General features: G+C 37.5%; 2 long non-coding RNA genes across 8 annotated transcripts; both read right to left on the bottom strand.

The window, feature by feature from the left end:
• Positions 1-72008: 72008 nt before the first annotated feature.
• LOC110694087 lies at positions 72009-77451 on the bottom strand. Of its 7 annotated transcripts, none has more exons than XR_002505745.1 (3): positions 74551-77451; positions 74267-74372; positions 72009-72395 (listed from the first exon to the last, which is right to left on the bottom strand). It is a non-coding gene; the product is annotated as an uncharacterized LOC110694087 (long non-coding RNA). The 7 variants fall into 7 exon arrangements; XR_002505739.1 differs by having other exon boundaries at positions 74267-75469; positions 76431-77450; XR_002505740.1 differs by having other exon boundaries at positions 74267-75412; positions 76431-77449.
• A 32832-nt stretch (positions 77452-110283) lies between these two features.
• LOC110694104 lies at positions 110284-113939 on the bottom strand. The gene is made up of 2 exons (XR_002505762.1): positions 113617-113939; positions 110284-110868 (listed from the first exon to the last, which is right to left on the bottom strand). It is a non-coding gene; the product is annotated as an uncharacterized LOC110694104 (long non-coding RNA).
• Positions 113940-134869: the final 20930 nt, after the last annotated feature.

The following is a 134869-nucleotide window of genomic DNA, read 5'->3' on the forward strand; positions in this document are numbered from 1 at the left end:
TAATAACCATCGGTTATTTTTATCATTAATAAGGCCAATTTTGCAACTTACGAATGAAAAAAATATATGAGTCGCAAGAACAAATTCATGCTATTATAAAAGTTCAATATTCCATGTATAATTCTAATGCATAATTGATGTTCTAAACACTTCAATTTACATTAAAATTAACAAGTATAGTCTATGTGAACAATAAAGTTGAAGCACAAAGTTAAAAGTAGATAAAAAATATATATATATGGTTGGCATGCTCATACAGGATCAATACTTTACCACTTCATGTTAAATTTGTTGCAATATAATTCTTAAACATGTCACAGCGACAAACAAACAAATTCAGGAAAACAAGTCGAATAAAAAAACCCCTAAATTCAAAAATTTGGGGTTTAACGGTTCGAAAATTGCCCAAATTCAGCCAAGAATGAAAGAATTATGGCAAATATGAATAAGGGACAAGATCTATTTCCTTTAGCTTCGATAAACAAGAAAATCCGAGCTTCCTAGAGAGAGAAAGGGGCGAAAATGGCGAAGGTAGGAGAAAGAAAGAGCAAAATGAAAATCGCACTCAACGATTGCATTTTACTGACATAAATGTCACGTGAAACTGAATCTGTTGCGCGCGACATACCAGCGCAACTCAGAAAGATGCGCGCACCTGGCCAGCGCGACCCTCTGAGTTGCGCGCAAATACTGGTCACTAAAATGACCGGAATCTTGATTTTGATCCGTTTGATCATTTTTCAACGGTTTTTGCTCGTTATTAGACGTAATGGTGCGCAAATTATCAAAATATTTTAAAATTTCTTTGCATATTGTAGTTTTTTTTCTTCTTTGTTAGTTTTTTGCATCATTCTTGCATGCACACCGTGCTTTGTGCCTTCCCCAAGCATACGTTTTGAACGTTTTTCGTACAAGTGCCATAAGACGTTCCGTGGTGGTGCTTTACGTAAAAGCATCCATAGACAGGTTTGTCATTTTACTGTACTGACGTTACAAATGTTCGTGTTTTCTTCTTTTTCACGTCCGAAGCAAAAAGGAAGGCGTTTTCATGCAGCGTAAAAATGCAAATGGAGTATCATACGACGCAAAATTGTAGCTTAAAATTTAACTTAGCCCAAGCTTTGCGAGATCTACCTCTCGGGACTAAAAGGTAGAGAATTACTGTAGGCGTTAGCTCACGAGTCGACAGGCGCGCCGTCCCTATAGGAACAGGCACTTCTGGAATGGGAGCATATACAGTAGTTAGTGCGCTTACTAATTTACCGGACAGTTAGGGTGTCGAATCGATACACTGTATAAAGAAGCGACGAGACGATGTCGCACCTATGTAGTCACATGCCCCCAGTCCTGAGACGTATGTACTCATCTTGTGGACAACACTAATGAGAGAGTTGCTGACTTTCTTCCCTCTCACTAAATTAGGATATATGCCTCCAGTCCTGAGACTTGTATTTCTATCTTGTGGACATCCGACTCGAATACCAGACCCGGCTCGAATACCAGACCATTTCAGCTTGAATACCAAAAACCCCTTTTTAATTTTTTTACTTTGTTAAAGTCAGGCTAAAGTTTTAATGACATATCGAGGGACTTTAGACCAACGATGAAACGATTGAAAGGAAATCATCCCCTTTTATCCGTTTAAAGCCGATCTCTTCTCTGACTTGACATCACCCAAAACACCTTTAATTGTAAAAGTTTTCTAAAATTGCAAAGGATCAAACTATATTATTTCCGCGTTAAGACTAGGAAAAACTTTTTTCTAGCCTTAATAACTACTTGTTTCAAACACTTAGCGAACCAAGGATTGTTTCGACATCCTTAACATTTCTGAAAGATTCTATATTCTTAAGAAACTTCACAGAATGAGTCTCGGATTTATTTCCTTGACTACTTTGATCATCGTCTATTTTAGAATCGATCAAAGTGGGGGTTAACTGTAGACACCTACTTTTGGCTTCTTGTCCCGAAAGGAAGTGCGATGATGTTTATGGAATATTAAAAGAATTATGAAGTAAGTTGAAACCCATATTTGAGACCAATTTATCTTAGAGCCTTTTATTATTACTAATTAGGCCTAAAATGTGTTCATACATGTTTAAACTTGATTAATAACAGACCCAAATGCGTCAAATGCAATGATTGGATCCAATGGAACCTACATTCTTAAAAACCGAGAAAAAAAAAATAAAATAACTATAAAAATCCCATAAAAATCCTATTTAGATGAATAGCCCTTTGAAATATCTTTCCAACGGTATATTATAAGCCTGATTCCGAGCCAAAACGAAGAAGTTATGATCAAAACACTAAACCGGGCCCAAAATCGACACCCTTGCACTCCAACGGCCATAAATTTTGATCCATAACATATTTTAACCTCATTCTAACGGCATTGGTAATTAGACATACGGAGCTTTCCAATTATATTTCAAACTCCTTAATCCAACTTCGCAATCAAAAGTTATGGAAGTTTTAAAAACGTGTTTTCGTACAAGGCTAACCGCAAAGCAGCGCAACTCAATAAGTTACGCGTGCCTTGCGCGCGCGACTTATTGAGATGCGCGCGGCACCTAGCGCAACGCAGAAAGTTGCGCACGCCATCTGATGGCGCGGCTCTAAAATCCTAAACCTAGATCCCTACGCCTATAAATAGGGGTCTTTGTTCAGCATTACGGGGACTAAAAAATCAGAATTAAAAACCCTATTATTCTAAAAACCCTAATTTCTCTACTTCTCTTACTATCATACTACTTTTACCTCTTTATTCTCAACTAATATTCAACCCTAATAAATTCATTGAAGATATTGAAGGTACGTAAAAGAAAGAAAATCCACAAACACATTAAACGGAGATTTAACATAAAAGAAGAACAGTTAGTTTCTTGAGCACTTAGATAAATCACTTTTCCTTTATTGTTTTAATAACTTTAATTGAATAAATAGTGTTGTTTGATCACTTTAAACAAACTTTTAATTAATCTCTTCACATAGTACTCTTTTTGTTAATCAAGACTACAATTTGAATAATTAATTGTTGTTTTATCACTTAAGATAAGGCGAATCTTTTTTATTTATTGTTCTTTCACGAATATTATTAAATAAGAATAACGACCTTTGCAATGTAATTCCTATGTGATTAATGCTTGTAAAAAAAACCAACTAACATAGTTTTAGGTATCACGTTGCATATATTGTTTGGTAATGAAATTGTGAAAAAGGAAGAGCTAGTAGAGGTCGTACTAGGGTTAGAATACCAAATCCTCCCTAAAAGGAACGTTATTTTAGTACCCTTGCTCCCGAACTCATTTCTGGTTTATGTAGACCAATTTGGGCATGAATAAACTTATGATTCGTGCTAATTATTCCATGAACTCCACATGGAAGAAAGACATAAACAAGGTTTATGAGTTTTCCTAAAACTCATTGGCGACTCCTACTTGTTTCTTACAAAAAACGTGATGAGAGTATCATTTCTAATTCAAGGTCTCCCAAACAGTCAGGAATTCAAATCCTACTACACCCTAACAAGTGTAAAGTCCTAGGGTTTTAAGTGGCCATGGGCATTTAAGGAGAGTACCTCTTATGATGGGATCACACTCCTTACACCAACAGGTGTCTGAGTCAGCCTCTACATCGAGTCTCCCAAACATTTTTAAAATTACCTACGTAAGGAATTCTCAATCCTTGCATCAGACCCATACAAGCGGTAATTCCGTCCATGTTGTCTCTTTGATGATTGGGTTAGTCCCGTATGTGCCTCAGATGCCATACATGAAATATGTCCAATCATTCATGCAACCAACCCTCTTTGGAGGGAGGCGGCACATAACGTCCAGCCCTTAGATTGACAGCTCTAACGTCTCAGTGTTGGTGAACAAACATTTGCGTTCACCAGGAAAAAAACTAAGGTGGCATAGTTGGCCAAGGTTAAGAATGTCTTTGTTGGTGCCTATGACCTACACCTACCCTTAGGATCACCTCATGACCTACACCAACCTTATGCAAATGCGAGGGTTGAGTGATGCCATATGGTCCCGATTCTTCCATGCTACCTTTAAGGGCATAGCCCAACATATGTTTGGCAATTCAACTTTCCAGGAGGATGTATTGATAACTTCAACAATCTTTCCTTATTTTTTGCTTCAAATTTCTCGATGAACATCCCTGCCAAGAAAACAAGTCTCGATTTGAGCACCATATGACAGGGAAAGAGAAAGAAGGACTCCGCTCCTATGTTAGGCGGATCAATCAGGTAACAATCTCGATTAAAAGACTGTCTGACGAGGTAGCCTACACAGACTTCTTCAAGGGTCTGAAGGACGGGTGAACCTTTATATTTGACCTTATAAGGAAGAGGGTCTTCACCCTCCAAGAGGCGTTGATGGAGGAGGAGAGCTTAATTCAAGCCACCGACCTCTGCTCATCTAGCAAACAAAAGGAGAGTCGGTCTGCTCAGCCGGCTTAGAAAGATGAAGAGAGAAAAGAAGTTTAAGCGGTTGATGAATCTGATCAGCCGACCAGAAGAAAAAGAAAGAATTTAAATTGTACGTCCCAAGGTACAAATTTAATAAAGACTGCTACTTCATCCTCATGGAGATAAAGGACTGGTTGACCATTGAGAAGACAAATTCAATGAAGAGTTCCGTCCAGTCATGGAACAAAAATAAATATTGCCACTTATTTGAGGAGGTTGGCCATGACATCAACGATTGATATAACCTTAAGAAGATGTTGGACCGTCTGGCTAATAAATGGTGCTAAAATCTTTTATCTCGAAGTCCAAAAGGGCTGTCAAGACGAGTCCAGGACTATGTAACCAAAATTAAGTCTCTTGGTTTCCCAATATGTGCTCATAGATAAGATGGAGATATCCCACGCAGGCGGACGTATAAGTGAGAAGACCAATTCTCAAGAGTTGTAAAAGACATCTAGAGTTGACGTCGAGGATGTCGATATATCAAATCAATTTATTGTATTAACTCTTTTTCTTTCTAGGCAATGTATATAGAACTTAAATTACCTTGGTAATAAATAGCCCTATTTTTAAAATAAAATAAGATGATTTTTGTTTTTTTTTAGTGATAGTCATCTCATTATTCTTGGCAAAAGATGTGGAAAACATCGAATTTAGCTTGATTCGATTTCTTTACTAAATTGTTGTCATCAAGCCAATGGCTATCAAATCATCCAACTCATTTAATTTTTTTATTTTATGATTTTGTAATCAAAACTCAACACTTCATGCATTTTATATATGGGATTGACTACTCAATAGTAGGTCCATATGTGTGAAGGCCTATGGTTGGCCATATTTTAATGAAATGATGATTTTGGTACATGGTTATAGTCTACCTCAAAGAGGGCCTTTCCAAGGTTGTAACGTGGATAGGCTTGGGGTTATGAAGAATGGATAGGCTAAAAAATACTCCCAAAATCCCTTACTTTTGGTGCTTCTTAAATTAAAACCTTTCGGCTTTGTGTGGCAACGTCCTACATTAAGTGCCTTTTCATAGTCCTTACTTTTTTTTTCTTTCTCTCTTTTTTTTCGACAAGTTTTGTTTTGGGTTTAGAACGATTTCTTTCTTTCTTTTGCATTGGATCTTTCCTTTTAGGTTTAGACTAACTTTGTGTCCCTCTCTTATATTTTGTTCCCCTAATTTCCTATTTGTATCTCTTTGCACCATTCCCATCCAAAGGTTCGGATTTATGTAGGTCAAATAACTAAGGCTCAATTAACGAGGCACAAAAGGGCTTCCATAAAGATGGATTTTCTCTAAGGTTAAGAACAAGGGATTATATCTATGGAGTTTCAAGTTGCCTCTTTTCGTTCGATAAATCAAGTAAACCAAAGCTTATCAAGATTCTTAAGCTGTTGAGTATGTATGTCTTTTGATATTGCCTGTTTGTATGTATATATTTTATTTTATTTAAGTCAATAACAATAAAGAGATTGAAAAGAGAACAAGATAGACGTACTTGAAAATATAATTTTTATTAATTAATTAATGAGAGTACTAAATAAGTAGATTCGACAGCATGAATCTCTTAGTTTATCATAAAAAACAAAGGAAATTAATAAAACAAGACCTAGGGTACTACATCTTGAATTTTTGGCAACTTCTTGAGATTGCGTCTTCGAGCTTTGTCCGTTTCTGACGTAGGTGAAATCCTCTCTAAAAATCAAGTCCATCTATATGATTCATGGTTTCATTTATCAAGTCCCTTTCAATTAATGTTCCCACAATATAGAATTTTTGAAATGTGTCAAAACCAAGGTATTGTAAATGACACTTGTATGGTGGAGACATATTGTCTATGAACTTTGGGACAAGTTCATGATCCGGAGGTCTTAGTGGAATAAGAGCAAACTTTGATCGTCACCTGAAAAAGAAGTCAATGAAGCCTTCTTCTTCCCCTTGCTTAACCAATTCAAGATAGCGCAAGGTAGTTGTGATATCAATGTTATCACCATATTGGGTAAAACACGCTTTTACAACGTCACTCCATGTGGAAGTTTGTTTTGCATCGCGGTTATAAAACCATGATCTACCAGTTGGGTCCAATGAAAGAGGAAAAGTACATGCATATAGGCTTGGCTCAACCTCTTTCAATGCCATAATTCCAATAAAGTTCATTAAGTGAGTTCTAGGATTGTGTCTACTCTTTCGGCTCTTGCTTTTTCTTGCAGAGTGTCTTGTTCTTCTTTTTCTGCTTTTATTTTAGCCTTTTCTGCTTTTTTATGAGCCTTCATTTGCACTTCTTCTTATCATAGGGCCTTTAGATTTTGGAGTTCCTCTCTAAGTTTCTCCAATGCTGCTTTGTCACATATGATTGGACTAGTATGCGAATGTGGAAGATGATCTAGTAATGTGTATCACGAGAAATTGATTGCGTTCACTTAAACCTTTTCTGCCAAGCATTCAAACCAAGAACCAAAGTCAAAATGATAGTTTTATTTCTTTTTTTTCATCCTTGTAATACGAATTAACTTTAAGCAAGTTTGTTGATGAAGAATGTCAAAAAATTCACGAGAAATCATTAATGGAATGTCATTATTTGTGTTAACTTCAACAAGGTAATCATCTAAGGATTTTACTTTAAAAGAACTGTTTTCGAAAAAGGTAGTAGAGAAAGATAAGGAAGTTGGATTGAAAACGCTCATCAAATTTTAGGAATATTAATCAACCTTAACATACTCCTTAAAATGTTCAAATGTACTATGGTATTTGTTGATCACTTAGATTGCAATAGAGATCTATATCATTTTTTAATTATGATTCTCCTATTGTTTATCTTTAAAGTATAATATTTTACTATTTGCTTAAAAAGAATGATGGCCTCCGAATGTAAATCCAAAAAATAATTAAATCATTTTCTCGGTTTTATCATTCATTATCTTCTCTCTTTTTGTTTAGAATAATATTTTTTTTGTTTCATTCTCATTTTTTTTTAAAGAACGACATTTCATTTTTTTTCGTTCTATTTCCCCTTTTTTTTTGGAGGCAATCATTCCAAGTAAAGTACTCAGGATTTTTCTTTTTAAACCATAGAAGAGGTAAATAAATTATATTGTCAAATCAAGGTTGACCAATTACAACTAAAAAAAATGATGTATACGAAAACAGGCACGTTTAAGAATACACATACTTATAACGTCCTATTAAGAGATGCGAACTTCTAATGAAGAACCTCATAAGAAATAATGTCATTAGCTCGATTATAAAGTACGTAAACGAATCATAATAAAAAAAATAGTGTCGCGCACAATTTTCCGTCTTGCGCTAAGGTGGAAAGTGCAACGATAAAAGTAAATGTAACTAAGTTAGACAACGTTGTTAGTCAAATAGATATTTTTAGCACCTACTTAACTATTAACCTTGAAGCGGTAATAAAGTTTTCTCCGTATGATATTGCTCGTAACGAGTCAAAGGCAACGTCGAACAGTGGGCGTGTGCATGACACAAAGTTGCGCGGAGGTGCCGTGCGCAACTTCAGAACTTGCACTTAGAGGGCACGCGCAACTTGGACAGTTGTGCGTGCCACCTGGTATGTTCGAATTTTTTTTTTTTTGCGCAAACGCAAAAAGAACGATATTTTTTTTTTGCGAAAACGCAAAAAGAACGATATGTTTTATTTATTTATTTAATTTTTTTTTTTCGAACCATAATTTTTGCGATTTTTTTTTAATATATCTCTAGGTAACAAGTTGGAATTAGTTAGATTAGACACGAAGCACATATTCATGTAGTCACATAAGCACATAAAAGGAACCGTCAAAGCATACAATGCCATTCTAAGGTCAAGGCTTGGGTGTCCAAGGGTACCATATCTTAAGAAACTATGCACAAATCAATCACTCAACGTGTTGACTCATGACATCGCCCTCTCAATATTTTGTTGGCGATATGGGTGGGATGATTGTTTTTGATTTCGGGATAGAAGCCTAGTGTTGGCAACCCCTAGTCAATGAGCCAATCACCAATGGTTAAACTGTGATATGATTATGCATGATGCAATGTTGCTTGTTTGGGTTTTACTTTTGTGGAAAAGGAAGATATTATGCGTTCGAGTCTCGCTCTCTAACTAGAGATTATCCAAGTTAGTTCTCGTTACAATCCATTGGCAACCTATTATTGGAAACCTTGAACCATAACTACGAACTTATCTTGTAACCTCTGAGTCCCCAACGGAGTCGCCACTGTAAGGAGGGTGATCCCATCGTAAAGGGGTCCTTCCTTATATGCCTATGGCCACTTAAAATCTTAGGACTTTACACTTGTTAGAGTATATTAGGATTTGAATTCCTGACTGTTTGGGAGACCTTGAATTAGAAATGATACTCTCATCACGCTTTTTTATAAGAAACAAGTAGGAGTCGCCAATGAGTTTTAGGAAAACTCATAAACCTCGTTCATGCCTTTCTTCCATGTGGAGTTCATAAAATAATTAGCACGAATCATAAGTTTACCCATGCCCATATTGGTCTTCATAAACCAGAAATGAGTTTGGGAGCAAGGGTAATAAATAACGTTCCGTTTAGGGAGGAATCGCTATTCTAGCCCTAGTACAACCTCTACTAGCTCTTCCTTTTTCACAATTTCATTACCAAACAATATATGCAACGTGATACCTAAAGACTAAGGGTTCGTTTGGCATTGATGTAATTTTATGTTTTTTGGTTTTTTGTTCTCTAAAAGTATATGATATGGTCTGTTCAGCTGGCTTAGAAAGATGAAGAGAGAAAAAAGAAAAAAGAAGTTTAAGCGGTTGATGAATCTGATCAGCTAACTAGAAGAAAAAGAAAGAATTTAAACTGTACGTCCCAAGGTACAAGTTTAATAAAGAATGCTACTCAATTCTCATGGAGATAAAGGACTGGCTGACCATTGACAAGACGAATTCAATGAAGAGTTCCGTCTAGTCACGGAACATAAATAAATACTGCCACTTATTTGAGGAGGTTAGCCATGAAACCAACGACGGTTATAGCCTTAAGCAGATGTTGGACTGTTTAGCTAATATGGGGCGCTAAAATCTTATATCTCGAAGTCCAAAGGGACTGTCAAGACGAGTCCAGGACAATCATCCAAGACCGCCCAGCCTACTAGTAGTCCAGACACAAACAAAGAGCCAATCTACACCATAGTAGGCAGATTCGTGAGTGGTGGCCCGACCATATTCGACACCAAGGATCATCTAAAAAAGATGATCCATGCTGTTGATGAGGGGCGAGCATCTGCCAGCAGTACCTTCCCAAACATCCTCATCACTGAGAAGGATCGGGGCAGCGTCCATCAGCCTCATGATGACCCGCTTGTCATTGAATATAAGGTCTCCAACCAACTGGTTGGTCAGATCCTTATAGACATGGGTAGCTCCTCTAATTTCATTAGCTACAATTTCTTAAAGAAACTCAAGTACAAGCCTAGAATTTTGCACCCGGTCACCCATCCCTTAGTTGGATTTAAAGGTGGAGTGGTGTGCCCAGTTGGTATGATTGACTTACCCATCTGGCTGGGAGAGAAAAGGGAAGGACGCCACCTGGTCGTCAAGTTCTGTGTTGTTAAGGAGTTAACTGCCTATAACATCATTTTGGGCCGGCCAACGTTGAACGAAACCAAGGCGTTTATTATCCCGTCCCTCATGCTGATGAAATATGAAAGGGATGGTGGTTCTGTTAGCTCCCTAAGTGGGGATCATAAGACGACTCGATAGTGTTGACTCTATGACTTCAAGCCTACTGTGGTCGTAGCGTGTCAGGGAGAGGATTCAATAGACCTTAGCGATGTTAAGGATCCCAACCCAGCCCCACCAGCAGTCGGGAAGAAACGAAAATCTGATAAGTTGGTGGAGGTGAAGAATGAGAAGAAATAGCAATCACTAACCAGGGAATGTCAGATGAACTCTGTCCCCTGCCATCCAGTAATCACATTGATATTCCTCTAGATGACAACCGTCTAAACAGAACTATTAAGGTAGGGTCTATTGATTTTGAAAAGTTAGGTGCAGACTTGCACCTTTTGCTAAAGAAATTTAAAGACATTTTTGCCTTTGAAGTAAAAGAGATGCCATGTGTTTAGGGTAAAAATACACCCTAATACATGGTACAATCCCATAGTGACACGTGGCTAAATCAAAGGGTGACACGTGTCCCTATAGGAAGGTGTGACATATTCTATTAAACTGAAAAAAGAGTAAAAGGGCTTTCTTGCATCAGGAGGCCCAAATCCTAAGAATGCCGCAAACGGGCGCCCTCATCTAACATGTGTCATTAACTGATTGCGCAACTAATCAGGCCATAGAAATCTTGGTTATCAACCTTAAAGGGCCACAATTTCCCACCCCTATAAATACCCCAATCATTTATGATTGGAGGGGTGGATTGTGACATATCGTTTAATAGAGCACTAAAAAGCTTCAACTTCTCTCTACTTTATCTCTCTAGATTATTCCGTTTTCTAATTAATTACTAGATCGTCGGAGGTGGATCTCCGACAAACTAGAGTTCCATTATTTTGTAAGTGTCCAAGTCTACTTGCCAGTAGAGCGTGACCAGTTTCCCGAGGGATTCCAAAAATACCCCAAAAAATTTGGCGTCGTTTGTGGAGATACTCGTCCGTAATGGCAGTAAATGGTTAGACACCTAATGTCGGCCCTAGGCTTTGTCAGGATGGCCATGTAGAAGACATGTCACAATGATTCATTCTTGTGATCCTTTGACCGACTCATTTTCATGAGGCCGAGAATCCTCAAGTTACTACTGCTTCCCCAAAGGCCGCTCTAAACAAGCTTCGAAAGGAGCTTGAGAGTAAAAGGGCATCTACCTCAAGACAGCCGTTCAAAAGACAGGAAGAAGGCACCCCGAGGAAGAATCAGAGCAAGCAAACTAATGCTATGAATGTTGGGAACACCCCACTCCGACGACAACATGAAATATCTCCCAGGGTACCATGCATGAACCTGTCTAGGCTCCTTGAGAAAACACAATTGGCTGGGGGGCATACCAAACAACCTTAAAGGGAAGAACCTGAGTCGTCTCGGTGCTGGAGAGATGCAAGGGAATATATCTGGCATAAGAAACTGGAGCAGGTTGCCTTATCGGACACATCCTTTACTGCAATAATGCCAGATGAATTCTCTAACCAATCTCTTTCCAAACATACCAGCTCTCCAGGACCAGTAGGAGTGAAGGTGTTTGTACTCCAACTCCTGTTCCAGTTCAACCATTTTAGTATCAAATCCCCTAGAATTTCAAATTAACTTCGATAATCTCTAGTTAGAGAGCGAGACTTGAACGCATAATATCTTCCTTTGTTGCCAACACTAGGCTTCTATCCTGCGTAATCATAGCACACTATAACCCTTAGGGATTGGCTCATTGACTAGGTTTTGCCAACACTAGGCTTCTATCCTGAAGTCAATAACAATCATCCCACCCATATTGCCAACAAAATGTTAGGAGGGCTATGTCATGAGTCAACACTTTGAGTGATTGATTTGTGCATCGTTAACATGTTATGACTCGTGTCATGACCATGTTGCTAGACTATGTGACTAGACTCGAACAAAGACTAAGTTAAGACCTCACGTATATGCATTAAACTGGACTGGCTATTGTATTTTAGTCATAACTTTTGATCTGTAACTCTGATTGGGATGAAACCAATGCCAAATTAAAGATATAACACGGGGCTACAGATCCATAGGGTGTACGACTCGTAGTTCTTCCTAGAACTCTGGCTATGACCAAAACAAGTTGACGCTTGTGCAGTATACGGGAATAAAAATCCGGGTTGACTTAAAGGGACTATGACTCGATTTTAGACATATTTTTTAGCTCAAATTAATTACTTAATTAATTAAGCAAAGTACTTTAGTCATTAATTATTTTTTTAGGACTTATTTACAAACACAAGTCAAACCAAACGGTTAGTTTAGTCACATAATAAGAGATGCACAAGTAGTCAAGTAGTCACAACATGATGCAATGAGTTTGCAACCTAACCATGGCTCTAGTTCTCTAAAGTTCGAAATATGGGTTAGTTAAAGAGGGTTCGTGGTTAATTGTCTGGATGCACCGCGCTTACCTTTTGAAGGGTTGGCGCGAATGGATGGGACACCGCGAGTTAAAAACTCGCTTTCATGGTTTGGTGAATTCAACATTATCGGATGTACCCTTTGTTGCAAAGAGCATTCAATAAGGTAGATGGAGCATGAATTCCCAGAGAGTTATGTCCATATGTAAAACACATATGGGTTTTAAAAAAGTGAGAAAAACTCAATCATGAAGTAGGATCGAGCAAACAAGTAGTCATATAGTCACGATATGATGCAATGAGTTTGCAACCTAACCATGGTTGTAGTTCTCTAAAGTTCAGGATATGGGTTAGTGTAGGGAATATTTCAAGAACTACCCCAAACTTGAACCCTACTGTGATCATACACTTATGTATGGTGGCGTCCAAAGGGAAGGAAGCTAGAGAAAAAAAGTCGCCAATAAGCTTTAGGAACTTGTAAACCGTTCACGAGATGAAGGTTACACCCCTTAACGATCCAAGAGATAGTCAACTCTAATATGTCTGGAACCATGACTGGTAGTTTGGGGATGAATGTACAAATCCAACCTAAAAGGGATTGAACCTGCCCTAATAATAGGACTATACTTTATTATGATTGTATTCATGTGAGCTTTCTGACTAATATGAAATCATTGTATGAGAAGGTGGCGCACGAAACTCATTCAGTTGCGTGACCAACACCACCGCAAGAGCTAGGGATGCGCGCGCCTTCTACGTGCAACCTAGTTACCTGTGCGCGCCTGCTATTACGAGTCCTTTTGATTCTTCAAGAACAATAGACTTGTTTAAACAATATCACTATTAATGAATTGTTTAAAGGCGATTTTATTCATTCGAATGTATCCTGCGTCTTGTCTTTCTTCCTTTCTTCTTCTTTTGTCTCCTAAATAAGCGTATCAATTTACCTATCCTTTCGTACTTCTTTTAGGGCTGGTTTCCAATCTTGGTAACAAAGACTCTCGGGCGAAAGGGTTTGTTCAACATTTACCATCAAACAATTTACCCCTTTTAAACCACCTTCCCTCAACAATAACTTTAGTCCAACAACAATGTCAGCCATAGAGCAACTCCAAGAAGAGATTATTCACTTAAGAGAAGAAAAGGCTCAAGAGGCCGTGGAGAGAAGAATTAATAAACTTGAAAAAGCTGAAAAGAAAAATGTCAAAACTTTGGTTATGCAATTAAAGATGGAGGAACTATCCATCAAAGAAAAGTCATTAGAGAAGCTCGTTCTTTGTTCCACAATGGGAATCAAGTATTTTGACGCAGAGAAGTTTGCTTCTCCTACAGGAATCACTTTACTAGAAAAGATTGTAGCTACGGACTAGCTAATATTCAAGGTGACTAATAATCCAAAAAATCATTTAATGAGTTTTACTGGCACCATGGCTTTAAAGGTAGTTGATCCTAAGCTTTATGCTTTGAATTTCCCTTTGTCTCTAAACCTAGCCGCAAGAGAGTGGTACTATGGGCTAGATGCTAAGTTCAAAACGACATGGGAAGATGTAGTTTCTTCATTATCCAATATGAGAGTAACGTAGAGTTCAAATCAACTTTGCGTGAACTTGAAATGCTGCAAGGCGACGATGAAGGTTTCCATCTTTCTACGGTAGATAGTTAGTAAAGGCGGCCAACCTTATCTAAAGGCCACCTGAAATCGAGTTGGTACAATAGTTCATTTACAATTATCATGAAAATTACAACAAACATCTACGCTACCTTGGTTTAGACACTTTTCAAAAGGTCTATTCTTTGGCTACTAGGATTGAAGATGATCTCGCTAAAGAAAAGGCAAATAAGCCTCATCATTATCGACCGAAGAACAACTACAAAAAGGGGAATGATAACACTTCATCCTCTATTGATGTATTTATGACATCCACGCAATATAATAGCACAAGAAAATATCATAGTAATGACCCTCGAAGATGATGGTCAAGAGAAAAAATATCTACACAATTTATGTTGGAGTTTGGTAAGTCCAACTTACCGCGGAAACAATCTCGACCTAAAGAATAAACATAAAAGGATAAAATCGGAATTTACCTTTGATGCGTGCTTTGCCTGACCAAATGGGTTCTTACTTAAAAACTTAGCCTCGCTAACACGAGAGCCTCCAACGAAAATCCACCCACAAAAACTACTAGCGACTTTTAGGTCCGTTACCTCGAGGTTAGCGAGATCCGACAAAAACCTGAGTATTATTTGACTTTAAGAGTTTTTGCTAATGCAATGCTCTATTGAACTCCTACTCTCAAGAAAAGAATTCTCAAGCCATGCTTTGGCTATTTATAAGGAAGGATAGGTTGTGAATTCCACTAATATTTCAATGTGGGACTTTTTACAAAAAGATCCCACATGGAAAGATTGATGAATTCAATCCTTAGTTAAATAAACCAAAGAACAAGTAACAAGTGTCACATGGTTTGGTGAGGACCACTTTTCCACTTGGTCCCCAACGCATTTCTCATGCAATGTGAACTAACCATGTGTCACCCAACCTTAAGCCCCAAGTTGGGTTCAGTTGGGCCATTTTATTTTGGCCCGTGTCCATGACCCATCGCCCCGGGTCCACGGCCCTTGCCACATGTGTCGCCACAGTGACGCGCTGCCACCATGGCGCGCTACCACATTTCATGCTGCTTACGTGGCACGCTGCCACTAGGTGGCTGCCAATGTGGCGACTGCCAACGTGGTTGCCACGTGTGCTGCCACATGGTGTTTTACCATGTGTGCTGCCACGTGGCACGCTCCTATTGGACGCACTTTCCTAGCCTTTTATGCGGCTAGGATTTTACTTGTTACTTTAAGCATTTTCCCATCTCGCCAAATCCTAAATTTTGGCTCGACATTTGAGATTCTTCGACGCTCGGTTTCGACGCTCCAAGCTCAAATTACCGACGTCTAAATATTTAATACTCGGGCGACGAATTAATTTCTTCCAAATTAATTCGTCGAGTTGTTTCATTTACTGCTAAGGGTGTGACCCGAAGGGTTTAGTCAAGATTAAGCTGTAATATTAATTATGCATTAATATTACTGATCGGAAGCGGCCTCACCTAGGCAGTCCGATCACTTGACCTTACTGAATATATTAGCTTTCTAATAATTCTAAACCCACTAACGGAATAGTACACTTGTTCGAAGGACACCATTCCTTTCAATCTCCCACTTGTCCTTCCGGACAAGTGTGCATTTAGTGTACATCCTTTTTCTTATGTCGCTTAACGTATCTTCATGAACTATAAGGTAAGATTATTTTGTCATCCTTATTATGTCCAGAAGTGTTTCTCAATTCCGAGTCCGACAGTCAATAAACAAAAGATTTCAAAAATCCATCCGAGCACGGCCATGCATTTTCACAGTCTAACTCTACGAGAGGCCTTGTATACAACAAAGACATCTTCCCTATTTTAGTAGGGGGACATTCCCAGTCTTGTAATGTAGCTCCTCTTACTGAGAGGACCTAGCCGCCCGAGTGTTGCCGTTATAATCCCCTATTACGGCAGACGTTTGACAACATCAAAGCGGACTAGTACTCAAATAAGAGAACTCACAATACTCGTGGACGAGGAAATAGGTTCTGATAGCCATAATGAGAAGTATACTTATGACGATTTTTAATCTCTTAAAGTATTCTCATAGGTCGATCTAGTATGGTTCTAAACCAATACCTGTGCAAATGATTTATGACATTCATGTCCGCGTAGCACAAGAAACGGTGCTATAAATCAGACTACACACTAATCTCAATTGGTCAATAATCGTCCATCGTTTTAATGACCTCAATCAGGTATAATTTTCAATTATAATATTCAATGTTCACTTAATAGGTTTTTCCTCACAAAGACTGGTCTTGATACCCTATTTTGAATATTCCAAGAATCGAATGGACTCATTATTTAATTCTAAACCACAATTAAATAGCAAAATGATTTATAAAAATTGCATGAAATTTTAAATTACTCCAAAACCTGAATATTTCATCTTATGATAAATGGTTTTCTGAATGTTTTAAGAGTATCACTCTTTATAAAACATCTATTGAAATCACACCCATATCTAATATGCTTGATTTCTTTCATGAAATTTTGAATGTTGTCATTCACTTACTGCATAGGTTTAGTTATAACTACTTTGCTAATCTTAGCATCTTCATTGATGATCACTTTCGTAATAAGATGATAAAATTTGAGAGTGTCATCGATTATATGTGATTTAGGATTTATTGTCCAAGTGATGGCTCCCACTCATTTTCATGATTGAGACCTTTAATTTGTCAACCTACAATCATTAACGTTCAGCAACGAACTTTCCAAAGAACATCTTCTTTATTATCGCCATTAAGGAAACAATATTCTCAACATATATTTTAGTAGACTTCCTGATGATGCTTTGCTTGGGTTTTATTCCAAACGGCTCACAATGATTTGGGATACCCTAATCACTTGTGATCATGGAAATTTTCTTTAAATTCCTGCGCATTACACAAGGATCCACGTCCATGTTACCATTCTCAAGCAACGACTTATTGTTAGCTCGTGCTTATAAACTGCTTCCTTGTTAAGCATCTAATCCTTGTTAAGGCTTGTGCTTGAACCATCAATTCTCAAATTGTATTTGTTTCCACAAGTCAAGAACTCATCATGTTACTTATCCAAGTACTTTGGATGTTCTTGGCCATAATCTAACGATCTATTACATAGATTCAGGTTGATTGGTACTACATACATACTTCAGATGCTCTAAGCAAGTAAGTCATGCGACGATTCCATATCACAACATACATGATGGATTAAATTGCAGAGTAATTCTCAATCTTATTCCATCAATTTGTCATTTTAGCTCATTAAGTTCCACTGAGTCTTTGCTATTGCTATGTGATATGGTTGAAAGTCTCTATTAGAGTCTTTCATGTTTGACTTAGTATTTTCCTAGCTTATACTAAGTTCAAATATTTACTTAGTTTTATACATATGGGTCGAAAGCCTTTCAAAGTCCTTCATGTTTAATATGGTAAATTCCTTTACACATTTAAACATTTAATTCAGTCTATACCATAAAAATTATTTCCCAATATGTATACTAAGTATCGCTTTCAGCTTGGTCCATTGTCAAAATACTTTCAAATCTAAACATTTAGCATTTGATAGTTGTTTCACAATAGAGTTTGTAAACTTCTCGTTGGACCTTTACTTTTGATCCCACTAAACTTCTTATTCATCAGAATTTATATGTTTCTCCATAAGCCAATCCTCTTATTAACTTTATGAGAAAAGACGTTCCAATTCCTATTTGCAATGCTTCCTTTAATCCCATGATAGATTACTTAAGCTTGCTTTTAAATCTAACATTTATTTAGATTTTCAAAACCCTTTGACTATTCCATAGTCCCTTCAAAAATCCTATTTTAGGAAGGCGGTTTTGGTATCTATTTTGCCATATTTCATATGAGCAATTTTGCTAAAACAATCACGGAAAGACTTTAGCATTCGGATTGGTGAATAGGTTTTTATTAAAATCAACTCCGTGAATTTAATTGTATCCTTTTCATCCAATCTAGCTATGTATGCATATACATTTCCACATTTGTTAGTTTTCTCCTTGAAAACTTATTTGCAATCGATGGGTCTTTCACCCTTTATGCAAATTAATCAAGTTTCAAACATGGGTTCTGTGTCGGATTTTCATGGCCTCTAACCATTATTCAGAATTTGGATTCGTCGTAGCTATCTTACAAGACATTATTTCCTTACTATCTAATAGTAAATACTATGCTTGTAAGTCTTAGGTTTATTTCTAATAACTTAATAGAAAATTTATAGGATTAAACCCAAGCCTTTGGTAAATTCTATACCTATACAGGGTTATTGCATCAAATACTGAATTTCAAAGCGCTTCCAAAGCCCTTTGATATTCTTGATCTTACACCAACTTTTCAAAAGTTTAGTGAGAAATGAATTCTCTTTTTAGGCACTTATAAAGTCCTTTAGGGTATTCTTGATCAAGTATTCTCACAAATCCCTTTTAAGGTCTTCCGAGATTCTCATTTCTAGTTTATTGCTAAGCTTGATGGTCATCGAGTTTATTTTCCTCCCACTTGTCGTTTTGGAAATGTGTTTCTTTCCAGAAAGACACCACTTAGAGAAACAAACACTATGTTCTCAATTAGGTTGTGGAGGTAATGCCCATGGTCTCACTTGAATGCTTACAAAGAGACATGTATATTGTCTTTGGGTAAAAGTTCGTTCTGATGAAACAAACAGTTATCTCCCACTTGAGCTATGTTAGCCTTTAATGAGCCATTAAGCTCCCACTCAACCACCTAGCTCTTGCTAAGCTGGCGAGCTCCCACTGAGTCACTTATCTCCCACTGGTCCAATTCTATCCATAATTGAATATAGCGTCCTTTCTTAGCTTCAACATTTTGTTTAGTGTAATATTAGTCCTTTCGTGCAAATCTTAAGAACTTTATGGGAAGGGATGTGATCCATCATTGTTCGAGTCATTTTTAAATGGCATCGAGGTCTCCGTGAAGACACACTATGTTCTTTGTGGAGTTATTTATGAAAATTTCAATTTCATAACTTTGTGATGGTTACGCTTGGCTCAAGCAAACATCTCTTGATCTAATCTAGACGTTTTGATATCTTGTCAAGTCGATTTTGTACTTCACAGAACTCTTGAACTATTCAAGGTCAAGTTTGTTCAAATTTGATGAATATAGCCGTATTCTTTCAAATTATTTGTGAAAAATTGAAGTAAATGAATCCTCTTTAGCTTTCGGAGTCAATTGTCTATACCAAGAACAACAGCTCTTTACTTTGTCGGTTTCAACAAGTAAGACTTGCTTGTCTTAGAACGATTCCGAATCAATCAACTATCAAGAGCCTATCTAATAGAGTCTTGAGTACGTTCTTGTCGATGTGACATTGCTAAAGATGTTCGGAACGCAAATCATGCCCATGAATTTGAGCTTTTGCTAGTTTATCATGTTAAGATAATGTTTGTTTATAATCAAGCATTCTTGACTCATGGTTTAGACAACCATGCCATTCAAATAAATTTGCAACTATTGCTCTTTGCTTTGAATGTGAGTCTTTCCGTGTGTAAACGGATCAATTGCTGATTATGGAACACAATAACCATTTATTTGTTCCAGCCTTAGCTTAAAGGTCTTTAAACAAAGCATACGACCTTACAACTGATGTAGCACCACTTGCTTCATTCTTAGCTCGTAAGTCGATAACTTAGCTTATCTTCAATAGTGTGAGGTCACTTTCAAAGTGGAACACTCAAGCAGTATCCGATACTTGTGAAGACAACGAATTGCTAAGTTAACAATAATAATATGAACTCATGGGTTGAAATGGAATCTTATTCCTTTTCTTCGTTCCTTGTTTCCTATATTTCTTATCATACTTTACCTCATAATCTTTTAAGAACCATTTCTGTAAGAGTCTTTGACTTTTACACTTTGTTAGGCCTAATTAAAGCATCTAATGCGCCGTAATACAAAGTTCCATCTTTTCCTTTAATTCACGCTTGAATTACTAATCAATGAGTCATACTCATCTATGTATTAAGCGAAAAGATATGTTGGTTGTCAATATTGACAATTTGAGTTTGTAAATCAATACTTCATGTTTTACCAAAATTAGCTACCTAGTATTTTGAATACATGATGTCCAACCGTCCTTTCGGACTTTGTTATAAAAGTCATTTATGAGAATTGTATTTTAAGAAATGCTTTACTTTCGTTTGAGAACCATTCTCAAAGATTTCCTTTACCAATCATGGAAAGCAATATAGTTTGATTTGGTATTCTACAAATATAAGTGCAAAGTATAACCATTTATTAAGTAAATAACATAATAAGTTTGAAAATTAAAAGGTATTCATGCAAATCTTCAATCTTATTAAACGTCTTATCCACGCATTAAAATTGTCCCCGTTTGGCGAGAATAAGTCGATTCCAAGATCTAAAGAAACAAAGAGTGGCTTGTCCTAACACTCAATCTCCTAAGGTAAGCAACGCTTTGCTAATGGCTCCAAGCAACTCATAGTTGAATAAATCGTCGCATCTAATGCTTTCTCAACAATTTATTCACTTTGCCACGACATGTTAGGACTCCATCACTCATATCGTTGAGTAGAACCAAAACAACTTGCATACCCGGTATGCCTTACGCTCCTTGGAGAGGTAGTGATGCCTCGCTTTGGCATAGCCCACCACTACTGATAAAGGAATAATTGCGTCGTCAAACAACTACACCTAAGTCAAATACAATTTATAACACTCGACTCAACCTATTACGATTATAGGGCAGGTAAAGGGGTCGAACCACGGGGAGAAATGCATAAACACCACATTCATTACTTAGAGTCTAAGCTATCTCGGAACAAGAAGTGTGAATAAATAAGAGATCAAACTAAGAACAAAATGGATTAAACTCAATATAACTAAGCACCAAGGGAAATGGGTAGATGTAGATGCCGCTTGATCATGCAATAACAAAGTAGCAAATCAATGGTAAACTAAACATGCATGAATATCGAAGTTAGGCCCAATCTTACCGCCTTTCGGGGTTAATCAGTTTCTCCTTACATAGTCTCTATGTTTCCACACTAGAACCATATATTAGAATGTGCAATCAAAGAACTATCGATAGTAATGAATCTCAACTAAGTCAACTTCCGTTCCTTGTTAGCAAAGATTCACCTTTAATAAACTAACAATGTGCACTTGCAAGAAGATCAAAGAATATCAAGCATGCAAAGACTTTAATCACCATTAACATCACCCCAAGATTATAAGCAATAACAATTAGCAACTACACCATCCCCACACCCTTGGCTAGGTGACTACTCACAAATCATATTGAAGACAATATCAATCATCAAATCAATAAGCATCAACATGATCAATAAGCAAAAAAGGAAAATCAAAACAAATAAGCAAAATAAAAAACAAAGGTAAAGAGAAAGAGTAAGAGATTGCTCATTAATTGAAGATGAAGGTCTACAAAGGAATTAACAAACTCCTTCTTCAAAATCCAAGTTCATCAATAAAGAAACCACACTTTCTCTCTCTACCAATGAAAACTAATAATGTTTCTCTCTCTAGATTAAGCTAAAAGTGCATAAAATTAAAACTAAGTTAATCTAATTACATCAAAACATTCTAAGATAGGACTTATATAGTCCGTACAGAGCCAGCTGAAAAAAGGAGAGGTCCGTCCGAATAATGGGAAGGTTCGGCCGGACTACAAGGTAGGTTCGGCCGAACCATGGGTATGTTTGGTCGAACCTCCCTGATCCTAGTCTGGTCGAACTTCTGTGGTTCGACTACTCCTGCAAAATTGCCAAATTTCATCTTGTCCCTGCCTCGACGTTCGGCCGAACCATTGAGCAGGTTCGGCCACAACCTTGTTTGGCCACACCTTCAAGAGGTTCGGCCGAACCTCTTCTGAATCTTGCTTCCTTCAGCTTCCTTTGAGCTTAGCTTCCTCCTCTTGAAAACCCCGATGGTTCCTACAAAGCATAAGCATGGAAATCACAATAAAAACAAAGCGAAAAGACTAAGAAAAGGGAAGATAAAAGAGAAAAGAAAAGAGGAAGCAAAACTAAGTAAAAATGCTTAGAAAAAGGGCCAAACAAGTGCAAATGAGGGGAGAATCCTTAAAGAAAAAGGATAAAAGAGTGGCATAAATTCCACTCATAAAAATCCCCCACACTTTCCTCTTGCTTGTCCTCAAGCAAGGAAAACTGGAACAAAAAGACAAACACAACAAACATAACATGACAAGGTTTTTAGCAAAACCAATCAAGCCTCAAGGTAATGAAATGCTCAATTTGGACTCATTTGCAAAAAAATGCACCAAAGAATACTTAACTTTCTCAATTCAAAGAGGGAAAACACATTCCTAGATGCTCAAGGTTGAAAAAGACAAACCTAATCTAAGCGTAGAGAACTAATGATTTCATTCTCCGCCCAAGCCCCAACCAAGACGGTCCGCGTTCTCTCCACTAGCTTCAAATCATCCCCTAGCTAGCTCCTCATGGTTCCCCGAGGGAACCGGAAAAAGAAAATTTTATGTGGAATCATAGGGTCATCCCGACATCTCAACTATGCATACTCTCTTCATAGGGTTGAAATCTATCTCCCTCCACCGTTCTTTGACCACGCCCCTCTAGAATCCAAGGGTCTTAAGTAGGGTTGTAATGTCATGGCTAGGGGTTATGGTTGGGGAACAATTTGAAAATTTTGGTGGCAATTCCTAAGTGAAGCGTAAGAGTGGCCATCTCTCAAGAACATCCTAAGAATTGAACCTATTCTGAAACTTACAACCTTTCAAAACAAACCACACCACATTACTTCAATATATATATATTTTTCATTTTTCATTTTATTTTTTTTTATTTTTATTTTTTTTTGCTTGGTTTTCATGAGTTTCAACTTTCTTGCCAAACCTATTTGCGTACTCTTTTCATGAATAAGCTTTCACAACCTTCTTGCTCAATTTAAAAATTATCAAACTCGAACCTCACAAGCCAATGCTTCACTAACTACAAGGGTTGGTAGAACATAGGCCAATAGGTTTGTAATATGGCTAAGTCAAGAAAGGGGAAATATGGCTCAAATTGGTTAGCAAGAGGGTGAATGTAAAAATGAAAACCAAATTCGTAACAAAACACAAAGAAAACAAAGAAAAATAAGAACAAATGCCCTCTTCCTCCTATAGAGTTATATGGTCACGATCTTGGGAGCTAGACGCCAACACAAAGACATGTGTAGTTAAGGATCCTAAGTGCCGCTCACAAGAATGATGAAGGCTAGAACAAATGACGCTCACACGGGATAAGAAATATAGCAAATACTAACCAAGGGAATCCTATCCACCATAGAGAGCAACACCATCTTACCACTTTCCCGTGAACTAGGGGTTCAAACGTCCTCAAAAGTTCTAAACCAGGCTACCTTAGCTTACAATTTGTCTAAGTCAACCCAAAGCATTCTCAAACCGTGCAAACCCTTAACAACTAGGAAGATAAGCATTCAAAGACACATCGAGGCAAACCAATCCAAAAGAGTGAGCAAATTACACATCAAATATCATTTCAAATTGTCATAGTTATGCTTGTAACACAAAAAGGGGAAAGCAAAACAAAAGAAAGAGGAAGAAATAAAAAAGGTTCACATACCAGGCATATAATTCAATTAAATCCCAATCGTCATACAAGTGATCGTTCGATAACAACATCAACGATCCCAGGTTTCATAGAACTAAAAGCAAACATCCTCGAACTATTCAACTTCTTCCTAAGCTAACCTAGACTAAACACTCAAAGAAAGAGCAAATAAAAGAGAGGAAAGGTCTCACCAAATGCCGCTTGAAATTGAAGACAAGATAATTTATACAATCTCATCAAGGGAGCTTGTGTTGCTCCTTAACTTCCTTCGTTTCCGCTTTCAAGCTTCAAGAAAGGTGAGCCAAAACAAAAGAAACTGTGACAAAACAAGAAAAATTAAAAAAAAAATTAAAAAATTAGAAACCAAAGAAAAAGACTAAAGTTATAGATAAAAATAAAAATAAATAAAAAGTAAAGAAAAATAAATAAAAAATTATCTACAAAGTTTGGATTAAGGGAATTTGGATTGTCGATAATTTTGGATTTTTTTCTTGGGAGCATATTCGCCTACACAAAGCTCAAGAATCATCAGAAATCGTCAAAAATCAGCAAAAATCATCATAAAAACATCATCAAAACATCACTATCATCACAATCACATCATTATCATCATCATCGTCACATCATCACATCACCATCACAACATCATCAACATCATCACAACATCATCAACTACAACAAGGCCACAATCCTCAATAGTCATCCTCATGTACAAGCCACTACCCTACCACACTACCCTCCCCTCCTATGTACACTTCAACCAACCCAAAAGGAACATCTTCCCCCACACTAGTCTTTTGCACGTCCCGAGCAAAAGTTAAAAGTTAGAAGTTCTGGAGGGAAGGAAGGGAACCCCCATCATGGGGTCCTGTCTCCTTGCCCTCTAGGTTGAGGGGGGTTCTCAAAATCGAACCCGGGAGTGTCCATAAATGGGTGGAAGGGTTGGTTAAAGTGCTCATAGGGCCACCCCTAGTCACCCCAACCACCATTAAAAGGGTTTAGGGTGGATGTGCGAGCTAGATCATAAGTCGGATCACACCCACCCGGGCGATAAGGATCATAAGGTGCGGTGCCAATGCGTTGAGAAAGGTTGATGGGACCTTCCCAATAGGGGTAGACGTTAGGGGTAGGGTTGTTGGGGTCATAGGGGTCCCAATGTGGAACCGGACCCTCTTGAAGGGGGTGGTAGGGGTAGTTAACATAGGGTCCTTGGATGCTCGCTTGTACAAGGTTATCATAATTCATCCTCCCGTTGAACCCCCATTGTTCAATGGATGCTTGGTTATCCCGACGGATATCCTCGACGGTACTACGGAGGGCATTCATATCAAAAGGAGGAAACGAGGAAGAGGAAGATGCCTCACCTCCCCCGCTAAGGGGGGGAACGGTTTGCTCCTGGTGGTGGACCGGTGGAGAATGAGGAATTGCACCCCGAGATCTTGTTCTTCTTAATTCATCGGGGATGTGCTGCCGGGGGATCTTCCATTGGAGGGGAGAGGAGTGGTCCAGCGTAGTGAGGGATGGGTCCGGGAGGACGCACCATTCAACCTCTTTGTCCACTAAGAGGATGAATTTGCGCTTGCTTGTTGAGTAGTTGATGAAGCGGTTGTGACGAAGAGCACTAGGGGAGAGAGAATAGGGAGGGAACTCGTCAGTGACTTCCTCTCGGGTTTGGTGCACAAAGGGGAGCATTTCTATTTGCTCCTTGTAAGCTCCATCTTTCAAGGAGAGGGCAATGATAGTGATCATGCCCCCCATAAAAATGTCATCACCAAGACGGTTGTCCCTAGTATCCAAAAGCCTTTGGATGAAGGTGGAAGAGCATTGAAACTTGAGGCGCTAAGGGTTGTCGACCAAGAATAGAAAAGCTACCTCATCCTTAACCATTGAGCCGAGGTTTGCTTTGAAGAACACGGCATATTGGAGGAGCCGAGAAAAATATCTCAAGGCTATGTGGATGATGTTGTTGACCTTAGATGTGTTGGTCCGAAAACTATCCCTAGTGGATATGCTCCTCCACCATTCTTGCTTGTTGTAGTGGATGCGATGAGTGGATGTCATTTTGCATGGATGATCTAGCCCGGTCGCATGCCAATGGAAAATCTCGTTTAGATCACTCTTGGTAAGGGAGTGATCCTCATTGAACATGCGAAAATATATCACAAGCTGAGGCTCCTCATCATTAAATTCTGGCTCAATGACTTCCTTGCGGAGAGAGGCAAGGAATTCCAAAGTCACTCGCTCATAGGTGTGAGCGTGAAGATAGATGAAGTCGCCCGATCCAAAATTTTGTGCTAACCGGACTACCTCATCCAAGATACCGAGCTTTTGCAAAGTGGTAGGACAAAAGAACCGTGTTGAACGGATGGGACGCTTGATGAGGGCTTTGTAGACGTCCCAAAAATACTCATTCGGAGCAATTATGCTATGATCATTGATGTCGGGAGGAGGCGGGAAACTAGTTGAAGAAGATTCACCCACTCTCTTCCTCTTTGACTTGCTCTTGCTGAAAATCATGATTCTACAAAATTACCAAGAGCTATTATTAGGAAAATTTGATAAGAGATGTCATAAGAAGCTAGCCACGGTAAAAGTGTATGCGTGAAAGTAGTTGCCTTGAGTTGTGAAATAGATATAAAAGATAACAACAATACAATTCAAGGCATAAATGGACACATTTAAACCAAGGCATGGGCAAGAAATCCTATGACATTCATATAAAAGTCCTAACAAAGTCTAGGTGAATTTTGGCATGATGTCTCCTAATTACGTGATAATCATTCACCAAACCATCAAAATCAAACAAAGACAACAAGAATCATTCTCCAACAACATCCAATTCATGAATTCCTCAATCACCAAATAGTAGCATGAACACCCTAGCATTAAATCAACATTTTTAAGCAAAGACATTGAGATCAAATAAAACAAAGGTATACATGCATAATCATGATAACAACATGTTCTACTATCAATTACCAATCAATTGCAACATGTAAATCCAAAGAACCACAAGAATCAAGCAAGTTATTACTAACAATTTCAAGAATACCACAATTCATATTTAAACATGCAAAACATGGTATAACTATAAGAAATTGAAGAAATGAACTTGCAAAAGTTAAGAAAGTTATACCACAATTGATTGTAAGTAAGTAGAAACCCAAAACACCAAAACACTTAAACCCTAGAAATTGGGGGAAATGAAAAGATGGGGTTTTTGTGAGGAATTTTTGGTAAAGATTGTAGAAATGGAGAAGAGGATTGAAAATAAGTGAGAAAAAGAGAAGATTGGAGTGATTTTGATGGAGGTTTGAGGTTGTAAGAGGGGGCTGCAATGGAGGTTAGAGTGAGAAGGAGGAGAATAGAAAGAGAGGGGGTCGAATGAAATGAAATGGAGAAGAAGAGCAGCCCCTGTTTTTTTTTTTTTTTAAATCGACAAAGGTTCGGCCGAACCATGGGTAAGTTCGGTCGAACTTGCTCAAGGTTCGGTCGAACCTTCTCTCTAACTCGAATTTTACAACAATGGCAGACAGTTTTCAAGTTGTGATTCCAGAGCAGGTGCGACCGAACACAGCTACGTTTGGGCGAACTAAGGTTCGGTCGAACCACTCCAAGGTTCGGTCGAACCTACTCTAGAATCTTAATTTCTGCAGTTTTGGCAGAAAGTTTTCAACTTGAGGTTCCAGAGGAGGTGCGACCGAACTCACTAAGGTTCGGGCAAAACTTGAACCTTCAGGGAGTTCGGTTGAACCACCTGGCTTTTTCATAAAAATGCCCATTTTGCAAAACAATATACACAAACACCCCTCTTTAAAACACACTAATGACCATACCATCATGCTAAGGCAAAGCATACCAAATATTCCAACACAATCAAAATTCAAAAATCCAACAATCCAACAATGTAGATAAGAAAATAACAAAGCATCAAGAAAGGAGGAAAAAGAAAAGGGTTAGAGACTCGGGTTTCCTCCCGGTTACGTCGTTAGCTCGACGTTCCTTGAATCGATCAAGGAGGGTCAAATTGATGATGCATATCAAGAAGAGTCACAGAAATTAGTTCACCACTGGGGAATCCTTCGTAGTAGGGCTTGAGCCGGTGATCGTTCACTTTGAATGGAGTATGCCCGTCTTGGGAAATCTCATAAGCGCCATATGGAAACACCTATGTGATAATGTACGGCCCACTCCACCTTGACCAAAGCTTTCCTGGGAAAAGCTTTAAGCGGGAGTTGAATAGGAGGACTTTTTGGCCTTTGACGAATTCCTTCTTGACAATTTTAGCATCGTGCCAAGCCTTAGTTTGCGCCTTATACATGCTTGCGCTATCGTAGGCATTCATCCTCAACTCCTCTAACCCATGTAGCTCTAGAAGCCTTTGCTCACCCGAACTATGAAGATCGAAGTTGATTTGCTTGATTTCCCAGTGCGTTCAATGCTCCATCTCTACGGGCAAGTGACACTTTTTCCCATAGACAAGCTTGTAGGGAGTGGTCCCTATTGGATTTTTGAAGGCAGTCTTATACGCCCATAGAGAGTCGATGAGTTTAGAAGACCAATCCTTTCTTGTTCTTGCAACCGTCTTCTCCAAGATCGCCTTGATCTCTCTATTGGTGATCTTTGCTTGACCACTCGTTTGAGGGTGGTAAGCAAGCCCCCGCTTATGAGACACTATATTTATCAAGAAGTCGAATGAAGGTGTGGTGCTTGAAATGTGACCCCCCCCATCACTGATTATGGCTCTTGAAACACCAAATCTCGGGAAAATCACTTTCTTGAAAAGATTAACCACTACATTAGAATCATTCGTAGGGGAAGCCACGGCCTCCACCCACTTTGAGACATAGTCAAGGAAACCAAAATATATTTATTCCCATGAGAAGAAATAAAAGGCCCCATGAAATCTATAGCCCACACATCAAAACTTCAAGCTCAAGGATGGGGTTTTGCGGCATTTCGTCCCTCCTAGAAATATTCCCCATCCTCTAACATCTATCACAAGTCTTAAAAAAATCCAAGCATCCTTGAATAGAGAAGGCCAAAAGAGCATAGATTGTAGGACCTTTGAGGCGGTCTTTTGAGCACTCATATGCCCACCACAAGGTGAAAAGTGGCACATATTGAGAACACTTTGAACCTCATCGTTGGGGACGCATCTCCTCAACAAACCATCGACTCCTCTCTTTAATAAAATGGGATCATCCCAAATGTATCTCTTGGCCTCGTGCTTGAGTTTTCGACGTTGTTGTGAAGTGAAATCCGGTGGTACGGCACTACAAGCCAAGTAATTCACAATATCCTCATATCATGGCTCCGATTTCACTTCAAGGACATATAGCACATCATCCCTTAGAGCGTCCTCTATTAGCAAACCATCATCTTCAAACCTTGCACCGCCCAACCTTGAAAGGTGATCCGCCACCACATTCTCGGATCCCTTCTTGTCTCTCATCTCATAATCGAAGTCTTGGAGGACTAAAACCCATCTCAACAACCTTGGTTTAGCATAAATGCATAAATACCGCATTCATTACTTAGAGTCTAAGCTATCTCGGAGCAAGAAGTGTGAATAACTAAGAGATCAAACTAAGAACGAAATGGATTAAAATCAATATAACTAAGCAGCAAGGGAAATGGGCAGATGTAGATGCCGCTTGATCATGCAATAACAAAGTAGCAAATCAATGGTAAACTAAACATGCATGAATATCGAAGTAAGGCCCAATCTAACCGCCTTCTAGGGTTAATCGGTTTCTCCTAACATAGCCTCTATGTTTCCACACTCGAACCATATATTAGAAGGTGCAATCAAAGAACTATCGATAGTAATGAATCTCAACTAAGTCAACTTCCGTTCCTTGTTAGCAAAGATTCACCTTTAATCATTTAACAATGTGCACTTGCAAGAATATCAAGCATGCAAAGACTTTAATCACCATTAACATAACCCCAACATTATAAGCATGAAAAATTGGCAACTACACCATCCCCAAACCGTTGGCTAGGTGACTACTCACAAATCATATTGAAGACAATATCAATCATCAAATCAATAAGCATCAACATGATCAATAAGCAAAGAAGGAAAATCAAAGCAAATAAGCAAAATAAAAAACAAAGGTAAAGAGAAAGGTTAAGAGATTTCTCATTATTTAAAGATGAAGGTCTACAAAGGATTGAACAAACTCCTTCTTCAAAATCCAAATTCATCAATGAAGAAACCACACTTTCTCTCTCTACCAATGAAGACTAATAATGTTTCTCTCTCTAGATTAAGTTAAAAGTACAGAAAATTAAACCTTAGTTAATCTAATTACATTAAAACGTTCTAAGATAGGACTTATATAGTCCGTATAGAGCCAGCTGAAAAAAGGAGAGGTCCCACCGAACAATGGGAAGATTCGGCCGGACTACAGGGAAAATAAAGGAGAAACGAAAAGGGGAAGCAAAACTAAGTAAAAATGCTTAGAAAAATGGCCAAACAAGTGCAAATGAGGGGAGAATCCTTAAAGAAAAAGGATAAAAGAGTGGCATAAATGCCACTCATCAACTACCCACGTTCTGTTGGTAAGTGGTTTTTTGGAATGGCATGTTTTACTCAATATTTAGGGACCTAGGGTTTCTATGTTGGTTGATTTAAGTGAACTTAATTAATCATCACAACATTCAAAATCCTAAACATGCATCTAACATGTAATTCATATATATAAACACACACACACACACACACATATATATATATATATATCGAAAGAAATAAATAGAGGTGCATTTGGCAACTAACATGACCCCTTGAGACCTTAAAATCTTCAAAAGGTCTTCATTTGCAACTTCATGGCTTTGTCTTCCAAGACTTGACCAAAATTAAATGCAATTACTAGTATCTATGATTAGGACTTATCCAAATATTATGGTACAAAAATACTCAATGATACGCAGACCGTATTTAGATTTACAAAAATACTTCACGAAACGCAGTCCGTATTTTCTATCCTAATCGGGCCCCACTAGTTGCCATTTCATAAAACCTGTGAGAGAATATACATTCCATTCATCCATTCACTATTTGTGAATGGCCCATGCATTTTACAACGATAAAAAAGAAACAATGCATAAACACGCGTGAACTATTAACTATTCTAGGTGGTTAATCCAATTAACACTCCTAATCAAAACTAGTCAAAGTTGTTTTAACCGTTTATGTAAATAAGCGCAATTAATATTTGAAGCTCCCACTAAATTCCGCATCCAACTCAATTAATCCAATTAACTAAGCCGGTAAATCAAAAAATTTGTCAAAATAAATTTTGCCAATGCCGCTCAAAACCCGAGGCCTAGCCTCCAAAATATTAATTAAAATAATAAAATAAATTAAAATAAACAAAAAGGAAAAAAAGCAAAGTTAAAACGAGAGAAAAATTGCATCGACTACCCAAGGCTAGCACCCTTGAGCACTCACACGCACACAAGTGCAGAGCGCTTGCCTAGTAGCCTCGGCCTTGCGTGCTGTGATGCTGCTGGGCACTGCTTGGCAGCGCACCTTCAATGCGCGTCTAGCTGCAGCTGCCTAGCACTACTGCTAAGCCTTACATCCAACTCGCACCCTTCTCATGCACCAAGTCAGCACATAGCTCTTCGCACACACCTAGCACCACACGCACCAAGCGCAGCAGCCTCGTCCCTCGGCCGCCACATGCGGGCTGTGCGAGCAGCCCAGCTGGCCGTGGGATGTACATGGCTATTGTGCCTTGGTTTGCGTGCTTGTGTCTTGGGATTAATTCTTGATTTTTTGTGACATCTCTAATAAATTCTAAATTAATTTTAGAATTAATTCATTGAGCAAAATGAAGAATTTTAAACAAGTCTAACTTAAAATAAAATTTTCAAAGTGCATCTAACCAAAATAATTCCCAAGAACCATTCTTTAATTGAATTGGTTTAACTTGGTGCAACAAAAACAAGAGGGAAATTTTTCACTATTAATTTAATTAATTTAAATTAATTTCGAGTTTTTGACAAAATAAGAGGGAGTTGGAAAAATGAACATAAGTTCAATAAAGATACCAACTTTAATACTTGTGAATCCTTGAAAAATTATATCTTCCAATGTGAAGATAAACAATTTTTTATCACGAAGTTTGAAACTTTATGTTTCCAATCAACCAAAAATGATTAAAACAACAAAGTTCAATATAAAATTCATGGAATTTAGTAGCTTTTAAAGTTTCAACCACTTAACATAATTAAAGATTGAATCTTTAGCACTCTAGAAGCCTCAAAAACAAAAATTTCACACTTAATGCAATTAATTTACAATTATGTGAAAAATAAAACCAAGCTTTCAAGCACAAATTACCACCAAGTAATCATGCCTAAAGAGGTTTAAAATTGCATATAAAATATGTATTGAATCAATTACATAACCACCATAAATATGCAATTAATTTTCAAGGTTAGAAAGACTGAAAATTTTTTGTCAAAACAAAAAATCTCTCGAAAAGTACATTTCTGGTCGTTTTTTGGCTTAAAAATCGAGCCCTAAAAGGGCAAAACCATTTCTAGAACGTCTTCTCCACCAAAAATTCACTTTTTTGGGTCGAAATCTGGGTTCGGGGCTGATGATAGCTTTAATACAAGGTTAAAATAAATAAAACGAGCTACTAATCTAATTAGCACTTCAAAACCAGAAAAATATAGCCATAAAACACCTTGAAAAAATATTATGATTTTAAAAATAAACGAGCGAGGCTCCGATACCGCTGTTGGGGTTTGGTAAGTCCAAATTACCGCGGAAACAACCCTGACCCAAAGAACCACTCGCAACTAATAAAACCATAAAGAATAACAAATAAACATAAAAGGATAAAATCGGAATTTACCTTTGAAGCGTGCTTCGCCCGACCAAATGGGCTCTTACTTGAAAGCTTAGTCCCGCTAACACGAGAGCCTCCAACGGAAATCCACCCGAAAAAACTACAAGCGACTTTTAGGTCTGTTACTTCGAGGTTAGCGATGTCCGACCAAAACCCGAGTATTATGTGAGTTTAAGAGTTTTTGCTAATCCAATGCTCTATTGAACTCCTACTCAAGCAAAGAATTCTCAATCCATGCTTTGGCTATTTATAAGGAAGGATAGCATGTGAATTCTACTCATCTTTGAATGTGGGACTTTTCACAAAAAGATCCCACATGAAAAGATTGATGAATTCAATCCTTAGTTAAATAAACCAAGGAACAAGTAACAAGTGTCACATGGTTAGGTGAGGACCACTTTCCCTTTTGGTCCCCAAGGCATTTCTCATGCAATGTTAACTAACCATGTGTCACCCAACCTTGAGCCCCAAGTTGGGTTCGGTTGGGCCATTTTATTTTGGCCCGTGTCCATGACCCATCGCGCTGGGTCCACGGCCCTTTCCACATGTGTCACCACAGTGGTGCGCTGCCATATGGCACGCTGCCTATGTGGCACGCAACCAATGTGGCGGCTGCCAACGTGACTGCCACGTGTGCTACCACATGGCGTTTTACCACGTGTGCTGCCACGTGGCACGCTCCTATTGGGCGTGCTTTCCTAGCCTTTCGCATGGCTAGGATTTTACTTGTAACTTGAAGCATTTTCCCGTTTCGCCAAATCCTAAATTTTGGCTCGACATTTGAGATTCTCCGAGGCTCGGTTTCGACACTCCAAGCTCGAATTACCGACGTCTAAATATTTAATACTCGGGCGACGAATTAATTTCTTCTGAATCAATTCATTGAGTCAGTTCGTTTACTACTAAGGGTGTGACCCGAAGAGTTCAGCCAAGATTAAGCTATAATATTAATTATGCATTAATATTAATGATCGGAAGCGGCCTCCACCTAGGCGTTCCGATCACTTGACCTTGCTGAATAAATTAGCTTTCTAATAATTCTGAACCCACTAACGGAATAGTACACTTGTTTGAAGGACACCATTCCTTTCAATTTCCTGTGTGCTATAAAGTGTCACTAGAATAATTAAATGAAAAGGGTTGCTCGCACCAACAAGGCCAACCCCACCCACTTCTCCAGAAAAAAAAAATCTCAATGGGATGGCAATGCCTATTGTGCTTATCATAGAGGTATTAGGCATGATACTTAACCTTTCTTTGTCCTAAAGCATAAAATTCAAGATCTAGTAGTCAATGGTAGAATTCCCATGCCTAGGGAAGTCTTTAACCACAACACTCATAGGAGAAACTAATGAAGTGTGTGGTTTATGGGACGATGACTTCCAAGAGTTATATGTCTCTAAATATGCCGCTGACGAGGGGAAAGACTAGGTCGTTGACTAATCCTCCCTAAGTCAAACTAAATTTATAAACACTTAACAAACCTAAATACAAGTATAGAGGTAAGTCAAGGGTCGAACCCAAAGGAATGGTAATTTTCAAGCACTCTCAATTATGTGACTAAGTTAGGTCGAAGCCGAAGGTAAAGAGGTAACACTAACAACTAACAAAACAAACAATGAAACAAATAAAACACTAAGAATGACAATCAACAAGTAATCGAGAACATCGCAACAACTTGGGAAGAACGTGCCAATCAATGGTTGCGAAGACTAATAATGATAAGAGCAATCAATTGGAATCAATGATTTATTTCCTAATCGTTAAGCTAGATGTCTCTACAAATAACAAACTAAGAGAATCACAATCCAAACAAATTGATAATTTCAATTCCTTAATCAATTGGTCGTGTCATTAGCAACTACAATGCAATCTAGCATAATTCTTAGCCAAATTAATCACAATCAATCAATCACTTTAATATCAAGAACAATTAACACAATTCCCAAATTAATCACAATTAATCAATCATACAACTTTCACCCAATTCCTAGCCAAACAACTACTTAATAATCATGATCTATTAACAAACAACTAAAGAAATCAAGAATCAACAAAATATCAAGAACAATTACACTAATCAAGAATCAAACATCAAAACCAAACCAAACAAACATGAAAAAAAAGAAAGCAACAAGATGAGATAGGGTGAGAAATGCTTATTCATAATAGAGAAGATCTTCAACACAATTGTCACCCTTGTATCATCAATCTCTCACATCACCATTGAAACTCCTCACTATCTCTCTCTAAAATCTACTCCTCAAACTAACCCTAGATCTAGATAAAGAAGCTCTAACCTAAGCTAAAACTATGATCAAAATTATGTCTAAAACTTCCTTACAAAATTCGGGTAAAGAAAGGTATTTATAGAGGCACGGAAAAGGAATTGAGCAAAGACATAAAGCAGGGGAGGAGCGACCGCGCACAGGCCACGCATGCCCGCTCTTTTCTAGGTTTCCTCCGTCTTCTTGCCACTTCGTGCGTTCGCAATTGGAGCCAACGAGTGAATGCATATGATGATGATCAACACTAAACATGGAAGATTCAAATGATCTCTTTGGTGGGTTCAAACACCACCTTTCATGAGGGCGAGAGCGCAAGAGCTAAAACTTAGAGCGCCCACTTCCTTGCATCTTGAGCTTTCCCAATGCGAAAAGCTTACTCTAAAAGCATCTTCAACCTTAGAAAACCACCTACATCAAGTCTTAAACCGCGTTCAGTACCTACAACTACGAAAAGAGAACAAATAAAAGAGAAAACACAAGAAAAAACATAAAAAAACACAAAATAAGGGAGCAAAAGGAAATAAAGAGAAAACACATAAACCTAAGCATTTATTAAGAAAGAAAGCTATGAAAAGAAGGTACTTCCTCTGTTTTTAAATACTTGCTCCATTTTCGTTTTTCAACCATTTTTAAATACTTGCTCCATTTCCTTTTTTGGAAAGCTTTTACAATATTTAATTCATTTCTCACAATTGGTGGACCCAACATAATACTTTCTCTCCTCCTATTCTTCCACTACTTTTTCTTTTTACAATTTTTTATTTTCTCAACTACCCTACTAACTCCATATTTTATTACTTTCTCCAATTTCTCATAAAACTCTGCGAATGGAGAAATGGAGCAAGTATTTTAAAACGGAGGGAGTAAAAACAACCTAAATACTCATCAAATGAGTGCAATAAATGGCACTCATCAGCCGTCGTCCCACCTCCACCTTGTCTACAAAATGAAATAAGTGGAGCGCTTCATTGGGATCAATTCTTGGGGAAATCACAAGACTTAAAAAATCTTTCTTTGGATGAACAATGGCATCAAGCACAAATCATGGAGCATCTTAAAATGGACGAGCTCAAAGCCTCTAGAAGAAAGTTGGTTCTTGAGTCCTAAAACTAACCCTAACGAGATAGATTATCTAACTCGTTCTGGGCGAGTTTATCAAATACAACCAAATGGATCTTCGATCACTCAAAATCAAGTTCATAATCCAGTACCACCTCCACCTGAGGTGGAAGATCCATTGGTCAAACAACTTTGCCAATATAAGGTGAATGTTAGCATTTAGGAACTCCTGAGTACTTCTAAAGAACATAGGAATTCTCTTATGAATGCTCTAATTACTTTTTTTGTAAGTATGGACACAACTCCATAGGATTTTGTTAGCTTTCTTACTAGTGAGAAGTGCGACAAATCAATCACTTTCACTAGTGATGATTTTCCTTAAAAAGACACTACCCATAACAACGCATTATACTTAACTGTAGGGTGCAAGGGATACAACATCCCTCTTACTTTAGTGAAAAATGGATCTGTCGTAAATGTGTGCCCATTACGAACTGCGAAATACTTAGGCCTTAATCTAGAAAAAGATTTTCAATCAACAACAAAAAGCATTAGGGTCAATGACAATTCAAGGAGATCAATGTGTGGAACTATTAATCTACCAATTACCATAGGCCCAATAAAAAAGATGGTTGAATTTCATGTCATGGAGATTAAACCTACATTTAACCTTCTTCTTGGACGTCCTTGGATACATGAGCTTAGGGCGTTAAAATCCTCGCTCCATATGATTAGGTTGAACTACCAAGGTCTTCATATGATTATACATGCTTCTCCTCTCAAAATAGCTATAAATGATCAATCAATTCTTGAAATAAACCATGATAATGATGAAGAGGACATGTGGGGATTCACCACTTAGGCAATTTGCATACTAGAAACGGAGGAAAGCCTTTAGCAACCATTCAAGCTTGATCCATATTATACTCCAATAGTAAATAACATCTTATTCTAGAGTAGTTACTTTCCTGGGCTGCCTTTGGGAATAGGAATAAAGAAATATCTTTTACTTCATATCCCAACGAAAAACTTCTCTTTTGGATTGGCATATAAACAAACCAAAGAAGAACTTGAGTATCACGATGCTAAGATCAAAGCACGTAGAGACAACAATAAGGAAGGGATAATCACTGTACTCCCATCTTGGAATCAAACCCTTAATGGTCAATTCATCAGGCAGGGGGTGTATTACCCATGCTATGACTTTCCGGAACCAGTAGTTCTAGAAGGTATCAAGAATCCTAGATTCAAAATATTCCACAATTGCTAGTTCTTGAAAGATGATTTTGAAATCTTTTAATCAAAACACCCAACTCCAGGGTGCTATGATAGGCAAGCATTCAACTTGCTATTTGGACTATAGTAAAACCATGTAGCTGCAGTGTATAATCAGATTGCCATCCAAGATGAAGCGTCTGACCCAACCTCGTTGATCACTCCTTTTATTGAAACTTCTGAGCATGGATGGAGGAAGACTTTCAAGTGGGTTAACCATTAAGGTGACAAGCTGGAGATCACCACACGTGAAGGGGAGATGTTTGAAGAATCTGATAATGAGTTTAGTCTAATATTTAAGGTAGCTGAAAGTTTAGGCCTTGTGGCCATTACTGAGTCTTATTTTCTAGTTCTAAGTATGAAGATCCCAAAAAGGATTCTTCTCTTAATGTACTCTCTTTTGATTTTAATAATATGAGCTCTATTTCCGAGTATATACCTTCTCTTGAATCTTTTGAATGCTACAACAATAAATCTAATGAAGATGATAATATTAACAAACTGGTTGAATTAATGAATGAACGAGAACAAAAGAATTTTGTAACTGAAGAAACTGAAACTATTAATATAGGAACTAAAGAAAATAAAAAGGAAGTCAAAATTTGCATAACCTTATATCCGAAAGAGCGATCGATCCTCTTATTGATGCTCAAAGAATTTGAAGACGTGTTCGCTTGGTCATACAATTACATGCCAGGAATAGATAGGGAAATTGCTAAACATACCATTCCCTTAAACCCTACTTCTAAACCATTGAAACAAAAACTTCGACGAATGAAACCTGTTGTCGTTTTGAAAATAAAATAAGTACAAAAGCAATTAGACGCATGCTTCATTCGCGTATGTATTTACCAAAAGGGGTAGCAAACATCGTCCCACTCCCTAAAAAGGATGGACGAGTTTGCATGTATGTCGACTTTAGGGACCTTAACAAGGTTAGCCTTAAAAATGAATTTTCTCTACCTCATATTGACATATTGGTAGATAACACGGGTGAACATGCGATGTTATCCTTAATGGATGGATACGCAGATTACAACCAAATTCTAATGGCAAAAGAAGACAAAGAAAAGACATGCTTTATTACCCCTTGGGGTACATATTTCTACACAGACATGAAATTTGGACTAAAAAAAGAAGGAGCTACATACTAAAGAACGGCTACGACTCTCTTGCATGATATGATGCATAAAGAATTACAAGTGTATGTGGATGATATGATCGTGAAGTCCAAAGATAGAATGGGAAACATAAAATCTTTACGCAAATTCTTCACTCACATAAAAGAATATAAATTTCAATTGAATCCACAAAAATGCGCCTTCGGAGTAACTTATGGCAAGTTACTCGGATACGTAGTAAGCGCATGTGGTATTAAGATCGATCCCTCTGAATTAAAGGAAATCGTTGATATGCCTCCCCCTCAAACAGAAAAAGAAATTAGGGATGCTCCTTGGTAAACTACAGTACATTAGTCGATTTATCAATAAGTTGCGATGACTTGTGAGCCAATATTTAAAAAAGTGAAAATGAGGAAAAACATTAATGGGACAATCAATGCCAAGAGGCCTTTAAGAAAATAAAAAATTATCTTAAAAGTCCACCAGGTTTAGCACCACCAGTACCCAAACTACCTCTTAGGCTATACGTCACAGTTACATATACGGCCACAGGAGCCGTGTTAGCAAAATAGCTAGAAAAAGTCGAGCTTGTAATATATATTATATAAACAAAAAATTCATCCATTACAAAACAAAATATATCACCTTGGAAAAAACAAGTCTAGCATTAGTGTGGGTAACTAAAAAACTATGACATTATAGGCTACCCCACACCACTCATGTGACTTCAAACAAAATCCAAAAAAGTATTTGTTTGAACAACCACTCATACAAGGAAGAATATCCAAGTGGTTGTTAATGTTGGCCGAGTTCGAACTAAATGTATTATTGAAAAATTAATAAAGGGAAAAGTAATATCCAATTTTCTGGCTCAACATCCTATTCTAACAAGTCGTGCAGAAACTACTCATCTTCCGGATGAAGAGATTCTCAAGACACAAGATGACAAGTGGGTAATGTACTTCGATGGTGCATTTAGTCAAAAAGGATGTGGTCTAGGAGTATTACTCATAATTCCAAAGGGAGCACATACTCCAAAATCTGTCAAACTAGACTTTGAGGTTACTAATAATGTCGCAGAATGTAAAGCGTGCATTATTAGACTAGAAGCAGTAGCTAGCATAGGTGTGGAAAAATTAGTGGTATATGGAGATTTCCATTTTGATGAAAAATCATATACTTAAAAAATGGAAAATAAATAACTACACAAATGATATTATACCAAGCACACCTACAACAACTCATCCAACATTTTGATTATATTGACTTAAAAATATCTCCCGAGGGATAAGAATCAATTTGCCGATGCGCTAGCAAAATTAGCCTCAATGATCAACATTCCAGATCACTTAAATATGATGCCATTATGCGTTGATAGAAAAGAAGAACCATCTTATTGCAACACAATAGAGGAAATAAATGACATCAAGGGAGACAATCCTTGGTATGATCATATCCTTCAATACATTACTCATGGCACATATCCTGAAACTAAACATGTCGCAAAGTTTCTCGAACGAAACATATTTTGTAGATATGGAGTTCCACACGAACTAATCAGGGATCACAATTCAAAGAAGAAGTTGAGACCCATTTAGCTCGTTATAAAATACAACATCATCACTCATCTCCTTAGAGACTTCAAATGAACGGAGTTATAGAATTGGCGAATAAAAACATAACAGTCATCATTAAGAAAATGGCAAATAAATTATAAGGACTGGCCGAATAAACTACACTTCATCCTATGGGGTTATTGAACATCCATACGAACATCAATATGAGTAACTCCATACTTCTTAGTTTTCGGAATTAACGCCAGTACCATCCCTACGCATCGTACTCGAAAGTAAGCTAATGGAAGCTAAATCGGTAAGAGCTAGGTATGAAGAGCTTTTATTTCTCGACGAACGACGATCAAAAGCTTTGCATCATGTACAAGTATACCAACGACGCAATGTGCGACACTTTAATAAAAGGCTACAACCCCGAAATATTAAAGAAGGTGATTTTGTATTAAAATAGGTTAGGGGTCCACCAACTGATCCAATAGGGAAATTCAAGTCTAATTGGATAAGACCATACCTTGTAATTGAAATTCTATCAGGAGGAGCTGTTAGATTAATGGATATTTGTGGCGATGAAATCCGCCAATTAATAAACATTGATCAACTTAAAAAATATTGCATATGAAAATCTGGATAAAATCTTTCATTCATTAACAATCATGTCTCTTAGCATTAAAATAAAGATTTTATGTGTTATGCGCTTTACCGAATGTCACGAAAAACTTGAAGGGGGTAATAAAAAATAATAAAAAAAACAAACACATACTGTTCAAAGTGTTCAAATTTTTTCAAACATTACGAAAAACTCTTCACACTTGGGGGGTAATAATATGATTTTTTTAAAAAAAAAATTAAAAACACTCTTAGCACAGGTGTTGTCATACGCAACAAAATAAGTTGCGCGTGCCACCTGATGATGAACTACAAACCCAGAATTTTACGCTTGAATAAAATTTTGATTTTTACTAGTGATAAAATAAGGGCGTTTTTCAAACAATATGTATACTTGAAAAATAATAAAATTAATCTTTAATTTAAGTTATTAAATAAAGTTTAATTAATTTTTCATTTAACTCCTACAAATAGGGTTAAAGAAAAATTACAAAAAAAAAATAATAATAACTATACAACTTTTTGAAAAGAACTACCAATAATAATAACTATACAACTTTTTGAAAAGAACTACTCAAAGATCTGATTTTGTATTACGAAAATGTAGGCAATCTTTATGATTCGGTCATATAAAAAAATGAGCTTATTTTTATTCCAATCAAATTCAAAAGATATTACGAAGTATAGAATAAGATAATAAGTAATAAAAATACATAGTAGTGATTACACTTTATTCAAAATAAAATTATTCTTTGGCTACTAAAGCACTAATATTATGTAACACTCTAAGGTTTTACTATGTCCTCAACCGTCACAGTTAATGGAGGAGTAGTTTTCATCGCAGTACTTTCAACAACCTTAGAGCTTTCCCCTTCGCCCTTCTTCTTGATCAAAAAGTTATTTTTAAGCTTAGGAATTGGGGCCTCTTCAACTCTTTTTCCTTTGTCCTTAGAATTTGTTGGAACCTTTTTAGGGGTGTTCAATGAAGGTTCCTTAATCTTAACGCCTGGTTGCGCGGGTTGTGGAGGAGCCTTCATTTTAGGTTTCCATGAACGAGCCTTGGGTGATGAGGAGAAGTCTAACTTTCTTCTCGCTCCTTTGTTTTTGGCCATTATGAGGTGTAGTAGTGGCTGAATGCGTCGAAGGCTTGGGTGGATTGGAGTCGAGGAGGCTTGATTTTGTGATCGAGCCTCGTTTAACTCTCCTTTGTCTGCTGCATTCATCCAAGATTTATAAAAGAAAGATAGTACAATGCTCGCTGTGGGATTTTGCACTACCCACCTAGGAAGACTTTACCAATATTTCATCCAACGAGGAATTCATTCAGGTTTAAAGATCACATCCTTAGGAGCATAAAAATCTTGTGGGGGAATAACTTGTTTCATCCCATATTGTCTCATCACCCAGCAAGGAAAGATGTAAGTTGTACTAGAAAGGCCTAAAAACCTAATGTAGGGACAATTAAAACTATTCCCAATCATACTACTTATGTTCCACCAACGAATCACGAAGCGTATGTTAGGAATCCCATGATAGAAAAAAGACATCCATTCTCCTTCATTCTTATGTTTGTAAAGAATGCGACGACCAGGTAACGTTCTCACTCCGTTAACCTCAAGATTTTGTGGCTGATCAACAATTTCAAGCGCTCCATGAGCCAAATCTGGAAAAAAAAAAAAAGAAAAAAATTGTGATATTACACTAACAGGTGGCGCGGACATCCCAACTAGTCGCGTACACCACTTACACGCATCTTAGATGATTGCGCTGGTCATACTAGTGCAACTTTATGGGTTGCGCTGACGTACGAAGTAAAAAAAATGTAAGGGAACATCCCGTGAAGTCGTTCTTGTTACGGTCTCCTCTAAGGCGATTCAAGCGAATAACAGTTTCGCCAAAGCTAAGGGAACAGGTGAGTGACACCCCTCTATTTGCTCCACTATGAACACCATGAAATAATCTCCATACTCTTTACCTGTCCTAAGCAAACAGTTGACAACAAGACAAAAACATAAAGCACAGATTTTAAAATGTTGTTTAGTCAAGTTGTCACGAGGGACGATGAATTGTTCAATAAATTGAATTAAATTTACGCCTTCTTCTGTCCCAATAGTGGCCATATCATTGTCATTCAGGCCAAAAAATCTTTAAACACAGGTTTGGAATCTGACAAGTTAGGGGCATATGTCACGGGGAGAGTATTTACAGGGAAACCTAGTAGAGCCTCGAACTCGCCAGGTGATGGTATAAATTCATCCCCTTTAAAGAGGGAAAGATGGTGGTTTGAGTCCCAATGATTAACTGTGCCATGGAGGAAATCAAAGTTTATATTAAGTTGCATATAGCTAAATAGGGGGTCGAGGTGGTATATTTTAAAATCTAATTTGTCCTCGATTGAAAGGGAAGTAACCCATTGTTTCAAACATTTCTCAAATGTTTTTACCATTGTTCAAACCAAAAAAAAAGAAGAGGAACAGGTAGAAAGAGAACAATAACTTTCTTGATAGTACTACTAACGAATGAATATGAGATGATCAAAAGCCTACACGAAACCACGTTTAAATAGAACCAAATAGGACAATTTTCGCCCAAAGGAAAGTTCACTCGCAGGTGGCGCGTGCCTACCGCGCGCAACCTATCCACATGTGCACGTGACGAGGGTTAAATCGGTCGCTACAATCTAACTCTCAATCAAACAATACTTATACGAACACCCTATAACCAAGTACAATGGCAAATAAAGGTTCGGTCCACGAGGAACGAGAGTAATTGCAAATCAATCTTAAACCTAAGCTAGTTCGAAATCAATGGAAAATGGTGTTCTAAAATACTACTAATAAGATGGGATAAACCAGATAAACTAAGACACTAGGGAAGACGGGAATTCACCAAACCATCGGTAACTACGCAACAAGGAATCACAGAGACAAACGAGATATGCAAAGACTATATGTCTGATCAATATCATGAGGTAGGAAGACAACGGGCAATATGAAGCTTTGATTTCTCATGCACTTAACATTACTCGATACATAATCAAACCACATTCAACAATGAAATACTCAATTCACAATCTCTTGTTCAAATCAAGGAAATCATGCAATCAAATTCAAGATTCTAGGTTAGCTACTCCTATTATAATGAATTAACATGCAATCGCATATAATCAATTTAATCACAATCCGTTTATCAAAATCAATCCTCAATTACAAAGGTTACCTAGGCCGGGTTTCATCCCGAAACCCTAGCTAGGAGACTACTCACACATATTCATAATCAAAGCAATAATGAATTCCAAAAGCATAATAAATATAAACATGAATTCTGATTAAGGAATAATAAAGCTTGATTAATAAACAAGAATGAATAATACCAATTGTATTGATGCGAATCAATGGAAAAGTTCAGAACTTTGATATCCGTCGTCAATGAATAATATAAAGAATCTTCGCAAATCTTGCTTCAAATCAATCCAAGAAAACTAAAATCGCTAGAATAATCTCTAAGAAAACTAATGAATCTCTAATACTAAGAACGTTCTCCAATAACTCTCTACAAAAGCTCTCAAAAACTATCTCTAAATCTCTCTAAATCCGTCTCCTCTTAACCCTCACCATAGGGTTATATATATATATATATATATATATATATATATATATATATATATATATATATATATATATATATATATATATATATGTTTTAATTTAGAAAGCAATTGCGCAGGCTGCCCTTCGTAAATCAGCACGGCCGTGCTAGAAGTGGCACGGCCGTGCAAGCATGGCAGTAGCTGATCCGCAATATATTCAATTTTAGCACGGCCGTGCTGAATTTGGCACGGCCGTGCTAATGCCTGGCACGGCCATGCTAATGCCTGGCACGGCCGTGCTGAATCTGGAAAATGGCACGGCCGTGCTGAATTTGGCACGGCCGTGCTAATGCCTGGCACGGCCGTGCAAGCATAGGCAGGAAGGTTGCAGGCACTTTGGTCTTCTTAAAAGAGTCACAACTTCTTATCTAGAGCTTCGTTTGAGGCGTGCAATATATCGTTGGAAAGCTCTTCAAGTCTACTTTCCAATGCAATTGGAATCACTCCATTATCATTTGTATATAGAAAGATATGAGCAATATAGTGAACAGGTGTCATATTTTTGAACTGTTCTGCCTTTCCTGCTACTTAACTTGCCTTTCAAGGCCTTGAGAACCGCAGCAAAGCCTTAGCTTGGTGGACTAGGATCGATAATAGCCTGATTACGAACCAATGGTTCGGGACTCGACATAACTTGGTCAACTATACCTGTTAACACACCAAAAACAGACCGAAACCCATGAAGCACGTAATATGAAGGAAACGAGTGTAACAAGGCAATAAACGACCAAAACGGGCCTAAATACGTCCAAAATCACCCATTTATATGCCTTAAAGCGCGCCCTAATGTGCGCTTGTCAGCACGACAGCCGCACGCAACCAATCCAGTTGCGCGCACCCTGTTCTGTCGCGACATGTTGTTTAGTTTATTTTCATATTTAAGACTACGAAATTGTGGAATATCAACGAAATCTTATGACTAATCCATATGCTTGCCTTTGGTAGTCTAGTTTCCTTTCTTTATTTTCTTTTTATTTTGTTTGTTTCTAAATTCCTTTTTATTTCTTTTATTTTTTTTAATTTTATTCTAATTTGTTTTTCTCCTTTCACCTTTTATCCTTCCCTTTTTTGGGTTTTCTTTTCGTTTCTTCTTTTTCTTTTCTTTTATTTTTTATTTTTTCGAGGAGGGTAAGTTAGGAACCCTTTCCCTCCCTCGGAAAAAATTTTCGATTTAAAATACTTATGAAAATAAAAATAATATATATATATACAAATATGTGTGTCATATGTACAACAGTAAATATATATATATATATATATATATATATATATATATATATATATATATATACAGGTACATTTTTCCATAAGCAAAAAAAATATATGAAATGGAAGTTAGGAAGCTCGGCGACTCCCGGAAGGCTGTTGTACATCCTGCAAAATCCAAAACAAAGATTAATACACAAAACGCGTAATAACTTTGACAAAAAAAGAGGAGAAGCAAACAGACTTACCGCGACCATCCGATGATCACGGCATAACAAAGCCACAAGGGCTCTTCGATAAGCAGCTCAGAAAGCACGCATAGTCCTCACCATGTCGTTTACGATCTCTCGTGGAACCTGTTTCAAAAAAAAATACAAGGATAGTTAACAAACAAATGTATATGACATATAAAAAAAATATACATCTACAAAATAAACATACCGACTCAGTCGTCTCTGGTACAATTGATATGTCCTAATCCACCGACGCTGGAAGAATCTCGCGAATTACTGACCCGAAAGCATCAGTACACGTGATCTACGCCGTGGGAGGCACCCAATCACCTAGCTCAACACGTATTCTAGACCCATTTCGGCAGCATAACAACTACCGAGCTGAAAAAACACAAAAATCGAATGTCATCCACGTTTGGGGGCTACGATACATGTAGTTAAACTCAGAAAATGGGGGCTTTTAACACCCACAAAAGCTATCCTATTCGACTTTCAACAAAAGTATTCTATAGATTATATTTCTAAGTCTCAAAGAGTCAACTACTTTAGACAAATAATCATAACATAAACATAATTATCGTCTACCAAACAATCGTGAGGTTCGAACATGACAAAAACAAGCTAAATGAAAACTTCACACCATTTTTTCGGATTCAAAATTTTCAAAACATGATTCATGAAAGTGATAGTAGTTCTAATACAATAGTTTAATTCATAATCAACAAGTATAACAAAATTAGCAAGCAAAACCATAGATTCGAACTAAAACACGAAGAAAAAAAAAGACAAGAACGTACTTAAACAAAGAAGTGCTCACACAAGGTTCAATACTCAACTATTTTTCATGAAATTTGTTGCAAAACACTCCTTCAACATAGTGTAACAACATGGAACAAAAAATTTCAAGAATTATGGAGCAAAACAAAAACCCCTAAATTTGAATTTTGGGTTTTGCGGTTCACGAATCGCCCAAATTTAGCAAAAAAACGAACAAAAATTAGTAAAAAAATTACATTGGATTTTGGCAAATATGAATAGGGCATGAGATCCACTTACTTTGGCTTCAAAAACAAAAGAAATTTGAGCTTTTTAGAGAGAGAAAGAAGATAAAATGGAGAAGGAATGAGAGAGAGAGAGTGATATGAAAAATTGCGCTCACCGATTTTCTTTTTTCTGATATAAATGTCGCGCGCAACTCAATTAGTTTCGCGTGACAGCCCAGCACAACTCAGAACGATGCGTGCGCCTTGCTAGTGCGACCCACTGAGTTGCGCGTACTGGTCACTTAAAAACCGGCATTGAGATTACGATCCGTTTGATTTATTTTTAACGGTTTTTGCTCGTTGTTAAACCTAATGGCTCATAAATAATCAAAATCGTTTTAATTGCTTTGCATTTTGGTAGTTTATTTTTATCTTTGATAGTTTTTTGCATCATCCTGCATGCACACTGTGCTTTGTGCCTGCCTTAAGCATACGTTTTGGACATTTTTTGTGAGCGTGTCTTTAGACGTTCCGTAATGGTGCTTTACGTAAAAGCTCCCATAGATAGGTTTGTCATTTAACTGTACTGACTTTAGAAATGTCACGTTATTTTCTTCCTTTTTGGGAGTCACAGCAAAAAAGATGACATTATCATACAGCGTAAAATTGTATGGCGTAGGTGTTGCATAAAATTTCACCTCTTCCCAGCAAACTAATCTACCTCTCGTAGCTAAAAGGTAGAACTTTTTAAGGCGTTAGCCATATGAGTCGACTGGCGCGCTGAACCATCAAGGACAAGGCACATTCTCAATTGGAAGAAAATACGGTAGTTAGTGAGCTTACTATATTATCAGATAGTTAGGGTATCCGTCCACCCCCTATATAAAGAGCGACGTGTGATGTCACATCTATTTAGACACGTGCCCACAGTCCTAAGACACGTGTTATCATCTTGTGGACAATATTGCTAAGAGAGTTGCTAATTTTCTTCTCTCTCACTAGATTTGGATATATGCCTCAAGTCCTGAGACATGTATTTCTATCTTGTGGACATCGAATACTGCGTTTTGACAAGCTAGTGTCAAGGACTTTATTCACGTGGTAGGCTACAAATGCTGAAACACCTCCCCTTTTATCATCTTTTTAAACTTGTTAAAATCATGCTAAAGTTTTAATGACGTATCGAGGGACTTATACCAACGATGCTATAATTGAGAGGATATCATCCCCTTTAATCCTTTTTAAACAGATCTTTTCTCATGACTTGACATCACCCAGGACAACCTTTTATTGTAAAAGCTTTCAACATTTGCAAAGGATCTATTTATATTCTTTAGCGTGTTAAGACTAGAAAATGCTTTTTCTAAGCCTTAATAGCTACATGTCTCAAACACTTAGCGAATCAAGGATCATTTCGACATAATTAACATTACTGAAAGAATCAGTGTTTTTTGGGAACTTTGCAGAATGATTCTCGGATATATTTCCTTGGCTACTTTGATCCTCGTCTATTCTAGACTCGATCAAAGTGGGGGCTAACTGTAGACATCTACTTTTGGCCTCCTTTCCCGACAGGAAGTGTTATGACGAAAAAATAAAACCATCGTTGTGTTGGATCAACGTGAAGAATGCATATGGACAACTAATTAATTCACAAGAATGCAAAATGACTAGCCTAACCCAAAACAAAATGAATTAAGGTCAAAAATAACTAAGCTTGATCATAATTAGGCTTAAGCCCGAGGTTAAAACCTAATTATGACATAATTTAAGGCATCTATAGGTTAAAAATCAATGTTGTCGCAAAGAAATCCGTGCGCAACTCAATGAGTCGCGCTGGTCTGGCGCGCGCAACATAATCAGCTGCGAGTGACACCCAGTGAAACTGCTAGTTATGCGCTTGCAAATGATTTAGAATTTCATAAAAATATAAAATCAAATCTTACCATAATATTGCGCTTAAGACGTTCAGTTGTGCTGCCCAAATAGTGCATTTAAATTACTTGCGCTAGGCTACCGTGCGCAACACATTCAGATGCACGCGGCTCCTGCTGCAGCAAAACGTTCAAAACCCTAAACGCGACCATTCCATATAAATAGAGGCTTAATATGAGGCTAAAAAAGACATAAATTAACCTAAAACTCTGGCAAAAACTTTGTGAAAATTGTGTACTATCAAACCCTCTTGTCCTAAACACTCACCCCCTCAATACTTGTTACTGAGGTGGAGGTTCCCGAACCAGAAGGAGTCCATAAGTATTCTAAACGAAGATCTAGCAAGGAGAAGTGGTAAATTCCCGAGCACTTATATAAATCACCTTTATTTTCTTGTTGAAATAACTTTTAATTAATTAATTAGTGTTGTTTAATCACTTTAAAAGAATTTTAATTAATTAATTACACATAGTATCTTGCGTTAAACAAATAAAAGTATTGAATAAATTTATTGTTGATTGATCACTTAAGCCAAGGCGGATCTTCTTTATTTATTGTTCTTTCACGAATATTGATTAAATAAGAATAACGACTTTTGCGATGTAATTCCTACGTGATTAACGCGTGTAAATAAAATCAACTAACTTAGTTTTTAGGTATCACATTGCATATATTGTTTGATGATGAAATTGTGAAAAAGGAAGAGCTAGTAAAGGCCGTACTAAGGCTAGGACAGCGATTCCCCCGTAAAGGGAACGCTATCTTGGTACCCTCACTCTCAAACTCATTTCTGGTTCATGTAGACCAATTTGGGCATGGATAAACTTACAATTTGTGCCAAAAATCCCTTGAACTCTACTTGGGAGAAAGGCATGAATGAGGTTTATGAGTTTTCCTAAAACTCATTGGCGACTCCTATTCGATTCTTACAAAAAAGCGTGATGATAAGATCAATTCTATTTCAAGGATCCCTAAACAGTCAGGAATTCAAATCCTTATACACCCCAACAAGTGTAAAGTCTAAGGCTTTTAAAGGGCAATGGACATTTAAGGAGAAGGATTCCCTACGATGGGCATACCCTCCTTACACCGGCTGCTTTCGTTTCGCTTTTGAAGTAAGAGTCGCCAACTGAAAAATACAAGTAAAAAGTTAATTTGAAATAAAGACGTGAAATAATGAATCATTGTCCATGTAAAATAACAGGAAGAAGTTTCTTCCCAACGTACCAAACCGGACGAAAGGCGTCTAAGTGAAGAAGGGAACGTCCCCTCCCCTCAACATACTTGCAAGGCTTGAAAAAAACAGAAAAGGTTACTTGCTTGAGTTAATCGACCGTACTTCCTTGGTTTCCTCGTACAGACAATGTCTTGTACCGAGCCAAGTCTAGCTCGGACATGTCAGAAAGGAATGGTGTCCTTTAAACAAATGTATTATTCCACTAGGGGGTTCATAATTATTAGAAAGCTTATTATTCAGTGAGGTCAAGTGATCGGAATGCATGGGTAGAGGCCGCTTCCGATCAGTAATATTAATGTATAATAAATATTACAGCTTAAACTTAACTGAACCCTTTGGGTCACACCCAAGAAACTCACGAGCCGACGCGAAAAATTAATGAGTCGCTCGAGTAATTAATACTTAGACGTCGAAATTCGAGCTTGGAGCGTCGGAACCAAATCTCAAATGTCGAGCCAAAATTTGGGATTTGGCGAGATGGGAAAATGCTACAAGTAACAAGTAAAACCCTAGCCACGTTAAAGGCTAGGGAAACGCGCCAAATAGGAGTGTGCCACGTGGCAGCACACATGGCAGCACGCCATGTGGAAGTACACATGGCAGCGCCATGTTGCAGCCACGTTGGTAGCCTCCAAGTGGCAGCAGGCACGTTGGCAGCATGCCACGGGGGCAGTGACATGTGGCAAAGGGGGTCGTGGACCAGGGAGATGGGTCATGGAATAAGGCCAATAGGAAGTGGCCCAACCGAACCCAACTTGGGGTTCAAGGTTGGGTGACACATGGTTAGCTTACAATGCATGTGAGTTGCCTTGGGGACCAAGTGAGAAAGTGGTCCTCACCTAACCATGTGACACTTTTTACTTGTTCCTTGGTTTATGTAACTAAGGGCTGAATTCATCAATCATTCCATGTGGGATCTTTTAGTGAAAAAGTCCCACATTGAAAGATGAGTTGAATTCACAAAGAAGCTTTCCTTATAAATAGCCAAGGCATGGCTTGGGATTGTTCTCTTGAGTAAGAGTTGAAAAAGGGATCACCATTGTGAAAACTTTTGAACTCATTAATTACTCGGGTTTTGGTTGAGCTTTGCTAACTCCAAGACATTAGACCCTTGTCGGTGGTCGTGTTGTGGTTGGACTACCGTTGGAGGTCGTCGTACTTTCGAGACTTTCTTTTGAAGTATGAGCCCCTTGAGGTCGGGCAAAGCACGCGTCAAAGGTATAATTACTATCCTAATCTTGCCATTAAGTTAATTATGCTTTATGGTTTTATTTATTGCGAGTGCGATCTTGTTTTGGTTTGTTTCCGCGGTGAGTCGAACTTACCAAACCCCAACAGCAGTATTAGAGCCTTGCTTGTTTGTTTTTAAAATCATATGTTTTTAAGGTGTTTTTATGGCTTAATTTTTCTGGTTTTAAGTTGCTAATTAGATTAGTAGCTCGGTTTATTAATTTTAATCCCGAATTAGTGCTGACTTCAGCTTTCGAACCTAGATTTTCGCCCAAAAATAGTGAATTTTGGATGGAAAAGGCATTTTAAAAATGGTTTTACCCTTTTTAGACTGTGTTTTTATCCCAAACACGTTCAGAAATGCACTTTTCAAGGGATTTTTGATTTTGACGAAAATTTTTAAGTCTTTCTAACCTTGAAAATTCATTGCATATTTATGGTGGTTATGTAATTGGTTCTATCCTTATTTTATATGCAATTTTAAAACTCATTAGGCATGATTACTTGGTTGTAATTTATGTTTGAAAGTTTAGTTTTATTTTTCACATAATTGCAAACTAATTTAATTAAAGTGTGAAATCTTTGTTTTTGAGGCTTCAAAGTATTAAAGATTCAATCCTTAATTATGTTATGTGATTGAAAATTTGAGTTACTAAATTCCATGAATTTTTTTTGAACTTTGTTGATTTAATCATTTTAAGTTGATTGGAATCATATAGTTTGGAAATTGTGATAAAAATTTGTTTTAAAATCTTCATATTAGAAGATATAAATTTCAGGGATTCACAAGTATTAAAGTTGGAATTTTTATTGACTTGTGTTCATTTTTCAAACTACCTTTATTTTTTCAAAATCTGAAGATTAATTTAAATTAATTAAATTAATAGTGAGTAATTGCCCTTTTGTTTTTTTTTCACCAAGAAAAAACCAATTTTATTAAAGAATGGTTCTTGGAAATTATTTTGGTTAAGTGCACTTGAATGAATTTTATTTAAGTTAGACTTGATATAATTTTCATTTTGCTCATTAAATTAATTCTAAAACCAATTTGGAATTAATTATTTAGTTACGCAAAAACTCGGTTTTAGATCCCGAGAGTATGGCACGCAAACCAAGACAACACCCGACCCCTTGCAGCCCGCCTGTGGCTGCCAAGGTTAGTGCTGCTTGGTGCGCACCACACGTTCATGCGTGGCTGTTGCGCCACAAGGCAGCAGTGCAGCAGCACATTGGCCAAGCAGCAGCGTGCTGCGGCAGCATGGATGTGCACGCCAGCTGCTTGTGCGAGCAGTTTGTGGTGCTGATAGGTGCGGATAGTGTGAGCAATGTGCATGCTTGGTGTTGGAGGAGTGCGTGTGGGTGTGCTACGTGCCAGCTGCCCCAATTTTTTAGGCAATGCTATTTTGTGGATTTTATCGTTTAAATTATTTTAATTATTTTGTTTTATTTAATTAAAATTTGGAGGCTAGGCCTCAGTTTTGAGCGGCATTGGAAAATTTTAATTTTGGCAAACTTTTGGTTTTACCGACTTAATTAATTGGATTAATTAAGTTGGATGCGGAATTTAGTGGGAGTTTCAATTATTATTGCGCTTATTTACATAATCGGTTAAAACGACTTTGATTAGTTTTAATTAGGCGTGTTAATCGGATTAACCACCTAGATTAGTTACTAGTTATTGCGTGTTTATGCATTGTTATTTGATTTATTGTTATAAAATGCAAGGGCCATTCACAAATAGTGAATGGGTGAATGGAATGTTTATTCTCTCACAGGTTTTATAAAATGGCAACTAGTGGGGCCTGATTAGGATAGAAAATACGCACTGCGTTCTGTGATATATTTTTGTAAATTTAGATACGATCTACGTACCATTGAGTATTTTTGTACCTTAATATTTAGATTAGTCCTAATTGTAGATACTACTATTTGCATAATTATGGTCATGTCTTGAAGACGGAGGTTCTTGGAAGACAAAGCCATGAAGTTGCAAAAGTCGTCCCTTGAAGACTTAAAGATTGAAGGGGTCATGCTAGTTGCCAAATGCATCTTTATTTATGTTTTCGATATATATATTTATGATAATTTATATATGAATTATATGTTAGATGCATGTTTAGGATTTCGAATGTTGCGATGATTAATTAAGTTCACTTAAATCAACCAACATAGAAACCCTAGATCCCTAAAATATTGAGTGAAATTGCCATTCCAAAACAACACTTATCAACCTATTGAGAGTAGTGAAGGGCTACGCCAAAGCGAGGCAATACTAATATTCCCTAGGATACGTAAGGTATGTTGATGGGTTTGTCGAAGCAAGACATCACATACAAGTTGGTTTTGGTTGTACTCAACGATATAAGTGATGGAGTCTTAACATGTCGTGGCAAAGTGAATAAATTGTTGAGAGAGCATTAGATGCGACGATTTATTCAACCAAGAGTGGCTTGGAGCTTTTAGGCAAAGCGTTGCTTACCTTATGAGATTGAGTGTTAAGATCAGCCAAAGCATGCTTAACCACTCTTTGTTTCTTTGGATCTTGGAATCGACTTATTCTCGCCAAATGGGGACAAATTTAATGTGTGGATAAGACGTTTAATATGATTGAAAATTTGTATGAACACCTTTTAATTTTCAAACTTATTATGTTACTTACTTGATAAATTGTTATACTTTGCACTCATGTTTATAGAATTCCAAATCAAACTATATTGTTTTACATGATTGGTAAAGGAAATCTTTAAGAATGGTTCTCAAAGAAGGTAAACATTTCTAAAATAAAATTATCATAAATGACTTTTATAACAAAGTCCGAATGGACGGTTCGACATCATGTATTCAAAATACTAAGTAGTTTTGATAAAACATGAAGTATTGAGTTGCGAACTCAAATTGTCAATACTGAAAACCATAAATATCTTTTCGCTTAATACATAGATGAGTAACGGCGCACTAGGTGATTAATTATGCCTAACAAAGTATAAAAGTCAAGGTAATTAAAGAAATGGTTATTAAATTAAGGTTATGAGATATTGTATGATAAAAAATAAAGGAAACGAGGAACAAATAAAAGGATTGAGATTCCATTTTACTAAAAAAATTAATATTATTGTAGTTAACTTAGCAACTCATTATCTTCACAAAGTATAGGATATTGTTTGAGTGTTCCACTTTGAAAGTGACCTCAAACCATTGAAGATAAACAAATTTATCGACTTATAAGCATAGAATGAATCAAGTGGTGCTACATTAGTTGTTAGGTCATATGCTTTATTTAAAGACCTTTTTAGCTAAGGCTGGAACAAATAAATGGTTATTATGTTCCATAATAAGCAAACAATCCGTTTACACACGGAAAGACTCACATTCATGCAATGAGCAATAGTTGCGAAATATATTTTAATGGCATGGTTATCCAAGCCATAAGTCCAGAATGCTTGATTATAAGCAAACGTTTTCTTAACATGATAAACTGGCAAAAGGTAAAAATCATGGGCATGATTTGCGTTCCAAACATCTTTAGAAATGTCACATTTACCAGAACGTATTCAAGGCTATATTAGTTAGGCTCTTGACAGTTGATCAATTCAGAATCGTTCTAAGATAAGAAAGTCTTACTTGTTAAAAATCGACAAAGTAAAGAGCTATTGTTCTTGGTATAGACAATAGACTCTGAAAGCTAAAGAGGATACATTTACTTCAACGTTTCACAAAGAATTTGTAAGAATATGGCTATACTCATCAAATGTGAACATACTTGACCACGGAAGCTCAAGAGTTTAGTGAAGTACATAATCGACTTGGCAGTACATCAAAACGTCTAGATTAGATTAACCGATGTTTGCTTGATCCAAGCGTGACCATCTCAAAGTTATGAAATTGAAATTTTCATAAATAACTCCACAAAGAACATAGTGTGTCTTCATGGAGACCTCGATGCCATTTAAAAATGACTCGAACAATGATGGATCACATCCCTTCCTATAAAGCTCTTAAGATTTGCACAAAGGACTAATGTTACACTAAATAAAATGTCAGAGCTAATAAAGGACACCATATTAAGTTATGGGTATAATTAACTTCTAAATGTCTTTTCAAGTATATGTCAAAACTCTTAGCCACAGTGGGAGTTCACTAGCTCGGTGGGAGCTAAGTGACTCAATGGGAGCTCAACGGCTTAGCAAGAGCTAGGTGGTTTAGTAGGAGCTTAATGGCTCGTTAAAGGCTAAGATAGTTCAAGTAGGAGCTAACTGTTTGTTTCACAATGAACTTTTACCCAAAGCCAATATACATGTCTCTTTCACTACTAAAAAACAGGGAAATAACGACGGACTGCTTTCGACGGACCCATTATTCCGTCGAGAAAAATGAAATTTCCGACAGATTTTTATTCCGTCTGATATTTCCGAAGAATTCAATAATTTTGTCGGAAATCCGTCGGAAATTTCTGACGGAAAATAAATCTGTCGGAATATATGGACTTTTCCGACGAAAAAGTACTATTTTCGACGGACTAAAAATCCGTCGAAACTTTCCGACGGAATTTTCCGTCGGAATCTAATTAAAAAAAAAAAGGAAAAACTTTTTTAAATACCCTAATGCCCTACACCTTTTCCGCCTCCATTTTTCTTTTTCCCCCTTCTCCTTCTCTCTCCTCTTCTCTTTCCTCTATGTTCACTGCCTTCTCCTCTCACCTCTCCTTTTCGTTCTCCCCCCTCTTCTCTCTCCTCTTTGTCTTCTACTTCCCCCTTCTCTCTCCTCTTGTTTCCCCTCTTTACCTCCCACCACCACCGCCAACTTAACCTTCGCCGCTTTACAACCACGAACAACACCAACAACAACACCTAAAATCAACTACAATTTACTCCTTTTTCACCTTTTATCTCTCCTCATGATGAAAACAAAGGTTTACGGGTCAAATTCGACCATGAAAACTCTAGATCTAGAGTTTTCATGGTCGAATTTGGCCTTGTAAACCCAATTTCAAGGTTTTTTGTGGCCGAATTAAGGTATGTGTATTTTTTTTTTTTTTTTTTTGTTGTTGGTGGCTGTTGGAGTTCGAATTTAAGGGGTTGGGTTGGGATTTTTTTTCCTTTAATTTTTGGGTGGTGATGGTGGTTTTTTGGGTTTCGATGGCGGCAGTGGTGGATTTAGGTGGGTGGTAGGGTGGTTGGCTGTGGTTTTTTGGGTTTCGACGGCGGCAGTGGGGGATTTAAGCGGGTGTTAGGGCATTGGGGTGGTAGATCTGTATTTGGGTGGGTTAGGGTTAGGTGGGTAGGGGTTTTGGTGGAGGTTTAATTTGGTGGTTGTATATGGTTGGGTTGGTGGTATGGGGTGGTTGCTGGTGTTGTCCGCGGTTGGGTTGGTTAGGGGGCTCGTGTGGGCTGGTAGTATAGGGTGGTTACGAAAACGGTGGGGGCTGGTGGTTGTTTTGGGTGGTGCGGCTTTTTTTTTGTTTTTTTAAAAGGATTTTCCGACGGAAAATGATTCCGTCGGAAATTTCCGACGGACTTTTCTATACCCAGAAAACCTCTTTCGACGCTAAAATCCGTCGGAATGTCCGTCGGAAAAGTGTTTCCAACGGAAATTCCATCGGAAAAGGTCTATTTTCCTACGAACACTGTTCCGACGACACTTTCCGACGAAAAACAGGGTGTTTCCGACGGAATTTTTCCGTCGTAATTAAGCTGTTTTCTTGTAGTGTTTATAAGCTTTCAAGTGAGACTACGGGCACTACCTCCACAAGCTAATGAGAACATAATGTTTGTTGTTCTAAGTGGTGTCTTTCTGGAAAGTAACACGTTTCCAAAACGACAAGTGGGAGAAAAATGAACTCGATTTCCATCGAGATTAGCAACAAACTAGAACTGAGAATCTCAAAAGACCTTAAAAGGGCTTTGTAAGAATACTTGATCAAGAACACTTAAAAGGTCATTACAAGTGCCTTAAAAGAAATTCATTACTCACAAAACTTTTGAAAAGTTGGAGTAAGATCAAGATACTCAAAGGGCTTTGGAAGCACCTTGAAACTCAGTGTTTGATGCAATAACCCCATGTAGGTATAGAATTCACGAAAGGCTTGTATTGAATCCTTTAAGTTTTCTACTAAGTTAGAAATAAACCTAAGACTTACAACCATACTATTTACTATTAGAAAGTAAGGGAATAATGCCTTGTAAGATAGATACGAAAAATCCAAATTCCAAATAATGGTTAGAGGCCATAAGATCAGAAATAGAATCCATGTTTGAAAATGATGTTTGAAACTTGATTAATTTGAATGAAGGGTGAAAGACCCATAGATTGCAAATAAGTTTTAAGGTGAAAACTATCAAATGTGGAAATGTATATGTATGCATAGCTACATTGGTTGAAAAGGATACAATTAAATTCACGGAGTTGATTTAAATAAAAAACATATTCACCAATTGGAATGCTAAAGTCTTTTCGTGATTATTTTAGCAAAATTGCACATATGAAATATAGCAAAATAGATTCCAAAACCGCCTTCCTAAAATAGGATTTTGGAAGGGACTATAAAATAGTCTAAGGGTTTTGAAAATCTAAGTAATGATAGATTTTGAAGCAAGCTCAAGGAATTCGTCATGGGATTAAAGGAAGCATTGCGTATAAGAATTGGAACGTGTTTTCTCATGAATTTAATAAGAGGATTGGCTTATGGAGAAATATAGAAATTCTTATAAGAAGTTTAGTGGGAGCAAAAGTAAATTATATAAAGGTCTGACGAAAAGTTTACGAACTCTATTGTGAAATAGCTGTCAAATACTAAATGCTTAGATTTGAAGTATTTTCGACAATGGACCAAGCTAAAGGCAATACTTAGTACATATTGGGAATTAAGTTCTATTGTATAGAATTAATAAAATGTTTGAACGTGTAAAGGAATTTACAATGTTATACATGAATTGAAGGACTTTGAAAGACTTTCGACCCGTATGTATAAAACTTAGTAAATGTTTGAACTAAGTATGAGCTAGGCTAAATACTAAGTCAAACAAGAAATACTCTGGTAGAGACTTTTAACTAAATCACATATCAAACAGTTTAGCAAGACTCTGTTAAATTAGATGAGCTAAAATATAACGTAGGTGGAAAAGATTCAGAATAATTCTATAATTAAATCCATCATGTACACTATGATATGTAATCGTCACACGACTTACTTGCTTAGAGCATGTGAAGTATGTATGTAGTACCAATCAACCCGAATCTATGTAATAGATCGTTAGATTATGGCCAAGAACATCCAAAGTACTTAGATAACAGGATGAGTTCTTGACTTGTGGGAACAAATACAACTTGAGAATTGATGTTGCAATCACAAACCTTAACAAGGATTAGATCCTTAACAAGGAAGTCATTTATAAGAACGAGCTAACAATGAGTCGTGGCTTGAGAATGGTAACATGGATGTTTATCCTGTGTAATGTGCGGGAATTTAAAGTAAATTTCCATGATCACAAATAATTAGGGTATCCCAAATCATTGTGAGTCGTTTGGAGTGAAACCCAAGCAAAGCGTCATTAGGAAGTATACTGAAATATATGTTGAGAATATTGTTGCCTTAATGGCGATAATAAAGAAGATGTTCTATGGAAAGTTCGTTGTTGAACGTTAATGATTATAGGTTTTCAAGTTGAACATCTCAATCATGAAAATGAGTGGGAGCCATCACTTGGATAATAAATCCTAAATCACATATAATCCATGGCACTCTCAAATTTATCATCTTATTATGAAACTGATTAGTAATGAAGATGCTATGATTAGAAAAGTAATTATAACTAAACCATTCAAGTTTCATGATTGAGATGTTCAACTTGACAACCTACAATCATTAAGAGTGCCATGGATTATAAGAGTGTTACTCTTAAAACATTCGAAAAAACCATTTATCATAAGATGAACCATTCAAGTTTTGGAGTAGTTTGAATTTGTCATGAAATTTTATCACTCCATTTGCTATTTAATTATGGTTTAGGATTAAATAATGAGTCCACTCAATTATGAGAATATTCAAAATAGGTTATCAAGACGAGATAAGGAAACACCTATTAAGTGAATGTTGAATATTATAATAAAAAAATTATCCTTAATCGAGATCATTTAAATGATGGACGATTAATGACAACTTGAGATTTATGTGTAGTTTGATTTATAGCACCATTTCTTGTGCTACAAGGACATGATCATCATAAATCATTTACACGGGTATTGGTTTAGAAACATACTGGATCGACCTATGAGAATACTTTAAGAGATTAAAAAATCGTCATAAGTATACTTCTCATTACTGCTATCGGAACCTTTTTCCTCGACCATGAGTGTTGTGAGCTTTCTTGTTTGAGTAATAGTCCTCTTTGATGATTGTCAAACGTCTGCCAAAATAGTGGATTATAACAACAACACACGGGCGGCTAGGCCCTCTCATTAAGAGAAGCTACATTACAAAACTGGAAATGTTCCCCTATTAAAAATAGGGAAGATGTCTTTGTTGTTTACAAGGCCTTTCGAAGAGCGAGACTGTAAAATGCATGGCCATGCTTGGATGGATTTTAGAAATCATCTGTTTATTGACAGTTGGACTCGGAATCTAGAAACTCTTCTGTACGTAATAAGGATGACAAATAAATCTTACATTAGCTCATAAAGAGGCATTAAGCGACATAGGAAAAGGGCTATACACTATTAGCTCACTTGTCTAGATGAACAAGTGGGAGATTGAAAAGAATGGTGTCCTTCGAACAAGTGTATTATTCCGATAAGGGGTTTGGAATTACTAGAAAGCTAATTATTTAGTGAGGTCATGTGATTAGAATGCCTGGGTGGAGACCGCTTTCGATCAGTAATATTAATGTATAATTAATATTAGAGCTTAATCTTGACTGAACCCTTCGGGTCACACCCAAGCAACTAACGAGCCGACGCGACGAATTAATGCAGAAGGAAATAATGAGTCGCCCGAGTAATTAATATTTAGACGTCGGAAATTCGAGCTTAGAGCGTCGAAACCGAGAGTCAGAATCAAATATCAAATGTCGAGCCAAAATTTAAGATTTGGCGAGACGGGAAAATGCTTCAAGTAACAAGTAAAACCCTAGCCACGCGAAAGTCTAGGGAAGCGCACCAAATAGGAGCGTGTCATGTGGCAGCGCACATGGCAGCAAGCCAGGTGGTAGTAAACGTTACAGCGCCATGTGGCAGCAACGTTGGCAGTCGCTATGTGGCAGCATGCCACGGTTGCAGCAACATGTGGCAAAGGGGGCCGTGAACCCGGGTGACAGGTCATAGACACGGGCCAAAAGAAAATGGCCCAACCGAACCCAACTTGGGGCTCCAGGTTAGGTGACATATGGTTAGCTCACAATGCATGTGCATTGCCTTGGGGACTAAGTGAGAAAGTGGTCCTCACCTAACTATGTGACACTTGTTACTTGTTCCATGGTTTATTTAACTAAGGGTTGAAATTATCAATCTTTCCATGTGGGATCTTTTTGTAAAAAAGTCCCACATTGAAAGATGAATGGAATTCACAAGGAAGCTTTCCTTATAAATAGCTAAGGCATGGCCTAGGATTGTTCACTTGAGTAAGAGTTGAAAAAGACATCACCATTGTGAAAACCATTGAATTCATTAATTACTCGGGTTTTGGTCGGGCCTTGCTAACTTTAAGGCATTAGACCATTGTCGGAGGTTGGGTTGTGGGTGGACTTCCATTAGAGGTCGTTGTACTTTTGAGACTGTCTTTCGAAGTAAGAGCCCCTTGATGTCGGGCCAAACACGCGCAAAGGTATAATTACTATTCTAATCTTGTCATTAAGTTAATTATGCTTTATATTTTTATTTATTGCGAGTGCGGTCTTGTTTTGGGTTTGTTTCCGCGGTGAGTCAGACTCACCAAACCCCAACAATGTCCACTTCTCCCTTTTGCTCCTTGTCCAGCATCTGCACCAGGAAAGAAGAAAAAGAGTTCGAAAAATTTTCGATAAAAAGCTAGCATACGAACGATGAAAGTTTTAAAGCCACACCTTGGGGAATGTTCTGGTATAGGCCGCATGTTGACATAAATATCGGGTCGCGAAGATAGCCGGCCAAAGGAATCCGGTTCTTTGGCAAAGCCACCATCTTGCCTCCCCATTGTATCTTCTTGACACCAAAGTAGTCAAGTTGGTGCGCCTGGCTAGGGTGGTGTAAGGAGGGTGATCCCATCGTAAGGGGTACTCTCCTTAAATGCCCTTGGCCACTTAAAAGCCTCGGACTTTACACTTGTTAAGGTGTAGTAGGATTTGAATTCCTGACTGTTTGGGGGACCTTGAATTAGAATTGATTCTATAGTCACACTCTTTTATAAGAAACAAGTAGGAGTCTCCAATGAGTTTTAGAAAAAACTCATAGACCTCGTTCATGCCTTTCTTCCATGTGGAGTTCATGAAATAATTAGCACAAAGCATAAGTTTACCCATGACCAAATTGGTCTATAAACCAGAAATGAGTTCGGGAGCGAGGGTACTAAGATAACGTTCCTTTTAAAGGGGAATCGTCATCCTAGCCCTAGTACGGCCTTTACTAGCTCTTTATTCTTCACAATTTCATCACCAAACAATATATACAACGCGATACCTAAAATTATGTTAGTTAATTTTATTTACAAGCATTAATTCACGTAGGAATTACATTGCAAAAGTCGTTATTCTTATTTAATAATATTCGTGAAAGAACAATAAATAAACAAGATTCGCCTTGGCTTAAGTGATCAACCAACAGTTATTTAATTCAATTTTAGTCTTTATTTAACGCAAGATACTATGTGGAATTGATTAATTAATTATTTTAAAAGCGATCAAATAACAGTAATTAATTTATTAAAGTCCTTTTAAACAAGAAAATAGAGGTGATTAAACTAAGTGCTTGGGAATTTACCACTTTTCTTTGCTAGATCTCTGTTTAGAACACTTATGGACACCTTCTTGTTGGGGAAACTCCACCGTAGTAACAAAGTATCTAAAGGGTGAGTGTTTAGGACAAGAGGGCTAGGTTGCACAAGTTCACAAGTTATTTCGCCAGAGTCTTTAGGTTAATTTCTGTCTTTTAAAGCCTCGGTTTAAACTCGTATTTATAGAGAAGGATTAGGTTTAGGGTTTCAAGCAACCTGCCGCAGCAGGTGTCGCGCGCAACAGATGAAGTTGCGTCGGCAACCCAGCGCAAGTTTTAGAGTTGCGCTGCTATGTGCAGCGCAACTATTGTTCTTGCACGCGGCTTTATGGTAAGATTCGATTTTATATTTTCCGTATAATTTCCGAATAATTACAAATCTTCTGCAGCACAACTCTGGAAGTTGCGCTGGGTGTCGTGCGCAACTAAAATAGTTGTGCGCGGCTGCCCAGCGCGACTTTGTGAGATGTGCGCGGTTTTTTCAGCGGCAACACTAAGTTTTAACCTAGGCTCTCTTAAATCCATCATTTTTAGGGTTTAAGCACGGGCTTAAGTCTGATTAAGACCGGGTTTAGTTAATTGGACCTTTATTTTGGCTTTTTCTTTAATTAGGGCTAGTCTTTTGTGTTTTGTGGCTTAACCATTTGTCCATAAGTATTCTTCACTTTGACCCAACACGAATATGGCTTTATTTATCGTCATCGCACTTCCTGTTGGGACAGAAGGCCAAAAGTAGATGTCTACAGTTAGCCCCCACTTTGATCAAGTCTAGAATAGACGATGATCAAATTAGTCAAGGAAATAAATCCGAGACTCATTCTGCAAAGTTCTCTAAGGATAGAGAATCTTTCTGTAATGTTTAAGGATTTCGAAACAATCCTTGGTTCGCTAAGTGTTTAAAACAAGTAGCTATTAAGGCTAGAAAAAGTCCTTCCTAGTCTTAACGCGCTAACAAATCTAGATTGATCCTTTGAAATTGTAGAATACCCTTACAAGTAAAAGTATTCTGGGTGACATCAGGTCATGAGAAGAAATCGGTTTTTAAAGAATAAAAGGGGAGGATTTCCTCTCAATCGTGTCATCATTGGTCTAAAGTCCCTCGATATGTCATTGAAACTTTAGCCTGACTTTAACAAAGTAGAAGATGAAAAAAGAGGGTTTTTGGTATTCGAGCCGAAATGGTCCGGTATTCGAGTCGGACGTCCACAAGATAGAAATAATTGTCTCAGGACTGGAGGCATATATCAAAATTCAGTGAGAGGGAAGAAAGCCAACAACTCTCTCATCAGTTTTGTCCACAGGATGAGTACACGTGTCTCTGGACTGGGGGCACGTGACTACATAGGCGCAACATCGTCTCGTCGCTTCTTTATGCAGGGGGCGGATTCGTCGCCCTAATTGTTCGGTAAGTTAGTAAGCGCACTAACTACCGTATTTGCTCCCATTCAAGAAGTGCCTGTTCCTGAAGGTTCGGCGCGCCTGTCGATTAGTTAAGCTGACGCCTACAGTAATTCTCTACCTATTAGTTCCGAGAGGTAGATCTTGCAAAGCTTTGACTGAGTGAAATTTTACGCATCACCTACGCCGTACAATTTTGCGCCGTACGATACGCCATTTGCATTTTTACGCTGCATGAAAACGCCTTCCTTTTTGCTTCGGACGTGAAAAAATAAGAAAACCTGGTCATTTGTAACATCAGTACAGTAAAATGATAAACTTGTCTATGGGTACTTTTACGTATAGCACCACCACAGAACGTCCTAAGGCACTCTTACGAAAAACGTTCAAAACGTATGCTTGGGGAAGGCACAAAGCACGGTGTGCATGCAAAATGATGCAAAAAACTAACAAAAAAGAAAACAAACTACAATATGCAAAGCAATTAAAAAGATTTTTATGATTTGCGTGCCATTATGTCTAATAAAGAGCAAAAATCGTTCAAAAAATGATCAAACGGAGCCAAATCAAAAATCTGGTCTTTTAGTGACCAATATCCGCGTGCAACTCAGAAGGTCGCGCTGGCCTAGCGCGCGCATCATTCTAAGTTGCGCTGGTATGTCACGTGCAACATCTAAAGCTGCGCGCGACATTTATGTTAGTAAAATGAAAATCACAAGCGCGATTTTTCATTTCACCATTTTTTCCTTCCTTCATCATTTTTTACTCTTTCTTTCTCTAAAAAGCTCGGTTTTTTGCAATTTTTGAAGCTAAAGGAAGCTAATCTCATTCTTAATACATATTTTCCAAAATCCAATGTAAGTTTTTTGCTAAAATTTGCTCTTTTTTTGCTGAATTCGAACGATTTTCGAATCGTTAAACCCCAAATTTTGAATTTGGGGGTTTTCGATTCGGCTTATTTTTCTTGAAATTGTTTGCTCTATGTTGTTACACTAAGTTTAAGGAGTTTTTTGCAACAAATTTCATAAAAATGGTTAAGTATTGAACCTTGTATGAGCATTTCTTGTTTCAAGTTCGTTTTTGCTTCTTTTTTCGAATTTTTGCTTGATTTTCTGTTATTTTATTTGCCCATTTTGATTTTACTTGTTAATTATGCAACAATTGTAGTATTGGAACTATTTTTTGCTTCCATAATTAACATTTTAAAAATTGTGAATCCGAAAGAAAAAATGGCACGAAGTGTATACTTAGCCAATTTTCACCATATTCGAACTCCAAAATTGTTTGGTAGACGATAATCATGTTTGTGTTTCTGTTATTTGTCTAGAATTAGTTGATTCTCTGAGATTTTAGAAGATAATCCCTTGAATGCTTAGTTGAAACTGGTATAGGATGGCTTTTGTGGGTGTTAAAAGCCCCCATTTACTGAGTTTAATTGCAGGTATCGTAGCCCCCAAGTATGGGTGGCATTTGATTTTCGTGTGTTTGCCCTATCGGTAGTCGTTATGCTGCCGAAATGGGTCTAGAACACGTATATTAGTTTAGTTTAGGAAATAAAATAAATTAATTAAAGAGGTTTTATCTATCGTAGCGTGGACTGGCCTCAGTTTGTCGATGCCGAGGAGGTTCTTTATGGTCCGGACGAGGCAGTTCGTCTTCGGAATAGGGTAACCTGTCCTAGAGAGGAGGTTTGAGAACGACGCATCGCAGCTGATCGACGTCGCCAGGAGGAGGTGGTTTGGGAGGCTCTTCCCAACTGGGACCCTAGGGTCCTTAAGTGGGACCCAGACCACCACGTTTCGATCCGAGGGTGGCGCGGCATCGTGAGTTTTCCGCGCCTTCGTCTCTTTTCTTTTCCTTTATTTCAATTCCTTTTTAAACCATAACCGTTTTTTATTTTCAGAGTGAGTCTGGCATGCGTTTGGACGGCTCTGGTGACCTGCGAGCCCGTTTTGAGCGTTTTCCCGAGGTGGAAAAGGAGATTGTAGAACTTTCTAGGATTGACTCCCAACTGGCAGCTCTTCGAGATTTATCGAGCCAGTCTACATCATCAGCTTTCCTCCGTGGATTGCTGGAGTTTTGGTGGGATTCCACCAACACTTTCCACTTTCCATGGGGAGATATGACGATTACCCCTTTCGATTTCTCTATGATTACGGGTTTTCCTTTCGGAGGTGAGCCTATAGTTATAGAGCTCGTAAAGGGGTCAGACGAGAGATTGTGCGACCTTGTGGGGGACCGTCTTGCGTCGGCCCTTCACGTACGCGCAATCTTGTCCGTACTTGATTCTTGCCGACGATTTATTGGTTGATGAGCTTGACTGGCAGTGTACACCTGAGCAGCTGGCTCGAATGTACATTGCCCACGTTCTTTTCGTCACTATCTTGAGTGATCGAGGAGAGTGTTCCACTATTGGGTTACTTATTTGCCTCAGCGATTTGGGGCAAGTAGGTAACCTGAGTTGGGCGGAGGTGTCGTATGCCCATATGCTTACGGCTATGGGCAAGGAGACCCAGGTCATGGATTCCGTAACAGCTACCGAGGTGCCTCGGATCTCGCTTGCATGGCATGGTCGTATCCTTGAGGTACGTATTTTAAGCTTTTCCGGTTATTACTTTCGTTTTTTCCTTTAGGCTTATCTTTTATCGATTTCAGGCTTGGGGATACTCGTACCTGCCTTTCTTAACCCCCAAGGTGCTTAGGGCTACTCATTTCCCTGTCGGCCATCGATTGGTCGAGATTAAGAGGAGACGAGCTACTTCTGTCGGCGACTTTCGCCAGAGGATTCTTTCGGCGACTCGTGCGTCTGTGAGTATTCCAAACTATATGTTTTCTTTTCTTTTTTTCATTTTACTCATTTTCTAACGATTTTCATGTGGTTATGTTTCATAGATCGATCTCCGTCCTTGGAGTTTGATCGTCGCAGTCCCTGAGGATATCCGGTCTGGCATGGTTCGTTGTCATTTTCGGGCCCTCTATACGAGACTCTCGGTGTTCCAGAGGATCGACGCTTGGCTTTCAGGCGAGCATGTTCTCTGGCAGCTTTCAACCAAGGAGCCTTTGGTCCCTGCGGATCCCCCGATCCGGATGCTGCGTCCGAACCTACTATCTACCGAGGATCGAGCTCAGGCGATCCTTGGTTATCCAGCGGAGCAGTTGGTGCTGCCAGATGCTTCTTATCCGGCTTTTATAGGCTGACTACCTTTCCGGCCTTTGTTTCGGTTAGTTTTCTAACTCTCTTTTTTTCCGTGTTTCTATTTATTTTTCGGAATTTTGACCGTTTTATCATTTTTTGTCACATGAATTTTTAGCGGGTCGAGCTAGGTGGTTGGGTGCCTCCTACAGCAGAGATCACGTATACCGATGTTGTCGGATCGGTAATTCGTGAGGCCCTTCCAGCGGCCGAGGATGATGAGGGGATATCGTTCGTACCTGAGACGGTTGAGTCGGTATGCCTATATGTACTTAAATATTTCAATTTTTTTGTTTCATATACATTTGTTTACTAACTGTCCTTGTAATCTTGGAACGGGTTCCGCGAGAGACCGTGAACGGCATGGTGAGGACTTTACGTGCTTTCCGAGCTTCTTATCGTAGAGCCCTCGTGACTTTGTCATGTCATGATCATCTGATGATCGCGGTAAGTTATTATTATTTTTTATTTTTTATTTTTTTTTTGCTTTGCAACGAAGTTATTACATTTCATGTATTAATCTTCATTTTGGATTTTGCAGGATGTGCAGCAACCGTCTAGTAGTCACCGAGCACCTTGATTCCTCTTATACACATTTATATATTTTTTTAGGAAACTTATGTATATTTATAGTTTTTGTATATATGACACATTTGTATATATGTCATTATTATTATTATTATTATTTGTTTCCATGTGTACATTAATGCGAAAAATTTTTGAGGGAGGGAAAGGGTTTTCGACTTACCCCCCTCAAAAAAAACAAACTCCATAGAGAAGGGAAAAAGAAGGAAAAAGAAAAAAAAATAAAAAATAAAAAAGTGGGAAAATAATAGAAAATAAAAAGGAAAAGAAAGTAGGAAAATAATGGAAAAAAGAAAAATAAAAGAAAACAAGAAAATAAGAAAATAATAAAAGAAAATAAAAAGTAGGCAAGAGAAGGGACACAAAGTGTTAGAAGGCAAGCGTATGATTCGTCTTAAGATTTCGTGAAGATTCCGTCATTATATGACCCAAAATACGGAAATTAACCATAATTACATGTTGCGTTAGGGGAGTCGCGTGCAACTTCATGAGTTGCGCTCGGCTGTCACGCGCATGTAATTTTGGTGCGCGCGGGTGTCGCGCGCAACTCAGGTGTTGCACGCGCCACCTGTCAGTGATCATCTCGCATTCATTCGCTTAGTAACATAAGAAATTAAAAAGAACTAATCTCTCTAAAATCTTATTCTCTCTCTCTCTTTTTTTGAACAATGGTGAAGACCTTTGAACAACGTTTGAAGCAATGGGTCACCTGCTTTTCAACTGAGGACAAACTAGCTTTAAAAATTTACCATTTAGACCCTTTGTTGAATTACATGCAACTGTCAACCATTGGGACTCTAACCACCATCTTTTCTTGTTTAGAGGTGATGAAATTGTCCCCCTTCCTGGTGAGTTCGAAGCCTTGCTAGGTTTCCCTACAAACACTCTCCCCGTGACTTATTCGCCTACCTTGTCGGATCCCAAACCTATATTCCAAAGATTTTTTGGTTTGTCCGACAATGATATGACCAACATAGGAACTGAAGAAGGCATGAAATTAATTCAATTTATTAAACACTTCGTCGCCCCTCGTGACAACATGACTAAACAACGCTTTAAAATTCATGCTTTATGTTATTATCTTGTTGTTAATTTTTTACTTAGGACAGGCAAAGAATACAGAGATTATTCAATGGTGTCCATAGTAGAGAAAATAGAGGGATGTCATTCACCCTCTCCTTTGGTTTTGGCAGAAACCGTTCTGTGCTTGAATCGCCTTAGAGGAGATCCTAACAAAAACGATTTCACGGGAAGTCCACTCCTATTACACGTACGTTTTTTTTAGTGTTTAGCAGCGCAAATTAAGAAGTTGCGCTGGCATGACCAGCGCAATCTTCTGAGTTGCATGCGCCACCTTGTCGTGTAATAAATTGCAAAATAAATTTTTTTTTGTCTTTTTCAGATTTGGCTCATGGAGCGTTTGCGAATTGTTGATCAGCCTCAAAACCTTGAGGCTAATGGAGTAAAGACCTTTCCTGGACGTCGAATCCTTTATAAACATAAGAATGAAGAGAAATGGACTTCGTTTTTCTGTCATGGAGTTCCTAACATATGGTTTGTGATTCCTTGGTGGAACACCAAATACTCACAAGAAAAATCCAATAGTCAAAGGGAAAGGAAAATAGGTTGCAAAGGCCCCAATCCAAAAATTGAAAAACAATGTTTGGGTGAAAAAGAAGAGTGTAGGAGAAAGCTCCAAGGTTTCTGAATATGCTGCAATGGAAACTACTCCTCCATCATCTGTGACAATCGAGGACATAGTAAAACCTTAGAGTGTTACAGAATTTTACCATTAGTTTTTTTTTTCAAATAAAGTGTAATCAATACTATGTTTTTTTTTATTACCTAGTTCAATAATGTCTCTCTTTTGAATTTTGAATGAAATAAAATGAGCTTCATATTTTTATATTTTGATATGACCGAATCATAAAGATTTCCTACGTATTCGCTTTGCAAAATCCGATCTTTGCGTAGTTCTAATTTTTTTTTTTAAATTATTATGCATTTTTTATTTTGTTATATTTTTTCTTTAATCTCTTAGATAGAAAATAAATGAAAAAAATTAATCAAACCTTGTTTAAAAGAATTATATCAAAGTTTAATTTTATTTTCCGAGTATATGTTATATTTAAGAAACACCCTCTTTTATCGTAAGTAGAAATCGTAACTTTATTCAAACGCAAAAAAAAAATCGGGTTCGCATTTCGTCATCAGGTGGCGCGCGCAACTTCTGGAGTTGTGCCAGCCTGTCGCGCGCAACAAAATCAGTTGCGCGTGACATCCGCGCGCAACTGTTCCAATTGCGCTCGACACCTGTGCTACAAATGTCTCGAAAAATTTATTTTAAAAATTCGTATTATTACCCCCCCCCCCCCCAAGTGTGAAGATTTTTTTCGTAATGTTCGAAAAAATTTGAACACTTAGAACGGTTTATTATTTCTTAATTACCCCCCCCAAGTGTTATGTATTTTACCGTGTTATTCGGTAAAATGCATAACACTTAGAATCTTTCAATCGAATGATAATTAAAGTTGGTTGTATGAGTGAACGAATTTTATCCGGATTTCATATGTAATATTTCTTAAGGCGATCAATGTTTATTAATTAGCGAATTTCATCTCCTCCAATATCCATTAATCTAACGGCTCCTCCTAATAGGATTTCAATTACGCGTTAGGGACCTATCCAATTAGGTTTGAATTTCCCTCTTGGATCGGTTGGTGGACCCCTAACCTCCTTTAGTACAAAGTCACCTTCTATTATATTTCTAGGCTTTACCCTTTTATTAAAATGACGCGCAATGCGCCTTTGGTAGAATTGTACATGATGCAAAGCTCTTAATCGTCGCTCATCGAGGAATAAAATCTCTTCATACCTTGCTCTTTCCCATTCAGCTTCCGGTAGCTTACTTTCGAGTATGATGCGTAGGGATGGTATTTCCAGTTCGACTGGTTGAACTGCGTCCATTCCGAAAACTAAGGAGTATGGAGTTACCCCTATTGATGTTCGTATAGACGTTATATAACCCCATAATGCGAAGTGTAGTTTATTTGGCCAGTCTTTGTAATTTTTTGCCATTTTCTTAATGATGACTGTTATATTTTTATTTGCCGACTCTACAGCTCCATTCATTTGAGGACTGTATGGGGATGAGTGATGATGTTTTACTTTATAACGAGTTAAGAGGGTCTTGACTTCAGCTTTGAATTGAGATCCCTGATCACTAATTAGTTCATATGAAACTCCATATCTACAAAATATGTTTCGTTCGAGAAACTTTACGAAATGTTTTGAAGTGTTATTCACGTAAGAAGAAGCCTCAATCCTCTTAGTAAAGTAATCAATGGCAACTAATACGTACTCGTTCCCTCCTGATCCTGTTGGAGAGACTTTTCCAATTATGTCAATTCCCCAAGTCGAAAAAGGCCAGGGGAAGTGAGATTGTATAGTTCGGATTGTTGAAGGTGTTGTAAATTAGCGAACATTTGGCACTGTAAACATTTTTTTACATATTATATGCAATCATGTTCCATAGCGGACCAATAGTACCCTTGCCGTAAAATTATTTTTGAAAGCATTTTACCATTCATGTGAGGTCCACAAACACCTTTGTGAGTATTTTCCATAAGGTGTGTGGCTTCCGGTTGGCCTATACATAGTAAGCTTTGACCATTAGGTCCCTTTTTGCATAATTGACCATTTATTAGACCATATTGGGCCGCATGTGTTCGTAAGGCTCGTTAGTCTTTCGATGAAGTATTTTTGGGATATGTGCCATGAGTAATATATTGGAGGATATGATCATACGAAGGATTGTCTCCTTCAATGTCATTTATTTCCTCTATTGAGTTACAATACGCTAATTCTTCTCTTATATCAATGCATAATGGCATCATATTTAAATGATCTAGAATGTTGATCATTGAGGCTAATTTTGCTAGCGCATCGGGAAATTTATTGTCATCCCTTGGGAGATATTTAAAATCAATACGTTCAAAATGCTCGATGAGTTTCTCTAGGTGTGCTTGGTATAATATCATTGTCGAGTTCTTTATTTTCCATTTTTTTAATATATGATTTATAATCAAACTGGAGTCTCCATATACCTCTAATTTTTGCACACCTATGCTAGCTGATGCTTCTAATCCAATAATGCACGCTTCACATTCTGCGGCATTATTAGTAACCTCAAAGTCTATTTTAACAGAGATTGGAGTATGTGCTCCCTCTGGACTTATAAGTAACACTCCTACGCCACAGCCTTTTTTATTGGACGCACCGTCAAAGTACATTACCCATTTGTCATCTTGTGTCATGAGAATTTCTTCATCCGGAAGATGAGTAGTTTCTGCATGACTTGTTTGAATTGGATGTTGTGCCAGGAAGTTGAAAATTACATTTCCTTTCATTGATTTTTCAGGAATATATTTTAACTCAAATTCAGCCAACATCACCAACCACTTAGATATCCTTCCTTGTATGGGTGGTTGTTCAAACAAATACTTTATCGGATTTTGTTGAGAAATCACATGAGTAGTGTGGTAACATATAATGTCGTAACTTTTTGGTTAACCACACTAATGTTAGGCTTGTCTTTTCCAAAGTGCTATATTTTGTTTTGTATTGGATGAATTTTTTGCTTATATAATATATTGCACGTTCGACTTTTTCTACCTCTTGTGCTTATTTGTAACGGACATTTTAACTGCCCGTTACAAATAACGGGTTATTCGTAACGGGCATATAAACCGCCCGTTACAAATAAAATTGAAGACAAATTAAAATAAATAAAAAAGTAGCAGGGGATACCTGCTACCTGGTAATCTGCTATGATGCCAAATCTTTAAAATTATTATTACTTTCCAATAATAATAAATGTAAAATTCAATTAATTATAAATTAAGATACAACTTGCACTAATGTCCAAATTGACTTAACAACTCCTAACATGATTCAAAAGCTACAAAATAATTCCACTAAACATCTTCATTCTTTTTCTCACTAAACCTCCATAATTTCAAAGCTGAACAAGGCAACTTCCTCTTCTTTATTAAATCAGAGCAATCATTTAGTGCATTTTTCAAAGCCTTACAATACAAACTCATAAGAATCCAACTGCTGCATTCTCTCTCTGTTTCTTCGACGAGGTCGAGGCTGCTCTGGAGGTTCAATATCAGTAATGAGTGTTTGAACAATTTCAAAACCATGAGACATTACCTGAAAAGAAAATAGCAATTTTAAGATTCAGAATCTGATTATTCTGATCAAATATATATAGGACTTTTTTTTTTTTGGTAAATAAAGAATTTTATTACCAAAAGTAAAGAGTTACTACCCATAAAAGTAGCAACTACAAGAAATGAAAGTGCAGTACATGCCCTCTGGGCCAAAGAAGCAACAAAACCAAAGCCCGAAGGCAATACAAAGATAACGACTACGGAATCTCTAACTCCCAAAGGGAGAGGAAACCAAAGCTACAACCAAAAATGGGTAAAAAAACCCATACATCCAAAAATAACAAATAAGGTGAGTATAATAAAGCATCAGCTTAGCTTGAAAGCATACACCATCCGCCAGGATAACAACACCACAGTCAGCCTACCAGGACAGAACAACAGCATGCATGTAGTACAAACCAGGATAAAAGATCGCAGCCATAAACCATCATCCAGCAGCACAAACATAAGGAGGCTCAAGCAAGACAGAAAATAAGATGCCAAAACAAAGGTAGATCAACAGCTATCACAATGGAAGAGGGAAAAGAAGGAGTCCTGGGAGAAACAGCAAACAAGGTAGCAATAGGAATACCACCCACCATACAATCTAGGCCATCAACTAGCACCTCATGCTAGAAGACAACACTAAAAATAAGGCCTCAACCTACTACCCACCAAGCAAGCTAGAATAACCAAACTCACCCATAACAACCAACTTCCACCATGCCAAGACAACAACAGATAATACACTACCACCAGCATCACCATAAAAAAAGCAGCTTGATAACAACCCCATAATCAGCCTGCCAGGACAGAACAATAGCATACATGCAGTACAAACCAGAACAAAAGATCGTAGCTATGAGCCATCAGCCAGCAGCACAAACACAAGGAAGCTCAAGAACACATAATAGCATAAGATGCCTGGACAGAGATTGATCACCAACCACCACAACAGAAAAGGCAAAAGAAGGAGCCCAGGCAAAAGCAAGACCCAAGGTAGAAAGAGGGATACCACCTACCATACAATCCAAGCCATCAACTAGCACCTCATGCTAGGAGACAGCACTAAAAACGGGGCCTCATCCCACTACATACCAAGGCAAGCTAGAATGACCAAGACTCACCAAGATAGCCAACCTCCACCAAATAAAACAATAAAAAACACCCTCAACTAGCATCACCATAAAATCAGCTTAGTAATAACCCCATAGTCAGCATGCCAGGACAGAACAAAAGCATACATGCAATACAAACCAGGACAAAGGATCGTAGCCATGAACCATCAGCCAGCATCATACCACAAGGAGGCTCAAGCAAAGCATAAAAGCATAAGATGCCAAGGAAAGGATAGATCAAAAACTACCACAAAAGAAGAGGCATAAAAAGAAGTCCAGATAGAAGCAAGAAACAAGGTAGCAATAGAAAGATCACTCACCATACAACACAAGCCATCAACTAGCACCTCATGCCACCTCATGCCAGGAGACAGCACTAACAAAAACGGGCCTCAACCCACTACACACCAAGCAAGCTACCAAGACCCAGACTTAACCATGACAACCAACCTCCAACAACTATCCACCATCAATAGACATAATCATAAAATGACACCTAAATAACAACCTAGAAACCAGCCTGCTAGGACAGCAACACGGCAAGCATACAATACAAAACAGGACAAAGGATCGCTACCATGAACCATCAACCAACAACACTAATCACTAGGAAGCCTAAGCTGAAAAAGTAATACACTATATCTAGACAATAGATACAACCAAAGAAGCAAATCTCATTTTACACAGATAATAAACAGGAGGAAAATAAAAATATTTAGCCTTCCTTTAACAGTTGAAGAACAACGGGAAATACCTCAACCTCAAACGAATATACAAATCAGGGGAGCTGCCACCAACCCCCTAGCTCAACCTCCAAGTAGAGATCCCGCAAGCAGCAGAGAACCCTCGGAGAAACAAACCTAGAAAACAGAGCAATGCCCCGACAACAAAACACCAATCAGGGGATGAAAGACGATCATCGAACCTACTGACTCGCCAACCACAAAGAAATACACCCCGAAACCACTAAACTAGACCAGTCACCGGCGAAATAGACCAGAAAACAAGAAAACCCAGTCACCGGCGAACCTAACGAACCTGCAAAACAGAGCCACCAACCCAAATCGAACCTCCAAGCAAATTCCCGCAAGCAAGCAAGAAAACCCCCGAACCAAGGGGTTGAAATCAACCGCCGAACCAACTGACTCGCCGACCACTTTGAAACGCACCCCAAACCCACTGAACTAGACCCGTCACCGGCGAAATAAGCCAGAAATCAGCGAACTAGAACAGAACACAGCATCACCTTGAGCAAAAAAAAAAAAAAAAAAAAAAAACCAGAAACCCGAGGGTTTGATTTGAAAATCGAAGCCCAAAAGCCCGGAATCATCCCAGTAGAAGAAAAATCAACACTTTCAGCACAATCTGACTGCTGGGAAATAGCACCGCCCAGTAGTCGATTCAACCAAAGAAGCCGCCGTAACAACGAACTCAGTCCCTTCTTCAATTTTGAGCGAAGAACCCAGAAAATTGAAGAAGGAAACCGATTAGGCCCGCAACACCTTCCAGCAGCCAAATCGCGCAACACACTTACCAGAACAACAAACCCTTCTTCAACCTTGAGCGAAGGTCGAAGAACATATCCGAGTTCCAAATGCCCTTAGGGTTTGTATTTTGACAAATTGAAGAACAAGAAACAAGCTTCCCTATCTAGCTCTTTGAAGAACGAATCTGATCAAGGCAACCACCGGGATCCTTCTTCAAAGGGCTAGAGAGATGCTAGAGTTTCTCTCTCTAGAACAAAACCCTTTTATTATATATATAGGACTTTAGGATTATTTGTGCAGCTATATACATGCCTAAACTTACTTTTTCAAGTCATCAGCAACTGCTTTGGAAATATCACTCTTCTGCTCGACCACATTATCAACATCTAGCCTTGGAATAGTTCCTCTGATCACTATATAATCGATACAGAAAGGCATGCAAAAGCAACAAAGCTAAGAGCATATGTAATCTGTAAAGGTACTTGTTATAATACGAAGTATTTAGGCAGAAATTTTACAAAACAGATATTCACAACAGTCGCAAATTTAATAATTTGGTTAAGTAGTAGCTCAAATTCACAACATCAGCATATTATAATACGAAGTATTTAAGAAGGTACGACAGTAAAGGAAAATTAGAGGGCAAAGTAACAATAAGGAGTATTGAATTGATTACAAGTTTTACACAATCACATGTCTTGGAATATATTTGACATTTTTGACAGTCGCATATCTAGAATGCTTTGGCAATTTAATGATTATCTTAAATTCATTATATAATCTAAAAAGCTCGGAAACAAGAACCTCGACAAACACACTAATATAAACAAAACTGAAGCAATCACAAAATATAAAGATAATCCCTTACTATATCTATCATTCATTCAATTCACATTCATAAATAGAGTCAAACAATTTCGGTTGATATTCCAATTATCACAACCCACACGACTATAAATCTCAAAATCACCGCAAATCTTATACAGAAAATATAACCCACAACCAACCATCAACCCATTTGATAAAAGTTAAGTCTTCATAGAACATACATTTCACCATTTCCAGTAAATCATTGCACACTATTCCACTAATAAAATAATCCTAACTACGACAAGTTTCTTGAATCACTTGTTATATACAAGTAAAATAATCCTAACTACAACAATTAATTCACAACAAACCATTATCAAATTAGTTCGTCAATTTCTCATCATCAAGCTGATTCCTCAATTACCCATTATCAAACTAATTCCTCAATTACCCATCATCAAACTCATTCCTCAATTACCCCCATTACCAAACTTATTCCCCAATCACCCACCAAAAAACTTATACCTCAATTACATACTCAATATCATATCATCTCAATTTCTTCAAACAAAATCCCAACAAAATACAAGAAAAACAATGTAGAAGAGAGTGAAAGAAAACCTGTGCTACATAGTAAGTGATTGATTAACAAGTTGACGAAGCTGAGCCCAATGCCCAGTAATCTTCTTACGAAGCAAATACAGCAGCAAGTTGGCTAATAAAGTAGGAACTTGTGGGTCATACCTTCAAATCATTCACCCCACAACAATCTGGTATCCCTTTCCTCATCATCAATACCAAACCTTCGCATCGCCACAATACCCGGGTTCAATCTCGTACCCAGGTTCCCTCCCCTGCACATTGGTAATTTGAAAGCTCAGAAACACGGATCTATATAATTTCAAGAAATACTAACAATTAATGTTGTCAAAAGTCAATAATTTGCTGCATGTGATAGACAAGGCACAATTTCTATGAAAAAAATTGAATTAAAATAAAAAATCAGATATTTGGTGCCGAAAACATGAAATTGTAAATTTGAGCAAAACAAAAACTAAAAAACATTAAATGACAAAATAACCCACTGTCGCCGTTGCTAGGACCAACCGGCGCGCCCACCCCTACGATTCTCACCACCATTGCCCCTACCATACCTACCAACCACCACTACACAGAAAATCCGCCACACCACAAAAATTTACATAAACAATTATCTCAAAATAAACAAAAAGTAAATACTTGTCTGATCTAAGTAATAACAAAAAATACAAATTAGTTGTAATCAGAAATTTGAATTAAAAACTCAAAGAGAAAAACTAAATTTTTATTTAACCTAAATTAAAATAGAATCTAAAACTGAAAAACCTTAACCAATTGAATGCTAGGACCAACATCTCATGGCTTTGTGGTGGATGCTCGTGGCTCAACGGTGGGCGTAAAAAGCTTAAAAGGTGGATGATTGATGGTTTGGATCTAAAAAGAAAGAGAATAGGAGAGAGAAAATGAAGAGGACAGAGGAAGAAGAGAAATGAGGAGAGAGAGCACGCTTTGAGAAAGAAATGCGGCTGGCCTGGAACAAAATAAGGATTTAAACCCTAGCGCTTATTTAGTTGTAACGGGCTTTGGGCTCTATATTTGCCAGATACAAATATTAACTATTCATAACTGGCATTTATTTGCCCGTTACAGGTATTAACTAATCGTAATGGGCATTTTTCTACCCGTTACAAATGAGTTTATTTCGTAACGGATATATATATTGCCCGTTATAATTACTCTTTTCGTAACGAATTTTATATTGTCCGTTACAAATAGGGTGTTACAAATGACAAATTTTCCACTAGTGCGTTATCCAAGAAGTAGCAATCATGAAATATCTCAAACCCAGGCTTCTTGATTCCTTCCAAAACTAAGGGTTCCGGAAATTCGTAGCATGGGTAATCTTCTCCCTCCCTAATGAATTGTCCATTAAAGGTTCATTGATAGGATGGGAGTAAAGTGATTATCCCTTTCTTATTATTGTCTCTATGTGCTTTGTTTTTGGCATCGTGAGACTCCAACTCTTCTTTGGTTGGTTTATATCCCAATCCACAGGAGAAGCTTTTCTTTGGGATAGGAAGTAAGAGAGATTTCTTCATTCCTATTCCCAAAGGCATCCCAGGAAAGTAACTAATCTTGAGCAAGATGGTGTTTACTATCCGAGTGGAATATAGATTAAGCTTCAATGATTCTTCCAAGTCTCCTTCCATTTCAATTGTGAAGATTGGCTCCACGGCAAATCCCCACATGTCCTCTTCATCATTATCATGGTTTATTTCTAAGAGTGATTGATCATTTATTGCTGTTTTGAGTGGAGAAGCATGTATAGTCATAGGAAGCCCTTGATAGTTCAACCTAATCATTTGATGAAGTGAGGATGGTATTGCACCAATCTCGTGTATCCAAGGACGACCAAGTAAAAGGTTGAATGTAGGTTTATGTCCATAACATGGAATTCAACAATCTTTTGAATTGCGCCTGTGGTAATTGGTAGCTTAACAGTTCCACACACCGATCTTCTCGAACTGTCATAGGCCCTTATGCTTTGTTTTGTTGATTGGAAATCTTTTTCTAGATATAAGCCTAAGTATTTTGCCGTTTGAATGGGCATACGTTTACAGCCGACCCATTGTCTACCAAAGTTAAAGGGATGTTGTATCCCTTTCATTTCATAGTTAAGTATAACGCATTGTTGTGGGTAATGTCCTTTAAAGGCAAATCATCATTAGTGAAAACGATTGACTTGTCGGATTTCTCTCTAGTAAGCAAGCTAACGAGATCTTGAGGGGTTGTGTCCTTACTTACAGACAAAGCCGTTAGAGCGTTCATGAGAGAATTCCTATGTTCTTTATAAGTACTTGTGAGTTCCCAAATGCTAACATTTGCCTTGGATTGGCGAAGTTGTTTGACCTATGGATCTTCCACCTTAAGTGGAGGTGGTATTGTATTTTGTGTTTGACCTTGAGTTTGATTTTGTGTGGTCGAAGATCCATTTGGTGGTGGTGCTTGGTAGACTCGCCCAGAACGAGTTAAACGATCTATCTCATTTGGGTTAGTCACAAGACTCATAAACCAACTTTCTTCTAGAGGCTTTGGATGTGCCTCCATTTCAAGATGCTCCATGAGTTGTGCTTGATGTCATTGTTCATCCAAGGAGAGATTCGATAAGTCTTGCGATTTCCCCGAGAAATGATCCCAATTAAGGGTTCCATTTGTTTCATTTTGCAAACAAGATGGAGGTGGATGGCGGCATACTTAGGGACATATAAGTCTTGAAAGACGTCGTCCCATAGTCCACATACTTCATTAGTTGCCCCTATGATTATTGTGGATAGAGGTTCTCCTGTGGGTGTGATATAGTCCAAAGGATTGAACGCGTCACTTCCCATATGGTCTTCCTCAATGTTAAACACCCCTAAGGGGGATGCATTATTGTTAGGTTTAGGCATGGGAATTCTCCCATCGTCTACTAAATCTTGTATTTTGTGCTTTAAAACATAGCAACGTTCAGTATTGTGTCCAACGCCTCTATGATAAGCACAATAAGCACTAACATTCCATTAAGGAAACCTTTTTTCTGGTAGAGTAGGTGGTGTTGGCCATGTTAGGGCAAGTAAGACTTTTTCATTTAGTTTTTCTAGCAATTCTTTATTGCTTACAGGAAATGTAGTAAATTTTCTCTCTTTTGTCCATCTTTTCCTAGGATCATCATATCGATTGTTATTATAATCCGTGGAAGTCGCAAATACGTCAATAGAGGATGATGCATTATTATTCCCCTTCTTGTAGTTATTCTTAGGTTGATGATGATAATGAGGTTTGTTTGCTTTTTTCTTAGCAAGATCATCTTCAATCCTAGTAGCCACAGAATAGACCTTTTGAAAAGTGTCTAGACCAAGGTAACGTAGATGTTTGTTGTAATTTTCATGACAATTGTCAATGAATTTTTGTATAAACTCGAGTTTAGGAGGCCTTTGGGCAAGTGGACTGCCTTTTCTCGCCATCTACCATAGAAAGCAAGGAAACCTTCATCGTCTCTTTGCTTAAGCATCTCGAGTTCACGTAAAGTTGACTTGAACTCTACGTTACTCTCGTATTGGGTGATGAAAGCCGAAACTACATCTTCCCATGTTGCTTTAAATTTTGGATCTAGCCCATAGTACCACTCTCACGCGGTTGGGTCTAGTGATAAAGGGAAAGTCAAAGCATAAAGCTTAGGATCAACTCCCTTTAGTGCCATAGTTCCAGTAAAACACATTGAGTGATTTTGTGGATTATTGGTCACCTTAAATATTGGCAAGTCCCTAGCTACAAACTTTTGTGGTAAAGCAAGTCATGGGGGTGGAGCAAACTTTTAGGCGTTAAAGTACTTGTTCCCCATTATAGAACGAAGAACTAGCTTCTCTAACGACTTTTCTTTAATGGTTAGTTGCTCCATCTTTTCTTGTAAGGCAAATGCTTCAACTTTTTTCTTTTCAGCATTTTCCATCTTCTTAATTCTTCTCTCCTCGGCCTCTTGAGCCTTTTCCTCTCTCATACCAAGAATCTCTTGTTGAAGTTCTTCGACGGTTGTCATTGTTGTTGGACTAGGATTAGTTGTCGAATGAAAGTGGTTTGAAAGGGGTTGATCTTTGGGTGGTAAACGTAGAATGCGAGTGCCCGGGTTCCTCTTTCCCAAGCTTGAAAACCGGCCTTAAAGGAGTTCGAAATGATAAGTAAATCGATATGTTTGTTTTTTGAAAGGAAAAGAAAGAAAAAAGACGCAAAATATACTCAAACGGATAACATCTCCCTTAACAATTCTTCAATAAAGATATTGTTCGGACAAGTCAATTTGTTTTTGGAGAAATCAAAACTGACTCGTCTAGTGGGCGCGCGCAACAAAATAACTTGCACTGGGAGGGGTCGCGCAACTTCTTCAGTTGCGCGTGCCACCTGCTTGTAGTATATTTATTTTAATTCGAGCATTTTTTTTAATCAATTTTTTTTTATTTGACCCTTTTTTTATGTTATCCTTTGAATATGACGCTAAATCACGAAGAGACAACTTCGTAATTGGGAACCTAGACCAAACTAAAAAAAAAAGACTATCCTAACACGTTGTGCATAGTCACATAATCACATAATCATGTTATAAGTCAAGATTCACGCAATGCCATTCTAAGGTCAAAAAAGGCTTGGGTGTCCAAAGGTACCATACCTTCCGAAACGATGCATAAATCAATCAATCAATGTGTTGACCCATGAAATCGCCCTCCCAACATTTTGTTGGTCATATGGGTGGGATGATTGTTAATTATTTTGGGATAGACGCCTAGTTTTGGCGACCCTAGTCAATGAGCCAATCCCCAATGGTTTAATGTGCTATACTTATGCATGATGCAATGTTGCTTGTTTGGTTTTACTTTTGTGAAAAAGGAAGATATTATGCGTTCAAGTCTCGCTCTCTAACTAGAGATTATCCAAGTTAATTCTCGTTACAACCCATAAGCAACCTAGTGTTGGATACCTTGGACCATAACTACGAATTAATCATGTAACCTCTCCGTCCCCAGCAGAGTCGCCACTGTAAGGAGGGTGATCCCATCGTAAGGGGTACTCTCCTTAAATGCCCTTGGCCACTTAAAAGCCTAGGACTACACTTGTTAAGGTGTAGTAGGATTTGAATTCCTGACTGTTTGGGGGACCTTGAATTAGAATTGGTTATATCGTCACGCTTTTTTATAAGAAACAAGTAGGAGTCGCCAATGACTTTTAGGAAAAACTCATAAACCTCATTCATGCCTTTCTTCCATGTGGAGTTCATGAAATAATTAGCACAAATCATAAGTTTACCTATGCCCAAATTGATCTATAAACCAGAAATGAGTTCGGGAGTGAGGGTACTAAGATAACGTTCCGTTTATAGGGGAATCGTCATCCTAGCCCTATTACGACCTCTACTAGCTCTTCCTTTTTCACAATTTCATCACCAAACAATATATACAACGCGATGCCTAAAACTATGTTAGTTGATTTTATTTACAAGCATTAATTCACGTATGAATTACATTGCAAAAGTCGTTATTCTTATTTAATAATATTCGTGAAAGAACAATAAATAAACATGATTCGCCTTGGCTTAAGTGATCAACAACAATTATTTAATTCAATTCTAGTCTTTATTTAACGCAAGATACTATGTGAAATCGATTAATCAATTATTTTAAAAGTGATCAAACAACACTAATTAATTTATTAAAGTCCTTTTAAACAAGAAAATAAAGGTGATTTAACTAAGTGCTCGGGAATTTACCACTTCTCTTTGTTAGATCTCCATTTAGAACACTTACGGACGCCATCTTGTTGGGGAACCTCCACCGTAGTATCAAAGTATCGAAAGGGTGAGTGTTTAGGACAAAAGGGCTAGGTTGCACAAGTTCTCAAGTTATTTCGCCAGAGTTTTTAGGTTAATTTCTGTCTTTTGAAGCCTTGGTTTAAGCTCGTATTTATAGAGAAGAATTAGGTTTAGGGTTTCGAGCAACCTACCGTAGCAGGTGTCGCGCGCAACAGATGAAGTTGCGCGCGGCAACCCAGTGCAAGTTTTAGAGTTGCGCTGCTATGTGCAGCGCAATTATTGTTCTTGCACGCGGCTTTATGGTAAGATTCGATTTTATATTTTTCATATAATTTTCGAATAATTACAAATCTTCTGTAGCGCAGCTCTGGAAGTTGCGGTGGGTGTCGCGCGCAACTGAAATAGTTGCGTGCGGCTGCCCAGCACGACTTTGTGAGATGCGCGCGATTTTTTCAGCGGCAGCACTAAGTTTTTTACCTAGGCGCTCCTAAATCCATCATTATTAGGGTTTAAGCACCGACTTAAGTCTAATTATGATCGGGTTTAGTTAATTGGTCCTTTTTTTTGGCTTTTTCTTTAATTTGGGCTAGTCCTTTTGTGTTTTGTGTCTTAACTAGTTATCCATAAGTATTGTTCACTTTGATCCAACACGAAGATGGCTTTATTCATCGTCATTGCACTCCTGTCGGGACAGGTGGCCAAAAGTAGATATCTACAGGTAGATAAGTGGTTTTTATAGTTTGTGCTGCCCCCAGCCAAGTTGGATCGGCTTAGCATTAAATTGATTCATCCGCAAGTTAAATTCAATGTCCTTTGTCTTGATGCGCTATAATTAGTTCTTTTAATCTCGCCATTTTAACACGCAGTCCATCACCACAAAAAAATCTTTAGTGGTGCTAAGGATTAACCTGCCGTCCGTATGCTTCTCAAGGCAAGTCGTGGAGTGCATCTCACAAAACCCTGGAAAATCAGGCTTGAAGCCCTTTTGGATGCATGTCACCAAGTAGCCAAAAATATTTAACCAACTGTTTGGCATCAGCTGGAAGAGAGCAATGTTATATTCATTCATGACAATGCAAATGAAGGGATGGAAGGGGAAGCGAACTCCGACATCAAAAGCAGCGCAATAAACGCTGAAGTACATTCGGCACGACCGCTCTTCTTCCCAAGCAGTCACAGAGAGAGAGTGCTTGGGCTCTTTCAGCTTAAAACCCTCTCCCAGTTTAAGGAATTTCCTATACTCCTCCATCCCTGAAAGGAATGGTGTCCTTCGAACAAGTGTATTATTCCGATAGAGGGTTCGGAATTATTAGAAAGCTAATTATTCAGTAAGGTCAAGTGATCGGAATGTCTGGGTGGAGGCCGCTTCCGATCAGTAATATTAATATATAACTAATATTGCAACTTAATCTTGACTGAACCCTTCGGGTCACACCAAAGCAACTAACAAAGCTATGGGAAAAATTAATTCAGAAGGAATTAATGAGTCACCCGAGTAATTAATATTTAGACGTCGGAAATTCGAGCTTGGAGCTTCAAATCCTAGCGTCGAAAGTGATCCGTGCCATTTATGGCACCTTTAGTCTATGTTTTCTTTATATTTCTATGCTCGTTTTTAGTTGTTCATGTCGTTTTTTAGAGAATAATGCTCGATTTGCGTGTTTTTGTGTTAGTTTAGAGAAATGCGTGCTTTTAATGGTTTTCTTATCATTTTATTCATTTCTCAGTTATTTCTCTCGCTTCTCCGTTTCTTTGTCTTGTTTTGTAGGCTTGTTGAGTTCCAGCGGATTTATTAATCAAGGAGGTAGATCAAGTTCATTCAAGGAATTTAACGGAGCCAAGTTAGGGAAGCCAAGCACGTTAGTCAAGCCAATCCAAGAAACAAAGGAAAATGAAGGCTTGTAAATTATCAAAAAAGACCTTTGTGCATTGTTTCAGCCATTTATCAAGTTCTACAAATATGATTGAGGTGATTCAAGTTGGGTTGGAAATTAGACTTGAAGAGCTTTCCAAGGATAGGTCCCACGCCTTCATACGATTCCTAGATTGTGAGTCACAACCTTCTAAAGTTGGCCCTGCAAATCTTCCGCGGGCGCGGGGCTGTCGCAACCTATTTCTGCCCATTTTTGACCAGGAACTTGGAGAGGTCTAGCCGCAGGCACCCCGCGGGCGCGGGTTTCAGGGTTTTACTCGCGATTTCTTTTATTTCCTCCTTTTGTATATATAGTGTACGACCTTCTTTATTCTTCATACATGAAATACTTTAGTTTAGGATAGTTTCTCTCTCCTCTAAGGAGGATTAGCTTAGATTAGGAGTTCCTCTCTCTAGATTAGGAGTAGTTTAAGAGAGAGAAAGTGAGGAATTTCAACGATGATTGAGGGATTGAAGATTCAATGGTGACAATTGTGTTGGAGGTCTTCTTTATTATCAATGAGAATTTCTAAACTCTATCTCATTTAATTGCTTTGTTTAATTTGATGTTTGTTTGGTTTAATTTTGATATTTGATGTTTGATTAGAGTAATTGTTCTTGATATTTTGTTGATTCTTGTTTCCTATAGTTGATAGTTGATTTGATGATGATGTTTCTTGAGTAGTTTACTTGCTAGGGTTTGGGTAGACAGGTGTGATTGATGAATTGAGATTGATTTGGGAATTTGGGTAGTTCTTGTGTTGTGATTAAATTGATTCATAGAGGTTTGCATGTTGCTTAGTTAGTTGGAATAGCTAACCATGATTGCTAGCATTGATTGCATGATTGAATTGATTGACATGACCACTTGATATCGATTTTATCATAATTGGTTGAGTATTTGATTATGTTTCTTCTTATTGTTTAGCACTAGCTATGTTCGAGAATTTGAGGATGATTAGTTGAATGCTCCTAATTGCTACTACTATTTGTCTTTGCATTGCTTGGATGGCTTGATTCCCTAATTAGCTTGATTATCATGAATGCATGTTGATCCCCATTCCCTAGTGCTTTATTTGTTTGGTTCTTTGCTTAGTTAGTTGGTTAGTGTTTACCTTTTACCCTTAGACTTCGACCTAGCTTCGGCACATAATTGAGAGCACTTTAACATAACTGTTCCTAGTGGTTCGACCCTTGACTTACTTCTATACTTGTATTTAGGTCAGTTGAGTGATTATAAATTTGTTTGACTATAGGGAGGATTAGTTAAATGACCTAGTTTTCCTCACGTCAAAATGGCGTCGTTGCCGGGGAACGATGTTTATGTTTGAGTGTTTTTGATTGCTTGAGTCTAGGTCTTTGTGTATATTTTCTTTGATTTGATTTTTGTTTGTTTTGTGAAAAAAATTTGGCATGTCTATCATTTCCTCAATATAGCAATGAGCCTTTTTGTGAATATTTCATTAGACTTGAGGGATTTTTGGACTATAATTATTGTAATAAAGCCCCCAAAATGACTACAAATGTTAGTAATCTTCCGGAGCTTCAGGATTCCAATGTACTGCGTCCAAGATCAGAACGAGCTACCGGACTTTGCCTTTTTTTTTGGGAATTCTGATGGATCGGGGCCGTAGGAAATTCTCCATCCTTTGGGTTATTTGGGAGGCTTGTGAGATTTGTTATTTTGGTTTGAATGAGCAAACTAGGGATGAAGTTGAATGTATGCATAATGGTGAATTTAGAGCATTGTCAATTGATGATGCTTGTGATTTTTATGTTTAGTTTGCTAGGGATGTTTATGACAGGGGTAATCATGAGTCTAATATTGATATGCACTGTTTTGATTCTTCTAATATTAGCATGAATTCCAAAGATTTTTCACATGAGCCCTTAAGTGAACCTAGAACACATGATTTCAACTCTATTTCCCCTCTTGTTCATAATGATGAAGTGCATGCTCAAGTTGATGCTAATGTTGTGTTTCAATATTCTTCATTATTTACCATACCTTTCTGTGATGTGCTTTGTTCCCTTAATGATGAATCTCATATGTTTTATTTTGCCCCCACTCCCCAATGTGATGTATTTGCTCATGATCTTAATGTTGATTCTTCCATTCTTGGTTGTACTTCTTCTTCTTCTCTTATTGAGCCTCAACCTTCTACATCTTTTGAATCTCTTGTTGATATATTTGAGTCTCAAATTAGGTGCATTGAGCTTGATAATGAGCTTGGGCCTAGTAAGGAGATGATTCTTAATTCTATGAGAGGTCAATTAGAGATAATGAAAAAGAATTAGGAGCGTATTGAGGAGGAAAAGAGAAGAGGAGAAGAGTTAGAAAGCCAATTGTCATCCTTGATGCTAGTTTGTGAAAAATCTCAATTTAATAAGTGTGTTGAGGATGATGATGATGATTTTGAGCAACCAAGAGAGTTTGATGATCCTATTGTTGAGCATAGGAGTGAAGGAAAGGGAGTTGAGAGTGATGATGATTATGATGATTTTTTGGATCTAAACTCCCCTTCCTTAGTTGATTGTGACGAGTCTTAAGTGTATGAATGTGACTCTTCTATCCATGAGTGTTTGGACTTGTTTGAGGTTATGTCTAATGTGTTTATTGAGAGTCAAAGGAAAACCCATAGCCTTCTAAGTGAGTTCATTGAGAATGCTTCATGGGAGAGAGATGATTTTGAAACAAATTTACATCCATTCATGCATGGTTTTGAGACTTTGGGCTTTAAGGAAGTTGAGGGAGTTGTTGTCCATGAATGTAGTGGAGGAGATTATGTGGTGCCTCTTGAGAGTTGGATGTTTGAGGGAGATGGTGATCATGAGTGTTCTTCATTTGAGGATTCTATGATTGATTTCCATGCTCTTATTAGTGATTTGAGGTACGGTGGTGAGAAAGAGTTCATTTGTGAGACCATTGCCCCTATTCCCTCCTCTCATGTCCTTTTTTCAAGGAGTTTCAACCATATCCCCTACACTCTTATATCCCTCCCTTCCTTTGTTAATGAGCCTATTGGGGACCCTCTTGTCTATGATGATTTGTTTGTTGCTCATTTGTCCCCGATTGAGAATAAGGGTGATATTGCCACCCAAAAATATTTTGAGGAGAGTTTGCCTTTTTCTTCTTCTTCTTCTTCTTCTTTTTCTTATTTTGTTGAGTTTTCTTTTAATTCTTTTTCCTTCTTTTGGCATCTCTCTCCTCATAGGTGTGCTTTAAGCTTGTTGCATGCCTTATTTTTGTCATGTGCACACTTACTTTCTTATGAAATGTGTAGTAGTGCATTTGATAAGCTCTTGCGTGCGTTGAATGATTATTTTCTAGAGCGGTCAATCTTGGACCTTAAGCAAGCCTTTCTCGGGAAGTAACCCGTGTTTAATTGCTTTCATTTTCTTTTCTTTTTAGAATATATTTTCTCTCATGGAAATTTTTGTGTGCCTTTTGCTAGGTACATGACTTGATATACTTTGGTGCTTCGATTTGGATCAAGAATCAAGGAAGTTTGACTCCTATGTTTGCCAGCATATGAAAGGCAAGGTTCAATTCTTGAGGAAATTAGCTTTGAAAGGTTTAATTGGGTCATTTGCGGATATTTACACCCACCTAATATCCGGTAATATCCTTCCTTGTTGTTTCTCAAGTGGATGAGGACTTGTTTGACATATGTTGGTTTGATTGGATTGATTTCCTTGTTTTCTCTTTCCATGGATTATTTGATTTGTGTTTGAGTGTAATGTCTCATTCAAGATTAGGGGAGGGTTTTCTATCATGTTTGGTGGGAATTTGATTCATATATGCCATGCACATTTGTATATGCATTTCCATGTTCTTTATTTTGAAAAATCCCAAAAAGATTTTTGTTTCTATCAAGGCAAATTGCATTGTGTTTTGTTTTGTTCTTGTTTTGGACATAATACTTTTGGACTTGTATAGTTGAATGCTTTTCTTCTTAAATGGTAACGGTGTGCACGGTTTGAGAGTACGCTTGGTTGATTCTAGGATAAAGCATGCTAAGGTAGTTGGTTAGAACTAGTGGGACCATGAAGCCGGATTCTACTTGTTGGTGGCATGTTGGTAGTTGCTTCCTATAGTCGAATTGACACCAATAGTGAGTTTTTGCTACATCCATGTGACATTCATTATTTTTCAAGCCTTCAACATATATTTGCATGAGCGGCATGGATCCTTGACTATTGCGGACCTAATCTAGTATCTTGCCTTATAATTCTCAAACTAGAGACCGAGCCATCTAGGGAGGACAAAGGCATCTTTTTGGGGTGGTGATTTTTCTTTTCTAGGTTAATTTTCTTTCTTTTTAGTTCATTAGGTTTATATTTGCCTTCTTGCTAAACATTTAAGCCTTTTCCCTTCTTTTCAAGCCACATCTTTAGATCTTAAGCCTTTTATTTCATTTTCGTTTCCATTCTTTGTTTTTGTGAAGGAATGGATTATTATTGTTGGAGTTTGTGGTGGAGGAGTTTGGATATTTGGTTCTCTTGAAAGCAAGTTTATGTTGTGATATTTGTGTGAATAATGGCAAGTTAATAAAGAAAAAAAGCCGTCCAAAGTAAAACAAAAGGCAAGGACAAGACAAATGCAAGATTGAAAAAGTCGTCCTAAGTTAAAGAGGCATGTACAATTGCTTTGAAAGAAATGAAAATAAAAAAGAAGGAAATGTAAATAAGAAAAATCAAAAATATTTTGATGTGATTCTTTTCCCCTTTTCAAGCATTGAGGAAAATGCTTCCTTTAAGCTTGGGGGAGAAGCGTTTACGCTTTTTGTATATATGATTGTGGTTATAACTTTGAATAAGCTTGGGGGTGTTAGTTTGTTTTTGTTTGGTGTTCTTGATTACGGTGTTGAGGATTGATCACCCTTTGCTTCACTAATTAGGAATACCAACAAATTCTAAATTTTAAGCCTACCATCACCCTTTTTTCCCTTACGTTACAACCATTGGGAAAGAACTTTCGACCTAGAGGTTAAGTCATGTACCGAGGGAGGGCATTATGAGTTAAAGTCTAAAGAAAGGGGATGCATTGTCAAGACGTCCAGTAGCCCAAAATTAACTCTTTTTCCGGTTCCTTCATGGAACTTTTAAGATGCACACTAGGGGAAGATATGAGACTAGTGGGGAGAACATGGTAACACCGTTTGGGATGAAAGTGGATTACGAAAACTAGTTCCTATGCTTAGTATATTTATGTTTCAATCAACCTCGGGTATCTTGAAACGTGCACTCCCTTAATTGTTTAGAAAGATTTGCATTCATTTGTGCTCGTACATTTGGAAAAGTCCTTTCATGAACACGTGTTTGTTTTTCTTTTCTTTTGATTTCCTTCTCATGCTTTTCCTTGTTTGTATTATTACAAGAGTTATAGGTTAATCTCTTACGAAACCTTTACGAGAGCATCACTCGTCCTCTAGGGCGATCTAGGGGGTTAAATGGCTTGTCTTTAGTTGCTAAAATTGACCGTGATTCCTACGAAAGTGAGTTAGTGTATATTCCCATCTTCTCCAGTTTTCTTGTTTCTTTCTTTGCTTGAATAATGTCTTCATTTTTCTCTTGGATTGGATTATGTTTTGCTTGAGGACAAGCAAAAGTTATCTTGGGGGAATTTGATCCATGCCATTTATGGCACCTTTAGGCTATGTTTTCTTTATATTTCTATGCTTGTTTTTAGTCGTTTATGTCGTGTTTTTAGAGAATAATTCTTGATTTGCATGTTTTTGTGTTAGTTTAGAGAAATGCATGCTTTTAATGGTTTTCTTATCATTTTATTCATTTCTCGGCTATTTCTCTCGCTTCTCCGTTTCTTTGTCTTGTTTTGTAGGTACGTTGAGTTCCCGCGGATTTAATAATCAATGAGAGAGATCAAGTGCATTCAAGGAATTTAATGGATCCAAGTTAGGGAAGCCAAGCACACAAGTCAAGCCAATCAAAGAAACAAAGGAAAATGAAGGCTTGCAAAGTATCAAAAAAGACCTTTGTGCATTATTTCAGCCATATCTCGAGTTCTACAGATAGGATTGAGGTGATTCAAGTAGGGTTGGAAACTAGACTTGAAGATCTTTCCAATGATAGGTCGCACGCCTTCATACAATTCATAGATTTTAAGTTACAGCCTTCCAAAGGTTTCCCTGCAAATCTGCCGCGGGCTACAGTACCCGCGGGCGCGGGGCTGCCGCAACCTATTTCTGCCCATTTTTGACAAGGAACTTGGAGAAGGCTAGCCATGGGCACTCCTCGGGCGCGGGCCTAGCCCCGCAGGCGCGGCCTATTTCTCTGTGGGAGTGGCTTTTTGGGTTTTACTCGCGATTTCTTTTATTTCCTCCTTTTGTATATATAGTGTACAACATTCTTTATTCTTCATACATGAAATACTTTAGTTTAGGATAGTTTATTTCTCCTCTAAGGAGGATTAGCTTAGATTAGGAGTTCCACTCTCAAGATTAGGAGTAGTTTTAGAGAGAGAAAGTGAGGAATTTCAATGGTGATTGAGGGATTGAAGATTCAATGGTGACAATTGTGTTGGAGATCTTCTTTATTATCAATGAGCATTTCTAAACTCTATCTCATTTTACTGCTTTGTTTAATTTGATGTTTGTTTGGTTTGATTTGTATATGTGATGTTTGATTAGAGTAATTGTTCTTGATATTTTGTTGATTCTTGTTTTCTATAGTTGATAGTTGATTTGATGATGATGTTTCTTGAGTAGTTTACTTGCTAGGGTTTTGGTAGACATGTGTGATTGATGAGTTGAGATTGATTTGGGAATTTGGGTAGTTCTTGTGTTGTGATTAAATTAATTCATAGAGGTTTGCATGTTCCTTAGTTGATTGGAATAGCTAACCATGATTGCTAGCATTGATTGCATGATTGAATTGATTGGCATGACCATTTGATATCGATTTGATCGTAATTGGTTGAGTATTTGATTATGTTTCTTCTTATTGTTTAGCACTAGATAAATCTATGTTAGAGAGTAGTAGGATGATTAGTTGAATGCTCCTAATTGCTCCTACTATTTGTCTTTGCATTGCTTGGATGGCTTGATTCCCTAATTAGCTTGGTTATCATGAATGCATGTTGATCCCCATTCCCTAGTGCTTTATTTGTTTGGTTCTTTGCTTAGTTAGTTGGTTAGTGTTTACCGTTCCTAGTGGGTCGACCCTTGACTTACCTCTATACTTGTATTTAGGTTAGTTGAGTGATTATAAATTTGTTTGACCGTAGGGAGGATTAGTTCAACGACCTAGTTTTCCCCATGTCAGAAAGTCAAGCCAAAATTTAGGAATTGGCGAGACGAGAAAATGCTTGGAGAAACTACATTGGAGATTGATTGAAGATTACATCAGTTATTGGTCACAATCTAAACTTCGCCATACGCCCTCTTGCAACCAGATTATGGAGTAGCAAAATTAAAGGTTGATTGAGGGTTTTATGTAAAGCATGTCATGGAGCAGATTTATTCCACTACAAGTCACAACTTGGATGAAATGCGAATTCGTGGTGCCTATCTCATGTGGGTCATATGGTTGGACAGAACATTAAAGTTTTCCAAGGAAAAACAACCCCCATTACAGTTTTGGTGACTCGGGTTTAGAGGTGGTGTGAGGATAATGAAAAATACAACAAGGCGATCTATGCTTCCCCTGTTGCTGCTCGTCAGACCAGTTTGAAGGTATGGTTAGCTCCCCCTACTGACTGGATTAAATTGAATACTGATGCTTCTCTATCTGAAGAAGGGTGGGTTAGAATTGGGGTTGTAGCTCGTGATTCCTTGGGTAATGTCCAGTTTTCAGCGTGTAGAAGACTGAAAGTGTGGTGGCATCCTGAGATAGCTGAAGCAAAGGCTGTTGTGTGGGCTTTAAATCTGGGAAGACACTTTGGTATTGACAAAGCAATCGTTGAGACGGACTGCCAGCCTACCAGGTAGTCACTAACAGGTTGGTGAAAGGAGCTACTCATTTGACGGATTTGGATGCTGTTCTTTGTGATGTAATGCGCTTGGGTACCGCTTTTGAACGAGTATGTTGGTCTCATGTTTGCAACGAAGGAAATGAAGTGGCTCATAACCTTGCAAGAGTTATTCCTTATGATGTAGAGCAAATTTGGGAGAGTAGAGTTTCATTAGAAGTCTCCCCTTATGTACACATGGATACTCTTATTTTTCATGATTAATCTTTGCTCGCCCTTTCAAAAAAAATATAAGTTGGATTTATATTTGTTATAATAGAAAACTCAATACTATGAGATATTGTACAAATACTATAATATATTGGTATGCAATAAAAAAATTTGGCCTAATTTTGTTGGATATATTTTTTTATACATATATTTTGGTAAAACTAGTATTTTTCAGTGATTTTTTTTTTGGTAAATATATTCTAGATTTTTTATATAGAATATGGAAAAGAAAAAGCGTTCTCTACATTAAACACCAAATATATATATGATATTCAAGTCACAAAAAGGCGTCGCCAATTCTACAAATCTAGACACAAAAAAGCGTCGCTAAAGTTGAGAAAGTGCGCCAACAAATGCAAATTTCGAAGCATCGTATAAAAACTAGGACACAATTAAGTGTCGAGATTTGTGACGGTTTTTGATGTCCCACAATTTTTTCGACTCACTAAAAAGCGTCGAGAAAAAAATTTCGACGCTTTTTAGTGTCGCAAAAAAGCTTTAAAAGCGTCGTTAAAATGCAGATTTTGCAGTAGTGTCTTTTATCTGTCAAACTAACGCTAGTTTGCAGGTATCAACATTACAATAATGATTTAGGATCGCAGATCGTTCTAAATCATTCTCCGTCCCTATCGCTACTTTGACTTTTGTTTTCAAAACATGCGTTTCTCCAAACTCAATCAAAGTGGGGGTTTCTGTAGACACCCGATTGTGTTACCCTAAAAACAAACCCAGTGATGAATGCTTTTCATGTTGCTTTATTATCGAATGAAGTGAAAGTGTGAAAAGTCTTGTGATGTGTTAGTTTTATTAAAAATCTTTCTTTCTGTTTTTGAAAATCTTCTCTATTTATGGAAATAGCCAATCTAATTTAGCTTGGTCCATTATAAGGGTCCATTAATAGTGTAGTTGGGTCAGGCTCGTAAAGAGCTTTCCAATAATATATTAAAAGCCCAATTCCAATAATCTGGTCCAAATACTAAATTTCGTCTGAAATGGTTCTATGGCCCAATGATCTAGTGGAGGGCCCATTAATTATTATTCCTAAAATTATTAGGATTGATTATAGTCTTCTTGAATAGTGTAGAAGGTTATTTTGAATTCTAATAGCATAAGGATGGATAATTATTCTTTTAGAAAAATAATGAATTTGGTTTGAAATAAAACAAGTGTTTTATTATGATTCTGATTTAAGATTAATTAAAACGGAGTTTTTAATTATATTAAGAAGTGGATTCCGTATAAAAGCGCGTTTAATCTTAAACCAGCGCCAAACAACAGAGCCTGTTGACATGCGTGATCCTTGTCGTTTCGCGCTGGGCTCTATCGATTCCGGACTGTTTTTTTATAATAGGGGTCATATTTCCCCGTTTTTTATTCATTTGACAACCATCTAATTCTATTCTCTCTCTCTAAAAGATAGACTTATTCTTCTCCCTCTTTCTAAACCTTCCCCTTTTACAAAATTCCGCATTCACAAGTTCTAGATACACCTAGCCAAGTTTGAAGTTGCCTTCGCCTTTGCCGTGAAAGGTTGATAATTTATGAGGGTTTGGTCCAAAATCTCTATTTTAATTATATAATTAATTGTTTAATTTACTATTTTCCTTAAAGTTACTACCTTATGTATTTTGTTATTAGAAAGAGATAAGAGGCATACAAGTAAGTAATTTAATTACTTTGTTATTCATTTGATATAGAAATCATGCTTTAATGATTTTTATTCCTAGTATCATGTTAGGATGTTTTTATTACTTCTTATTATCATGCTTAGGTTTCTTTCTATATCTTTCTATCATGTTAGTATCATGTTAAGGATAAAGATTTGATCTATAATGTTTAGTAACATTCTAGGATTTGTTATTAATCTTGTAAGTATCATGCCTAGGATCTTATTAATATTATTATGCTTTATTGAGATTATTATGATGATGATTATTATTATGTTGCTTGGTTTATTATTGTTATTGCTTGATCATGCCTTTTATGAATGTTTAAAGGGAATTTCATCTGTAATCACGCTTGATAAGATAATTAATAATCTTGTTTAGGTTAATATCATTATAATTCCAGTGATCGCTAATAATAGATTTGTTTGTGCATTAATATTCAACCAACATAGATTAAACATGTTTAGGATTAATATACTGATTGCATGTTAGTTAGAAAGCCCACATGAATATGAGAAGAATAAAGTAGAGGTCTATTTTTAGGGCAGGTTTAATCTCTTTTAGGTTGGATTTGTACCTTCATTCCCGAATATTCAATCATGGTTCCAGACCACTATGGAGTAAGCGATCTCATGGATCGTGAAGGGGTGTAACCTTCACCCTGTGAACGGTTTACAAGTTCCTAAAACTTGTTGGCGACTCTTTTACTCTAGCTTCCTCCCCTTTAGACGCCACCATACTTAAGTGTATGATCACAATGGGGTTCAAGTGTGGGATGCTTGAAATATTCCATACAGCTACCCATCTGGGGTATTAATGGTCAAGCATGAATATTAACTCCATGAAGATGGTGAAAAGATGTGATAAGTGCTAGAGATTCGCAACTTTGATTCACCATCCGGTCAATAGTATGTCGGCCATAAGCAGCCCACTCCCCTTTGCAAAATGGGACATGGACATCTTGAGGCCATATACTCCAGCGTCCGGCCAAAGGCGGTATGTGCTTGTAGCTGTCGATTACTTCACAAAATGGGTTGAGCCGAGGTCGTCCGAGGGAGTAAGTGGACGGACGTATCAGCCTTTATCAGGAAGAATATTATTACTCATTATGGAGTACCTCAGTCCATGGTATTTGACGTTTGACCTCAGTTTATAACGCGCCAACTCAAGGAATGGCTAAGTGACCAGGCCCTCACTTACTGTTTTGCCTTGATCAACCATCCCTAAGCTAACGGCCAAGTTGAGGCCTATAATAAGCTAATCTCCAATGGCATCAAGCGAAACTTTGAGAAAGCATACTGCCTATGGGTGGATGAGTTGGTTAATGTTTTGTGGTCCATACGTACTACAGTAAAGAGTTCAACTTGAGAAACCCTATTTTTTTAGTCTATGGTGCTGAAGTCGTGCTCCCAGTTGAAATGTATGAGCCCACTCTTTGAGTGATGCTATATGATGAAAATGCCAATTGGGAAGCTATGAAGACCGTCTTGGATTTTCTTCCAAAGGCAAGAGGCAACGCGACACTTAAACATGAGGTTTACCATCTTAGAATGACAAGAGCTTATAATCGCCAAGTGTCTAAGCGGCCGCTAAAGATGGGCGATTTGGTCTTAAGAAAAATGGAATCGGTAGGCTGGGACAATGAGGATGGAAAGTTGACTCCAAACTAGGAAGGACCGTACCAAATTAGAGAAGAAGTCCGAGATGACACTTACCGTCTCGAAGCCTTTGATGGTTGTCCGATCCCTCGCACTTGGAACACGGACAATTTGAAGAAATACTGTGTTTAAGTTTTCTTTTACTTAGCCAAAAGTTGTATATACAGCTAGGTCTCGATGACCGAGCAATGTAATGAAGGTCGTATGGCCCCAACAATGTACAATGTAATTTGACAAATTAATGAAAAAGTCAAGCATTGTTTTCTTTTTTAGTTTGTTTCTATCTTTCGATTATTCAGTAGAAGTGCCGAGTAAAAATAATAATGATGTTTCTTGCAACATAGCAGCTCGGCCTTTAATAGAATGAACAAAAATTCCAAATAAAAGTAAAAACAGGGTTACTTGCAACATAACAGCTCGGCCGCAAAGGGTAAAACCGAGTGGCCATGCAATTGTTTAAGCAAGGGCATCCCAACGTCAAAGAAAGCATTCGACCACAACCAGGATGGACGACAAAGCACAAAGGTAGCCTAAATTTGTATAAGGAATTTATGTCAAAAAAGGGGGCAAGGGAATACCAAGGCGTACTAGCCCAGCCAGAACCTAGAAATTTCCGAGTTAAGATATTACTTGAAATTTCCTGAGCATGTCTGAGCGATAGTTTCAACCGTCGCCTCCTACAAAGCCAGCTAAATGGCCGTATACTTAATGTTTATTTGGCGTTCACCTAGTCCAAGGGCAAGCATGATACATGATTTGATTAACTTGCTAGTATTCATACCCTTCAAGGTATAAAATCTATTAAGATAATCTAACCATTTAGAATTTAGACTAGACGATCGCCGAATAAAGGGGTATACCCCAGTGCTCATACGAAAGCAATAAAAAGCATAACAAAGTGCACAAAGTCGGCTAAGTATGGAAAAAGCATAAAAACAGCTAAGAAGGCAGCAAAATTAAAATAAATTAAAACCTCGCAAAGGCGGAAAAATATCTTACACGACCGCTCAAAACAGGCGGCATTAAAATCAAAATTTTTCAATGATAAGAGAATAAACTAAGTGTTGAAAAAAAAAGAGCTAAAGCTTGGTAGCAGCTGATGGAGGACCTGAGCTCTATTTAGCCAAGTTGTCATCTTTGGCAGGCTCATCAATGGCCGACTTATTCTTATCGGCCACGGCGAGGGTGGACGGGTCCTCAGCCGGCACCTCTTCCCAGTCGGCTCCATTTCCTTCTCTTCCTCACCCTCGTTCGCCTCTTCCTCATCTTCCTCATCTCCCTCAGATTCGGTCGGAGTCGTGAACAGTTCAGGAGAAGGCATTCCCGCCATCTTGGCCTCCTCCTGAAGGCGGACAAAGTTGAGGCGCTTGGTGAAGAGCTCATGGTAATAGGCGGCCTCCCCCTCCTCCACCATTAACTCAAAATCCTAGAAGAAATGGCTCTACAGCCTCTCTTCGGCGTTGTGCTCGATGCGGACGACTTTAGTGGGGCTTGGCGGCCGAGGTACCTTCCGCTGTTCGATTATGTCTGAAATAGACTTCTTCAAAGATTCCACCTCGACCCTGAGAATGTTCGCCTCTTCGAGAGCCACTTAAAGGTTTCGCTGGGCTAGGGTTAGGTCTCCTTTTAGATTTTTGGAGGCTTCGAAACCTCCTTCCATTGTTGGGCAGTCAGAATCGCCACGTCCCTTTTTTGCTAAAAGGTTTCCCTCGCTAAGGTCTGTTTTTTAAAGGCCTTGCCTAGCTTCACGAGATCTTCAGTTTGTCGCGCTGCCTTGTCGGACAGCGCGGTGATCTGGGTTTCTAAATGAACCTTCTAATAGCGTTTGTTCCCGTGACGGCATCCTCCACCCGCCTGACCTCATTCCAGGCCTGTTTTAGCCGCTCATTCTCCTTCTCCTTCCAATCTAGGAAGGCGTTGAGCCTAAGAAAGAGCTGCACACGGACGAAGAGCAGTTAGCAAAACAAATTAAAAAAATATGTTCTAAGTATGAATTGGCAAAGAGTCATGAATGATTGCCTCAGAACTACAGTTTATCATGGGGCCAAGGATGCCCTCATTGATCCCCCTTAACTTTACCCGCTGTTCCTAGGGGACGACCTTGGCCATGGCTTCTCTCATGGCCTTCCTGTCCGCGCCAATGAGTGACTGACCAGGCAGCTTCATATTCATCTCCTCCGCAATATATGCGCGCGGCCACAAAAGGTGTTAAATTGAGCCAAAAAGAGGCTTGCAAGAAAACAAAAGGAAGTATAAAACTTAGACTAACCGTTTGAGAAGCTGGGAAGAGAAGGAAGGTTGAAGGTGAATGAAGGAGGTGGCAGGGGTTTTTCTACTCCTTCATTCGTGCAGCCAGGTAGCTCTTCAGCTAGCTCACTGGAAGCCGCTTGCCAATCAGATTTCTTGACTCTCTTGACAGGCGGAGTCAAGACAGGGCCGGCCATTTTTACTGGGGACGACTTACCCCCATCGTCCGCCTCCGCAGACACATCATGGACCGACTTTGTTGTCGGATCCACGAACTTAGAGGCCCCGCTTCCTGACAGCCGCGGTTGCTCTCCTTGGGACTGCTTCGAAGCAGTCTGTGAATTCGTCTTAATCACTGGGTCGGAAGGGGTCTAAGATGCGACCGTCTTCCTAGTTTTTTACGCCTTGGCGTCCTTAGAAGCAGTGGCCGACTGCTTTTGTTTTGATCTTGGGGTAGGAGTGGCCATATGAAAAAGACAAGAAAAAATTAATGTCAAGGAAGAAATGAAAATGAATCTGCGTCCGCGTAAAGAAGGGAAGGAGTCTCCTCCCAACATACCAACACTGACGCAAGGAAGATTCCGCATAAAGAAGGTAAGGAGTCTCTTGCCAACATACTAGATCGGAAAAAAAAGTTACAAGTCCTAGATTAATTGTCCGTACCTCCTTGGTCTGCTCGTACATTTTTTTGTCGAGTCATGTACCAAGCCAAGTCAATCTCAGACATGTCGACCTCACCCTTCTGCTACTTGTCTAGCATGCAGTACGCTTCCTCTCCAAAGGGGGAGAAGAGAAAGAGTTAGAAAAATTTTCAAAGAATTAACATGCGAATGATAAAAAGTTTTAAAGCCCCACCTTGGGGAAGATTCCTGTATAGACCGCGTGCCGATATAAATATCAATTCTTGAAGTCAGCTGGCCAAAGGGATCACGTTTTTTGGCACAGCCACCATTTGTTGTCCCTCCTCACCTTCTTGACCCTAAAGTAGTCAAGCTAATGTGCTTGGCTAGGTTGGATGGGTGGCTTGTACGACTTGTGATCCCCCCGGCCAAGCTGGATTGGCTTAGCATTAAACTGATTCATCCGCAAGTTGAACTCCACGTCCTTTGTTTTGATGCGATAGTATCGATTCTTCCAGTCTTGCCATTTTGACACACGGTCCATCACCACCATATAGTCCTTAGTGGTGATGAGGATGAACCAGTCGTCTGTGTGCGTCTCCAGACAAGTCATGGAGTGCATCTCGCTGAAAAACCGGAAAGTCCATCTTGAAGTCTTTACGGATGCCCGTTACTAAGTATCCAAAAATATTTAACCAACTGTTTAGCATCAGCTGGAAAAGAGCATTATTGTGTTCGTCTAGGAGGGTACAAATAAAGGGATGAAAGGAGAAGCAAAGTCCAACGTCTGGAGCGGCACGATAAACGCCAAAGGATCTGCGGAGCAGTCGCTCATCTTCTCAGGCGGCCACAAAAAGAGATTTTTTAGGTGCCACCAGATCAAACCATTCTCCCAGTTGGAGGAATTCCTTGTATTCATCCAACCCATCATTAAGGTAGCCCGAGGTCGTCCTAGCCACCGTACAAGCGTACAGGTCCTTGAAGGTGTCAATGCTGGCGACGACCTCTTCTGTTGCCGCCTCACCCTCTGCCTTGTTCTTTGCTTCCTCTTCACCGGGTGAGGAGAAGCTCCAAATTCTGAGGACAGAAATTTGTCCAAATTAGCAGCCTTAGCCGAGCTCTTGCTTCTGGAGCCCTGGCTGCCTCCAACCATTACCACGCCATCAGGCGTCAAGGACCCTTACCCGTATCACTTTTAACGGCCGCCTGATTTCCCAGACAATGCCTGTCCTAGGCTTGTCCGACCTGCTATGTTGGAGATGGTATTGTTCATGGATTGGGACGAACGGTCCAACCTCGTCAGCCCTAGGAGAGGAAGGAGCCCTCTCCGGTGATAGGAACTCGACCGAGTCCATGGACGCGTTGGCATATTGGGAGAACCTTAGTTCCGAAGTTTGCCCGGACGCCCTCCTAGAGGAAGAAACGCCTTGTGCTCTTTGGCGTTCTTCAAAAGAAGAGCTCACTTTGACCGCCAAGCATCCAATGCCACTAGTTGAGGTCGTATTAGTGGTTGACTCTGTCTGGGTGTTCGTGTTGTTCGGGTCATAAGGGACCCTTGAATGTACTTGACTACCCTCTAGGTTTCTAGCAGCATCTCTATTGTACGTTTGCATCGTACGGGCCATTTTCCAGTGCAGGGACAGATAAGAATAGGTGGATGAGAGTTGTTACGTACTAGAAATGGACCCACTCCATGAAGGAGACAACTCGTCTCCGTCCGCTCTAGAATCCTCAGTCCCAGGCGAACGGTCGGCCTCATGAGGAGAAACGGACGAAGCCGAGTGTTGAGCTAGGTTTAAAAAAAAAAAGAGAAAACTAAGGCAAGTAAAAAAAGGTAAGAAGAACAGTCGACCTACATATGTACATGTAGAAAACTCAGTGTTAAGTAATTAGGTTTTGATGATTGTAAACTAATGATGATTATCTATCTAATGTGTTTGTTAAGTTGTGCATAGAAAGAACAAGTTATACTTGGAACAGGATACAAGGAACCTGAGCAATGACAAGTATGTATATAAGGAACTTAAGCAATATATGATAAGCAATAGAAGAACAAGAACAATGATGAGTGCTATGGTTGATAAGCATGATGATGGCTAAGGAACTATGAAGGTAACTATGTAAATAGGTGTTTGCATATGTTATCTTCATAAGGTAAGTAAACTATGCATACATGAGTTGTATATGTGTAGGAGTATTTACATAAGCTTTAAGTTTAATTAGTTCTCTCACTTGAAGTTTGTTATGACAAACGAACATCAATCTAATGTTTCTCTTAAGTGTTTATGTGAAGACAGGAACTGACTTAGGTGAAGTCAATAGGTTGGAACATAGAAGACTTCAAGAGGAACAAGAGGGAATGAATGAACCTAAAGCAGGTTCTCCCACAAGAACTAAACCATGAAGGAACCAGAAGATATTCTCTAACGAGATGCAGAAGGAACCTTTGGCAGGCTTTCCCACATGAGCTGGAGCATGTTCCCTAACAGGTACATGAAGAGTTCCATGTTCCCCAATAGGTACATGAAGAGTTCCCTAACAGGAACTTAGTTCCCTAACAGGAACTTAGTACCCTAACAGGAACTTAACGTTGCCCCAAGAACTAGAATACATCAATACTACAAGATTCCAGAACAAGAGTTTCAAAGAAACAACATGAAGACGAAGAAATCGAAGTATATCGCTCTAGGATTCATGTAAGTATGTTGGACATAAAAGTCAGTCTGGAACAAGTCTAAAGAACCAAGGTGAACTCATGATAGTCAATGAAATTAGAGTTACTGACTTGTCAGGAACTCAGAGACTATCAGAGTTCCAAAACCTAATCGAAACTTAGGTCTGCACGTCGTTAAAGGTCGCATGTCGAATTTAATGATATAAATATTTATCTACCACGTGCATATCTTTTAAGGATTTGGTTTTACAGAATAAAGATATTTATTTTCTAATAAATCCTTGTGGAAAAAGATAAGTTATTTTTGGAAAATATTTTCAGCAAAATAAGTTTTAAATAAAATCTAATTTTATGGTAATTATATCTTTTGTAAAAAGATATGGTAAGATATATTAGTATATTTGGAAAATATAAGATTTAGATAAAATCTGATTTTATGGTAAATATATCTTATTATTATTGATTGAATATATTCTTAACAAAAGATATATTTATGGAAAACTTTTTTTTGGAAAATATATTTTATTTCTATCTTTTAATAAAACTTATCTTTTACGAAAATAATATTTTGGGTGTACTATAAATATGCTCATATGTATTCATTCAAAGTCAAGGTTGACGAAGTGCAGTGGTCGTGCTTAATGGTTTCATCCTTCACCACGAAGCTAAGTAAAACCTCTAGGTCGAAGTTCCAATCAGGTTCCAGTTACAGTTCGTCCAGTAAGTTCCAGACAGATCTTGAAGTGTCCAGCATATTAGTTTTATCTCTTTATTCATTGGTATGTATTTAGAGTTATTCTTTGAGATCTTGTAATTGGGAAAAAGGTTTTTGAGTGTTTTATGTATTGGGGTGTGAGAGTTCGTGAGGATTCTCGTTTTTATAATATTGTATTGTAAGAGTGCAATGTGTGAGCTTCTAGGGTGAAGCCGAATGAGCTTCTAGTGAGAGGCCGAGTGTAGGCACTTTGGGAGTGCTTAGTGAATCTAAGTTTGGGACTTAGATTAGGTAATATAGGGTCTTATCGTGTAGCAAGTTTAGTCAGGAACTTGTGAGTAAAGGTCTGTCACTTAATAGGTTTGTAACTTGGTGTTTGCCCTATTATAGTGGATTGGTTTGGCTTGAAATCCTTTGGAGGGTCGAGGTTTTACTTCTAGTTGGGCCCTAGATGGGTTCCTCGTAAAATCCGCTTTGCATTGTCTAATTTCCTAATAGCAATCATTTTTATATTCCGCGAAAAGTAGGGACTAGGAACATACTACAATTCACCCCCCTCTTGTAGTATATCATCCGAATTAACAATTGGTATCAGAGCCAATGCTCTAGATAAAACCGGGTAACCCCGAGGAGCAAGTTCCAGGCTAGGATGTATATCTACGAGAAATGCAGCAATTGGAACTCAACCCGAGAATGTTCCCAACTCCACATTAAGACCAAAATTTTCTTGTAAAGCAGAATTAATTCAAAGATTAACATCTTTGAGGTAAGTGTTTCATCTTTGAATTCTTTGTTATGTGCATGTTATTATGTTTGCAAGTTCCTTGCGGTATTTTTAGTTAAATTGTTTATTTTATTATTAATGTTTTTAGATCAATTTTGTGTAACCTCAAATCTGATTTGAGTGTATTTAAAAATCATTTTTTTCAGATTTATAAATTGATTTATTAATAAAGAATCTGTTTACTGGAAATAGTTTAAGGAACTTATTGTTTAGAATTATGCATATTTGGTCTTTTGGAACCTGGACTACCCTTGAATGGAAACTTAATTCCTTAGGCAAGGTAATAAACGTATATTTTTAATATTTGCCAAAGAATGACCTTATCATGTGTCCTTATTATTCTGATTATTTATTTTGTAGACACATGATGTTAATTGTTAGTAAAGATAGTTGGTTTAACCGTATTTGTTTTAATTATGGATTATTGACATCTATTACTAACATGAAGGTACCCAATGTATATTGGGTAAGCAAAGCCAAAAGGTGACCGATTTTGCAGGCTATGTAAGTGGAGACAACTTATTAATAACGATGATATTTTGGTTGTTTGTATATATGGAATTATATGCAAGTTCCTCTCACTACAAAGCTTTTATAAGAGGTTTGCAGTAGGTGAAACGATAATATGGATAAGTGTGTAAGTCACCTATACATTTCTCTATAAATATTGGTCATGTACTTTTGGTATGTATTGATCCTTCACAAATTCCTATTAAAATTCAATTTCCATTTTCTTTGAAGGTTATTCGTGAATGGATGTGAAAGAGAAGTTGTTTTGAAGCTTATAACATATATCATGATAAACTAACTTCTCTTCCAGTTTGGTGCTGGTTGTTAATGATTGTTTTATAGGTTTGTCCATTGATATAAACCGGTGCATAAAAGTTTGTTCCGTTAGGAACTTGGTGCTTAACTAGTTGGAACTTGATGAACTTGAATTGATAAAATAGATTTAGGATATAGGAATAACAAAGCTTATATATCAAGGTTCTATAGGAGTTAGTGTACAAGTTCCTGTTCAGCTTCTTATGCAAGTTCCAGTCAAGTTCCTATTGTTCAAAGTTCTCTGGAACCAAGCATAAATTCCTGTAGGAGACTCTTATGAAGGATGATGAGTTAAGATGATTATCTTTGTCTACGTGTTGGAGATCCATAATTTTGTTTATGGAACGACATCCAAAAGGGAGTATTTTTACTGGAACTTTATGTTTTAATACTTTTATGCTTTAGGTTTTATCTATCTCTCTTGACTAACCTACTAACCTTTTGAAAGCACAAAAGAATTCTCTTGGGTTTTGATTTTTCAGGTTATATCTTCAGAATGAATATTTGAGGAACTTTGACAAGGTGTTGAAGAACTTGAGATTAAACCAACACGTTCCTCTACCCAAGATACAATGGTCAAAAGGACCAGAAGGGCATATTCCAACCTGATATCAATAGGAACATGAACAGTTGAAGGTGCATAGTAGGAAGGAACTCGTAGTATCTCGACAGCGAGGTTCCAAAGGGGTGATGATTGTCAAATCAAGATATTTCCTGCTATTAACCTACAATGGAAGAACTTTGACTTATAAGACTAACACATAAGGTAAAATTATTGCATAAAAGGTGGTTAGTAAGTCAAGTTCCTATACCATTGTGAACATTTGTTTTGTCGAGTTTTTGATGCACATTTTGGTGTTTTAAATGCTTGGAACTCTAGATGTTTTACGAAATAATTCTATGCTTCAAACTGTAAACATGTTAATCTTTTTATGCTTGATAAAACTAGTAGGAACTCGATAATAGGTATATGTATACGTAAGTTCCAAACAGGTAAAGATTGAGAAGCATGAGGATTAAAACATGTTATATTCTCTTTCAACATCGGGTTGATGGTAAGCAACACTAATCCGTTGGATCTTAGTGATATGGATTTGTTTATCATGTGATATTTAGAGACTAATTGAAAGATGTTTCTTGTTTATATGAACGCAAATGGACACTTGGTTACTTTTCTTAATAGAAGAGATGATGAATTGTTTGTTGAAAGTCTTTTCTATCACAGGGTTTGTTGCTAAATGTTCATTATTTATGAAGTTATGGATCTAACAATGGAACCTAGTTCCAGTCATGTTTGATGTTTGTAGTAGGAACACAGGATTTACAACAAGTTTCCAACTTTGAATCATGAAAGACATGAAGAGAACAAAGTTATATGCTAATGGTCTTTGCAGGTTCTTTGGAATAGTTTTCAATGTCTCTTACTACATCATCAACACTGAAGCAATAGATCTTTGATTATCAAGACACCCTATGTTCCACTTAGGGATGTTTGATGATATAAGTGTCAAGGCGATTTACCCATAAACGCCTAGATCAGTAAAACAAAAAGAGTTTACACATCATGTTTGATGTGCAAAAAGTGAACATATTTTGAGACTAACAGGTTTGTTCTCATCAAGCAGGTTATAAAAGATGAACTCACAAATTCTTGTAGAACTAACTGAGTTCCTAGTAAAGAAATATGTCACTAAGGATAACAGCAAGGGCTAGCTACACATGTTGAGGAACTTTTAGATGTTAAGTTCCAGCTCATGCAGCAAAGTTCAATGAACTCAATACAAGAAAGCAAGTTCCGACGAAGTTCCAGAGTTGAGATAATATTTGTTCCTACCAGCAAAATCTCAAAAAAAAAAAAAAAAAAAATCTATGGAGCTACAGTGTCTTATATGCATATGTAACTAAGGTCGAGCCTCAAGATATTGAAGCATTTGAGGATGGAGCTTGAAGGTTAGATGTGTAACAAGAACTCAATGAGCTTAAAAGGAAGAAGGTGTTTGTTACATCATGAACATATTCTAGAACACCTAAAAGGGTCGGAGATTAAAAGGGGTGTTCGGGAAAAGGCTTGTTGAATAAGGCACGTGATTGGAACAAGGCCGTGTTGGTTCTTATAGGAAACAACCAATACAAAGGTATGTATTGTTTTTCAGGAACTTGTTTCTCGTATAGCTAGACTTGAAGGTAATTGAATATTATTTTATCTTGCTGTTTATATGGGATTAGAGTTGTACCACATGGATGTCATGGATGTCTTTTGTATAACTTTCTGTTATAGATGTCTATGTGGAACATACTCTAGGATAGATTGCTATCCAAGTTCCTTCTTGAAAATTGAGCTTTAAAATTGTCAATTTTTGTTTTCTGGACTAAGGTTTTAGTTGTACTTATTTACATTGATTATATTTTTGGTACAACTGACGAGCCATTGTGCATTGGTTTTTGATGATTCTATGATGAGAAAAATATATTTGTAAGCATTAACCATTGATAATGGAACTTGAGTTAGAAGCGGAAGTTCATATTAGATTTGAGATCATCAAGGAACAAAACAACCACTTCAAGAACTCCAAGGTAAGCCATCATATAAGTTCCTTTTCACATGTCGGCATTAGATGAATTGAATTGATATATTTTTGGTATGAATGCAATATGTGAATTTGTGAATGGATTCTCTTATGATTTTATCTTGACTTGTCATATTCTTGTATATTGCTTAATGGAACAAGACTTGATGAAACATAACATGAGTATAAAGTATTTTTCCCTTAAGTTATGTCAAGTTGGGGTTCCTATGCATGTTAAACTTGAAGTAAAGAATGTGCGCTTATTATTTATGTGTCACACTTAGTTCTTGTGTTGTAAAAGACATACTCACTTGCCTAAGAGTATTAGATGTCTCATAATAGAACTATGGGTGCTGTTAAACATCAAGTTCCTAAGTTGCCAAAGGAACAATGGAAGAAACTTTGATGAAACAAGACAGGTAAGTTCCCAGACCGTTTGTATCTCACCCGTTTAAATTTCAGAGGGAACTAACCTATCTTTTAGCCAACTTTCAAGCATCCACACCATATTTCTTCGAATGCAACATTATTCTACAACTTTTAATTGTGTGTCCGTGTTGCGCTATACTTATTTCATATTTTCATATATTCGAAGATTCTATCGACCCTATTTCCTTATCTTTTCATATAGCCATACTTCTTATTCTTAATCCCCATGTGCTCTAAGTTTGTTCATAATCTTTTTATGGATCAATGAAACTTTGAGAATGGTGATTACATGTTGAGGGGGAAGTTGAAGAAAAAGAAAAGAAGTAAGCACTTGAAAAGGAAGAAGAATGGTAAGGAACTTAGGGGGAATAAGGTAGGAACCAAGAAATCAAAATGGTTCAAAGCTGGTTGTGGAACTCAAGTGTATGAGTAAGTATTATCTTCATTGATTTAAAATGTGTTATTCTAGGAAAGCACGCGAAATCTGTGTAATGACACCCTATGTTAAAAAAAAATAAAAAAAATAAAAAAAAATAATAAAATAAAAAAAAAAAATAAAAAAAGAAGAAGAATAAGGGTGATCCAATATTTAATTTCCTAGATATCTAAATATGAAGAATATTGACTATGTTGATGTCGTGTACTCGTATACTTGGTAAGCTAGCTAGTGAAGGAGCAATATTAAACGTTGAAGGAACTTGACTATGAAGCTGAAATCTGTTTAAGTTCCAGTAAGCAGAATGTTTCTCAAAGCAGTTGGTAGTTGAAGTAAGGGAACTTGGTTATCAATTAGCAAGATGAATATGTGTTGTGTTTAGTAGGAGGTTCAAGAGTATGAAATGAAGAACAAATGTGGTAAACCTTATCATCTCAAAAGGTCTAAACGAAGAGCACAAATTCCACTTCATGTTCCCTCTACTTGTTTTGTTCCATATGCTTCTTTATATATCCCTTGAGCTTGCGCTTTCATTTTCCTATTCATACAATCCATTTCTTACTTTTTAGCTTTGATCTTTACTTGATTTTTAACTTTTTATTTGTCAAGTTCAATTAAGGGTTTTGAAGTTGGGCCTTTGGATTGTGAGTTGGAAATTAGTGTGGAAATAGTATCCAGTTTGAAAAGTGAGTACCTTGAGGCTTTTAGGAACAACAAGTGTTTAACCATTATATATTTACTTATTATATGGTGGTAGGTGTGACATATGACTTTATGTGTGTGTAATTTACGGAAAACAAACTTGTGGAACAATACCCTTTTTGATAAAGACAAAAGGGGGAAGAATATGTATGATGCTTATGGTATGTAGTAGTTAAGTCTAAAGTTCTTACAACATGATCTTTGAAAGTATATATATATATTGATAAGGATGTGTATTGCTAAGTTTCTAACTATGTGAAGTTCCTGTGTATGTTCCTAACTTGTTCTAAATGTTATTTCCTTGAAGAACTAAGGGGGAATAAATGTACAACGATTTATCATTTAATGTGTGATAAGCATCATTAGTTTGTCATCATCAAAAAGGGGGAAATTGTTGAGTAATTAGGTTTTGATGATTGTAAACTAATGATGATTATCTATCTAATGTGTTTGTTAAGTTGTGCATAGAAAGAACAAGTGATACTTGGAACAGGATACAAGGAACCTGAGCAATGACAAATATGTATATAAGGAACTTAAGCAATATATAATAAGCAATAGAAGAACAAGAACAATGATGAGTTTTATGGTTGATAAGCATGATGATGGCTAAGGAACTATGAAGGTAACTATGTAAATAGGTGTTTGCATATGTTAGCTTCATAAGGTAAGTACACTATGCATACATGAGTTGTATATGTGTAGGAGTATTTACATAAGCTTTAAGTTTAATTAGTTCTCTCACTTGAAGTTTGTTATGACAAACAAACTTCAATCTAATGTTTCTCTTAAGTGTTTATGTGAAGACAGGAACTGACTTAGGTGAAGTCAATGGGTTGGAACATAGAAGACTTCAAGAGGAACAAGAGGGGATGAATGAACCTAAAGCAGGTTTTCCCACAAGAACCAAACCACGAAGGAACCAGAAGATATTCTCTAATGAGATGCAGAAGGAACCTTTGGCAGGCTTTCCCACGAGAGCCGGAGCATGTTCCCTAACAGGTACATGAAGAGTTCCATGTTCCCCAACCGGTACATGAAGAGTTCCCTAACGGGAACTTAGTTCCCTAACAGGAACTTAACGTTGCCCCGAGAACTAGAATACATCAATACTACAAGATTCCAGAACAAGATTTTCAAAGAAACAACATGAAGACAAAGAAATCGAAGTATATCGCTCTAGGGTTCATGTAAGTATGTTGGACATAAAAGTCGGTCTTGAACAAGTCTAAAGAACCAAGGTGAACTCATGATAGTCAATGAAATTAGAGTTACTGACTTGTCAGGAACTCAGAGACTATCAGAGTTCCAAAACCTAATCGGAACTTAGGTCTGCACGTCGTTAAAGGTCACAGGTCGAATTTAATGATATAAATATTTATCTACCACGTGCATATCTTTTAAGGATTTGGTTTTACAGAATAAAGATATTTATTTTCTAATAAATCCTTGTGGAAAAAGATAAGTTATTTTTGGAAAATATTTTCAGCAAAATAAGTTTTAAATAAAATCTAATTTTATGGTAATTATATCTTTTGTAAAAGGATATGGTAAGATATATTAGTATATTTGGAAAATATAAGATTTAGATAAAATCTAATTTTATGGTAAATATATCTTATTATTATTGATTGAATATATTCTTAACAAAAGATATATTTATGGAAAACTTATTTTTGGAAAATATATTTTATTTCTATCTTTTAATAAAACTTATCTTTTACGAAAAGAATAATTTGGGTGTACTATAAATATGCTCATATGTATTCATTCAAAGTCGAGGTTGACGAAGTGCAGTGGTCGTGCTTAATGGTTTCATCCTTCACCACGAAGCTAAGTCAAACCTCCAGGTCGAAGTTCCAATCAGGTTCCAGTTACAGTTCGTCCAGTAAGTTCTAGACAGATCTTGAAGTGTCCAGCATATTAGTTTTATCTCTTTATTCATTGGTATCACTAGTACAAAACTAACCTTAAGTAACACCCAAAAAGTGTTACATAAAGTGGTAAAAGTGTTATTATTGACAATAGGTAACACTTTAGTGGGTGATACGACCGCCCGTGTTACCTAAGGTCTTATGTAACACTTTGGGTAACCTATGGTAACACTTTTAAAAATGTTACTATAAACTCTCTTATGTAACACTTTATTATATTATTAGTATCATTTTTAAAGTGTTACCTTTTATTTCTTATGTAACACTTACTTATCTTTAATAACATTTTTCAATCATCTAGTATCACTATATCCGACATTATGTATCACTTCTCTGGACTAATGTAACACTTTATTGATTATTAGGTAACATTTTTCAATCATCTTTGAACATATTGTAGCACTTTTTTCGACATTATGTATCACTTTTTGCAAACTAATGTAACACCTTATTAATTAATAGATAATATTTATTATTATTATTATTATTCTTCTTCTTATTATTATTATTATTACAATTATTATTTTATTATTATTATTACAATTATTATTTTATTATTATTTTTAAAATATAAAATTAGTATTAATATGTACAAAAACTATGAATGCGAAATTAACATATATGATGGACAACAATTTGGATTGAAATAATTTCATAAGTTTTATAAAAAAAATTCATAAACACCAAATTTAATGTTTGGCCAAACAATATAATAATCCAAACGAAAAGAAAATCAACTTCGATCTCTAGCTTGGAAAAGTGAGGAAATAAGAAAAACTTCCAAATTTCAAACAACAGTCAGCGATAATAACAACAAATAGCGGCAGCAGCTAGCTAGCAGACCGGCAGCAGCTATAACAGACCAGCACACAACATTATGTGACAGCAAACATCAGTAGCAGACAGTAGTGGCAGAAAACGGCGGTAGATGTGGCAGCAAACAGCAGTGGCAGGGGGCAACAACAGACAGCGGTAGCAGCAAAAAAATAGCAGTAACAACATCAAAACAGCAGTAGCAGCAGCAAAACAACAGTAATAGTAAGTGCTTCTTGTAGCATCATCACTTGTATCCCAATTCTTCATCTTGATCCATTTAATTCCATAGGTGAAAGCATCATATATAAAACATCTAGAGAAAAAAATATAATAACGCAATTATAAGAGTTAGTGCTTATTCGTTTGTTTCAAGCCCTTCATCGACTCTTTCATTTCATAAGCCATGGATATAACCCCCAAATCCTTCATTGTGCTTCTATTTTGTTCTATCCCTGCTTGTCTAAGTTTTTCATATTTTGCCATCTAGATCTTGCTTCCTACAAAGAACACACAAGACAGTCAGTTGACGAACATTATTGATGACAAACATATTTTCAGAGTATCAGACCCCTAGCAGATTATTAGTCTGATGTTCAGAGTTTACATTTCTAATTCCACCTTCCTGATTTACCTCAAAAGAGAGTGGCCAGAACAAAACTATGTCCGATTTTCACTGTTGGCAGATTATAAAAGTGGCCAGAAAAATACTATAGTTTTCATTCACCATTGAGGAACAATGCATACAAACTTGCATTACATCCATGAGGGGCTGTAACTAGTCAAATAGGCACATTTTTACATCAAAATTTGCAAAATAGATATAGAAACAAAATTATCATGGTAGATTATATGATACACATTTTTGGTATTTCTTCATCTCAAAATATGATGAAAATAAGAACCGTACAGCCTTTACATATTCTATGTACGCATAAATTCTTATCAGTAAATCATTTGGGAGAGTCACTATAATAAGTCTGATTCCTACAGCCATTAGGGCATGCTAATTTAGCTATTTTCGAATAACTAATAGCTTCAAATATTATCCCATTTAATAGATGAATTAGTGTTTGATTATTTGTGTAAGCAATTTTCAACCTGATTGGTCTTGTGTTACTGTCAAGGGTTGTTCGATTCCTATGTAAATATGACAAAATGGAAATGATCAAGTGAGAGTAATCATTGTATTATTCATGGGTTGAATTATTAATAACTAGAATTGATATTTGCTTAATTGATACACCATGTTAAACATGTTTTAACGCTAATGGAAACATACCTACTAGGGAAAGTTCATATATGACTAGCTCACAGATATTGCAGGCATTAAGTTCAAATTCAAGGTTTTCTCCCTACATGGATCAGATGCATGCATTTAAGTCACAAATCTATGCATTGACTTTGTTCTGTAGAATTATGCATGCATGTCATAGGACCTCTACTGGTCACTTTCACTGATTAGAATACGGGTTTAAGAGCTTATTACCTTTGTTAGGCAGTAAAGATCTCACCTGACTACAAATTCGAGCACCTGAGCAACTGAGCACAAAAAGAGTACCTGAGCACTTGACTTCACATAAGAGCTAGGACATGCAGAATTCAGACTATTAGCAAGATTAATTTACCTCAGACTATTAGCAAGATTGATAGTCTCCCTATAGAAGCTTACTAATACTCAATAATTTGATACCAAGACATCCCAAACTACGCTTGAAGCTTACTAATACTCAATTAATAGTCTGCCTATAGAAGCTTATTAATAGTCTTCCTATAAAGCTGAGTTTGAGGTAAATTAATCTTGCTAATACTCAATTATTTGATACTAAGACATCCCAAACTACGCTTGAAGTAGCAAGTATTTGTCTGCCTATAAAAGCTTACTGATTGCTTCTTTTTATTTTCAATTATATCAGGTGGGATCATGGCTTTTAGTTCAATTTTTATGGTCTGTAATTCTCTTCTATTGCAGCTCCATGATTCCGACAAAGAGAAGAAAGAACCTGCCTCAGGACTTCTGAAGCAAGTCTGAAATTATTCATCGGGATTTCCCTATTCATTTATAGAGATGATACCTTGACTCAAAAACTCACCATACTCGGCTGATAGGTGTCTTCTACGACATGGTCATTATTTTGGCACTACACAGGCTGCATTTGAAGAGATTATATTTTTAGCTTAAGAACTATCACATTTCTGGCTGAAGAACTATCACACTAAACAGGGAAGAATATCGCACTTTAATGATTAAACAAATAAACAACATAAACAAAATCATATTTATCAAAGATCCTAAACCACTGAGAAGCTATGATTAAAGCAAATGACAACATAGAGTTGTACGTAAGCTCATAACTAAAGGATCTTAACTGCAAAGCTCGTAACTCCCCTTTTAACATCAGTGAAACTAAAGGATAACTCGATATTTAATTTGAGCTGTGTTTTTAACTCTTAAGTCCCCGGTTAGATTAATTATGCATGACAAAAAGTACAAACACATAATGCTGAAGAGAATAAAATCAGACCCAAAAAACAGAAACAGAATTCAACCAGTTCACAATTTCCGTCTTTTAAGAGGAAGGAATTCTCTCCCAAAACTTCTACTTACAACTTTTCTGAATGATCTTACTACCCTTCCCTCCCTTCTATTTGTTACAAAATTCACTTATAACAAACTAATAGTGATAACAAAAATAACAAACTCCCCAAATTACTTGATTATTCTTCCTCTAACAAATCCAGTAACAGAACACCACATCATCTAACAAGTTGCATCAAATTGCTGATGGTTTGGTATTTATCTCAATTAATTAGAACACTTTAGATTAATAATTTTAAAGATTAAATCTAAACAATAATAGCCAAAGGTAAAAATAACTAAAAACAATTGAGATTGCAAATTAGTAAATATTCCATCATCTATTTAAGATAATTATCAAATTGCAAATTACATGGAAACACAAATTTTATAATCGAAATCAGAAAAATTTATCCAAATAAAATAGAAAATTTTTCCTCTTGGAATTTGAAATCTACAGTAGCAGTAATCACATGCATATTTCCAACACATAGGGCAGTAAAAATTAAGTTTACAGGCAATATTTCAATAGAAATTAAATATAAGCAATAGTTTATTATAATAATTGAGTTTAAAAGAACACTAAATTGAATATACTTACAACTAAATTAAGAATAAACCGTAGATTGCGAAGTTGAGATTCGATAATTGCATAGAGAATTAACTTTACCCGAGAGAATTCACCTCAATTGATATCATAATTCGGCTCAATTGATTTCAGATGAGTTCGCCTCAGAGGAGAACATGGAGTGCGCTTCATTGGGAAAGAGAGGAAAACGAGGAGTTGTACGTGTTGGAGGCCGAGGTCTACGGTGGATGAGGGCTCTGGTGGAGGAGAGCTATGGTGGAGCACTGGTGAGGAGGCGGTTGCGGTGGAGGGGGCTGTGGTGGAGAATGCAGTACGAAGAGAGACTAAAATAATGAAATGCGAGTGAGTTAGAAAGAATTGAAATGCCAATAATAAGTTTGGAGCTAATGAAAAAAGGGCATTTCTTTTTCTAAAAAAAATTAAAATAATACCTTCAGTTAGTGAGCATACTTATGTATCAAAGTGTTACAATAGTGTTACTTAATATCAAAGTGTTACAATAAAGTATTACTTAATATTAAAGTGTTACAATCAAGTGTTACCTAATGTTAAAGTGTTACAATAGTGTTACCTATAACTTAGTACAATCTCTAGATTTCAAAGTGATACCATGTGATGTTACCTTAGGTCATTTTTGTACTAGTGTATGTATTTAGAGTTATTCTTTGAGATCTTGTAATTGGGAAAAAGGGTTTTGAGTGTTTTATGTATTGGGGTGTGAGAGTTCATGAGGATTCTCGTTTTTATAATATTGTATTGTAAGAGTGCAATGTGTGAGCTTCTAGGGTGAAGCCGAATGAGCTTCTAGTGAGAGGCCGAGTGTAGGCACTTTGGGAGTGCTGAGTGAATCTAAGTTTGGGACTTAGATTGGGTAAGATAGGGTCTTATCGTGTAGCAAGTTTAGTCAGGAACTTGTGAGTAAAGGTCTGTCACTTAATAGGTTTGTAACTTGGTGTTTGCCCTATTATAGTGGATTGGTTTGGCTTGAAATCCCTTGTAGGGTTGAGGTTTTACTTCCAGTTGGGCCCTGGATGGTTTCCTCGTAAAATCCGCTTTGCATTGTCTAAGTTCCTAATAGCAATCAGTTTTATATTCCGTGAAAAGTAGACACTAGGAACATACTACAATTCACCCCCCCTCTTGTAGTATATCATCCGAATTAACACTCTGGAAGTCTTTAAAAGTCTTGGAATTTGGCCGGAAAACTCAAACTTTGATCGAAAAATTCAATCGTACGGTAAAGCTCTTGAAGATTCAGGGAAGAAGTGACTTTCTCTCTCTAAAAGCTCTGACTTCTCTTTAAAAATCTTAAAGTTCCAAAGTGCCAAAATGAGGTCAAACCTCTTCTATTTATAGGCAAAATTTATGGGGGAAAAATGGTAAATCCATCTTTCCAGCCAAGAATTCAAACGGTTACTTTTTGAAAAAGTTAACCTAGATTTCAAAAAGTTAAAAACGTGATTCTGTTAATTTGGACGGGTAATGGCACGTCTAAATAGACGGCCACGTAAACAGAATTAAAACTTCCATCCTAAGAAGTCAGGCGTCCAAGCTCTCCTCTAAAAATTCATGTGTCATGTTCCATCCGCCTAATTCCTAGACTCACACGTCCATTAAAGGGATTACAGATGGATATGATATTTTATTCAGCCCAAGGCGCTCATCCATTAAATGGTCAAACAGATTCATCCGCCTATTCCACTATAATTTCTATTCCCACATACTCGGACGCATTAAGCCGAGTAGAAAATCAAAGGAGGCGGCCCGTAGCGTACGAGTCACCCCCTTCTGAGGGGCAAATGTTTAGGGTCAAAATACCCTAACATATGGTCTAATCCTGTAGTGACACGTGGCCTAATCAAAGGGAAAAACGTGTCCCTATGAGAAGATGACGTGTGTCAAGCTTAAGAAGAGTACCTGAAATGAGTGAAAAGGGCCTCCTTACATTAAGAGGCCCAACTCCCGAGAAAGCCACAAAACAGCACTAACCCCTAGACACGTGTTGCTACTTGATTGCACCGCCAATAAAATCGCGTCGTTCTAAAGAAATAACTCTAAAGGGCATAGTTCCCTACCCCTATAAATACCCCAATCATTTATGATGGGAGGGGTGGATTGTGATATAATAACAAATAGAGCATTAAATAGCTCCAACTTTCTACTTTCTCTCTCTAGCCTTTTTGATTTTAGGTTATTAACTTAACCGTCGGAGGCGAATATTCCGTCACCGGAATATTCGTGTTTTACAGGTTTTTGAGTCTTGTTCCCGGCAGAAGCGTGACTAGTATCCCAAGGGATTCCAAATAAACCCGGAAACCATCTCAACCTTTTATTTTTTCGCCTTATCCTTGCGAATTTGTGTTGTGGAACGCCTAAGGGTCTTGTCCTTGGAAACCATGTTTCTACCCATATCTGCAAATAAACTGTTTGTCAATGTAATGAAAATGAAAACGTAAATGACACCTGTAGGGAAGATTTTAAGAATCCCACACTTGAGCCCCACTGTGATCATACACTTAAGCATGGTGGCGTCCAAAGGGAAGGAAGCTAGAGTAAAAGAGTCGCCAAAAAGTTTTAGGAACTTGTAAATCGTTCACAGGGTGAAGGTTACACCCCTTAAAGATCCATGAGATTGCCAACTCTAATAGGTCTAGATACATAACTAGATGTTCGGGGATGAAGGTACAAATCCAACCTAAAAGATATTGAACCTGCCCCAAAAATAGGCCTCTACTTTATTTTTCTTGTATTCATGTGCGCTTTCTGACTAACATACAATCAATAGGTTATCCCTAAATCTGTTTAATCTATGTTGGTTGAATATTAATGCACAAACAAAACTATTATTGACGATCACTTGAATTATAATAATATTAGCCTAAACAAGATTATTAATTATCTTATTAAGTGTGATTACAAGTACAATTCCCTTTAAACATGCATAAAAGGCGTGATCAAGCAATAACAATAATATAATATCAAGCAACAATAATAATATCAATCATCATAATAAATATTCCATCTCAATAAAGCATAATGAAATTAGCAAGACCCTAGGCATGATACTAACATGATTAATCACAAATCCTAGCATGCCACTAAACATCAAAGATCAAAGCTTTAACCCTAACACGATACTAACATGATATTTGAAAGAATAGGAAACATCATAGAAACATACATGAAATTAGAAATTTTAGTTTATACCCTAAACATGATACTAGGAATCATAAAGACATCCTAACATGATATTAGGAATAAAAATAATATAAACATGATTTTTATATCAAAAGATCAATAAAGTAATTAACTTACTTACTTCGATGCCTCGTATCTCTTTCTAATAACAAATTACACGCGTTAGTAACTTCAAGGAAAATAATAAATCAAATAATTGAAATAGAGATTTGGGACCAAACTCTCATAAAGTATCAACCTTTCACGTCTAGGGTGTAGGCAAGTTCGAACTTGGCTAGGTGTGTCTAGATCTAATGTATGTGGAATTTTGTAAAAGGGAAGGCTTAGAAAAAGAATAGAGAGACAATAAGCTTATAGCCTTCAGAGAGAGTGAATAGAGATAGATGATGGTTGTGAATTATGATTGTGAATTCATGAAAGCGGGGATACACGACCCCTATTTATAGAAAAATAGTCCGAAAACGGTAGAAAATACTAAAAGTTCAATACGGAATAAAACTGGCATATGTCGCCAGGCGACAGACATCAGCGCTAGTCGACAGGATTAGCGCCAGGCGACAGTTGTTAGCGCCAGGCGACAGCTTTGTCGTCTTGCGCTAAGTAAGAAATCAAAAGAGCTTTGTACATGAAATCCTCTTCTTAATAGATTAAGAAGCTAATTCCGCGTTGATCAGATTAAAATCATGTTTGTGACAAATCACATATTTTCTTTAAAATAAAACTCTTTAAAATATATTTATTAATCCTAATCTCATTAGAATTTAAATGAACCTTCAAAATATTCTAGAAGATTAAAATCCACCCTAATAACTTTAGGAATAATAATTAATAAGCCCTCCTCTAGATCATTGGGCCACACATTAAATCATTTTGGGCCAAATTTAATTTAATCCATAGCTTCCTCATTATTCATCGGAATTGGGCTTATAATGTATCGTTGGAAAGCTCTTTTCAAGTCCAAACTAACTACACTATTATTGGACCCTTATCATGGACCACACTAAAATTGGACTGGCTATTTTCATAGATAGAGTGTAAAAAGAAATATTTTCAAAAATAGAATGAGAGATATTTTAATAAAAACATCCACATACTAAACTTTCCACACTTTCACTTCGTTCGATAAACAAATGACGTGAAAGATATTCATCACTGGGTTTGGTTTTGGGGAGACACATTTGGTGTCTATAGAAGCCCCCACTTTAATTGAGTTTGGAGAAACGTAAGTTTCGAAAATAGATGTCAAAGCAGCGATAGGGACGGAGAATGACTCAGAACGTTATGCGATCCTAAATCATTCTTGTAACGCCGATACCTACAAAATAGCGTTGGTAAAAAAATAAAAGAGTTAAGAAATGCGTATCTTGCACCGCCGAGCACACGTCTCTAGGGTAACTGATGTTGTTGCTGCATTTTGTTGGTGATGACCTCCACAGTGCCTCGTGAACGCCATATGAAGGTAGTGCCTTGCTATCTTCATTTTATTGTGACAATCCTCCATAGTGCCTCGGGAACATCATCGAAGGTTACTATGCCTCGCCATCTTCAGGGGTTGTGGCAGTGCCTCGCCGCTATAGATAATCTCCTCTTTACCTTGGGACATCGTCGAAGGTGACTGTGCCTCGCCATCTTCAGGGTTGTGGCAATACCTCTTCATGGAAGTACCTCACCGCTGTAGACAATTTCCTCTATACCTTGGGACATCGTCGAAGACCGGTTCTTGTAGCCATCTTCAATTTCATAGTGATAATCTTCCGAGGAAAATTACCAAAGACCATCGCCTGTTGATCCTTAGTGCTTTACTTCGCTATTTACTTGTTGTATTGATGTCGTGGGGGTGATGACAATCCACTCTTCTTTAGGAATAGTTGCCTACACAACTCTTATATGATGTATGAAAATCCGATTTTGGAAAAGTTGTCAATGCCACGTAACAATCCATCCTAGGAAATGTTTCCACGATGAAGCGACAATCCGTATCTCGGAAATTTTTCCAAAATCCGAATTTGGAAAAAGTTTCCAATGCTTCGTAACAATCTGTCATAAGAACCTTGATACGATCGACAATCCACGTCTTGGAATATAACTCTTGATAGCAATCCACGGAAATTTTCCAATATTATGTGACAATCCTTTTGGGAAAATATTGCCACAATTGATAATCTGCATCTTGGAACATTTGCAAAAAATAGTCGATCGATGATCCCTTTTTTGGGAAAATTTTCCACTACCGAAATGAATGACAATCCACGTTGGGGAACCTTTGCCGAAATGTTAAGATGAATAGAGACCTACGACAATCCTTTAAAAAAAATTTCCATAGGGAACTAGGTGTATGACAATCCAATCTCGAAAATATTGCCAACGATTTGATGAATATATAACAATCTAAACCTGGAAAAATTGCCAAACAAAGAATAAGCGTGACAATATATGTCTGGAAACATTGCCAATTTGAGATGACAATCCAATTTTGGAAAATTTATCGTTGACTAATAATGTGCTTCTTTTTTAACCATTACTTCGGTGGTTACAATGAGCCAATACTTAGGCGCTTTAAGCTAAGTGATACGATCATTTATCAGGCTGATCACTTATTGCGAATGTAACCGAGCTAACTACTAATCATGTCACCATCTTAGCAAGAGCTAGGTGGTTAAGTGGGAGCTTAATGGCTCATTAAAGGCTAAGATAGCTCAAGTGGGATCTAATTGTTTGTTTCACAATGAACTTTTACCCAAAGAAGATATACATGTCTCTTTGTAAGCTTACAAGGGAGACTACAGACACTACCTCCACAACCTACGTGAGAACATAATGTTTGTTTCTCTAAGTGGTGTCTTTCTGGAAAATAACACATTTCCAAAACGACAAGTGAGAGGAAAATGAACTCGATGACCATCGAGATTAGCAACAAACTAGAACCGAGAATCTCGGAAGACCTTAAAAGGGCTTTGTAAGAATACTTGATCAAGAATACTCAAAAGGACTTTACAAGTGCCTTAAAAGAGAATTCATTTCTCACAAAACTTTTGAAAAGTTGGATTAAGATCAAGATAATTAAAGGGCTTTGGAAGTACCTTGAAACTCGGTGTTTGATGCAATAACCCCGTATAGGTATAGAACTCACCAAAGGCTTGGATTGAATAATCCTATAAATATTCTGTTAAGTTAGAAATAAACTAAGACTTACAAGCATACTATTTACTATTATATAGTAAGGAAATAATGCCTTGTAAGATAGCTACGACAAATCCAAATTCCAAATAATGGTTAGAGGCCATAAGATCCGAAATAGACTCCATGTTTGAAATTCATGTTTAAAACTTGATTAATTTGCATGAAGGGTGAAAGACCCATCGATTGCAAATAAGTTTTCAATGAGAAAACTAACAAATGTGGAAATATATATGCATACATAGCTAGATTGACTGAAAAGGATATAATTTAAATTCACGGAGTTGATGTTAATAAAAACCTACTCACCAATCAGAATGCTCAAGTCTTTTCCTGGTTATTTTAGCAAAATTGCACATATGAAATATGGAAAAATAGATACCAAAACCACCTTCCTAAAATAGAATTTTGGAAGTGACTATGATAATAGTCTAAGGGCTTTGAAAATCTAAATAATGCTAGATTTGAAAGCAAGCTCAAAAAATCCATTATGGGATTGAAGGAAGCATTTCATAAAGGAATTCAAAAGTGTTTTCTCATAAAGTTAATAAAAGGATTGACTTATGAAGAAATATAGATATTCTTATGAATAAGAAGTCTAGTGGGAGCAAGAGTCAATCTTGTAAGGTCCAATAAGAAGTTTACGAACTCTATTGTAAATTAACTATCAAATGCTAAATGCTTAGATTTGAAAGTATTTTCGACAATGGACCAAGCAAAAGACGATACTTAGTACATATTGGGTATTAAGATCTATTGTATAGACTTAATAAAATGTTTGAACGTGTAAAGGAATTTACCGTGTTAAACATTAAATGAAGGACTTTGAAAGACTTTTGACCCGTATGTATAAAACTAAGTAAATGTTTGAAATTAGTATGAGCTAGGATAAATACTAAGTCAAATAAGAAAGACTCTAGTAGAGACTTTCAACCATATCACACAGCAAACAGTTTAGCAAGACTCAGTGAAACTGGATGAACTAAAATGTAACTTAGATGGAAAAAGATTGAAATCATTCTACAAATCCATCATGTATGCTACGATATGGAGTCATCGCACGACTTACTTTCTTAGAGCATGTGAGGTATATATATAGTACCAATCAACCTAAATCTATGTAACAAATCGTTAGATTATGCCCAAGAACATCCAAAGTACTTGGATAAGTAACAGGGTGAGTTCTTGACTTGTGGAAACAAATACAATTTAAGAATTAATGTTGCAAGAACAAACCTTAACAAGGATTAGATCCTTAACAAGGAAGCCATTTATAAGTACGAGCTAACAATGAGTCGTGGCTTGAGAATGGTAACATGGATGTGCATCCATGTGTAATGTGCGGGAATTTAAAGTAAATATCCATGATCATAAGTGATTAGGGTATCCCAAATCTTTGCGAGTTGTTTGGTGTGAAACCCAAGCAAAGCATCATCAGGTTTTCTACTAAAATATATGTTGAGAATATTGTTGCCTTAAAGGCGATAATAAAGAAGATGTTCTATGGAAAGTTTGTTGTTGAACGTTAATGATTGTAGGTTGTCAAGTTGAAGATCTCAATCATGAAAATGAGTGGTAGCCATCACTTGGACAATAAATCCTAAATCACATATAATCCATGGCACTCTTAAATTTTATCATCTTATTATGAAAGTGATCAGTAATGAAGATGCTAATATTAGCAAAGTAATTATAACTAAACCTATGCAATAAGTGAACGACAACATTCACAATTGCACGAAAGAAATCAAGCATATTAGATATGGGTGTGATTTCTATAGATGTTTTATAAAGAGTGATACTCTTAAAACATTCGGAAAAACCATTTATCATAAGATGAACCATTCAGGTTTTGGAGTAATTTAAAATTTCATGCAATTTTATCACTTTGTTTGCTATTTAATTATGGTTTAAGATTAAATAATAAGGATGACGAATAAGTCTTACCTTATAATTCATGATGAGACATTAAGCGACATAGGAAAAAGGCTATACACTAAATGCGCACTTGTCCGGAAGGAAAATTGGGAGATTGAAAGGAATGGTGTCCTTAGAACAATTGTATTATTCCAATAGAGGGTTCTGAATTATTAGAAATCTAGTTATTCAGTGAGGTCAAGTGATCGGAATGCCAGGGTGGAGGCCACTTCCGATCAGTAATATTAATGAATAATTAATATTACAGCTTAATCTTGACTGAACCCTTCGGGTCACACCCAAGAAAACTAGCGAACCGAAGCGACGAATTAATTCGGAAGGAATTAATAAGTCGCCTGGGTAATTAATATTTAGACATCAGAAATTCAAGCATAGAGCATCAAAATCGAGCATCGGAAGTCGAGTAAAAAATAATAATAGACGAGATGAGAAAAACTAATAAATCAACGTAATGACTAAAATACCCCTATCATCAGAAAACCGATGCTGGGGGCATGACATGGCTAGCAGCCCGCACCAAGTGCGAGGCTTGCTAGCAAGTTGCGGGTAGCAGCCCGCACGCAAGTGCTGGGCCTGCTAGCCGTGGGTGGCAGCAGCCATGGCAGCCTACTTGGGGTGCCTTGGTGCCCAAGTGGGGCTGCCATTTGGCGCAAGACAAAAGGGGAATAAGGTGGTGTAGGTGGCGGTTTTTGGGGAGTGCTTGGGGAGCAAGTTTGGTCCCCCCTCCTCCAAATGGTCCTCACCTAACCCCTCATGTGAGCTTGACACTTGTTGATTTATTAGTAGCTTGCTTATTTATTTTATTTTAGATTTAAAATAAAATGAATAAAATCAAAATCTCCCACATGGAAAGATGATGGGAATTTTGGGAGCCTTTGCCTATAAATACCAACCTAAGGAGTTGGGAATTCTTCACTTGAGTAAGTGTTGAAAAAGGCATCACAGAGTGAAAACCTTTGAACACTAATTACTCGGGTTTTTTTAGGTCGAGCCTTGCTAACTCCAAGGCATTAGACCGGTTCGATGCTCTCGTTGCGGGTAGACCTTGAAGGAGGTCGCCGTGTAAGTGGGACTTGAAGGCTTTCAAGTAAGAGCTTGTATTAGTGAGCGAAGCACGCTACAAAGGTAATAAATACTTACTTAGTCTTATGTTTATGTTAATTATGTTTATGGTTATAATTATTGTGAGTTTGGTTTTGGGGTTGGGTTTCTTTCCGTGGTGGGTCGGACTCACCGAAACCCAACAGCTGGATGTCGTCTCTTTCTGCTAAGAGAACGGCGGTGAGGGAATAATTGATAAGTGGCATTTATGCCACTATTTAGATCCTCTAATCGCGGTATTTTTCTACGTTTGTCCCTTGTTTGTACCCCTTTTGCTCCGTTTCTCTCTTTATTATGTTTTTGTGCTTTTCCTCGTGTTTTGTAGGCTTTTGGAGTTGATTTTGAGAGAATGAAGAGCTTGGAGAATTGGAGTTCATTTGAAGAGCTACAAAGGAAGTTAAGGAGCAAGCAAGCAAGGCCATGCGGACAGCGCGGGTCGCGCTTTCAGAATGGCGCGGGCGCGCCAAACCCAGCGCGGGCGTGCCTAACATTGGGGTCGAAAATATTGGAGGAAGAATGTAGGCGCGATTTGGGCGCGGCTTAGGCGCGGGCGCTCCTAAGATAGGCGCGGGCGCTCCTAAGATAGGCGCGGGCGCTCCTAAGATAGGTGCGGGCGCTCAAGGGCCTGAACTCCAAAACTAACCTTTGTTCACTCTTTTAGCCATAACCTTTGATCTACAAATTGGATTGAGGTGATTCAAGTTGCATTGGAAACTAGACTTAAAGAGCTTTCCAACGGTAGGTCGCACGCCCACAGAAGCCTCCTAGAAGAGAAGTTATGGCCGTTTGAAAATGAATGTCACTGCCAGGCCAATCCCAGTGCGCGGGCGCGCAGGCAAATATCGCGGGCGCGCACGAGCAGCTACGGGTCTTTTAAACTCTTCTTCCTCTCCTCTTTTTGGAAGTGGGGATTGTGGGTTTCTTTGGGGTTTTCTCTCTCCTCTTTGAGGGGTTAAACCCTAACATCTCTCCATCAATCTTCACATAAATTAGGCTTAGATTTAGTTTTAATCTTTGTTTTTATACTTTGTAATGTAGATTAAGAGTAATTTAGGGTATTTTAGAGAGAGAAAGTGAATAGCTTCAATGGTGGATTGAAGGAGAAGAATATGCAAAGTGACATTGTTTTGGATTCCTTTTCAATACTTCAATGAGCATTCTAAACTCTATCTCATTTATTGTTCTTTCTTAATTTCTTGCTTGATGAGAGTAGTTGTTTAGTTTAATTGCTTCTCTTTGTTCTTCTTGTTGGGTTTTGTGTTAGTTGTTCATGATTAGTGAGTAATTCCCTTTACTAAGGGATTGGTGATAGCATGTGGTGAATCTTAAATGTATTAGGCTAGACAAATGTTGGTTATATGTGATTAAATATACCTTGTAACCATGTTTTACTAATTACTCCATGTGAATGGCCAATCATGTGTTGTAATTGGGTGGATTGAACTAAGTTATGACGATAGTGTAACTTAGGGATATCCATTAGGTGATCGATTCTATGCAAAAACCTTAACTTTCATAGCTTATGACGATAGTATGAGCATGTGTTAAGTTGGGAAAGCCTTTGACCCTGATAGGTGGTTAGATGTATTGTTGGTATTGCCTTATATGAGATATTTGGTTTGCATGTAAACTCATTTCCATTGCCTAACTTTATTGAAGATCATTGTCATGTTTGACCCTCTCCCTTAATGTTAGTTTAACTTAATATTAATCTCATTTTGTTTATTGTTTTATCCCTCCTATCTCTTTGACCTAGCTTAATTGGTGGTGGTGTTGATAGTGTTTATGTCGTCTCCGTGGTTCGACCCTCTACTTACCACTAAACTTGTTTAGTGTAGGTGTAGGTTTTTAAATATTGTTTGGTTGAGGGTAGTTAGTCCAACGACTTAATTATCTTTCACCAAAATGGCGCCGTTGCCGGGGACGGCTTCCATTATTGTTGTATTACCTTATTGAGTCTAGGTCTTTGTGAATATTTTCTTTTCTTTTTGTTTATTTTTTGTTTAAAAAAAAGAAAAAAAGGGGAAATTCCAAAAATATTTGAGCTTTCTTATTTGGTTGCTATTTGTTTTGCCTCATTGAGTCATGGATCAATTTGTCCAAAATGAAATGTCATGTCCTTCTTTGCCTCAATTTGAATATGAGCCCTTTTGGGTATACTTTAATAGGTTTGAAGACTTCTCTAATTACCTTGGTTGTACTTTATGGGAGTCTTGTGAGATAATTTATTGGGGTTTGAATGAGTACACTAGGGGGGTGGTTGAATACATATTTAATGGTGAATTTCGAGCCACATCTTCGGATGAGGCTTTGGATTTCTATTTGTGGTTTGCTCGGGATAGCAATGAGCAAGATAATTATGATAATTGTCATGATTTTTCTAACTCTTGCATAAACTCTAATGATGATTCTTATGTTCCCCATGATGATCCCTTGATGAATGATGGCAACCCTTCCCTTTTGTATGCTAATTGTGATGAGATGCATCCAATGTTGATAATGTTCATGATATTTTTCAATGTTCATCAATTATGTGCATGAATTCCAATGATGCTTCACACACCCCAAATTCTTAAATGCATAATTCTTCATCTTCCTTTCCTTTTTCATACACGATTCCTAATGAGTTCCCCTATGTGTCTAATGAGCCTTTTTGTGAGGGTAATTTAGTGGGGAGATCGAAGGAAGAAGAGTGTATGGAGATGCTTAAGGAGTTTATGAGAAAACAAGATGAAGAGAGGAATGAAAGGGAAGCTTGGATTAAAATGATGGAAAGTAAAATTTCCCAACTAGCCTCATCCCAAGAGGATGCCTTTCCTTCTTCTCCCTACTCCCATTTGAGTGAGCCTAAGGGTAATCAAGAGAGTGAGACAACTCATTTGGAATTTGAGAATGTGATTGAGGATGATAATTTTGAAAGTGATGGAGGGAGTATGGATGGTGAGATTTTTCATGACTTCGTGAATACCAACCCCTCCACCCAATTTGAGCCTCAAAACTCTTCGCAACCCATTGACGATACAAAATTGATGCAATTAAACATTGATTTGAGGTTGCTTAGAGAAAAGTTTGGTTTAGGTGATGATGAGATACCAAAGTTCATTCATGGTGACTTGGGGAATGTTAACAATGATGATCATGCTCTTGTTGAGAGTGAAATATCCCAATTGGTGATTGAGAATACATCAAAAATCTTTGAGGGTATTGAAGATGAGTTGGAAGAGAAAGCTTGTGATTCAATGCTAGGTGGTGTAATTGAGGTGGTGAGTGCGATCCCAATTCAAACCCCTTCAACTTACATCCCTTTTTCAAGGAAGTTTAGCAATATTCCTTCTTTTCCCATCTCACTACCATATTTTCTTAAAAATAAACCAATTGAGGAGCCCCTTGCCTCTCTATACCACCATGACCTTACTTTTGATTTCAATGATGAGCTTTTACCTTCCAAAATGCAACTAAATGAGTTTGTTCCCTCTTTTTCTTTTTCTTTTTTTAATTTTTCTTTTGATTCTTTTGATTTTTCTTTTCCCCCTCCCCTCAAGCATAGAGTTTCTTTCAACTTTGTGCTTGCTTGTCATATGAGCATCGTATATGCTCTATTTCTTGAAATGTTTTCTGATGCGTATGACAAGCTTTTGCGTTCTTTGTCCGGTTATTTACTAATAAGGTCAATCTTGGACCTTAAACAAGACTTTCTCGGGAAGTAACCCGTGTTTTTATATTGCTTTTACTTTTCTTTTATATCTTTTAATTTTGTTTTCCTCTTGTTTATCTTTGTATATAGGTACTTGATGTCTATACTTTTGCGCATGACCTTGGACCGAGAACCATAAGAAGTAGCAAACCAAGGAATATTTGTAAATGGAAGTTGAAGCATCAAAGAAGAGCAATTTAATGGAAATGAGGAAAATGACTTAATTTGCGGGTTTCTACACCCACCTAACATTTTGGTTCACTCTTTCTATCTCCTCTCTTTTGTTGCTTTACCCTTTTATTTACATATGGTTTGAAAGATAAATGTTTGTGGTTTTGTTGTTTCCTTCTTCCCTTTCTTGGTCTCTTGATTGCTTGATTTACCCCCCATACATACCAAGGTTTATCTTTGACTTTGGTTATTCTATATTTGGATGGCCATGAGTGCCTTATTGACTTGACTTTTGGTATGCATGGCTTTGTCGTTGATCATGCTCTCTTCTAGCGCAATTTGTATATACATTCTCAAGTTGTTCTCGTTTTGTGAATATTTGTTTGTATAGCGTCTTTTCCTTTGAAAACAAGGCAAGTTTGCATATGTGTTTTGATCCGTTCTTGTTTTGGTCTTACTACTTTGAACTTGCGTCCTTGAATGTTTTTCTTCCTAATTGGTAATGGTATGCACGGTTTGAGAGTGTTTGGGTTGAGTTAAACATATTTTAATGATAAGGTAGAGGTTTTAAGAACTTTGGGATACTTGTAGCCTTAATCCATGGTTGTGGTAAGACGGTGTCGCTCTCCATGGTGGATATGAACCCCTTAGGTCGGTAATTGCTATACAAATCCCGTGTGAGGTTTATTTGTTCTAGCCTTCATCAACTTTGCTGAGTGGCATATTTGGATCCTTGGTTATGCATTTTTCAATCCAGAGTTTGACTTCTATCTACCCGAGATCGTGACCGAACCCTTTAAGGGAGGACATAGGCATTTTTCATTTTCTTATCCTTCTTTTTGTTTTGTTACAAAATTGGTTTTCTTTTAAATTTGCCCCTCTTGCTAACCCTTTGAGCCTATTTCCCTTTCTTGATTTTGAGCCACATTACAATCCGAATGACCTTTTGTTCCCCTAAACCTTTTGTTTATGTGAAGCATGTTGGTTTGAGAATTGTTTTGTGTTGATTTTGAACGCAAATGAGAAAGTTGTAGTTCTTTGGTCAAGCAAGTGAGTAAACTGTGATTCTATTCAGTGAAATAAGAGCAAATGCTTATGAAAAGCCGTCCTTACTCAAATAAGGTAAGGACCAAAAAAAAAAACCTTTATATCCCTCGTGTTTGAGCATTGAGGACAATGCTCCGTTCAAGTGTGGGGGAGTCCTGTTTCTTAGTCTTGTTAGTGTGTGTTTATTGAATAAGTGTGGGGGAATACCACCAAATTTTTAAATTTTTCAAAATTTTTCCCACCTTACACCCCAAGCATACCCTTACAACCAATAAAAGACCTTTAGACCCTATAGAGTTTAGTCTTTATCGATGGTGGAAGATAGATGTCAAGCTTATAGAGAGAGAGTGCATAGCCAAGACGTCGGGATATCCTTCTCATCGTTTTCATTTCTTTATCTTTTTCCGGTTCCTTCGAGGAACCATGAGAAGCCCACCTAATGGTTGACTTGAAGCTAGTGGAGAGAACGCGGCTAGCTAGTTTGGGATGAAAGGTGAATTGTACGGCTCTTAGTTCTCTATGCTTAGCTTAGTCTATGTTTCTTTCAACCCTAAACATCTTGGAACGTGCATACCCTTATTTGTTTAGAAAGTTGTGCATTCATTGGTGCTTGTTTCGTTCCAAAAATTCCACCAAGAACGTCTTGTTTTTGTGTTTATTTTATTTGTCTATGCATTGCCTTGTTTGTGTTGCTTTATGTGTAGAGTTATGGGTTAAACTCTTTGGAAACCCTTACGAGAGCACACTCGTCCTCATAGGCGACTTTGAGGTTTAAATGGCTTGTTGTTTACGCTAAAAACAATCGTGATTCATACGAAAGTGAGTTAGTGTATATTCTTTTTCACCCCTCTCCTTTTAGTGTTATTAGATCCTTTTTCTTTCTTTTTGTTTCTACTTTTGTTCTTGCTTGAGGACAAGCAAGAGGCAAGTGTGGGGAATTTGATAAGTGGCATTTATGCCACTATTTAGATCCTCTAATCGCGGTATTTTTCTACATTTGTCCCTTGTTTGTACCCCTTTTGCTCTGTTTCTCTCTTTATTATGTTTTTGTGCTTTTCCTCGTGTTTTGTAGGCTTTTGGAGTTGATTTTGAGAGAATGAAGGGCTTGGAGAATTGGAGTTCATTTGAAGAGCTACAAAGGAAGTTAAGGAGCAAGCAAGCAAGGCCATGCGGACAGCGCGGGTCGCGCTTTCAGAATGGCGCGGGCGCGCCAAACCTAGCGCGGGCGTGCCTAACATTGGGGTCGAAAATATTGGAGGCAGAATGTAGGCGCGATTTGGGCGCGGCTTAGGCGCAGGCGCTCCTAAGATAGGCGCGGGCGCTCCTAAGATAGGTGCGGGCGCTCAAGGGCCTGAACTCCAAAACTAACCTTTGTTCACTCTTTTAGCCATAACCTTTGATCTACAAATTGGATTGAGGTGATTCAAGTTGCATTGGAAACTAGACTTAAAGAGCTTTCCAACGGTAGGTCGCACGCCCACAGAAGCCTCCTAGAACAGAAGTTATGACCGTTTGAAAATGAATGTCGCTGCCAGGCCAATCCAAGTGCGCGGGCGCGCAGGCAAATATCGCGGGCGCGCACGAGCAGCTACGGGTCTTTTAAACTCTTCTTCCTCTCCTCTTTTTGGAAGTGGGGATTGTGGGTTTCTTTGGGGTTTTCTCTCTCCTCTTTGAGGGGTTAAACCCTAACATCTCTCCATCAATCTTCACATAAATTAGGCTTAGATTTAGTTTTAATCTTTGTTTTTATACTTTGTAATGTAGATTAAGAGTAATTTAGGGTATTTTAGAGAGAGAAAGTGAAGAGCTTCAATGGTGGATTGAAGGAGATGAAGATGCAAAGTGACATTGTTTTGGATTCCTTTTCAATACTTCAATGAGCATTCTAAACTCTATCTCATTTATTGTTCTTTCTTAATTTCTTGCTTGATGAGAGTAGTTGTTTAGTTTAATTGCATCTCTTTGTTCTTCTTGTTGGGTTTTGTGTTAGTTGTTCATGATTAGTGAGTAATTCCCTTTACTAAGGGATTGGTGATAGCATGTGGTGAATCTTAAATGTATTAGGCTAGACAAATGTTGGTTATATGTGATTAAATATACCTTGTAACCATGTTTTACTAATTACTCCATGTGAATGGCCAATCATGTGTTGTAATTGGGTGGATTGAACTAACTTATGACGATAGTGTAACTTAGGGATATCCATTAGGTGATCGATTCTATGCAAAAACCTTAACTTTCATAGCTTATGACGATAGTATGAGCATGTGTTAAGTTGGGAAAGCCTTTGACCCCGATAGGTGGTTAGATGGTATTGTTGGTATTGCCTTATATGAGATATTTGGTTTGCATGTAAACTCATTTCCATTGCCTAACTTTATTGAAGATCATTGTCATGTTTGACCCTCTCCCTTGGTGTTAGTTTAACTTAATATTAATCTCAATTGTTCTATCCATCCTATCTCTTTGACCTAGCTTAATTGGTGGTGGTGTTGATAGTGCTTATGTCGTCTCCGTGATTCGACCCTCTACTTACCACTAAACTTGTTTAGTGTAGGTGTAGGTTTATAAATATTGTTTGGTTGAGGGTAAGTTAGTCCAACGACTTAATTATCTTTCACCAAAATGGCGCCGTTGCCGGGGACGACTTCCATTATTGTTGTATTACCTTATTGAGTCTAGGTCTTTGCGAATATTTTCTTTTCTTTTGTTTATTTTTTGTTTAAAAAAAAAAGAAAAAAAAAAGGGGAAATTCCAAAAATATTTGAGCTTTCTTATTTGGTTGCTATTTGTTTTGCCTCATTGAGTCATGGATCCATTTGTCCAAAATGAAATGTCATGTCCTTCTTTGACTCAATTTGAATCTGAGCCCTTTTGGGTATACTTTAATAGGTTTGAAGACTTCTCTAATTACCTTGGTTGTACTTTATGGGAGTCTTGTGAGATAATTTATTGGGGTTTGAATGAGTACACTAGGGGTGGTTGAAAACATATTTAATGGTGAATTTCGAGCCACATCTTCGGATGAGGCTTGGGATTTCTATTTGTGGTTTGCTCGGGATAGCAATGAGAAAGATAAATATGATAATTGTCATGATTTTTCTAGCTCTTTCATAAACTCTAATGATGATTCTTATGTTCCCCATGATGATCCCTTGATGAATGATGGCAACCCTTCCCTTTTGTATGCTAATTGTGATGAGATGCATCCCAATGTTGATAATGTTCATGATATTTTTCAATGTTCATCAATTATGTGCATGAATTCCAATGATGCTTCACACACCCCAAATTCTCAAATGCATAATTCTTCATCTTCCTTTCCTTTTTCATACACGATTCCTAATGAGTTCCCCTATGTGTCTAATGAGCCTTTTTGTGAGGGTAATTTAGTGGGGAGATCGAAGGAAGAAGAGTGTATGGAGATGCTTAAGGAGTTTATGAGAAAACAAGATGAAGATAGGAATGAAAGGGAAGCTTGGATTAAAATGATGGAAAGTAAAATTTCCCAACTAGCCTCATCCCAAGAGGATGCCTTTCCTTCTTCTCCCTCCTCCCATTTGAGTGAGCCTAAGGGTAATCAAGAGAGTGAGACAACTCATTTGGAATTTGAGAATGTGATTGAGGATGATGATTTTGAAAGTGATGGAGGGAGTATGGATGGTGAGATTTTTCATGACTTCGTGAATACCAACCCTCCACCCAATTTGAGCCTCAAAATTCTTCGCAACCCATTGACGATACAAAATTGATGCAATTAAACATTGATTTGAGGTTGCTTAGAGAAAAGTTTGGTTTAGGTGATGATGAGATACCAATGTTCATTCATGATGACTTGGGGAATGTTAACAATGATGATCATGCTCTTGTTGAGAGTGAAATATCCCAATTGGTGATTGAGAATACATCGAAAATCTTTGAGGGTATTGAAGATGAATTGGAAGAGAAAGCTTGTGATTCAATTCTAGGTGGTGTAATTGAGGTGGTGAGTGCGATCCCAATTCAAACCCCTTCAACTTACATCCTTTTTCAAGGAAGTTTAGCAATATTCCTTCTTTTCCCATCTCACTACCATATTTTCTTAAAAATAAACCAATTGAGGAGCCCCTTGCCTCTTTATACCACCATGACCTTACTTTTGATTTCAATGATGAGCTTTCACCTTCCAAAATGCAACTAAATGAGTTTGTTCCCTCTTTTTCTTTTTCTTATTTTAATTTTCTTTTGATTCTTTTGATTTTTCTTTTCCCCCTCCCCTCAAGCATAGAGTTTCTTTTAACTTTGTGCTTGCTTGTCATATGAGCATCGTATATGCTCTATTTCTTGAAATGTTTTCCGATGCGTATGACAAGCTTTTTGCGTTCTTTTTCCGGTTATTTACTAATAAGGTCAATCTTGGACCTTAAACAAGACTTTCTCGGAAGTAACCCGTGTTTTTTATATTGCTTTTACTTTTCTTTTATATCTTTTAATTTTGTTTTCCTCTTGTTTATCTTTGTATATAGGTACTTGATGTCTATACTTTTGCGCATGACCTTGGACCGAGAACCATAAGAAGTAGCAAACCAAGGAATATTTGTAAATGGAAGTTGAAGCATCAAAGAAGAGCAATTTAATGGAAATGAGGAAAATGACTTAATTTGCGGGTTTCTACACCCACCTAACATTTTGGTTCACTCTTTCTATCTCCTCTCTTTTGTTGCTTTACCCTTTTATTTTCATATGGTTTGAAAGATAAATGTTTGTGGTTTTGTTGTTTCCTTCTTCACTTTCTTGGTCTCTTGATTGCTTGATTTACCCCCCATACATACCAAGGTTTATCTTTGACTTTGGTTATTCTATATTTGGATGGCCATGAGTGCCTTATTTACTTGACTTTTGGTATGCATGGCTTTGTCGTTGATCATGCTCTCTTCTAGCGCAATTTGTATATACATTCTCAAGTTGTTCTTGTTTTGTGAATATTTGTTTGTATAGCGTCTTTTCCTTTGAAAACAAGGCAAGTTTGCATATGTGTTTTGATCCGTTCTTGTTTTGGTCTTACTACTTTGAACTTGCGTCCTTGAATGTTTTCCTTCCTAATTGGTAATGGTATGCACGGTTTGAGAGTGTTTTGGGTTGAGTTAAACATATTTTTAATGCTAAGGTAGAGGTTTTAAGAACTTTGGGATACTTGTAGCCTTAATCCATGGTTGTGGTAAGACGGTGTCGCTCTCCATGGTGGATATGAACCCCTTAGGTCGGTAATTGCTATACAAATCCCGTGTGAGGTTTTATTTGTTCTAGCCTTCATCAACTTTGTTGAGTGGCATATTAAGATCCTTGGTTATGCATTTTTCAATCCAGAGTTTGACTTCTATCTACCCGAGATCGTGACCGAACCTTTAAGGGAGGACATAGGCATTTTTTCATTTTCTTATCCTTCTTTTTGTTTTTGTTTACAAAATTGGTTTTCTTTTAAAATTTGCCCCTCTTGCTAACCCTTTGAGCCTATTTCCCTTTCTTGATTTTGAGCCACATTAAAAACCGAATGACCTTTTGTTCCCCTAAACCTTTTGTTTATGTGAAGCATGTTGGTTTGAGAATTGTTTTGTGTTGATTTTGAACGCAAATGAGAAAGTTGTAGTTCTTTGGTCAAGCAAGTGAGTAAACTGTGATTCTATTCAGTGAAATAAGAGCAAATGCTTATGAAAAAGCCGTCCTTACTCAAATAAGGTAAGGACCAAAAAAAAAAAAAAAAACCTTCATATCCCTCGTGTTTGAGCATTGAGGACAATGCTCCGTTCAAGTGTGGGGGAGTCCTGTTTCTTAGTCTTGTTAGTGTGTGTTTATTGAATAAGTGTGGGGGGAATACCACCAAATTTTTAAATTTTTCAAAAATTTTCCCACCTTACACCCCAAGCATACCTTTACAACCAATAAAAGACCTTTAGACCCTATAGAGTTTAGTCCTTTATCAATGGAGGAAGATAGTTGTCAAGCTTATAGAGAGAGAGTGCATAGCCAAGACGTCAGGATAACCTTCTCATCGTTTTCATTTCTTTATCTTTTTCCGGTTCCTTCGAAGAAACCATGAGAAGCCCACCTAATGGTTGACTTGAAGCTAGTGGAGAGAACGCGGCTAGCTAGTTTTGGGATGAAAGGTGAATTGTACGGCTCTTAGTTCTCTATGCTTAGCTTAGTCTATGTTTCTTTCAACCCCAAACATCTTGGAACGTGCATACCCTTATTTGTTTTGAAAGTTGTGCATTCATTGGTGCTTGTTTCGTTCCAAAAAGTCCACCAAGAACGTCTTGTTTTTGTGTTTATTTTATTTGTCTATGCATTGCCTTTTTTTTGTGTTGCTTTATGTGTAGAGTTATGGGTTAAACTCTTTGGAAACCCTTACGAGAGCACACTCGTCCTCATAGGCGACTTTGAGGTTTAAATGGCTTGTTGTTTACGCTAAAAACAACCGTGATTCCTACGAAAGTGAGTTAGTGTATATTCTTTTTCACCCCTCTCCTTTTAGTGTTATTAGATCCTTTTTCTTTCTTTTTGTTTCTGCTTTTGTTCTTGCTTGAGGACAAGCAAGAGGCAAGTGTGGGGGAATTTGATAAGTGGCATTTATGCCACTATTAGATCCTCTAATCGCGGTATTTTTCTACGTTTGTCCCTTGTTTGTACCCCTTTTGCTCCGTTTCTCTCTTTATTATGTTTTTGTGCTTTTCCTCGTGTTTTAGGCTTTTGGAGTTGATTTTGAGAGAATGAAGAGCTTGGAGAATTGGAGTTCATTTGAAGAGCTACAAAGGAAGTTAAGGAGCAAGCAAGCAAGGCCATGCGGACAGCGCGGGTCGCGCTTTCAGAATGGCGCGGGCGCGCCAAACCCAGCGCGGGCGTGCCTAACATTGGGGTCGAAAATATTGGAGGCAGAATGTAGGCGCGATTTGGGCGCGGCTTAGGCGGGCGCTCCTAAGATAGGTGCGGGCGCTCAAGGGCCTGAACTCCAAAACTAACCTTTGTTCACTC

This window comes from Chenopodium quinoa, unplaced genomic scaffold (genome assembly GCF_001683475.1).
Source record: "Chenopodium quinoa cultivar QQ74 unplaced genomic scaffold, ASM168347v1, whole genome shotgun sequence".
Classification (NCBI taxonomy): domain Eukaryota; kingdom Viridiplantae; phylum Streptophyta; class Magnoliopsida; order Caryophyllales; family Amaranthaceae; genus Chenopodium; species Chenopodium quinoa.